Here is a 131366-nt window from a genome sequence, read left to right as displayed (position 1 = left end):
TGGGAGCTGGAGATTTGGCAACCAAAAAAGGCACCCAGCACACAATCACCTTGTACCCCAAAGTCCACATTTCACATAAATTTGGTGAAAAGAAAAGGCTATCTGAGATCCGTCTAGGCTCCCAATGATGCAATATTGGATTCAGACCACAGGCCTGAAGGGGATTTCTGTTGCCCCAGAGAGTTGTACAAGTCCCGTCCCTGCGTTTTGGTCAGAGCTGCTTCACAGACGGAGTTGTATTCCATTCCTTACACCCTTGAGCCTAAGATAAGCAACTTCTGACATGCTCTTTCTTGTAGCAATAGGAACTTTTTCTCTCTTTAGAGTTACGAATGGGTAAGTTTTAATAATTAATGCTACCATGCAGCCCGATAATCTCTCTCTCTTTTTTCTTACAATAAAATAAAGCTTTGCTTTAGTTTGGGTTTGGATCTACATTCTGGGTTATATGCATACCATTCAGGTAGATTCAGTGACCTGGTTTCTCACTTACAAAACATCCCTCTCCTCTTGAGGTGGTGTGTTTAAAGGGATATGCATTTTGCCAACAAGTAGGTCAATACGAACTTTGATGGTAATCAGTCCCAGATAATTATTGACACACAGCCTGCTACTGAGTTTCATCCCCATAACAGTCATTGCTGGAAATCCTGACTCACAAGGATTTATGTACTACTAAATGGTATCATCACAGATATTGCTTCACCAACAAGCTACGGATACTCAGTTGGTAATGCAGCAATTTTCGTAGCATGAAGTCAAAATCTGGGTAATCTCATTTCCCAAGAATTGGCTTTGAGGATCCTAGCAGATGACAATGAGTTGATCTTTTTGCATAAAGACAATTTTGTGACAACAGAGTGGATTCTCTGTTTCCAAGTAAAATGCACTTGTGCTGTGATGGCACTGTAAAGGGAAGTGGAAGTATATATATATATTTAAATAAAAAGAAAGATGACAAATACGGCTGTATCTGATAACAGCCACAACAAAGCACTGGGCGTGTAACTGCAGTTTAGAACTAAGATGTACATTTTAATAATGACAACCCAGGATATTAGCAGGGATGAAAGACATAATCACTGCCAAGTGCTTTCCACATATTAAGTGTTACATATTAACATAATAACAATAATTGTTGTTGTTGGCATCTGTCTGTCTCTGGAGGCAATGGAGGAATGTGCCTCTGCAGGTGAAGTCAAACTGTTGGAGGGTTACATGCCATGGCAGGACAGAGTCTCAAACAATAACATTGACCACACCTTGTACTGCAATTACAGCATATGAAGAAGCTTCTTGAAGAAATGCCACTGAATTTTATTTTATTTTAAAGAGAATTTAAAGAGGGATGAATTGCCCACAAGAAATCATGGAAGTAGAGGTTGGGAGTAGAGGTAGAAGAGATGCTATTGGATATTGATAAAATTTTCAGGATCAAATCAGAAAGATCGGACACTTATAAAGGGCCAGGAGATTGCTTAATTTTTTCAACTCAAGACTTTTAAAGGACAAAATATTACATCAAAAAGGACAAGTGAAGTTAGTAATAGACGATAGGCCTATCAAAATATTCAAGGAAATTCCAAAAAGAATTCTGAAGAAAAGGCAGAACTATAAGACGGTAACAGAAGCACTCAGGAAGAATTCGATTAGATTCCGGTGGGAATTTCCTGAGGGTATCACTTTCACATATAAGGACAGAAGAAAAACTCTTAGATCAGTAGATGAGCTGGGAAAATTCTGGAGGAAGTACAAAAAAGAATTAACTGGAGAGCCAACATTGGAGCGAGAGGAAACAACGCAGACATCACAAGAAGCATAGAGAGATAAGCGCGTATTAAGGGGGGGGGGGGAGATTGGTGAAGCAGATTATCAAAATCCTAAAATTTCTGAATTTTTTCTTTTTCTTTTTTTTTCTTTTTCTTTTTCTACCTACTCAACGAAACTACTGTAGATAACAAATAAAAATTAATGAATTTAAAAATTATATCTTGGAATGTTAACGGTCTAAATGATAAAAGGAAGAGAAATAAAATAGAACATGTACTGAGGAAAGGACAATGGGATATTATATGCTTGCAGGAGACCCATGTGACTAGAAACCATAGAAGGGTTTTAGAAAATAAGAGATTGGGTCAAGAATTTATATCCTCAGATGTAAAAAAGAAAAGGGGAATTGTGATCTATGTGAACCCCAAACTAGACGCAAAAAAAATCTTTAAGGATGATGAGGGTAGAATACTAGGGGTAAAAATAACAAAAGGTAAAGAGCATTTAATTATAGTAGGAGTTTACGCACCGAATGGTAACCAAACAGAATTTTTCAGAAAAGTAGAAGCTAATTTACTGGAATTTATAGAAGAGGAAATTATTTTGATGGGAGACCTAAATGGTGTCACATCAATAGAATTAGACAGGACAGAGAGAGAAAGAAAATCTAAAAAAGGCAGACTCCCAGACACCTTCTTTCAGATGGTAGAAAACTTAAATTTGATTGATACATGGAGATATAAAAATCCAGGAGAAAGACAGTATACACATTTTTCGGAAGTTAAAAAATCAGCGGGCAGAATTGACAGCATATGGGTATCAAACAATTTAACAACTAAAATTAAAAAAGCAGAAATACAGACCAAAATTATTACAGATCATAACCCAGTCACATTAGAATTAAAGGAATACAAGAAAATTAATAAAAGATGGAGACTTAATGAAAGATTATTAAATGACGAAAAGATTGTAAAAAAAGCGCAAGAACTATTAAAAGAATTTTTTGAATTAAATAAAGAACAGGATACAGACCTCAGGATAATATGGGATGCAAGTAAAGCTTTCATAAGAGGCTTTTACATACAACAAAGCGCAATAAGGAAAAGAAACAGAGAGCAAAAACTGGAACAAATAAGGAAGGAAATAGGAATAAACGAAAAATTATTAGCAAAACAACCAAAAAATGAATCAATAAACCAAAAATTAAAAATATTACAAACTCAGGCTTCAGCAATATTAAATAGTGAAATTGAGGATAACATTAAATGGATGAAACAAAGGTCGTTCGAATTTGCAAATAAACCCGGAAAGATGCTAGCCTGGCAACTGAAAAAAAGACAAAAGGAAAAATTGATTGATAAAATAGTGGAAGAGGGGAGAACTTTAGACAACCCTGAGGAAATTAAAAAGTGTTTTACAAAATATTATAATAAGTTATATAAAGCAGGAAACGAGACAGAGGTTGAAATAAAAGAGTATTTATGTGGAAAGGATATACCTAAAATTAAGAAAGAAAAGATCCAAGAGCTAAACTCCCCAATAACCACGACAGAGCTTCATCAAGCGATAATTAAGATGAAACTGGGAAAATCCCCAGGACCAGATGGTCTTACCGCAATACACTACAAAAAATTAGAGGAACCATTATTATCACCTATGAAGACACTCTTAAACAGAATATTAGAAGACGGGAAGATTCCCACCACCTGGAAACAGGCGCACATAGTAGTAATCCCAAAACAAGGACAAAACAAAGAGTTTATAACCAATTATAGACCAATATCATTACTAAACAATGATTACAAGATCTATGCACAAATATTGGCAACAAGATTAAAGACAGTTTTGCAGGATTGTATAAATAAAGAGCAGGCAGGGTTCTTGCCGGGCAGGAAAATGAGTGACAATATAAGAACAGTGATTGATATGATCGAGTATTTAGACATGAAACCAAGTAAGAAGGTAGCCTTTGTTTTTGTGGACGCGGAAAAGGCGTTTGACAAAGTATCATGGAAATTTCTAAAAATATTACTAGACCAGATGGACATGGGAGACCAAATCACAAGAGGGTTAAAAGCAATTTATGAACAACAAGAAGCAAATATAATAATAAATAACGACACAACTGATTATTTTAAAATACAGAAGGGCACCAGGCAAGGGTGCCCACTTTCACCTTTGCTATTCATTTTGGTTTTGGAAATATTAAATCAAGAAATCAGATTGGATCAAGAAATAAATGGAATATCCCTAGGAGAGAAAATATATAAAATAAGGGCATTTGCGGATGATTTAGTTTTAATGGTGGAAAATCCAAAGGAAAGCATAGCAAAGGCTCTAGAAAAAATGGAAAACTTTGGATGGGTATCAGGTTTTGCTTTGAATAAAGAAAAAACGAAACTAATGGTAAAAAATATGGGAGATCAAGAGAAAAAGGAACTGGTAGAAAAATTTGGATTACAAATTGTAAAAAAAGTGAAATATTTAGGCATACAAATAACAATGAAAAATATAAATTTGTTTGAAGATAATTATAAAAAAATTTGGGAAGAAACAAAAAGAGAAATGGAAACTTGGACAAGACTGAAATTAACACTCTGGGGTAGAATTTCGGCTATTAAAATGAATATCTTACCAAAACTTCTGTTCCTTTTTCAAATGATTCCCATAATAGGTAAAGATGATTGTTTTAAGAAATGGAAAATGGACTTAACAAAATTTATATGGCAAGGCAAAAAGCCACGGATTAAATATAAATTATTAACTGACATAAAAGAGCGGGGAGGTTTTGGACTCCCAGACCTGAGACTATATTACGATGCAGCATGCTTTACTTGGATCAAGGATTGGATCAAATTGGATAACAGCGACATTTTGGATTTGGAGGGATGGAACAACAGATATGGTTGGCATGCCTATCTAATTTATAACAAAGTGGCAGTCCATAAAGAATTTCTAAGCCATGTAATTAGAAATGCATTATACAAGGTCTGGGTGAGACATAGAAGGTTGTTAGAACCAAAAACTCCATGGTGGGTCTCACCGCTAGAAGTAATATCAGTTAAAAAGAAAAATACTACAGGAAGAATGGCAGCTTACCAGCAGCTCCTAAAGGAAGAACAGGGCCAATTAAAACTAAGACCATATGACGAGGTGACCCAATACTGTACCACATGGCTTCAATATCACCAAATTGCACAAATATTTAACCAGGATAAAGTAATAGGATTTGAAAAAGAAGAATCAAAATTACAAAAAGTATTATTACAAAACTCAAAAAAATATATATCCAGAATGTATAATTTATTATTGGAATGGGAATTAAAGGATGAAGAAATAAAAGAAGTTATGATCAAATGGGCATGTGATATAGGATATGTAATTCGGCTGGATCGATGGGAGAAATTATGGAAATATGACATCAAATTCACGGCATGTTATACAATAAGAGAAAATTTTATGAAAATGGTGTACCAATGGTACTTAACTCCAGTAAAATTGGCAAAAATTTACAAATTAAAATCGAATACCTGTTGGAGATGTAAAAAAGAAATAGGAACAATGTTCCACATGTGGTGGGAATGCCGACCCATTAAACAATTCTGGAATGAAATCTATGAAGAACTCAAAAGGATGTTTAAAATATCTTTTAGTAAAAAACCGGAGGCATTCCTTTTAGGTTTAATTACAAATGATATCCCCGAAAATCAAAGGAAAATATTCCTTTATGCAACAACAGCTGCCAGGATGCTTATAGCTAAAAACTGGAAAAGCAGAAAAATTCCATCAGTGAAAGATTGGCAAATTAAATTTTGTGAATACATAAATCTGGCAAGACTTACAGCTTACATAAGGGGACAATCGGACCGGAAACTATTAAAAGAATGGGGTTGTGCTAAAGAGTATATGAAAAAACATTGTTCTGGAGTCAGTATATTGGTATGTAATGAATGATGCTTTACAGGGTTAAAGAACAAGAAAAATGATGTAAAAAAGCATAAAGATGGAAGTAATCTAATTAGACACAACAATACAGTAAGAGTAAATATCTTTGGAGGTCTTAGAACAAAGGAAGGAAGTCAATTTATGTTTATGTATGTTATGATATGGTTTTGCTTTGTAGATGTGTGTTTTTTCGTTTTTGTTTATTCAATGTTTGTAATTTTTGTTACGATTTTGCATTGAAAATAAAAGCTATAAAAATACAATAAAAAAAAAAAGAAATCATGGAAGTGATTTCCGCATTCATGAATAATCCTTGTGCTTGGGTCTACTCTTGCCCTTCATTAGACACATAATGAATCTAGACAAAGCAGTAAAAAGACAGAAAACTTGGGAGTTGGGAAAGGGTTTAAGCCAGCAGAAAATAAGCGAGAAGGTCCTAAAAAGGCCCCATCAAGTGTGTGGGTCTACCAGGAGAGAAATGCACATACAAAATGGCAGCCAAGTATTAAGAACCTGGAAAATCACCACCGCAGTGAGGGAACCGCCAGAAGGCCCTCGGAGCTGGACCTCAGTGTCCGGGCAGAACGATGGGGGAGGAGACGCTCCTTCAGATATACTGGACCGAGGCCGTTTAGGGCTTTAAAAGTCAGCACCAACACTTTGAATTGTGCTCGGAAACGTACTGGGAGTCAATGTAGGTCTTTCAAGACCGGTGTTATATGGTCTCGGCGGCCGCTCCCAGTCACCAGTCTAGCTGCCGCATTCTGGATTAGTTGTAGTTTCCGGGTCACCTTCAAAGGTAGCCCCACATAGAGCGCATTGCAGTAGTCCAAGCGGGAGATAACCAGAGCATGCACCACTCTGGCAAGACAGTCTGCAGGCAGATAGGGTCTCAGCCTACGTACCAGATGGAGCTGGTAAACAGCTGCCCTGGATACAGAATTGACCTGTGCCTCCATGGACAGCTGTGAGTCCAAAATGACTCCCAGGCTGCGCACCTGGTCCTTCAGGGACACAGTTACCCCATTCAGGACCAGGGAATCCTCCACACCTGCCTGCCTCCTGTCCCCCAAAAACAGTACTTCTGTCTTGTCAGGATTCAACCTCAATCTGTTAGCCGCCATCCATCCTCCAACCACCTCCAGACACTCACACAGGACCTTCACCGTCTTCACTGGTTCTGATTTACAAGAGAGGTAGAGCTGGGTATCATCCGCATACTGATGAACACCCAGCCCAAACCTCCTGATGATCTCTCCCAGCAGCTGCATGTAAATGTTGAAAAGCATGGGGTAGAGGACAGAACCCTGAGGCACCCCACAAGTGAGAGCCCAGGCACCCCACAAGTGAGAGTCCAACCAAGTCTCTGTTACACATGCCAGGTCAAGGCTTCCATCCAGTGCATCCCCCCCCCGTGGAACATGCTCCAGCCATTTTGTTGGCTGGACCTACTCCCCGGCAGCCCTGACCCCTCCCCTTTAGAACACAATAACACCTTAAAAAAAAACAACCAATAAAACAATACAAACAAAAAACAGTAAAAATTACAAAAACGTAAAATCAAACAAATTCCCAGCCCCAATAAACATCCATCCCACCCCCACCCACCCCACATACAAAAAACTCAAAAGAAATTTTAAAAAACATTTTAAAAGCACTCTGCACCCCTCCAGCAGTAACAGCAACTGTCCTAGTGAGGCCCGTCAGGCCCTGCCCTGGGCCGTGGTAAGTGGCAGGAAGGAGCAGGGCCCCCAGACACTCACACAGGAGAGTCCTCCTGGGCAGCAGAGCGCAGCAGTTCCTGTGAGGTTTCAGGCCCCGCCCTGGGCCAGGTAGGTGGTAAGCGGCAAGAGCAGGGCCCTCAGACACTCACACAGGAGAGTCCTCCTGGGCAACAGAGCGCAGCAGTCCCTCTGAGGCTTCAGGCCCCGCCCCAGGCCAGATGGTGAGTGGTAGGAAGGAGCAGGACCCCCAGACACTCACACAGGAGAGTCCTCCTGGGCAGCAGAGCGCAGCAGTCCCTGTGAGGCTTCAGGCCCCGCCCTGGGCCAGGTAAGCGGCAAGAGCAGAGCCCTCAGACACTCACACAGGAGAGTCCTCTGTGTGGAATGTCAGGCACGGCAGTGGTCTGAGTCTGTGGTAAGTCTGACAGACCCTCTGAAGCAGCTTGGTTCGGCTCCATGCCGGCAGTTTGCGAGAGAGGTGTATGTGGAGCCTCACCATCTGTAAGTGTCTGTTCCGGAGCCACGAGCGCAGTTAGGACACCACGGTAGTGTCCAAGTCCCCAACCCTGCGCCTAAGCTGGTCTATGTGCCGGCGCCACAAGCGCCCGTCTTCGAGTGCCACCTGGTACGAGCAAGGTCCAGTGACTCCCACTACTGTGGCTGGCACCCAAGGAATGTCCCCCACATAGTTTCGGGCAAAGACCTGGTTTCCTGGAACAAATGACCGTGGCGCGTTGGCACAGCCTGGGGGTTCAGCCACGGCAAAGTCCAGGTGCAGCCGGTCGAGCAGGGACCTGAGGCGGCGGCCCATAAGCAGTTCAGCAGGACTCCGCCCTGTGGCCGCATGAGGGGTGATGTGTTGCACAAACAAGTATTCGGCGACCCGCTCGTGCCAGTCTCCCCGGTCCAGGCGCGCCAGTGCCTCTTTTGCCGAGCGCACCATTCTCTCCACTTGCCCGTTGCTGGATGGATGAAATGGTGCCGTTAGGGCATGGCGGATGCCCAGTCCCAAAAGATACTGCTCAAAAGTGCCTGACGTGAACTGCGGTCCGTTATCGGAGACAAGGACATCAGGACACCCATGCGTCGCAAAGAGGCCTAGCAGCACCCGGATGACGGCCTCGGTAGTGGTGGAGGGCATCAGGGCCACCTCCAGCCATTTGGAATAGGCGTCCACCACTACCATAAAGGTCCGGCCGTGAAAGGGGCCGGCCAGATCGATGTGCACCCTCGACCAGGGTGTCTTGGGTGTCTCCCAGGTGTGTCCCTTAGCTGCCAGTGGTGCAGGCCTCGATTCTTGGCACGCTTGACAGGCAGACACCCAGGCAGTGATGGCATCGTCCATGTTAGGCCACCAGACATAACACCGAGCCAACGCCTTCATTTTGATGATTCCTGGGTGGCCAATGTGCAGAGCCTCCAGGACACGTTGACGGAGTCTTTGGGGAATCACGACGCGGTCTCCCCATAGCAGACAGCCGCGATGAGCCAAGATTAAATGTTGTCTGGTTGCGAACGGTTGGAACTCCGATGCAAAAGGCCCTTGTGGCCACCCCCTCCACACCCAGTTGAGCACACGGCTGATGGTGCAATCCTGGGCAGATGCGGAGGCCACAGTGGCAGCCGATACAGGCGCTGCCAGAAGATCCTCAATCAGGAGCAGCAATGAAGCAGGAGCCAGGTCTTCCACAAACGCTGGAAGAGGGCAATGGCTGAGGGCGTCAGCGTGGCCCATCGATTTCCCCGGTAGGCAGCCAGGAAAACAGTCCATCGCAGCATGCACGGCGAGAGGACCGGTGGAGTTGGACGATCACCGGCGAGGAGGCCCAGGAGTGGCTTGTGGTCAGTGATGAGGTCAAAAGTCCTGCCGTAGCGGTATTCATGGAACCTCTTCACTCCAGCCACAAGTGCCAGTGCCTCGTTGTCGAGCTGGCTGTAGTTCCGTTCAGTCAGAGATAGCGTCCTGGAAAAGTAGGTAAGCGGTGCTTCTCTTCCGTCTGGAAAATGGTGACTAAGGACAGCGCCGATGCCAAAAGGTGAGGCGTCACAGGCAAGGACCAGCGGCCTGGCTTCACTGTACTGTACCAGCACACTGTCCGAGGAAAGGAGAGCCTTGACCACATTGAAGGCCGATGTCTCCCGATGACCCCAGGACCAAGGCGTCTTTGTGCTGAGGAGTCGGTGAAGAGGCTCAGCCACCGTGACTTTGTGGGGCAGGAACATGTTATAAAAGTTCAGCAGCCCCAGGAACGCCTGCAACTCCGTCTTGTTCTTTGGGATGGGGGCCTGCTGGATAGCACTGATCTTGGATGTGGTCGGGTGAAGGCCGGAGGCGTCGATAAGATAGCCCAGGAACTCCACCTGTGGAACGGCGATCTGGCACCTCTCCCTCTTTACCTTGAGCCCTGCCTCCTGGAACCTGGTCAGCACGGCACGGAGGCGCTCGAACAGCTGCTGGTGTGAGTCTGCGGACACCAAGACGTCATCAAAATACGGTACCACGCCCAGAAGCCCTTGCAGGAGACGCTCCATAAGGCTTTGGAAGATGCCAGGAGCCACACTCACCCCGAACTGCAACCGGCAGCAACGGAATGCTCCTCAGTGGGTGACGATCATCTGGGCTTCAGCAGTGGCATCATCGACGGGCAGTTGTTGATAGGCTTGGGCAAGGTCCAGCTTAGCGAAGACCTTACCCTCACCCAGGGAATGCAGCAGGTGTTGGACAACAGACTCTGGATAAGCGTGCTGCTGAAGTGCATTGTCGATCGTGCATTTGTAGTCAGTGCAGATTCTCACCGACCCATCTGGCTTGACATGCGTGACGATGGGGGTTTCCCACTTGGTGTGGTCAACCGGCTCCAAAACTCCTTGGCGATCAGCTTGTCCAGTTGTTCGTCCACCTTAGCCTTGAGAGCAAAGGGAACCTGGCATGGCTTTAGCTTGATGGGGGCGACTTGTGGATTAAGGCTAAAGGAGATGGGTGTACCTGTATATTGCCCCAAAGTGCCATCAAAAACCTAAGCAAAGATATTTCCGTTCCACCTTAAGAGAGAGCAGGCTTGTGAGTCACAGAGTCTGCGTATTTCCTGTTCTCAGGATGTTTATGTTTGCTATTGCTTTCGTTTTCTCTCTCTCTGCGCCAGAACACGCTAGCAGGCAGTCACGTTTGTTCTTTGTTCTGACCAACGCTGAATAAACATTCTAAATGATACCCTCCTGAGTGCAACTTTTGCTGTGTGAATTCTGCTGACAGAGTGTGCACCAGCCTAAGAATGTGGCAATCTGTTTCTGAGGCTTGGTGTCGCTAATTGCTGATACTGCACGTCTACGGGAGATCGATGGACGTCCGGAGTCGACGTGGAGGCAGTGATGGCCTTTATCTCCCTGGCAGTATCCCAACAGTCTCTGCGTTAGAGATGCAGTTGATGCCGGTGACTTCCAGGCCGAGGGCATCAAACCAGTCTAGCCCTAGGAGGCTTGGCTGCTGACCTTCGACCATCACCAGTCGGAGCAGGCCCGAAAAATCCTTGAAGGCGATCCGGAACCAGCCAACGCCTACCATGGGAATGTTGTTTCCCTGGTAGTCTCTCAGGTGTACGCAGTGAGAGTCGAGTTGCCTTTTGGACACTCTGGGTACCAGTCTTTTGATGGTGCTCCAAGACATGATGGACAGGGCAGACCCGGTGTCGATCTCCATGTCACATGGAGCTCCTTCAATGAGACCATGACGTTCAGCTTGCGTCGCATAGGCGAGTCAGTTTGGCCAATCGTGGTTCCAGATGGGCAGCGGCAGTTGGTGAGAGTGAAATAGCTTTCCTTGGCAGACTGGAGTGAAGACTTGGGCTTGCGAGTCGGTGAAGGGGGGGTGATCGGCAGACCTTAGCGATGGATGTGGCCCCTTCTGGAACACGTCCGACAGATGGCGTCTCTGAATCGACACTTGGCACGGGAATGGTTGCCTCCACAGCCGGCACATTCCAGTTGGCCCTTGGACTTCTGTTGGAACTTCCTGCGCTCCCGCTTTGTCTGGTGCACGCCATTGTCTTCACTGGAGGATGGCTCATCACTGCTGGCCTCTTCGTGATGCACTGGAACTGGCTTCCTAGCAAGACGCGGGCTGCTGGCCTTGCGAATCTCCTGGACGGAGCGTTCAGCAGCTTCCGAGGCCACAGCCTCCTCAATGGCTTTCTGCAGCGTGAGGTCTGGCTTGGCGAGGAGACGCCATTGCAGATGGATGTCCCGGACCCCACAGACAATTTGATCCATCAGGGCATCGTCTAAGTCTCAGAACTCACAGTGCATTGCAGCCTGTCGCAGGGTGGTGGTGTAGTTGTTGATTGACTCCCCCTCTGCCTGGTTCCGGTGGTAAAACGCATGGCGGGCAGCAATCTTGGACGGCTTTGGCGCGCAGTGGTTGCGGTGCTTCTCTTGGATCGTGTCCCACGGTGTTGCCTGGACTGCTTCAGGCGCAACCAATGCTTGTGCCGTCTTAAACATCTCAGGCCCACAGAGGCTGAGGAATAGGCCCTGCTTCCGCTCCTTTGATACTTCTGTCAGCTCATTGGCTTGGAGGTAGCAGTCGAACCGAGCAAGGTAGGAGTCCCAAGATTCAGAGGCTGGCGCAAACAGCGGTAGAGGCACAAGTGAAGTCATGATTCCGATGCCAGCGTGAAGGGTGATGGATGGAACACTGTGCTCTTGCCAGAACAGTCAGCTCTGAATTGGTTCTGTTCAGTGATTTCGCTCGGTGTTTCAGCTCAGTGATTCAGCTCTGCTCAGAGGGTGGCTGCATCTGGCTGTGCTCTGATGTCCATCGATCCCACCTTCGTCGCCAGTGTTAAGTTGTGGGTGAACGTATCAAACGACACACAGCGATTCTTCAAACAGCTCTTCTTTATTCAGATGCCAGAACAGAACTAACTGAGGAGCTCAGTCAGCCTGCTTATATAGAGCTCCAGAACAATTGTAACTATTGCGACTTTCTAAAACTATCCAATCACAGAACGTCACTTTTCGATCCTTCATTTGCATACAAACTACCCAATCACAGAATGTCACTTTCGATCCTTCATTTGCATAACTATCTACAGTATCCCCCTGCTGGCCCAGGGTGAGAACATCAGTACATAACAATGCCCATGAGAAATCCTCCAATTTATCACAAATACCATTCCCCTCTCCCTGCACACGTTCTTTGAGGAGGTATAAGCTAAAGGACACCATTGGCAGGAATGGCTAGAAGGACCAATATGTTCAGTTGGCTTTACTCATTCCTGGGAGGAAGTGCTGGGAATGGCAGTACTTTCTGTTGGACTGTACTCTGTGGGGCTCTGCAGGCAGGGCTCTATACTCACAACCCCACACACTCTATACTGGCCTTCGGCAGCTATGGTATTTCATTTTGGTGGATCCGTCTCTTCTGCTGAATTTATACTGCATTGTTCCATTTGTAACCATCTGACTTGTTTTAAAATTGTATTGGTTTTATCTGTTTGTATAACTGTATTCTGTACTGTTGCAATCTACCCACTGGCAGACAACTCTGTGTTTAAAAGATGCCTGCAGGTGGGACAGGAAGGCTTGCAACATCAGCCTTGCTGTGTGGAAATCCCTTGCAGATGACTGCAGTGTCTAGACTAGAGGCAGACAGCTTGTGCATCCATAGCAGTGACCAGAGGAGGAATGAGCTCTGGGTGGAGTGCAGAGAGACATCTTGTCCTTCAAATTATCTACTTCTAGGCTTTTTCAAAGCCCATGCACACGTTCCACCTTTCCAATCATGCATAACAAGTCAATAATGATTTGCTAAGGAAGAGTCATCAGTTCAAATATTGGGAGAATTTAAACAAATTCTCATCAGCTGACAGAATTCTATAAAATAGCTGCCCGGAGAGCTCTGAATATCAGCCATCAAAAGCTGAAATACTCCAAGCTGCAGAAAAAATATTCCTCCCCCCCTCTCTCTTTGATTCTTAAAAGAAAAGGTAGGTTTGTTGTAAATAAATCTTTCCAGGTTAAAACAGGGCTATTAAATGACAAACAAGTCTACTCCTTCTTGCTGTAGCAGGAACCCCCCCACCCCAATCATTCTGTTTGTATAAACTTCACACACACACACACACACACACACACACACGCCACATTTCTGTTATAAATTCATAGAAAATCAACCATACATCGGATTTGCACTGTTCCATTTTTATTTTACTCCATATGACAAGAACTAACAAAGGGGGGTGACTTAGTCCTGGTCAGCCATAATCCCTTCACTGTCTCAGCACATCCACAGGAGCCCTGCCCATGCCAACCCTGATGATCCCAGACAGAAGACAATCAAGATCACAAAGAACTTGCATATCGGAGTGGATTCAGCATGGACTGAAACAAAGGACACTGATCAGATCTTCCCTCTGGGGGCAGGAAACTGCAAACTCCCCTTTGTCTCCTGAAGTGACTCATGGGGAGGGGGGAAAGGAGGAACCAGCCAGGTGACAAGACACTCAGGTTACCACCAACTCCTCCCTCAACCCCTCCTTTCTGTAATGTATGCATGATGTTTCTGGGGGTGGGCTTGATCTAGAGGAGGGGAATTTCAAAAGTTTTTATAAGACCTTGCACACTATTCTTCTGGGTCTTTCCTCTCTCCTGCACGTGAGGGGAATACCCTGTTGCAACAGTTCAATAAAGGCCAAGCCTACAGGCTGCTGTTTTGCTCCAAGTTATCCTGGTTGGTGTCTTTGTTTTGTCCAAGGGAGCCCTCGGATTTTTCCTGTAACATTGCCTTTTGTCATAATTCATTCATTACCTTTTTTGGTGTCACCAGAGATTAATAGCTATTTTGAGGGGACTGAATGTCCAAGTTTCAAGGAAAGAAACTCCTTTAAGATGAACATTGGGTTGTATCCGTAGCTGCTCTTCTTTTCAGGCCTTCTCGAGCATAATGTGGAAACAGGGAGGGAAGGGGAAGGGGAATTCCTGTCATGGAAGTGGAATCCTGCTCATTCAGTATTGAATGCAAAACTTGATTTATTCATGGGAAAAGCAAAAGGCCGTATTTTTCTTGTTACTATTTTGTACATACGATGTTTTCTGCCAAATACTTGTTGCATTTCCTAGCAATACAACCCAAGAAGCATATGGAGAATTAATTAAAGGTGATTTTCAGGCTTAATGGCACTTTGTTTGTTTATCAATATTAAGTGCTCTCTTTTATTGTTATTTCTTTTTTTTATTTACTGAAATATTTATAAACCACCCCTTCACCTAATATATCACAAGGTGGTATATCCTGATTTAGTGTGTTAAATGGAATATGTCCTACCAATTTCTTGAAGTCTTTCCCCCCACACAGAGAAGATTTCCTTGTTTCTGCCTCATTCCTCTGGTATCTTGGGATTTCTTTATGATTACAGTGGGGAAGTCTAGGGAGCCCAGTCTCAGATAAAAGGGTTGTGTTGCCAGTTTTTGTGCCTAGATAGGATGTGAGTAGAGGCACTGACAAGAAGCCTTGTGGGATTGATCAAGAGCTGAGAAGGAATTGGCAAGAGTTCCCAACAGACAACAGTCTTTCATTTTCCTTGGATCCATTTCCAGGGGACTCTTTTTTGCTTCCTTCCCACCTCCCCTGAGTACAAGAATGAGTGTCAGGATGGCAAACACTGACCAAACAATGATGCCAGGCAGCATAAAGTGAGGCCAAGGGCTGTTATTTTGCATGCAGCACACATGCACTCGAGATGCTAGGCATAAATAAGTAAAATAAAATGTATGAAATATGAAAGCTGTAACTCACCCCAGAGTCTATTTGGAGGAAAGGCAACATAAAATTATGCGGAGACAGTCAGGGACCATTTGGGGCCAGGGGACTGGCTCCACACTGCGGCTGGCCTAACCAGATGTAAACCTGATGTAAACCTGACTGCATCAGAGACCATTAGCCTGGGGTCTCCATGCTCCCACAGCTGCTGTTTAATCTAGGCAAACAGTGAAGTCAACAAGGGAAGACTATGGAGAGGGAAACAATGGAGTCATGGTGAAAGAGTTGCCTAGTCCTGCCTTATTGTGCTGGTGTGGTGCTATGGTCTAAACCACTGAGTCTCTTGGGCTTGCCAATTGGAAGGTGAGTGGTTTGAATCCCCATAATGAAGTGAGCTCTGTCCCAGCTCCTGCCAACCTAGCAGTTCAAAAGCATGCCAGTGTAAGTAGATAATTTTTACTATGATTTAATGGTTTATACCACTGCTGGTTCTTAAACTGATTCCTTTAAATTATTTTAATTGAGTTTATATGATTGTTATGATGCTCTCTGGATGTTTTTCAGAAAATAATTTGCTCTACATTTATGACAGATTAATTTCTCTCCTATCAGTATTTGCAAGTTCATGGCTGGACACCTGGAAGGCTGGTACGCTCACAGAGATGACTTCAATATTCTATTTCTTACCTATGAGGAAATGAGTAAGGTAAGGGGTCAAAATGTTATTCAAACTGTTACTTAACAACCATCAAAACCCACCTTTACAAAACAGAGGAAGGAAGCAATGTGATGATTCAAGTGCCCTGACTGAAGGAGATTCTGTGTTCCCCTCATCTCTGGCCAATTAGCATTCACTCTGAGTGAGCTGATCATGTGGCATTGAAACCTTCATGAATTCATACAATCAGTTTTAAACAGCTCCAGATATCGTAAAGCCCCGCATTATTATTAACTGATTTCAAAACAGAGCTAGCCCTGGTTGACTCGGATTCACAAATCAAGCACTGCCACGGCGTTGTCAGTCAGGAATGTCCAAAGTGAGGAATTTACTCTTCATTGGCAAAAATACGCTTACAAGTTAGGCAAAGCATATCTATCAGTCCTCCGTCTCTCAGCTACTTGTAGGTGTGCAGCGGGTGAGGCAGTTGCCAGAATAGAGAGGCCCTGTCCCCAGCCTTGGTTTATGTCTCCCCCCTATCCAAGCAGGCAATGACTCCGCTTGTGTGTAACCTTCTGCTCCTCCCACTTCAGTCCTCTTCTGGACCTGGAGATGGGAAGAACATGATAAGTGGGAGCAGAAGGAGGAGGCATGAAAACCCTTCACATTCCAGCGGCTTGACCTGCCTCTGCCTCCTCCTGCGCCTGGTCTTCCCTCTCCAATCCTGCAGTTTCTCCTGCCACTCACTCTTGTCTCCCAGCTGTTGCAGATCCCCCCAGTTCAGTCTCGAAGCCGCCTTCCCCTGGTGTGCCCACCCATCAGAATCCAGCCACCACTCCTCAGTGTCCAGTCAGCCTCTGACAAGTACCAAATAAAATAAATGACAGCATGGGGCTCTTCCAGCCAGGCAGCCTTTTAAAAGGCACACAATCTTTGTATGTACAAGAATGCAATGATTTTTCCAAACAAAGCTAACGGAAACAATAATTTCTGACACAGTCTTTCTTCAGGGAAAAACAATGTTTTCTGACTTTGGTAGAGACTTAGGATTCAACTACATTAGTAAAGAAAAAAACAAATTGAATGCATTTTAAACATGCAATACCAGATGGCGCCAGTGAGCAGGAATTGTTTGAAATGACATTTCCCATAGGATCCCCCCCTTCAGTTAAAACGATCTAATTTCTGACTTACTTATAGCGGTTCCCCCCCTGTGTTTAGATCTACCCATAAGCAACAGCCTGCTTAGAAACCACTAAAGCTTTACTTGAATGTTCAATGCAAACAGTTCAAAACCCCAATTTAGCTGCTGCGTCCCCTCCTAGTATCTCCTCCTTTCTAAAAGATTAAAAAGCCAAGGAGGCCATGGATTCAGGAGCAGCTTTTCAGGCCTTAGACTGAAAATAGTGAAAGCATTTCCCCTGAGGAATTATGGGACTGATAATATAGTGTTATGATCCCAAGCAAGATGTGTCATTTCACAGGCCCTCTGATGCTGAGGAGAGATGTCACAGAACCTCACTTGTGTCTGCAACAGGGACATTTATTTATTTACTTGTGGACTCAGTTGAAAGAGCTGCCCCAGAATATAATGCATTCTGCATGGCTCATGGAATAAAAGCAACAATGAAAGTACAATATAATGCAATGGCGATTATTACAAACTAGGCAAAGAAAAATGCAGGCTGTTTCTTTCCCCTGCTTATAATCCTGCTTATTTCATGAGTTTTATTCTCTAGGCTGTCAGGTTTCTCTATTTTGGGTGGCCTGACATTAAAACCACGTTCCATTTCAGGATCTGAGAAGCTGTGTACAGGCGAAGTCCTGGCAGACTGGAGGAGGGCAAATGTTGTCCCTATTTTCAAAAAGGGGAAAAGAGAGGACCCAAATAATTACTGCCCAGTCAGTCTGACATCAATACCAGGGCAGATTCTGGAGCAGATCATTATGCAAACAGTCTGTGAGCACCTAGAAAGGAATGCTGTGATCACCAATAGTCAGCATGGATTTCTGAAAAATAAGTTATGTCAGACTAACCTGATCTCGTTTTTTGACAGAATTACAAGCCTGGTAGATGAAGGGAACGCAGTGGATGTAGCCTACCTTGATTTCAGCAAGGCATTTGACAAGGTGCCCCATGATATTCTTGTAAAGAAGCTGGTAAAATGTGGTCTTGATTATGCTACCACTCAGTGGATTTGTAACTGGCTGACTGACCGAACCCAAAGGGTGCTCATCAATGGTTCCTCTTCATCCTGGAGAAGAGTGACTAGTGGGGTGCCACAGGGTTCTGTCTTGGGCCCGGTCTTATTCAACATCTTGACTTGGATGATGGACTCAAGGGCATCCTGATCAAATTTGCAGATGACACCAAACTGGGAGGGGTGGCTAACACCCCAGAGGACAGGATCACACTTCAAAATGACCTTGGCAGATTAGAGAACTGGGCCAAAACAAACAAGATGAATTTTAACAGGGAGAAATGTAAAGTATTGCACTTGGGCAAAGAGAGAGAGAGAGAGAGAGAGAGAGAGAGAGAGAGAGAGAGAGAGAGAGAGGCACAAATACAAGATAGGTGACACCTGGCTTGAGAGCAGTACATGTGAAAAGGATCTAGGAGTCTTGGTTGACCACAAACTTGACATGTGACGCGGCAGCTAAAAAAGCCAATGCAATTCTGGGCTGCATCAATAGGAATATAGCATCTAGATCAAGGGAAGTAATAGTGCCACTGTATTCTGCTCTGGTCAGACCTCACCTGGAGTACTGTGTCCAGTTCTGGGCACCACAGTTCAAGAAGGACACTGACAAACTGGAACGTGTCCAGAGGAGGGCAACCAAAATGGTCAAAGGCCTGGAAACGATGCCTTATGAGGAACGGCTAAGGGAGCTGGGCATGTTTAGCCTGGAGAAGAGGAGGTTAAGGGGTGATATGATAGCCATGTTCAAATATATAAAAGGATGTCACATGGAGAAGGGAGAAAGGTTGTTTTCTGCTGCTCCAGAGAAGTGGACACGGAGCAATGGATCCAAACTACAAGAAAGAAGATTCCACCTAAGCATTAGGAAGAACTTCCTGACAGTAAGAGCTGTTCGACAGTGGAATTTGCTGCCAAGGAGTGTGGTGGAGTCTCCTTCTTTGGAGGTCTTTAAGCAGAGGCTTGACAACCATATGTCAGGAGTGCTCTGATGGTGTTTCCTGCTTGGCAGGGGGTTGGACTTGATGGCCCTTGTGGTCTCTTCCAACTCTATGATTCTATGAAATTATGCAACTTCCTGGGAAAGAGACTGATGGAAAAGGAGGTGGATGCTGTTGTGGATCAGGCTACATTTAGTAAAATGAAAGCAGATCCCAGGGCAAACTATGAGTTCATGCCACCACATCTCATGGACCACAGCAAAGGACATTTTCTTCGGAAATGTAAGTTAATGGTAGATCACACTGACTTGGTGCTGCTTGCAGAATCCCTGACATATTCACCTGACAATTACATCTAGGGATGGAATATATCTGGAGTTATGGATATTTTTTTGACCACCACAATGCACGTTCTTTCTGTCTGCTTCCTGGGCCAGGCACTGTTGGAGACTGGAAGAACATGATGACAGTCGCACAAAGTGAAAGGTTTGACAGCGTTTTTAAGGAAAGAATGGAAAAGCTGCCCATCAACTTCTGCTGGAACATCCATGATGAATTATGAGTTTCCTTCCAGCTTGAAAGAAGAAAATTGTATACAGTGTGGTACACGACTAATTCATAGCTTTTGTCAATGGAGAGGATAAAAAACCCACTTAAAACATTCTTTTTGCATCACAATATGCTCTTCATTCTGAAATATGCTGAACATGTTTATTAAATGTCTTTCCTATTTACATTGGTACCTTTTCTCATCCACAATGATGTTAATAATATACTGTTTCTGGGAAAACCAATTTTTTAGCCCTGAATCAGAGCCAGTGTTACCATGAAAAACCCAATGGCTGTCTGCTCCAATTCAGCAGTAAAGATCAGGTTTTCACATGAGAAAGCAGCGGGAAAAGCCGAAGGTTGGATGAGCAGCCCTGTCTCTTTACTGAGTAAATGGTTTAGGTAGGCTTCTTGGAGCATGGCTAAATTGGACACTATACTTGAGAATATTTCTAGGAACTTTTGCTATGTCTTGTATGTGTATACCAATTGTCCAGATCTTGAGAATTTTGCAGGAGTCCATCTAGAGCTGTGTTGGAACCAAGCCAGAAATATTATGCATAGAGTTGTTTGCTAAGGTCCTTCTCTAGAACAGTGTGTCATCTGTTACAGCATCTGCCGATCCATGTGTTGCAAATAAATGGTGGAGAGCTGTAATTGTTGGAACACATGTTAGTGAGTATTTCAAGTCATTTTGACTAGAAGTCTTCCACAATTTCACTTGGGATGGATCTATACACAGGTGGGGGGGGCACTATAAATAAGTCAGAAATTAAATCGTTATAGCAAAAGGGGAAAAGAGTGATGTAAAATAGCAATGAATTATTTTTGTTCTCCATCGCCATCTGGTGTTGCATATTTGTAATGCACTCAAAGTGCTGTTTTTTTTTTTTTATACTAATGTAGCTGAGCCCTTGGTCTGAAAGAATGATGTGTTGCCCATACTTTGAGATGAGCAGTGCTTTTTTCTTTAAAAAAAAATGTCCAGGGGTACTCTCATGTTGACTCAAGAAAATCACTATTTTATAGTTCGAATCGAGAAAAATAAATACAGTAAATGGACAAAAGCACAAGATTCACAAAATGTTTAGGGGTATACGTACCCCTGTGTCCCCCCCTCAAAGAAAAAAAACACTAGAGATGAGGAACTTGTGAAGCACGTAGTCCATAATATGCACTAACCCTGTTTTGTGTTTTATGGCACTGAACAATCACTTTAAAAGCTTCATTCATAAACAATTTTTTAAAGAGGGTAAGTCTTCATGAATACAGTTTGATTTACTTCAAGTAAACATTCAGAGGACTCTGCTGCTTGTCGCTTTCTCACCTTTGGCCCCTGAATAATGGTTAGGTAATTGGAGTGACAAAGTCTGATTGCAGAGGAACTCATCTGACCCCAAGCCCCAAGGATGATAAACTTTGCAAGGGGCCCAAAACTTTGACCTGAGTGGATTTGAACAAGTGGTTCAGTGGGAGAACTTATTTGAACTTCAATATAAAATTGCCTCACAACCATTTTTGATGGAAAAAGCACTCGATTCCTACTGAATGGCAATGATTAATCAGAATTCAAGCCCATGCCAGCCTATAGGAAAAAAGCTGCACTTTATACTTTTTGATAAGAGACAAGTTTGATATGAGACAAGTGCACCCAGAATGTATTCTTTGCATTCTTTGACACACATACTCTATAGTTCACACAGCAAACACGGTCACATGAAAAAGCAGATTCCATCATTTGCAGCTTATAAGAATACGTGAATAAAAATGGTTCTTTGCACTCTTCCAAGAGTTTAGCAACACATACATTCATTGAATCTCACACTTTAGCCAGACTCTGGTATTTATAAACTGCCATAATATGATTTAGTACAGGTTACGCCATTCTCCGCTTCTTCAAGGTCTTTAGAGTATGGATGAGTGAATCTTATCTTTTTTGTTTCCTCTCACTTTCTCACATTTCCACAGTTCTTTTTGGTTCACCATATTTCTGCACCAGTCTGTGTTGGAAAACTTGCCCCCTCGGGAGAGGCTGGCCCCTCTCCCAGGCTCCCGGGGCTTGTTTGCCGGTGATCTACCCTGGCTGGCATCTCCGCAGTCCAGGAAGATCTTGATAGGTGACATCTCCCTGCGTGGAAGATGCACACCCCCTTCCCCCTTGCATACCAGCAGGAGAAAGAAGATAGTCAGAAAGTCTATTACATTTCTAGTTTATTTCTGACTGTACAACTGTACAAAAAACATGTCCGTTCACTCAGACTCCTCCAAGCAACTGATGCAGACTTCCTTTACACAAGCAACAGGAAGGTCTCATATTACACAAAGAACAAGTTCCTGTGAATCGCCCTGTGAACTGCCTGGAACATCCTGTCCCATGGTCAGCCACATCATGTGATGTAAACATCGAGCTGCTTGTTCACAACTGCGTAGTACTCATATTCCAACAGACTGTGCTTTTTAGAAGAAAAAAGTTCATGAAAAATTTTAGTGTCAGCATTTTAGTGTGCATTTCTCTTGATATACAAATTTATAGACAAACATGTTTAATACACACACAACGGTTTTTCTTAATATAACACTTTCTGTAGGATATTTAGCTAAAATAAGCATTATATCATATTATTTGTAAACATGGTCCCTTTCCATTGGAAAGCTGTTTTGCATAATTTGGATATGTGTGAATTTTGATGGATGAACTGTAGCTGTATTTTTGTTCACATACTGTTTCAGGAAGTTGAAATCTGGTTGACACATTAAACCATGTGTGAATACATGTGTATTTACACATTAAACCTTGTGTAAATACTCTTTAAAGACACTGCATTTCAGTATACGCTCAGAGTCTTCCTTCTCTGCCTGTAGATATTTTTCCTCAGAGTGGATTTTACACACACACAGCCCAGGAGTTACACTTCTAGCCAGCTGAACCCCAGAACCAAACTCTCCCCTCTGCCCTCTAATTCTCTCTATTGCTTTTTCTCTTGATGTCCAAATTGTTGACTCCACCCACCTCTGCCTAGCTGTGCCCACAGCCAGGGACACTGAGTATATGGGGTGGAGGGGGATTCAGCCCCCTCAATATTTGGGGGCATAGGACTCAGGCCAACTTGAAGAGGAGATGCGCGTGGTGCAGCCCAGTTGAGGAGAGTGGCAGTCTTGACAGCTCCTTCACATGCTGGAGCCAGGTTCCGATGGGAGCCTGTTGGGGGCCCCTGGTCACCCCCACCAGAAAATGTGTCCAGTGGATAGTGGACTGAGTGGGTCTGGGTGGGCTGGGGTGTGTGTGTCATGCATGTGACATCATGAATACGTAATGCACTCCCCAATGTTTGGTGCAACATAGCGCACCTGCCCACAGCCTATGAGATGGAGGTTACAGCTCAGTACTCTGGTGGAATTCTGCGGCATTGCATACTCTAGTCTTTCTGAGCTTTCCATCAGAGATGACTTGTAAGGGCACTAAAACATCTATCAGTCCAACATATTTGGGATGGAGAGTACGGCATAAAATATTTGGGAGAGTAAGACATAAAGGTTGCTACTTTTCTTAAATAGATTTCTAAAACAACCAATGCTAATTATTTAGTAAGTTTTATTAAAACAAATAGGGATTATTTTGGAGTTGAAGTTGGTGTTATTGGGGTGTAAGTCAGTGTAGGCATGTGTGTACAAATAGACATCCATTGGTGAATCTCAGGTCTCTCTTACCATTTGAGCCCATTTTCTACTAGTGGACCTGAGCAAACGTAATACTGCATTTATTTCTTAAATTGGCAAAGACCACTGTTGATATTGGCTGTTGCTTGTGCAAAGAAACAAGTTCTTCCCCTGTTGTTCTTTCCATTATCAGCCTCTATGCTCCTGTGTTATCTTTCTTTTCTTGCATAACATGCCAGGAATGATTTACTAAGGAGGAGCCATCAATTTAATCAAACTCTTATTAGCTAATGGAATTTGATAAAGCAGTTTCCTTGAGAGCTCTGAACGTGAGCCTTGAAAAGCTGAAATACTCCAAACTGCAAGAGAGATCACTCTCTCCCTCTCCCTCTTACATAACATGCTAGTAACTTACATAACTTTGACCAAACTGCGGGAGGCAGTGGAAGACAGAAGTGCCTGGCATGCTTTGGTGCATGGGGTCACAAAGAGTTGGACACGACTAAACGACTAAACTACAACAACAACTTACATAACATAAGTTATGTTACCTATGTTTTTACATAACATGCTAGTAACTAAGGAGGAGCCATCGGTTTAATCCAACCCTTATTAGCTAACGGAATTCTATAAAGCAGTTTCCTGGAGAGCTCTGAACTTGAGCCTTGAAAAGCTGAAATACTCCAAGCTGCAAAAGAGATCACTCTCTCCCTCTCTCTCCCACATTTTCGACTCTAAAAACAAAAGGTAGGTAAGTTTTCTTGTAAATTAAACTTTCCAGGGAAAAGCAGGACTACTGAATGACAAACAACTAATCTACTCTTTCTTGCAAGAGTTCTGAGGGGCAACAAGGTATTTCATCAGATGCATGGAAACTCTTTTCACAGTTCATATTATTTTATGCTGTCACACAGAATGCAACATTTGTGTTACCAAAGATTGATAGTTATTTTGAGGGGACTGAATGTGAACTCCCATTGTGCAAGTGGAACCCTGCTGTATGGGATACAACCCTTAATTTATATCTTGGAAAATCAAACGGAGTATTTTTCTTGTTACTATTTTGTACATACAGTGTTTTCCACTAAACAATTGTTGCATTTCTTAGCAATGAGACACAAGAATTAAAGTGATTTTCAGGCTTAATAGCACTGTATGTCATATGAGGAGTAGAACAGAAATAAATCTCTCCAATGATGCCAGGAACAGTCAGAGGCTAACACTGAAAGGAAAACTGGTTTTGCCCCAGTTGCTTATCATCATCATCATCATCATCATCATCATCATCATCATTATCATCATCATCATCATGATGATCATCATTATTATCATCATCATGCATTAATATTATTTCCCCATCCATGCAGTTCCTAAAGAACCCAGGAGGAATTTGCAAGCGTTCCATTTGCAGGGGGAAGTTTTTTGCTTCCTTCCCACCTCCCCTGAGTACAAGAATGAGTGTCAGGATAGCAGCACTGACCAAACTATGATGCCAAGCAGCATAAAGTGAGGCCAAGGGCTGCTATTTTGCATGCTGCACACATGCACTTGAGAAATAATTATGTCAGGGTGAAAGAGAAAAGCCTTATTGTGTGGGGCAAAGCCAGCTTTGAGGTGAAAGCAGCAACATTTTAAAAAACACTTAAAGCAGGGGGGAAAGAATGCTTTGTTGCCTCAATGATGGGTCAAGTCTCTGTTCTTTAAATGATGGACCTTTATGTTGCTCACCTGTGATGGAAGAGAAGCATGAGATTCTGCTATGGGGTCTGCAAGAGGAGTAGGATTTGACAAAATGACAACTCTATTTCTTTGTGATTTCCCATTGTCGCATAATAGAGGGAACTATTCCCTTCTCTTTATTCTTATGCAGGCAATGGAACAAGCCGAGAAATACCTTTTCACATACAAAGGATTCTATTTCCAGCCAGACATGGTTTCAGCAGAGTACTTGGATACCTTGGAGGATTTTGAAATAAGAGACAGTGATGTATTTATAGTCACTTATCCAAAGTCAGGTAAGAGTACATTTTCGTAGGAAGAAACATGATTGCTATTCAACCATGATGGAGACCCACATATATGTAAATAGTATCTATATTATACTAAGGCAAGTTTAAAACCAAATGCAAAATTGAGGTGAATATGGGTAGTATGGAACTTACCTGGTTACATAAAGATGAACTGGGCAATTGTTATTTTAAAGATGGAGTAATATGTTTTCCACCAGTGTCAACCTGTTTGAGGTTTTGAAAACAACATAAATACAAAACAGAAACATTCAAATTTGGTTGCTAGGGGCTTATTGTATTCACTGACTTTCAGATTTTATATGTGGTTGTAAAATGGTGTTTGCAAAATTCTATTCTTAAAAAAACTTTCATACGGTGTCTTTTTATTTCAGCATTTATTTCCCACAGTTTTGCCAATAACGGGGGGGGGGGGGGGGATATCCAATGCAGTTGTGCCCTATATGCAATAACTTCCACTTCCACACCAAAACTTCCTTCACTCTTCTCTCCCCTTGTGTCCCCAGTGTTCCCCAAATCTGCCTTGGAGGGTTGGTGGGGTGGGAAGACCCAATAACTGGGACATAGCTGTCAACTTACAGATTTGAAAATAAGGGACCAGCAGCCTTGAAAATAAGGGACCAGCAGCCAAAATAAGTGATTTTAGGCAACCAGTTAAAAGGATAATTTATATCTGCTCTCCAGATAATTTTGGAGAGCAACGCCGGTTTTTAGCCCTTCGTTTCCAGAGGTTGCTGCTCAAGACACCAGCCGATGAAGCACTGCAATTAAATAACTACAAGCAGCAACCACTTTTCACGCAAAACGAAGTCCAAGCTACGAAGATGCTGCTGCAGTTCTGTATCTTTTCTCTTGTGCTCCATCTGCAGCTCTCAATTCCGTCAGGTGGGGCGGGAGGAAGGAGGGGGGATAGCACCCGAAGTAAACCCGCAGATCAGACCATCTATGCTAGTCTACCACTACAAATCTATGGGAGAAGCGCTTGCGGTCCTTCCCTTATAACCCTTGGAACACCTGCCCGCGCCTCCGCCTCCTCTTCCTCCTCTCTCTGAACTGCTTTCTCTATGGTTGCCCTCACTCTCCTCTCTAGGCTCCTCATCAATTCATAGACCATGCCAGGCTGCCAATCTCATTCGGGTCCTTCGGCGGCACAGCTGCAGTACGGCCTAGCGGGAGCGGTGGCGACGGGCAGAGGGGAGGCCCCAGGCAGAGACGCTCAGTTCAGCGGCCGCGAGGAGGATGGTGGTGGAAGGGTCCAAGGCTCCTACCAGTCCTGGTGGGGAGGGGTTCCCAGAGGCCGAGGCTGGTGAGAGGAGGCCAGAGGGGGGTGGGCCAGGCAGCCAAGCAACACAGTTGGAGGACTTCCGGTCAGCGCCAGCGATTAATGGCGGATTCCCTCTGAGCTCCGGAGGGAATCTGCTCCGCGGGTTCGGGTCCTGCCGCTGCGGCGAAGCGGGGACCCCAAAAAATCACAGGCAGTGAAATGACTGACAATATGGACTTGATTGATATCTGGAGAACAAAGAATCCTCTTGAGAGAGAGGGAACCTTCTTTTCTGAAGCCAAGATGACATGGACTAGAATTGACCAAATATGGGTTACTAGAGGAATTGCACCAAAGATAAAGAAAGTGGAAATCTGCCCAAAAACCTGCTCTGACCATAATGCTGTAAGGATGGAGATGAAGCAAGCAACAGCTGGCTCCTTCAGATGGAGGATAAATGACACTTTATTCAGAGATGAAGAAGTGTATAAAAAGGCCCAAAAAACTTTGAGAGACTATTTTGAAATAAATATGAAGACCAATGTTGAAAAAAGAGTAATCTGGGACGCAAGTAAAGCTGTTATGCGAGGATTCCTGATACAACAAAATGCAATAAAGAAGAGAAGCCAAAATGAGAAAAAGGATAAGATTTTGGAGAAGATAAAAGAAGGGGAAAGGAAATTAAGATCAAAACCAAAGACCCTAGAGATTTTGAGAGAAATTAAGTTATATCAAACACAATATGTGGAACTGATGAACCAAGAAATAGAATGGAAAATTAAACAAATGAGACAAAAGACATTTGAATCAGCAGATAAATGTGGTAAACTATTGGCTTGGCAAATGAGGAAAAGACAAAAATTAAATACGGTTACAAATTTAGAAGTGGAAGGAAAGAACATCTATAACCCAATTGAGATTAGAAATTGCTTCCAGAGATACTTTAAACAATTATATTCACAAGGGCCACAGAAAGAAATGGACATAGACCGATTTCTTGAGATAAATGGATTACAAAAAATTTCTCATGAAAGTAAAATAGCGCTGAATCATAAAATAACTGAACAGGAAATAGAAGGTGCCTGTGCTGGACCCGGGGGAAAGGTACCGTGAGCGTAGTCTGAGTCCACACGAAGAGGGGCGAGGTCCGAGGCGGAGAGCCGGGCGGGGAACAGGAACGCTGGAACAGGAGGCCGAGCAGGGTACAGGAACACCGGATGGTCAGGAACAGGAGGCCAAGCAGGGAACAGGAGCACCGGATGGTCAGGAACAGGAGGCCGAGCAGGGATCAGGAATACAGGAAGGTCCAAAGCCAACAACAACGTTGCTCCCGCAACCTGGGACCGGGCTGACTGGGCTTTTATCCTCTTCTAAGGCCAGGGGCGGTCCCGGCCCCCAGGAGCCCCGCCTCCTCTGGCCTTAAGGCGAGCACTCCTCCTGGGAGCAACCAGTTCCCTTCGCCTCTCTGCCCTAAGCCTCTGCAGATCAGGAGAGGCCGAAGGGTTACTGGGCCCTGGAGGAGGCTCACCTGTAGTCACTGAGTCCTCAAGCCCCTCTGGGGCCAGAAGGGTTTTACCTGGGGCCAGCTCCTGGTGCTCTGCCACAGGTGCAGGCTCTTCAGCATCTAGGCCTTGCCCCAGTTCAGCCGGCCTTGGAGGCAGGGACTCCTGTGCAGGCTGGGATTCCTCTGGTTCATCCTCTGAATCGGAATCCCAGGCCATCACACCATCCCCCCTCCCAGGCCCCCCCCTCAACCGATGGTCCGGACCCGGCTTGCCGGGGTACGTCGCATGGAACTCTCGGAGGCAGGCAGGTGCGTGGACGTTGGCCGCTGGTTCCCAGGAACGGTCCTCCGGTCCGTACCCCTTCCAGTCAATGAGATACTGCAGCTTTCCCCTGCAGTATCGGGAGTCCAGGATGCGTTCCACCTCATACTCAGGCTCTCCCTGAACCAACACTGGCTGCGGTCGGGGACGGTTCGGGTGGAACTTGTCGGGTGGGGCCACCGGACTCAGAAGGGACCTGTGGAAGACCGGGTGAACCTTCAGGGTTCGGGTAACCGGAGACGCAATGCCACAGGAGAGACTTGGTCCACAATAGGGAACGGGCCGGTGAAGCGGGCGTCCAACTTCCGCAAAAGTCGAGAGGGGTGGAGGTGGCGAGTGGAAAGCCAAACCAGGTCACCGATGCGAAGTTCCGGCCCCACCTGGCGGTGGCGGTCGGCCTGGGCTTTGTACGCTTCCTTGGCCTGGTGCAGTTGCTCCACCAAAAGCTGTTGCTGGGACTGGAGCTCTTGAAGCCACTCCGTCACCGCCGGGACCGCGGATGCCGGCAGCACATCTGGAAACAGCCGTGGATGATAACCGTAACTGGCCTGGAACGGGGTCTGCTGGGTGGACGCATTCACCGCGTTGTTGTAGGCGAACTCCGCCAATGCCAGGTGGTCGACCCAGTCATCCTGCTGGTAGCTGCAGTAACACCGGAGGTACTGCTCCAGCACTGCGTTCGCCCGTTCCGTCTGGCCATCGGTCTGTGGGTGGTAGGCTGACGAGAGGCAGACCTCTGTCCCGAGGGTCTGGTGTAATGCTCGCCAGAACCGGGATGTGAACTGAACGCCCCGGTCGGACACCACGCGCTCAGGTAGGCCATGCAGGCGGAAGACATGCTGAAGGTACAGCTGAGCGGTTTCCTTGGCTGTGGGTACAGATGGGCAGGGGGCGCAGTGCACCATCTTGGTGAAATGGTCGGAGAAAACTAGAAGGCAGGTACAGCCACGAGACGGGGGTAAGTCCACTACAAAGTCCAACGAAACCGTGTGCCAAGGGCACGGTGGAACTGGCAATGGCTGAAGTAGGCCGGGGGGTCGCCCGGTAGGGCCCTTGGCACGCCGGCAGACATCACAACCAGCAACGTAGTGAGCCACGTCAGCCTTCAGGCGGGGCCACCAAAACTCACGACTGACCAGATGGGTGGTCCGATACCGTCCAAAGTGCCCCGCTGCTGGGGCATCATGGGCCATCCGGAGAACCTCCAGCCGCAGTGGCCCTGGCGGGATGTACAAACGACCGTGGTGCAGCAGAAGGCCCTGATGCAGGACCAGCCCCGGATACTGTGGGCTGGACCCTTTAGTCAGCTCCCGGAGTCGTTCCTGGGCCCAAGCGTCGATCCGCTGCTGTTTCTGCACCCGAGCCTGCAGTGGCTCCGCCTCCTGGGTGGCCAGGAATGCAGCTGGAGGTAGGATCGTGGTGGGTTCTGCTTGCTGTACCGTGTCTGCATTGTCTTCAGGTTTCCAGGACAGGGCATCCGCCTTCTGGTTCTGAGAGCTAGGGATGTAGCGGATCCGGAACTGGAACCGGGAAAAGAACAATGCCCACCGGATCTGTCTTTGGTTCAGCTTGCGGGTGGTCTGGAGGTACTCCAGGTTCCGGTGGTCGGTTCTCACCTCCACCGGATGTCGTGCCCCCTCAAGATGGTGGCGCCAGACCTCAAAGGCCACCTTGATGGCCAGTAGTTCCCGCTCCCACACAGTATAGTTACGCTCCGCTGGTAGGAGCTGGCGGGAATAGAAGGCACAGGGTAAGAGTGGCGCTTCAGGTCCATTCTGTTGAGACAAGACGGCACCGAGAGCCGTACTGGAGGCGTCGGTCTCCACCACAAAGGGTCAAGAGGGGTCAGGATGTTGTAAGATTGGCGCCCTCTGGAAACAGGCCTTCAACCCCTGAAACGCCTCCTCTGCCTCCTTGTCCCAGGAAAATGGCGTCTTTGGGCGCAGTAGCCGGGTCAACGGGGTGGTGCGATGAGCATAATCTGCGATGAAGGTCCGGTAGTAGTTGGCGAACCCCAGGAACCGCTGTAGGTCCTTGCGGTTCCGGGGTGCCGCCCATTCTCTAACCGCTGCCACCTTCCCAGGGTCCATCTGCACCCCATCTGGAGAGAGCCGGTGTCCAAGGAAGTCCACAGTCCGCTGATGGAACTCGCACTTGCTGAGCTTTGCGTACAAACGGTGCTCACGCAAGCGCTGCAGCACGGTCCGGACATGTCCCACATGGCGAGCCGGGTCACGGGAGTAAACCAGTATGTCATCCAAGTACACCACCACGTACTTGTCTAACAAGTCCTGGAACACGTGGTTGATGTAGCGTTGGAACACAGCAGGCGCGTTGCACAAACCGAAAGGCATAACCAAGTATTCGAACTACCCGTACCGGGTCCCAAATGCTGTCTTCCACTCATCCCCGGCTCGGATCCGAATCAAGTTGTAGGCCCCCCGGAGGTCCAGCTTGGTGAACACCTGTGCCCCTTGCACCCGCTCCAGCAACTCCGAGATAAGGGGCAAGGGGTACCGGTCTGGGATGGTAATTTTGTTCAGGGCTCGGTAATCATGGCAAGGGCGGAGTTCCCCACATTTCTTCTTAACAAAGAGCACTGGTGCAGCGGTAGGCGAGGTGGAAGGCCTAATGAACCCACGCTCCAGGTTCTTGCGCAAGAAGTCCTGCAAAGCCTCGCGCTCTGGCTCTGTTAGAGAATATAAGCGACTCACTGGTAAGGGCGCTCTGGGCTGGAGGTCTATGCCGCAGTCAAAAGGCCGATGCGGCGGCAGCTGGTCTGCCCCCCGTTCCTCGAACACGTTCTGGTAGTCCTGGTACACGGCTGGGAGCGTGGGTGCTGCCTCCTCCGTGGGCGCGGCCGCCAGCGTCTCGGATTGAGCATGGGAACATGGGTCTGGGAAGTACACAGTCCGTTTGACCCAGTCAATCTGAACGTTGTGAGCTTCCAACCAGTCCATCCCGAGCACGAGGGGGAACCGGGGCATAGAGGCAATGTTCAAAGTTCACAACTCCCGGTGCTGCTGGAGACACAGGACCAGGGGCTGGGTCTCCTGAGTAACGGCTCCTGAACGTAGAAGCCGCCCGTCAATTGCTTCCACCTGGACCGGTTCTGGCTTGTTCCGAAGTGGCACCTGATGATGGGCAGCAAAAGCAGCGTCCATATAAGAACGGGTTGCTCCTGAATCCACCAAAGCATGGGTAAGAATCCAGGGCCCACCTGGAGGGTATAAACGTACCGGAACCATAAGATGTTGCAAGTCCATTGGTGCGGGCCCATTCTGCGCTGTTTGGGACCCCCGGTAGCTAGGGCCATCAGCTACTGGGGGTTGGCGGTTTCCCTGCGGCTGGCGTTTCTCAGGGCAGTACCGAGCGTAGTGTCCACTTCCGCCACAGTAGAGACATAGATTCCCCTCCCGACGCCTCACCTTCTCTGCGGGGGAAAGGCGTGGCCGCACTGCCCCGAGCTGCATAGGCTCCTCCGATAACTCAGTTGTGACCGTGGGGCTGCCGGAAGAAACTGGTGCCGAGAACTGGAGGTGTCGTCGGCCCCGGGCCTGGCGACAATCCTCCAGCCGGTCGTCTATCTGTAGACTCCGTTGAATGAGAGTGTCTAGCATGGTGGGGCGTTCCATTGTGGCCAGCTGGTCCAGTATCTCGTCCGAAAGCCCTTCGAGATACTGGTCCCGCAGTGCCGAGTCGTTCCAGGTCAAGTCCTGTGCCAACAGCCGAAACTCCGTGGTATATGCGGCCACCGTGGACTTGCCCTGTTTCAACCGCCGAATCGCCCGGTTGGCTTGACTCCCTTTCTGGGGGTTGCCGAAAGCGGCCTCCAAAAGATTGCAAAACCCCGTATAGTCTGCCAGCAAGGGGGAGTCTTGCCTGAGTAGCGGCAACGCCCACTTGGCCGCCTGGTCCTTTAACAAACTAATCAAAAAGTGCAGCTTGGTGCGGTCGTCAGGGAAGTTCCGGGCTCACCCCTGAATATACAGCTTGGCTTGGGCGAGGAACATGGGAAAGCTGGCCGGGGCCCCATCAAATTTCTCGGGCAAAGCCACTGGGTACTTGCCAGGAGCCGGGGCGTCGGCCCCAGGAGCCGGTAGGGCTTCCAAGCGCTGCTGAAGTGCTGTAACCGCGTCGCTGAGCTGCTGCACGGTGTGAGTCAAGGCCTGGTTCTTCTGGGCCAAAGCCACCAGCGCAGCCGCCTGGTCAGCCATGGCCTCTGGCTCTTCCCGAACGCACCCCAACGAAGGGGGAGTGCGGGTGGGGCGGGAGCAAACTGTGCTGGACCCGGGGGAAAGGTACTGTGAGCGTAGTCTGAGTCCACACGAAGAGGGGCGAGGTCCGAGGCGGAGAGCCGGGCGGGGAACAGGAACACTGGAACAGGAGGCCGAGCAGGGTACAGGAACACCGGATGGTCAGGAACAGGAGGCCGAGCAGGGAACAGGAGCACCGGATGGTCAGGAACAGGAGGCCGAGCAGGGATCAGGAACACAGGAAGGTCCAAAGCCAACAACAACGTTGCTCCCGCAACCTGGGACCGGGCTGACTGGGCTTTTATCCTCTTCTAAGGCCAGGGGCGGTCCCGGCCCCCAGGAGCCCCGCCTCCTCTGGCCTTAAGGCGAGCACTCCTCCTGGGAGCAACCAGTTCCCTTCGCCTCTCTGCCCTAAGCCTCTGCAGATCAGGAGAGGCCGAAGGGTTACTGGGCCCTGGAGGAGGCTCACCTGTAGCCACTGAGTCCTCAAGCCCCTCTGGGGCCAGAAGGGTTTTACCTGGGGCCAGCTCCTGGTGCTCTGCCACAGGTGCAGGCTCTTCAGCATCTAGGCCTTGCCCCAGTTCAGCCAGCCCTGGAGGCGGGGACTCCTGTGCAGGCTGGGATTCCTCTGGTTCATCCTCTGAATCAGAATCCCAGGCCATCACAGTGCCATTCAAAACATGCAACTGGGCAAGTCTCCGGGACCAGATGGGCTGACTTCCAGATACTATAAAGCTTTGAAGGAGTGGTTATTACAAGCTTTGAAGGAAGTCTGCAATGAAATTTTGGAGGGGAAAAGGGCACCAGAATCGTGGAAAGAGGCTTATATTACACTTATACCGAAGACAGAGACTGAAAAGACTCAACTTAAGAACTACCGCCCTATTTCGCTACTAAATGTGGATTACAAAATTTTTGCTGACATTTTGGCTAAGAGACTGAAAAAAGTCTTGATGGAGGAGATTCATAGAGACCAAGCGGGCTTTCTCCCGGGAAGACATCTGTCAGATAACGTAAGGAATATAATTGACATTTTGGAAAAGCTAGAAGTGAATATAAACACTAAAGCAGTTTTGATATTTGTGGACACGGAGAAAGCCATTGACAATATTTCTTGGAGCTTTATGAGGAAGAATCTTCAGGGGATGGGGCTAGGCCAAGGGTTTGAAAACGGTATAGGTGCAATATACTCTGAGCAAAAAGCTAAACTAATTGTAAACAATGTGGTTACGGAAGAATTTAAGATAGAAAAAGGGACACGTCAGGGGTGCCCAATCTCCCCACTACTTTTTATATCAGTCCTGGAGGTCTTGCTGAACATGATCAGAAGAGACCAGCTGGTTAAAGGTGTACAGGTCGGAGCCAAACAGTACAAATTGAGAGCATTTGCAGATGATCTGGTACTTACATTACAAGAGCCAGAATCTAGTACTAAAAGGGTTTTAGAATTAATTCAAGAGTTTGGTCAAGTAGCAGGTTTTAGAATTAATTCAAGAGTTTGGTCAAGTAGCAGGATTTAAACTGAACAAGTTAAAAACTAAGGTATTAGAGAAAAATTTAACAGCTATCGAAAAAGAGAGGTTTCAGAATGAGACAGGTCTAACTGTGGTTAAGAAAGTGAAATATTTGGGGATTAACATGACAGCTAAAAATGTGAATTTATTTAAAGATAATTATGAGAAATGTTGGACAGAAGTGAAAAAAGATTTAGAAATCTGGTCAAATTTGAAGCTTTCCTTGTCTGGTCGAATTGCAGCTATAAAGATGAATGTATTGCCTAGAATGTTGTTTTTCTTTCAAACATTGCAAATTGTGGACAAGATGGACTGTTTCAGGAAGTGGCAGAAAGACATTTCTAAATTTGTCTGGCAGGGCAAGAAACCCAGAATAAAATTTAAGATTTTAACTGATGCAAAGGAAAGGGGGGGATTTGCCCTGCCAGACTTTAAACTTTATTATGAATCAGCAGCTTTCTGCTGGTTGAAAGACTGGCTGCTTCTTGAGAATACAGACATTTTGGATTTAGAAGGTTTTAACAATGTTTTTGGATGGCATGCATATTTATGGTATGACAAGGTCAAAGCACATAAAGCATTTAAAAACCATATTGTCAAGAAAGCATTGTTTAATGTTTGGATAAGATATAAAGACCTATTGGAAAGTAAAACCCCAAGGTGGTTGTCTCCAATGGAAGCGAAAGCTCAGAAAAAGCTCAATATGGAGGCCAAATGGCCAAAATATTGGGAAATTTTGGAACAAGGAGGAGATAGATTGAAACTGCAGAGTTTTGAGAAATTAAAAAATAAAGTGCGAGATTGGCTTCATTATTATCAGATAATGGAGGCATATAATTTGGACAAAAAAATTGGCTTCCAGGTGGAAAAATCAAAATTAGAAACAGAGCTGTTAGAACCTAAAACTAAGATTTTGTCAAAGATGTATAACTTGCTGCTGAAATGGAACACTCAGGATGAAACGGTGAAATCTGTTATGATTAAATGGGCACAAGACGTTGGACACAACATTATGTTTGCTGACTGGGAACAGTTATGGACCACAGGTATGAAATTTACGGCATGTAATGCCTTAAGAGAGAATATTATGAAAATGATTTATAGGTGATACATGACCCCAGTCAAGCTTGCAAAAATTTACCACTTGCCTGATAATAAATGTTGGAAATGTAAAGAAAATGAAGGTTCATTCTTTCACCTTTGGTGGACGTGCCCAAGGATTAAGGCTTTCTGGGAGATGATCTATAATGAAATGAAAAAGGTATTTAAATATACCTTCCTGAAGAAACCAGAGGCCTTTCTCCTGGGCATGGTCAGCCAATTGGTGCCAAAGAAGGATAGAACATTCTTTATGTATGCTACAACAGCAGCAAGAATACTCATCGCATAGTATTGGAAGACACAAGATCTACGCACCTTGGAAGAATGGCAGATGAAGGTGATATACTATATGGGACTGGCAGAAATGACTGGCAGAATCCGAGACCAGGGAATAGAGACGGCGGAAGAAGATTGGAAGAAATTTAAGGACTATCTTAGGAAACATTGCAAAATTTATGAATGTTAGAATGATGTTGGTTTAGAAATTAAGTGGTTTTCAGCTGTAATGATTAAGTAAAAAGAAAAGAAAGGTTAAAAATTAAATGAAAATTAAGGGAGAGGATTTGTTGAATTAATAATTAGAAATTGGAATACAGAAAGGGGAGGTATGAGGAGGTCGGGGAAGTAAGTTATAAGAAAATAAGGGATTGAAACTTTACTTGTTTTTAATGGTTTTTAGTTTTGTATTTTGTTTTTTATATTTGTTATTTTTTGTGTTTGTGTTTTGTTTTTATTACTTTTTTTGTATAATTTTTGAAACTTCAATAAATATCTTTTTTTTTAAAAAAAAAAAAAGGCAACACAGTTGGAGCCTCCCTCCTCCCTGGCCAGCAAGGAGGGAGGGAGAGGAGCTGCTTCCTTTGAAACCCGGGAAATTTAAGGGACATCCATCAACAAGGGACCACAGCGGGACATGGCGCTGGGATAAGGGACTGGGACTGTCCCTCCAAATAAGGGACGCTTGACAGCTATGAACTGGGAGTGGGAGAGGAGAGAGAGGGGAAGTTCTGCATTGTATAGGCATTTAAGACTTGGGTGACATGAAGAAAGGCTTCTGCAACTGCCTTTTGCCTATTATGTTTGTCTCACTGGCCATTTGTCAACATTCCTGTTCCTACAATGCATTGATAAAAAATCATGGTTTGAATCCACTGAATCAAAGTACTTTGGAGAACAGAAAACTTTCTTTTAATTTCCTGGTCTTTGACTGTCATTTGTATAATGTTCTGAGAAGAATCTGGAATAGCGTTTTTGGTAGCTTTCTAAAAAATAAAGGAACTTATTAGCAAATATTGTTCTGTCTTCCCAAATCCTCGATGTAGAAACATGTTGTTCTCAGTTATTTCACTCTGCAAAGTACTAAGTACATTCATGACAATGAATGAATGAAATAGGCTTATTCTCGTTTATAGGAACAATATGGACTCAAAATATTTTGAGCTTGATTTATCATGAAGGTCACCGAGATGGAACTGAAAAAGTGGATTTACTAGACAGAGTTCCATGGCTGGAGTACAAGCTCCGCGATGTGGATTACATCATTCGTCCATCACCTCGCCTCTTTGCTTCCCATGTCCCCTACTATTTGGCACCCAAGGGATTAAGGAACAGAAGAGCAAAAGTAGGAAACAGCACATTTATTATTTGATCAAATTAAACATTTATCTTGTCTTATTTAAATTAACATCTGGGTTTCTGTTAATATTTCTCCGTTTCTGAGGGCAGTTCAGAAATTTTATGTGTATACATCCTACTTCAACAACCTGGTTCCTGGCACATTTCAGAGCAACAGAAATAACTACAGAAGCAAAACAGAAGAGACAGTAGGAACAATAAGATCAGCAATAGAATAAAATTTGTTGTTATTCCTGCAGGTTGTTTATGTGGTCAGAAACCCAAAGGATGTCTTGGTTTCCTATTACCATTTTTCCAAAACTTCACGCAAATTAGAAGAGGTAGAAGATTTTGGAATTTTCATGGAGAGGTTTTTGGCTGGAGAGGGTAAGGATGATTTCCTACTCTAAAATGAACAACTTTTTAATAATAATTTTAATAATAATTTTGATTGCAACCCAATGACAGACTCATTACAACAATGCAATACAATTACTAATACCAATCATTATGTCTATCTTTCCCGGTTGTTGTTGCTGTTTTCCAGCATGCCTTGCCAGACAAATTTTGAAACATCTTTTTGCCATTGTTTGAAGTATACTGCACCTCTGACTACAGGTACTGATTGGAATAAAAACAGCATTCTTATCAATACATTCTTTTTGATCAACGAGATTCTCCCCCACAGTGACAGGTTTATTTTCCATATTACACTTCCATATTTCTTTTTATTTCATTTCATTCCATTCCTTTACATAATTATCTTTCAAAATGTTTATATTTCTAGCTGTTAGCCATACACCAAGGTATTTTACCTTCTTTTCTACCACCAATTTTGTTGTTTCTCTAAATTCATTTTTCCATTGTTCCGACATATTCTTTAACAGAAGCTTTGTTTTATTTTTATTTAGCCTAAAGCCTGCTACTTGTCCAAATTGTTTAATTTTTTCCAGCACCCTTGGTATGTTGTCGAAGGGGTCTTCTACCGTTATCACCAGGTCATCCACAAAAACTTTAATTTATATGATTTTCAACCCACTGTTATTCCTTTAATGCTATCATCCATTCTTATATTCTTTGCCAGATTTCTAAGGTTAATATAAATAATAATGGAGATAGGGGGTAACCCTGTCTTGTTCCTTTTGTTATCTTACATTTTTCTGTTATTGTCTTGTTTACAATCAACATCGCCTGTTGTTCAAAATAAATGGCTTCTATACCATTTAAGAAAGTCTGACTGAAGTCCATCATTTCAATCATTTTTTTCAAGAGACATTATCAAAAGCCTTCTCTGAATCAACAAACATCAGTGCCGCCTGTCTTTCATCTCTGACCTCTAGATACTCAATCACATCTATTATATTCCTTATGTTATTTTTCATCTGTCAGCCAGGTAGAAAACCAGCTTGATCCTGATGTATCGAATCCTTCAAAATTACTTACAAACGTTCCGCCATAATACTGGCGAACAGTTTATAGTCATTATTCAGCAGAGAAATTGGTCTATAATTTTTTACTGCTGTTAAATCAGTATCCTGTTTAACAACAACAACAACAATAGTAATAATAATAAATTTTTATTTGTACCCTGCCCTCCCCAGCCATAACCGGGCTCAGGGCACCTAATATATGCCTCTTTCCAGGATTCTGGGACTTTCCTTGATCTCAGGATGTTATTCATAATTTCTTTCAGTGGCTCTGAGATGTACATTTGCAGTTTTCTGTAATATTTTGTGGTCGGCCCATCAGGTTCAGATTTGTCTGGTTGATAGCTTGTTGAAGTTCATTCATTGTTATTGATGCGTTTAAATGTATGGGGTTTTTTTTGAAATTTTTGGTAAATTGTTCTCCTTTAAATATTCCTCTATTTTAAATTTGTTTTCTTTGCCGGCTCTGTATAAATTCAAGTAATACTTTACAAATTGTTATATCCTTCAGGTCATCTATTATTTTTCTATCGACTTCAAGCTTGGAGATAACATTAATTTCTTGTTTTCTCTTTAACTGCCATGCTAATTATTTCCCTGGTTTATTTGCAAATTCAAAATTCATTTATGTTATTTTTTTATTTTCCATTCTATTTCTTGGTTCACTAGCATAGAAAATTGTGTTTTTATCTCTTTATATTTTGTTTTATTTCTTCTTTCTTAGGATCCTTTATCAATTCTTTTTCTTTTTAAATTAATTCATCCATAATTTCTTTTTTCTTCACATCTTTTTCTTCGCATCTCTCACCTTCTTTTGATAACCTCCATCTTCTTGTTGGATTTTGTTCACCTCTTAATTCCAAATAAACTGGGTTATTGTCTGAAAAAGTCATTGGTTTTATTTCTGTCCATTTTGATTTTGGCACTAAGTCATCTGAGATCCAAATGAAGTCAATTCTTCTGGCAGATTGAGAAGGGTCTGGAAAGTGAATGTATTCTCTATCATATACATGTTTGAATAGTAATGAACCTTATCAGTTCCTTGGCAATTTCACAGATCCCTTTCATCTTTCTGTTCAGCTAGAGATAACTACAAAGTCGTACTTCCAATTAAATTAAATTAAATTAAATTAAATTCCAAGTCCTTTTAGCATTTTCTAGTTCAGCCCATAAATAATAAAGGATATGGAAAAGACAGCTCTAAGTTTCCATCGTAAATCTTTTGCAAAACAGAGCTTCCCTCTCTCTTTCCATTTTTCTTCTTCACACATAGTTCCATTTAATTTTGTATTCCATATCAACAATCCAGTGTCCTCCTTCCTCACTTGCACATATATAAATTGGACTAGCATTCAAGGGAGGGTTAGCATATCATAAATGTAAAGAAATAAAAAACTTTGTATAAAGAAGACGTAGGCTCCCCTCCCACTGTCTTTTGTACCGAATGAAGTCTTCTCTCAAGTTCAAACCTTGATGACCTTGCAGTTGATTCCGTTCTGCAGTTTGTAATCTCATCTCTTCTAGCACATGCCTACACATTAGTCGAAATTAAGCTCTCATTAACAGGAGAACCTCTGTTTCTTAATGGCGGCATAGGAGGATTATCGGCAGGTGGAGTGCTTTTGCACTCAACAAATCCCTGCCTTTAGCATTCCATGCCAGAGCAAGAGTCAGGTACCGAGACGAACTGCGAGTGAAGCGCGGGAAACATGCAAGGATAATAACCCTCAATCATCATTGGTTTTCACTCGGCAATGATTTCCCGCTCTCTTGAGAGCTGCTTCCATCAAGGCAGACAGGATCCAGCAGCTTAAAATGAATCTCTTTTGTCCCTTCATCCTTATCTCCTTTGACAACAGATTAAAGAAATTCTCTGTGTGGTAAGGAACGTTTTCAGAATGCCATGTCTGATGCCATAGGTTACTCTGAGGAAATGCCACATCCATGCATCACAAAGAGTCTCCAACTCAGACTCCAACTACACCATTTTATGCCACTGGTGAATGGTGCCCAATGACGCAGAAGGAAGGGTGTAGATTTGGCCAACTCCCAAAGGAAATCAGGTGGATTTATATTCTCTTTGCATCAGGATGCAGCAGCTACAAATCATTACAAGGTGGAGCCCCGAATCCTTAATCAAGTGTAGAGATTCGTGTCAAGTTATAACTAAGAAACCCTGACACAGTCTCTTAAATGTTGCAAGTATTAACTGCCACACCATATAAGGAAACTGGCAGTGTGGGAAGGAAGGGGGCTGGAGGAAGGCTAGACTGATCTCAGCCCACCCATCACTCTTCCATCACATTGCCTGGAAGCACAGAAGGGAGCCTTAAAATGCAGAACTCTTCTGCAAATTCCTTCTCTGAGAAAGTGTTTGGTGAGGGTGGATAGTATTAATTCAGCTTCTCTTTAATGGTTTGTAGCACTGCTGGTTCTTAAATTGATTCCTCTAAATTGTTTTAATGGAATTTATATGTTTGTACTGCTTTTCTCTGAATGTTTTTCAAAAAAATCACCTGATCTACATTTTATGCCAAATCAACTTCTTTCCCATCAGTACTTGCAAGTTTATGGTTGGACCATGTAGAAGGCTGGTACACTCACAAGGATGACTTCAATATTCTATTTCTTACCTATGAAGAAATGAAGAAGGTAAGTTATCAAAATGCTATGCAGTCTGATATTAAACATCCATCAAAACTCACCTTTACAAAATTATTTATTATTATTCAAGTGCCCTCAGCTGCTGCTTCCCCTGCTAGTCTCATCTCTTTTCTAAAGGTTTTTTTTAAAAAAAGACTAGTGGGCCATGGACTCAGGAGCCGCTTTTCAGACCCCAGACTGCAAAAAGTGCACTGTAACCATTTCCCCTGAGGGATTATGGGGCGATAAATAAAGTGTCATGATCCCAAGTAAGATATGTCATTTCACAGGCCCTCTGATGCTGAAGAGAGATTTCACAGAACCTCCCTTGTGTCTTCAACAGGGGCATTTATTTATTGACTTGTGGACTCAGTTGAAAGAGCTGCCCCATAATATAATGCATTCCACATGGCTCATAGAATAAAAGCAACAATGAAAGTACAATATAATGCAATGGCAATTATTACAAACTAGGCAAATAAAGATGCAGGCTGCTTGTTTCCCCTGCTTGTATTCCTGAGAACGGGGCCTGACAGGCCTCTGTACAGCACAGACGGTTCTTTTTAAAATGTTTTTAAATTATTCTTTTATCCTTTTAAATTCTTTTTTAGCTTAAATGTTTGGTTGCGGTTAGGGATTTGCTTAAATTTAGTATGAGTGTCGTTTATTAAATTATTTTTGGTTTCTATTGTTTTATTGGTTTTTTGTTTAGTTTGTATTTTGTTTTTAAGGGGTGGGGTCAAGGCTGCCTGGGAGTGGGCCCCAGCCAACAGAATGGCTGGGGCAGGTTCCGCGGGGGGGGGGGGATGTACTGGGACAACCAATCTCAGTGATCACAGGTAGGAGGAGGAGTTACGCTAAGACCAGACCATGTCATTATCTGAGGACTATTCCTGCCTCCAGGTCTGGTCTTGACCGGATGGATACTGGAATCAGCAAGGGATACCCACATGACCTGAAGGTGTAGCTGTGCAATGCCAAGTCAATGATTCATAAGACCACTGCCATCCATGACTTGATCGTGGATGGAGGACTTGATCTGGCATGTGTGACAGAAACTTGGTTGGATGCAGCAGATGGTCCTGTTCTTGCCGCTGCTTGTCCACCAGGTTTCTCTTATGCACAACAACCCAGGTCATGTGTGTGTGTGTGGGGGGGGGGGTGTTGCAGTGATTTTTAGGAAGTCATTAGCTTGCACCAGGTGTCCTATTGGGAAGACTCAGTTTTTGAGTGCATGTTCTGGAAGTTGGGCAATAGGGGCAGTACAGGATTCCTTTTGGTGTACCAACCTCCCTGCTGCACCAAGGATTCGCTGCCCGAGCTGCTTCAGGTTGTGGTGGATGTTCTCCTGGAGACACCTGGTTTGGTTGTCCTGGGGGATTTTAACATCCACACAGACATGACCTTACAAGGGGCTGCTCAGGACTTTGTGGAAAGCATGGCCTCCATGGGGCTGTCCTTAAATAAGTTTGGCCCAACTCATAGCCGCGGACATGCCTTAGACCTGGTGTTCACTTCTATGGATGTGGATGACCTGACACTAAGTAAAAGCGAAACAAAAGAAGTGCCATGGTCAGATCACTTCCTGGTGCAACTGGACTTCTCCGTGACCTCTGCAGGGAGGTGGGACCAATTCAGGTGGTCCGCCCCCTGCACTTAATGGATCCAAATGGTTTCCAGAGAGTGGTAGGGGCTGTTTTATCCCATGTTGATGGCCTTTCAGCTGATTCCCTGGTGGCCTGCTGGAATGTTGAGCTAACCAAGGCTATTGACTGTCAGGCTCCGAAGCGCCCTCTCAGATTGCATGGAGCCTGGACAGCCCCTTGGTTTTCCCCAGAGCTGAGGACGATGAAACAATCACTGAGACGGCTAGAGCGTCAGTTGCAGAAAACTCATTCTGAATCTGAGCGGATACGGCTTAGAGCTCAACATTGAGCCTACCACTTGGTAGTGGCGATAGCGACAGCGAAGAGGACCTTCTTCACTGTCTCTGTTGCATCTGCAGAAAACAGCAGCAGGAGTTCACAATTTAATGGAACCACCTGTGCCATCAGGGCCCGGTAAAGGCCCCAATATCTTCTGCAATGACTTTGCAAAGTTCTTTGCAGATAAAGTCTCTCAGATTCAGAATGAGGTAGATGCCACAGTGGGAGCAGGGCTGGGGCGGGAGAGCGCTAGAGTCCTGTCTAGTCAGGTTGTATGGGATCAATTCCAATCTGTTACCTCCGAGGATGTGGACAAGCTGCTTGGACGAGTGAAACCAACCACCTGTCTCCTTGATCCTTGCCCATCCTGGCTAATAAAAGTGAGCTGCGAAGGGCTGGGCAATGGGCTCTGCAGGGTGATGAATGCTTCCCTCTGTGAGGGAGCCTTCCCAGACCCACTGAAAGAGGCAGTCATTAAACTGCTTCTTAACAAAAAAAATCTTTAGACCCGGCCAATATGGCCAACTATCGCCCAGTCTCAAATCTTTCATTCTTGGGCAAGGTGATTGATCAGGTTGTTGCTGAACAACTCCAGGCACACCTGGAGGATGCGGACCATTTGGATCCCTTCCAGTCAGGATTCAGGCCTCATCATGGGACTGAAACTGTCTTGGTTACACTGGTCAATGATCTCCAGTGGGCTAGGGAAAAAGTTGAAAGCTGTTTCTTAGTTCTGCTGGATCTCTCAGCGGCCTTTGATACCATCTACCATGGCATCCTTCTGGACTGTCTAGAGGGGCTGGGAGCTGGGGGCACTGTCATAGAGTGGTTCCGCTTTTTCTTCCTGGGCCGTATGCAGAAAGTGGTATTGGGGGAATAGAATAGAATAGAATAGATTTTATTTGCATAGCCGACAGGCCATAGCATCACAGGACAAACACCAACAAAAATAAAACTTGGCAGAGGTAATAAAATAATAATAATAAAACGTAGTAATAATAATAATAATAAGAGCCTAGGGGAGAAATCCGGGTAACGACACTGATGTCATTCAGATAGCAGCTCTCAGTCTCATTGCTCTCTCGATAAATTTGGCAACCTTCTCTGTTGCCAAGCTGTTCTGGTCGGCTAGGAGTGAGAACAATTTGGCTTCACAAGAGCGGCCTGGGATGGCAGATAGGAGCGGCGTAATGGTCTCGTCCCTGAGATCTTTATATAGGGAGCAAGACAAGAGAATGTGTGACATCTCAAAGCGCCAAAATACTGTCTCGCTTTTACTTTACGAAGGGGGGTATTAGGGGATGTGTGTTCAGACCCTTGGGCTCTCACTTGAGGAGTGCCTCAGGGTTCCGTCCTCTCACCCATGCTTTTTAACATCTGTATGAAGCCGCTGGGAGAGATCATCAGGGGGTTTGGGCTGGGTGTTCATCCGTATGCGGATGATACCCAGCTCTAGCTCTCTTTTAAATTGGAACCAGTGAAGGTGGTGAAGGTCCTGTGTGGGTGTCTGGAGGCAGTTGGAGGATGGATGGCAGCTAAGAGATTGAGGTTGAATTGTGATAAGACAGAAGTACTGTTTTGGGGGGACAGAGGGTGGGTAGGTGTGGAGGGCTCCTTGGTCTTGAATGGGGTAACTGTGACTCTGAAGGATCAGGTGTGCAGCCTGGGAGTCCTTTTGGACTCACAGGTGTCCATGGAGGTGCAGGCCAATTCTGTGTCCAGGGCTGAGACCCTACTTGCCTTGCCAGAGTGGTGCATGCTCTGGTTATCTTCTGCTTGGACTACCGCAATGTGCTCTACATGGGGCTACCTTTGAAGGTGACCCGGAAACTACAACTAATCCAGAATGCGGCAGCTAGACTGGTGACTTGGAGTGGCTGCTGAGACCACATAACACCGGTTCTGAAAGACCTACATTGGCTCCCAGAACGTTTCCGGGCACAACTCAAAGTGTTGGTGCTAATCTTTAAAGCCCTAAACAGTCTCGGCCCAGTATACCTGAAAGAGCGTCTCCACCCCCATCATTCTGCTCGGACACTGAGGTCCAGCCCCAAGGACCTTCTGGCGGTTTCCTCACTGAGAGAAGCGAAGTTACAGGGAACCAGGCAGAGGGCCTTCTCGGTAGTGGCGCCCACCCTGTGGAACGCCCTCCCATCAGATGGCAAAGAAATAAACAACTATCTGACTTTTAGAAAACATCTGAAGGCAGCCCTGTTTAGGGAAGCTTTTAATGTTTGATTAATTATTGTATTTTAATATGGGTGGCTGGGAAAACACAGCCAGATGAGCAGGTTGTTGTTGTTGTTAATAATAATAATAATAATAATAATAATAATAATAATAATAATAATAATAATTCTGCCTGTTTCATGAGTTTTAGTCACTAGGCTGTCAGGTTTCTCTATTGTTAATGGCCTGACATTTAAACCCCGTTCCATTTCAGGATCTAAGAAGCTCTGTATTGAAATTATGCAACTTCCTGGGAAAGAGACTGACGGAAAAGGAGGTGGATGCTGTTGTGGATCAGGCTACATTTAATAAAATGAAAGCAGATCCCAGGGCAAACTATGAGTTCTTGCCAAATGATTTAATAGACCACAGCAGAGGGCATTTTCTTCGCAAAGGTAAGTCAGTGGCAGATCAAACTGACTTAGTGCGGCTTTCAGAATTCCCGACAGATTCACTTGGCACCTACTATGACATTTGATAGGCACAAAGTGATGGTGATTTCATTTTTTCCAGTCTTCATGAAACTCTCAGTTTCTGGTGTTTCCTAATTTTAGAGTTCTATTATGTACTTTCTCTGTTGTTTTTCCCTTCTTCTAAATATGTATATTTAAGGGTGGCATAGTTGTCTTTACAATCTGGAGTGTGGAAACTTTTTCACACAGAGGGTCATATTCCTAACTAGGGATGGAATATATCTGGAGTTATGGATATTTATTTGACCACCACAATGCACTTTCTTTCTGTCTGCTTCCTGGGCCAGGCACTGTTGGAGACTGGAAGAACATGATGACAGTCGCACAAAGTGAAAGATTTGACAGTATTTTTAAGAAGAGAATGGAAAAGCTACCCTTCAAGTTCTGCTGGGACATCAATGAGGAATCATGAGTCTGCCTTCAGCTTGAAAGGAGGAATTAAAGTGTATGCATTTAATCCAGGCCTATTTGTAAGAGTTAGGGGGGAAAACATCTCATGTGGCTTAATAGCTTCCTAATGCCTGAATATGTGTAATATTTTTTTTTTAAACCCACTACAATACAATTACATTTGTACTGTAAACCTCTTCTCTTTCTGCATTCCAACATGTCTTAATTTTTGACTCCATGTGCAACAGTCAAGGAATCCCAAACTAACTATTGGGATTAGTAACTGTGTTTTAATGAAGCTACTACTGGATTATTGCAATTGAAAATTAATAAAGATTATTGTTAAAAAAACCTAACTATTGGTGTTGCAGATGCAAATGTAAATCATACAAGTCATTCAAGTTATTTATTTATTGTTGGTGGAATTCCACTTCACACTCTTCCAGTTGTTCTCTCAGGACAAACATTTCAGTTTGCCAGGTGGCACAACCCCTCCCCCCTAACCTTCCTTTCCCTCTGCACTGTTCTTGGGGTTCTCCTGAAACCCACAGAGTCATTTTTGAGGGTGTGTCAGGAATATGCAGGGAGGACAAGTGGGGAAAATGGACAGTGCATGTTTGATGCCCATAGCAATTTCTTTCATGGGTCAGGTTGAAAAGGGGCAAATTCCATCGAGATCGTGAAGCAGAGAGAAAGGGTTAAAACAAATTTTGGGGAATGGAGGAGGTGAAATGAGGACCCCAAGAAGCATCTGAGTCCAGGGAAGAGGCCAGTAGTAGAGAAATGTTCTGCCCTGAAACATTGGACACCTCAAGCCAGACACCGCCTGCTGTGGAACAACCTTGGTGCCTCTTGCAGTCAGCAAGAAGCCTTCTCCTTCAGGGGAGGAAACTAGAGTAAATTCAATGCTAAGCCATTGCCAACACTGCCGCCATCTCCTCCAAGGACACAAAGATGCCTGCGCCAGTGCAAAAAATCCTTGCAGACCCAACCCACTTGAAGGGTGCCTGTTTGCTTGATAGTCTCCTTAGAGAGCTTAGGGCCCAGGTATTCTTGGAACAGGGCCCAAGCACGGGAGATATGAAGGGAGAAGGCTGCACTTTGCCACGTCCTGAAGGTCTAGGAAAATTTAGCCCAAGGTCCAACCTAGGCCTGAGAGCAGCAATCAAACACATCAGGCCCTGGGCAAGTTCTCAGGAGCTCAGAGGGGCACATCACTAGTCCCAGCCTGACCCCACTGCCCATCTCTGAGAAACCTGGGCTGGAGTTGACAGCAAAGCAGTGAAGAAGCCCTCTGTATCCTACCCCCGCAATCTATTGTCAAGAAAGACTTCTTATGCCATCTTGTTGCATGCCACCCCAATTTTGAGCAGTGCAAGATTCCCGGGGTTCCAAGTGCTCTTTCTCACAAAAAGGGTATGTGACTATTCCATGTTTGGGAGACATTACACTAAAAGAATGTGCATGTTGATCTTGGAACCTCCCAATAAAGGTGCCGGATTCTGTGCAGCAACTAGGGATAGCATTTTGTGACAACCTGGCGTTACAACTATCTATTTGACCACCACAGTGCCAGGCACTCTTGGAGACTGGGAAAACATGATGGCCATTGCAAAAAAGTGAAAGCTTTGAGAGTGTTTTTCAGGAGCAGATGGAAAGGCTCCTCTTCAGGTTCTGCTGGAATATTAGTGGTGAACTGAGTCTACTTCCAACTTGAGAATACTTATACAGTGGTGCCTCGCAAGACGAAAAGAATCCGTTCCGCGATTCTCTTCGTCTAGCAGTTTTTTCGTCTTGGGAAGCAAGCCCATTGACAGCTTAGCGGATTAGCGCTACAGCGGTCTAGCGGCTTCTAGTGATCAGCTGTTAAGCGGCTTATCAGCTGATCAGCTGTTAAGCGGCTTAGCGGCTTAGGAAAAGGGGGGGAAGCAGAAAAAACCCGCGGGGACTCGCAAGATTTTTTCGTCTTGCGAAGCAACCCCATAGGGAAATTCGTTTTGTGAAGCGCCTCCAAAACGGAAAACCCTTTCGTCTAGCGGGTTTTCCGTCTTGCGAGGCGTTCGTCTTGCGGGGCACCACTGTACAAACTTTTTCTCTGTCTTGCATGCGTGTACCAATTGTCCACACAATTGGTACACACATGCATTGGTACACACAAGGGACACGGGTGGCACTGTGGGTTAAATCACAGAGCCTAGGACTTGCCAATCAGAAGGTCAGAGGTTCGAATCCCCGCGACGGGGTGAGCTCCCGTTGCTCGGTCCCTGCTCCTGCCAACCTAGCAGTTCGAAAGCACGCCAAAGCGCAAGTAGATAAATAGGTACCACTGCGGTGGGAAGGTAAACGGCATTTCCGTGTGCTGCTCTGGTTCACCAGAAGTGACTTAGTCATGCTGGCCACATGACCCGGAAGCTGTACGCCGGCTTCCTTGGCCAATAAAGCGAAATGAGCGCCACAACCCCAGAGTTGGTCACGACTGGACCTAATGGTCAGGGGTCCCTTTACCTTTACCTTACCAATTGTCCAGATCTTGAGAGATTTGCTGATGTCCATCTAAAGCTGTGTTGGAACCAAGCAAGCAGTATTCTCAATAGAGTTCCTTGCTTAGGTCCTCCTCTAGAACAGGATGTGCATGTGTTATAGCATCTGTCAATCCATGTGTTGCAAATAATTGGTCAAGAGCTGTGATTGTTGGAACAGATGCTTGTGATTATTTGAAGGCATTTTGAGTAGAACTATTGCAGGCAAGAAGCAATTTCCTTGTAATGGTCCTACAAAACCAATATGGATACTTGATCATTTCCCAGGTGAAGATAAGTCACTTTGGTGGGTTACACCAAATTACTGGGCATGCATAACTGTGTGATATAGTATAATTTCAGAACTGTAGAAAAAGTAACATAAAAATTACAAGAGCAGTTTTATTGTATGCTGCTTGTCATTTACTCACCTTTGGCCCCTGAAGAATGCTTGTGCAATTAGCAATCCATGTGTTGCAAATAATTGGGGGATAATCTTGATTGCTGGAACAGATATTTATTTTTATGGTACTGAATAATCTCTTTGAAAGCTTCATTCCTAAACAAATTTATTATGAGGGAAAGTCTTATTGAGCACACTTGGCTTTAATTCAGAGGACAGGGCTGCTTATCGCTCCCTCACCTCACCTCACCTCACTCCCCTGGAGAAAGGTTGCGCAAGAAGAGTGACAAAGTCTGATTCCAGAGGAACTCCTCTGACCCCAAGGATGATAAACATTGCAAAGGGCCCTCAAGTGTATCTGAGTGGGTTTGAAAAAGATAAATGGGAGAACTTTGCAATGATTAATCAGAATTCAAGCCCATGCCAGCCTATAGGAAAAAAGCTGCACCTTCATACTGCATGTCAATTCAAGGCAGTGAAGTTTGATAAGAGACAAGTGCACCCAGAATGTATTCCTTGCATTGTTTGACACACATTCTCCTCCCTGTCATTCACTGAGCAAACACAATCACATCTGCTCAGGACACAAAGATGGATTTTAAACGCAAATTCTGCTGGGAGCACAACAAAGGGTTATGCCAAAGGCAGGTTTCTAAGTGTCCTCATGAGTGTGTGGTGGTGCCCACCTGGTATCGTCATGTTTCAAACGGAGGCAGCAAACTGCAGATAACAACCTCCTTTGCTTGGCTTTCACTCCCATCAAATTTTCCTCCCTGTGTCATATTTTAAACATTTATCCTAATAAGGAAGCAGCCTCCTATTTGTGGCATGGTTTTTCTCAGGGTTTTAGAATACTCTTTTGAGTACTGTCAGGTACTCTTACAGCTAAAGATTTTCCAAACCAAAAATCTGTGAGGGAAATGCCAGAGTTTGCCAGGAAAAAAGATAGAAAAAGAGGTCAAGGCAGGCAGGTGGCAGCCCCTTCTTTAACTCCCCCCTCAAAAATTTTACATTGATAAAGTTATGCCTATGGGCTGTTCGGTTGCCTGTGCAGCGTTTGAAACATTTAGCACCTTTCTGGACTGGGCTTTGCGTTATAGAACCAGTTAGCAGTTTTTCATTATCTAGATGATTTTTTATTGATTGGGAAATCAAATAATTCTGAATGTGCTTCTCTTTTAGAGGCTTTTGCTTCCTTGACGCAGGAGCTGGGAGTCCCCTTGGCAGCTGACAAAAGAGAGGGCCCAGTTACAACGCTCACCTTTCTTGGTATTCAATTAGACACCATCGCCCAATCGTCCCTTCTGCCCCTGGATAAGCTGGTTGCCCTTAAGGAATTTATTTTGCAAATTCTCCCCCTCAGGAAGGTCACCCTCAGGCAGATCCAGTCTCTCCTGGGACACCTTAACTTTGCCTGCAGGGTAGCATCCCCAGGGTGACTTCTCTGTGCCCGCCAGGCTAGGTTATCTGTGTGCCTTAAGTCCCCACATGACAGGGTCCACCTGCCCAAGTCTGTCAAGGCAGATTTGGAGATTTGGCTCAGGTTTCTAGAAAATTACAATGGGATCTCCCTATGGCAGGACAACCTTAAACTGTTTTCAGACTTTCAGGTCCAGTCAGATGCCACAGGGTCCCTCGGCTTTGGAGTTTACTTTAGGGGGCGATGGTGTGCTCAGCGTTGGCCTGAAAGCTGGCAGGGTGAGGCCATCACTCGGGACCTTACCTTTCTTGAGGTTTTTCCCCATAGTGTTGGCTGTGCACCTTTGGACTAATGAATTTCGTGATCGCCGGGTGTGCTTTAGGACAGATAATCAAGCAGTGGTGAACGTCCTGGCCAAACAGTCTTTGCGTTCCGAGAGGGTTTCTGGTTTGCTTCACGCATTCGTGCTGCTGTGCCTCAAATTTAATATAATTTTCTCTGCCAAATTCATCCCAGGCGTTAATAATAATCTCGATTTCAGATTAACCACTTCCAGTCATTAGCACCTCAGGCTCACCTGCTGCCAGAATCTTTCCCGGACCACCTTTGGAACCTTGGAAGCGTGTAGTTATCAAGGGAGTATTGGCCTCTGTGGCACCTTCCACTCTCAGGTCGTATAAAAAAGCCTGGTGTGATTTCTTGGAATTTCAGTTTAAGGAGATAGCTCTCATGCATGGTATTCCGCCCACTCCTGATCATGTTCTACAATACTTGGCACATCTGCATAACTTTGGGCATGCTGCAAAAACTTTTAAAATTCACATTGCTACAATTACGTTCTTTAGCAAATCAACATTTTCATTTGACCCTTGTGCAGACTTTATTGTCCATAGTGCAATCGAGGGATGGAGCAGGCTTCAACCCTCAAAAAAGGATGGCAGAAGGCCAATAACTTTTGGCCTTCTCTGTTTGATACGCAGAAAACTTAGGTCCATTTGTTGGTCAAAATATGAAGCACGATTATTTTCCGCTGCCTATGCTGTTGCTTTCTTTGGAACCTTGAGAGTGGGGGAGGTTGTTGCAGAAACCCATTCAAATAGTACCTCATGGGGCCTGCTGTTAGAAGACATTCAGTTATCTAGTTCTGAGTTGGTATTGCACATTCAGCGGTCAAAAATGGACCAGAGCGGCAGGGGTGCCTTGATCAAGCTAGCAGCATCCAAACATCAGGGCCCCTGCCCAGTAAAAAACATCATTTGAGGCTTAGATCTGCCTATGTGGTCCCTTTATTCATACATGAAGATGGTTCCTGCTTGATGAGACACCAGTTCCCGCGTGTCTTACGTAAGGCAATTGATGCCTGTGGTTTCCCAGACTCCTTTAGGATTGGAGCAGCCACTATGGCGTCCCATTTAGGCCTCCCAACAGATAGGATCAAGGAACTAGGTCGCTAGAAGTCAAATGCTTATAAGGGATACATTCGCAAGAATCAGTAATTCTCAACTGCTCACCTGTATTTTCAAAATCCATAGTGCTCAACCCTTATCTGTCTTTTCATTTTCTTATTTTCCAGCTTCTCCAGGTCTCCAAATTTGGATCTGTGGTCATAGCATTGTTCATTGGGCCCGTGTGTGCATGGTCAAGTGTGGCATCGGCAATGACCTTGGTCTGCCATCAGGTGTTCGTGTTTCCTGGATTTTAAGACGTGGCATGTGTTGGGAAGAGTTTATGCCAGTAGTGAAGGCAAATGCAGCATCTTTTGGTCCTCCCGACATCTTGATTATCCAGCTAGGGGAGAATGACCTTGCCTTCAGGAAGAGTGTGGACTTGTTTTTCCACATTAAGAAGGACTTTGATGAACTGGCTGTATTATTCCCAGAAACAGCTGTGTTTTGGTCCTTCCTTCTAAAAAGAAGAGTGTGGTGTAGCAGTCATAACCCTATAGCCATTGACAAATCCAGGAAACTTCTGGATCGTGCGGTGGCCCGCAAGCTGCTATATATGAATGGCCATGTGATTGCACATCCTGACATCCGATTCAGCGATGTGTTTCTGTTTCGTGACGATGGCATCCATCTTTCCGATCAAGGAAATGATGTGTGGTTGGCAGACGTCATCAGAAGTGTTAGGAATTAGTTGCAGCAGTGAGGGTATTGGTGGGGAGCTTTTTGGCTCAGGTTGTGGTTAGGCATTGGAATATGTGTGTTGTGTTGGAGGATTGGGTATGCGCCATCATCTACCCCTCCTCTTTTGGGTATTCCGTTAAAGGAATCCAGAGGACATGGATCCTGTCTGATGCCCTGCTAGTGGCTAGGTGGAGGGTGGAGGGTCCTCAACTCACAAAGTCTTATTCCAGAGGACCTCATCTTACCCCAAGGGTCATAAACTTTGCAAGAGTGCCAAAACTCTGACCTGAGCAGATTTGAAAAAGTAGTTTGATGGGAGAACTTATTTGAACTCCAATATAAAATTGCCTCACAAGCATTTTAGATGGAGGAAGCATTCAATTCCTAGTGAATGACAATGATTAATCAGAATTCAAGCCCATGCCAGCCTATAGGAAAAAAGCTGCACCTTCATACTGCATGCCAGTTCAAGGCAGCAAAGTTTGATAAGAGACAAGTGCACCCAGAATGTATTCCTTGCATTGTTTGACACACATTCTCCTCCCTGTCGTTCACTGAGCAAACACGATCACATGAAAAAATCACAGATTCCATCATTTACAGCTTATAAGAATACGTAAATAAGAATGGTTCTTTGTGCTCTTCCAAGAGTTTAGCAGCACCCATTCTTTGGATCTCAAACTGTAACCAGACTCTGATATTTATAAACCATCACAATATAATTTAGTACAGGTTGAGTCAACCAGTCCTATTCTCAGCAAGCAGTAGGTGTGCCAGGATCCATCTCTGCTTTCAAAGTAAAAACTGTCTCTGCCTCTTCTAAGTCTTAAGGGTATGGATGAGTAGAAAGGTGTATCACAAAATCTGAAGATGTGTGAATTTTGATGGATGAACTTTATGTGAGGAGAATCAGAACTGAGGAAGTTGAAATTAGGTGGACTTGCATTAAAACATTATTCAGATTTCTCCCCATTCCTGCTCTGGAGTACTATTACTGTCTGCCTAGCAACTAAAGCTGATGGATAAAGGACCCAGGAAACCAACATCTATCAGCCAGGAATGGCTTGTAAGGATACTGAAACATCTATCGCTCCAGCATATGAAGTCAGCATCATTTATTAGGAAACACAACTGAGATTTGCCATCCTTTGAAATAAAAAAACCCTGCAACCATAAAATAAACTACGATTTCACAATCTCAGGGGTGCTGTATAAAAAAACCCCGTGATTTCGTGGGAGGAGAACTGAGGCAGGGGGAGATAGACAAAGTTGTGGACCTGCTCAAGCCTAAGACATTGAAAGTGGTTTGCGTGGGCAGGCGGAGTCCCCCCAACCCCAGGTGACCCCCGAATGGAATAATGACTCAAGACAACGTGCTATGGGATTAAAACTGGCCACAACTTTATTAAGTTTCAGATGTAGGGAGACCGTGGCTCAGGCATTGGGCGTTTATCCTTCCCAATCCCCAGCCGGGGATCTGGGAGACTTTAGGGTTATCCAGAATGTGGGGGGGTTGGGCTGGCTCTGGAGAACATATGTTCAAGCAGAGAACCTGCCCCCCGTTTCACCGCCGTTGGAGGGGAGAGCAATGAGAACCTCTTGGTGTATGGCCAATGCCTCCCATCAAGATCCCTTTAACGGGGAACCCTAGTATCACTGCCACAAGGGAGGGGTGGGTCACCGCTTCACACACACCCCATTTAGGAAGATAGACTAAAGGATTCCGCCCAAGGCCTGAAACTGCCACCCAAGGCTGCAGAATCGCAGTCTTGTCGCCACTGCCGCTTCAGAGGTAAGATTCATCTTCTGTTGTGTGGAGAGGATGGTCCCTCCCCTTACCTGGCCAATCCCCTGGCAACGCCTCCCCAGGCGGGATTGGGCGATTGGCTGAGGTAGGTGGAGACCTCCAGGTATCCAGCCTAGGGAGGATGAAGCCAGCCCAAACTACCAGGAATCTCACTGGGATCAGGGGGTCTGAACGTGACCATGCAAAAGGCGCCACAATTTGATGTTGGGAGTGGTCATTGCAGGATAAATTTGGACAGTTTAGCAAGGAGAATACAGGAAGACAGCAAGTGCATTTTCTATGCAAAGGTATTCCTGAAAACATTAGCTTTAGATGATAAACAAAAACAAAATGAGCCATTTCTGCATGTGGCATTGTGTACTGCAAAATAGCTTTCATGGAATTCTGACTAAAATGACTGGGAGCTGTCCATCTCGATGTGGACTCTGAAAATTCTTCAAAATCTTTGAAGGGTGGGAAAGCTTGCTGCCAATCTGTTGGATCTGAAAGTTTATTCTTGGACATGAGTCATGTTTGATCTCAGATAAGCTGTGCACAAATGAAAAAGGTTTCTACTTTTCTTGGATAGATTTCTAAAACAATCCACGCTAATTATTTAGTAAGTTTTCTTAAAACAAATAGGGATTATTTTGAAGTCAAAGTTGGTGTTATTGGGGTGTAAGTCAGTGCAGGCATGTGTGTACAAATAGACATCCATTGGTGAATCTCAGGTCTCTCTTACCATTTGAGCCCATTTTCTACTAGCAGACCAGATGTAATACTGCTTTTATTTCTTAAACGGACGAAGACCACTGTTGATATTGGCTGTGTAAAGAAATAAGTTCTCTCCCTGTTATTCTTTACATTATCTGCCTCTATGCACCTGTGTTACCTTTCTTTTCTTACATAACATGCCAGGAATGATTTACTAAGGAGGAGCCATCGGTTTAATCCAACCCTTATTATCTAACAGAATTCTATAAAGCAGTTTCCTGGAGAGCTCTGAACTTGAGCCTTCAAAAGCTGAAATACTCCAAGCTACAGAAGAGATCGGTCTCTCCCTCTCTCTCCCACACTTTTTGACTCTAAAAACAAAAGGTAGGTAAGTTTTCTTGTAATTTAAACTTTCCAGGGCAAAGCAGGACTACTAAATGACAAACAACTAATCAACTCTTTCATGCATGAGTCCCGAGGGGCAACAAGATGCATGAAAACTCTTGTCACAGTTCATATTCTTTTCTGGTGTCACACAGAGTGCACCACTTGTGCTACCAGAGAGTAAAAGTTTTTTTAAGGGGATTGAATGTGAACTCCAATTGTGCAAGCAGAACCCTGCTCATTTACGGTATATATTGGAAAATCAACCAGAGTATTTTTCTTGTTACTATTTTGTACATATAATGTTTTCCACTAAAAGATTGTTGCATTTCTTAGCGATGACACACAAGACTTATATAGAGAATTAAAGTGATTTTCAGGCTTCATGGCACTTTATTTCTTTATCAATTATAAGCAACTGAATATTGTTATTTCTTTTATTTACTTTATAAGCCATCCTTTCGTCTAAAATATCACAAGGTGTTATATCTCGATTTGGTGCATCATATTATATATTATGGCTTGAAATGTCCCAACAGGTATAAAAGACAAGCAACACACTGGCGACAACTTTGGTTTCCTCAGCACCCAACCCAATGGAGCCTTGATCTTTCTCCCATAACAATTCCCCGCCTCCTTATACCATGCACTGAGACCACCCTTGCAAGTGCCTTCCTTGTCAGACGCTACGTGGGAGGAGAGAAATTGGCACAGGGAGGAGGCAAAAAAAGAAGAAGAAAGATCTATCTTGGCAGTGGTGTCTCAGTATGGGAACGCCTGCCCTAGAGGGCCCATTGTATGTGTAGCCAACTCTCTGTATTATCATAGATGAAGCTGAGGGCAGCATTCCCTCCATGGAACGTCCTTAGGCACCACATTCCAGCAGCAGTTTCAGTCAGAGCTGGCAATGGAAGCCAGATGGGCAGTGAACAATACCTTTCTCTTTACCACTCTGTCTCTCTTTCCCCTCTTCGACATCCATTCAACCTCAAACATACACAGAGCCATGTGTCCCCTTCATCCAGCATCCACTCATTTTGCAAACACACATGCATGCACTGTCTGTCGTCGAGAGAGTAGAACAGAAACAATCTCTCCTATGACCCCAGGAACAGTCAGAGGCTAACACTGAAAGAAAAACTGGTTTTGCCCCAGGCAGACAAGAAAATATGTCATCCCAATTTCTTGAAGTGGATCAAGAACTCAGGAGGAATTGGCAAGAGTTCCCAACAGACTTCAGTCTTTCATTTCCCCTGGCTCCATTTACAGGGAGCAGTTTTTTGCTTCCTTCCCACCTCCCCTGAGTACAAGAATGAGTGTCAGGATGGCAGCACTGACCAAACAAAAACAAAAACAGACATAAAGTAGGAGGAAAAGAATGCTTTGTTGCCTCAGTGATGAGCCAAGTCTCTGTTCTAAGGTCTAAATGATCGACCTTTATGTTGCTCACCTGTGATGGAAGAGAAGCATGGGATTCTGCTATGAGATCTGCAAAAACAGTAGGATTTCACAAAATGACACCTCTATTTCTTTGTGATTTCCCGTTGTTGCATAATAGAGGTAACTGTTCTCTTTATTCTTATACAGGCAATGGAACCAGATGAAAAATATGTTTTCACATACAAAGGATTTTATTTCCAGCCAGATTTGGTTTCAGTGGAGTACTTGGATACCCTAGAGGATTTCGAAATAAGAGACAGTGATGTATTTTTAGTCACTTATCCAAAGTCAGGTAAGAGTGCATTTTCATAGGACGAACTATGATTGCTATTCAACCATGATGGATATCCACATATATGTAAACAGTATCCATATTATACTAAGGCGAATTTAAAACCAAATGCAAAATTGAGGTGAATATGCGTAGTGTAGAACTTACCTGGTTACATAAAGGAGAACCGGGTCATGTTTGTTTGTTTTTTAAAAATAGGAGATAATGTGTTTTCCACCGGTGTCAACCTGTTTGAGGTTTTGAAAACAACATAAATACACATCAAAAACATTCAAATTTGCTTGCTAAGGGTTTATTGTATTTACTGACTTTCAGGATTTTGTATGTGGTTGTAAAATAGTGTTTGTAAAATTCTATTCTTAAAAAGCTTTCATCCCATGACTCTTTATTTCAGCTTTTATCTGCAACAACTTTGCCAGTATCCAATGCAGTTGTGCCCCACATGCAATAACTTCCAGTTCCCCACCAGAACTTCCTTCACTCTTCTTTGGAGTATTTTGGAGAACCAGACAACCTTTTTTTTTATTATTCCTTGGACTTTGACAATCATTTGTATAATGTGCTGCAAAGAATCTGGAATAGAGCTTTTGGTAGCTTTCTGAAAATTAAGGGAACTTATTTGCCAGTTTTGTTCTATCTTCCCAAATCCTCAAATTCTATGAAGCCTTTAGCTGAACTTCGCCTTTCTCATCCAAAATGGAAAGGAAGCCTTGGTCAATCTTCCTCAATCACCCATTGCTGCCCTTAATGCAGTGGTGGTCTGTGTGACACCAAACTTTAGTGCCCCCCACCTCCCACTTTCTATTTTATATCATAGTGGTGGCAACCTGTGCAGCCAGATCCCTGAATCTGCCTCTGCTTGCTGTGTTTCCCATGACTTCCTTCCTCTCCCTCATTTCTTTTCTTTAACAGTGTTGCAATTCAACAGTAACCTCCTCGATGCTGAGACATGTTGTTCTCAGTTATTTCACTCTGCAAAGTACTAAGTACATTCATGACAATGAAAGAATGAAATAGGCTTATTTTCATTTATAGGCACAATATGGACCCAAAATATTTTGAGCTTGATTTATCATGAAGGTCACCGAGATGGAACCGAAAAAGTCGACTTACTAGACAGGGCTCCGTGGCTGGAGTACAATATACGCAATGTGGATTACGACAGTCGCCCATCACCTCGCCTCTTTGCTTCCCATCTTCCCTACTATTTAGTACCCAAAGGATTAAGGAACAGAAGAGCAAAAGTAGGAAATGGCACATTTATTATTTGATAAAATTAAACGTTTGTCTTGCTTATTTAAATGATCACCTCAGTTTCCATTAACATTTCTCCATTTTTTAAGGCAGTTCATCGAGCTGCAATCCTTTCTCCATATGAATGAATAATGCTCTGTGCACCCTGAGCTTAGAATAATTCCCATGACTCCTAAGCAGCAAAGATGTTATGCTCCATCGTAGTAAAAGTCTTGGAGGATGCCATCCAACACACATAATAAGAATAAGTTCATTCAACACCATAGGATTGCTCTGTGCGTGTGACATGCATGTTCCAAAAGAGTAGGAGGCTGCCAGGGATATAAAGCAACTGGGAAGCACCAAGAATCCACAAGAAGAGATATCTGAGATCCATCCATTTATTATTTTAGGCATATATATCCCTCTTCAACAACTTGGGTCCAGACACATTTCACAACCACAGAAATAACTACAGAAGCAAAACAAAAGAAACAGTAGAAACAATAGACTCAGCAATAGAATGGAATTGGTTGTTATTTCTGCAGGTTGTTTATGTGGCCAGAAACCCAAAGGATGTCATGGTTTCCTTTTACCATTTTTCCAAAATGGCAGTCAAATTTGAAGAGGTAGAAGATTTTGGAATTTTCATGGAGAGGTTTTTGGCTGGAAAAGGTAAGGAAGATTTGCTATTCTAAAATGAATCACTCTTGTCCCTTCATCTTTATCCTCCTTTGACAACAGATTAAAGAAATTCTCTTTGTGATAAGGAACGTTTTCACAATGCCATGTCTGATGCTATAGGTTACTCTGAGGAAATTCCACATCCATGCATCACAAAGAGTCTCCAACTCAGACTCCAACTACACCATTTTATGCCACTGATGACTAGTGTCCATTGATGCAGAAGGTAGGGAATAGATCTAGCCAACTCCCAAAGGAAATTAGGTGGATTTATATTCTCTTTGCATCAGGATGCAGCAGCTACAAATCATTACAAGGTGCAGCCCCTATTCCTTAATCAAGTGTAGAGATTTGTGTCAAGTAATAACTAAGAAACCCTGACACAGTCTCTTAAATGTTGCAAGTATTAACTGCCACACCATATAAGGAAACTGGCAGTGTGGGAAGGAAGGGAGCTGGAGGAAGGCTAGACTGATCTCAGCCCACCCATCACTCTTCCATCACATTGCCTGGAAGCACAGAAGGGAGCCTTAAAATGCAGAACTCTTCTGCAAATTCTTTCTCTGAGAAAGTGTTTGGTGAGGTTGGGTGGTATTAGTTCAGCTTCTGTTTAATGGTTTGTACCACTGCTGGTTCTTAATAGGATTCCTTTAAATTGTTTTGATGGTGTTTATACGTTTGTACTGCTTCCCTCTGAATGTTTTTCCAAAAAAAATCACCTGATCTACATTTTGTGCCAACTCAACTTCTTTCTCATCAGTACTTGCAAGTTCATGGCTAGACCATGTAGAAGGCTGGTACTCTCACAAGGATGACTTCAATATTCTGTTTCTTACCTATGAGGAAATGAAGAAGGTAAGTTATGAAAATGCTATGCAGTCTGATATTAAGCATCCATCAAAACTCTCCTTTACAAAATGGAGGAAGGAAGCAATATGATCGTTCAAGTGCCCCCTTGCTAGTTTCATTTCCTTTCTAAAGTTTTTTTTAAAAAAGATCAGTGGGCCATGGAATTAGGAGCACCTTTTCAGACCCTAGACGTGAATGTTGTTCTGTAACTATTTCCCCACACTATAAATAAAGTGTCGTGATCCCAAGCAAGATATGTCATTTCACAGGCCCTCTGATGCTGAGGAGAGATGTCGCAGAACCTCCCTTGTGTCTGCAACAGGGGCATTTATTTATTTACTTGTGGGCTCAATTGAAAGAGCTGCCCCATAATATAATGCATTCTGCATGGCTCATGGAATAAAAGCAACAATGAGAGTATTATAATATAATATAATATAATATAATATAATATAATATAATAATATAATATAATGCAATGGCAATTATTACAAACTAGACAAAGAAACATGCAGGCTGCTTGTTTCCCTTGCTTGCTATCCTGCCTATTTCATGAGTTTTAGTCGCTAGGCTGTCAGATTTCTCTATTGTTAATGGCCTGGCATTAAAACCATGTTCCATTTCAGGATCTAAAAAGCTCTGTATTGAAACTATGCAACTTCCTGGGAAAGAGACTGACTGAAAAGGAGGTGGAGGCTGTCGTGGATCAGGCTACATTTAATAAAATGAAAGCAGATCCCAGGGCAAACTATGAGTTCATGCCACTGGATATCCTGGACCACAGCAAAGGGCCTTTTCTTCGCAAAGGTAAGTCAGTGGCAGTCGAACTGAATTGGCGGTGCTTGCAAAATCTCAAACCTTTGATAGGCACCAAGAGATGGTGATTTCATTTTCTCAGTCTTCATGAAACTCTCAGTTTCTGGTGTTTCCTAATTTTAGAGTTGTTCTATTATGTACTTCCCCTGTTGTTTTTTCCTTGTTCTAAATATGTATATTTAAGGGTGGCATATTTGTCTTTCCAATCTAGAGTGTGGAATTTTTTTCACACTGAGGGACATATACCCAGCTAGGGGTGGAATGTATCTGGAGTTATGGATATTTATTTGACCACCACAATGCACATTCTTTCTGTCTGCTTCCTGGGCCAGGCACTGTTGGAGACTGGAAGAACATGATGACAGTTGCACAAAGTGAAAGATTTGACAGTGTTTTTAAGAAGAGAATGGAAAAGCTGCCCTTCAAGTTCTGCTGGGACATCAATGAGGAATCATGAGTCTACCTTTAGCTTGGAAGGATGAAATAAAGTGCACTGTATGCATTTAATCCAGCCGTATTTGTAAGAGTTAGTAAAAAAACAACCCCAAAAAACTTTCATATGGATGGGTTAATAGCTTCCTAATGTTTGAATATGAGCAATAATTTTTTTTAAAAAACAATAAAATTATATTTGTACTGTCCACTTTTTCTCTTTCTACATTCCAACATGTCCTAATTTGTGACCCCATGTGCAAAAGTTAAGGAATACCAAGATATCTATTGGGATTAGTAATTGTGTTTTAATTTGGCAATGTTATAATGAGGCTACCATTGGATTATTGTAATTGAAATTTAATAAAAAATATTGCTAAAATAAGCAAACTAACCAACTATTGGTGTCTCAGATGCACTGGTGCAGGAAGCAGGGTACAGACCACCCCTGGTGTCATCCCTAAGGGGGGGTCACATTGCTGTGTGGCCCCCCGGATGCTCACCGCTCGCCCAGGGAGAAGGCCAGTAGTCTAGAGAACAAGCCTGCTGTGGAACAACGTTGTTGCCTCTTTGTAATGATTTCTAAGGGGTTGCTCGTGCGCAAGCAGGCAACTATCTCCCTAGCTGGGTGCAAACACCTGGCTGGGCTGCCAAAGTAAACTTTATCTGTCCGGACGCCACTTACCCGTGGCTGACTCAGTCGCTGGCAGAATCCGTGAGTGAGCGTTTCTTAAACTTCTTCCAGCAAAGAAGCTCTTTGACGCCTAGTCTCCGCCTACCCTCTCTGCGCGAAAGCCTTCTGCGCAAGGAGGGCGTGGGCAACGGAGGACCCCTACTCTCCCCGCTGGTCCCAGGCAAGGAGTCATGGGACCGCCTCACCGCTTCCCCCATCTGCCCCCCTTCTCCACTGGTGCTATGCTGATTCTCTTCCCCAGAAGATGGGCTGCTTCCCCCGATCCCTGGACGCTCTCTGGAATCCCTCTGGCTTTTGCTCTCTCCCCCCGGCACTGATGACAGTTCCCTGACATCCACCCCCTCCTCAGGACCCCTCTCACCCCTGGCGCGATTTTCCGATACATCCTCCTCTCTCTCCTCGACCGACGATGCGGGGAATCCCCTGAAAGAACTGTCATCATCTTCTGAGGATTCAAAACCAGCCTCCCATCCCCTCGGATCTCTTCCAGCTGGTTGAACCTCCCAGTCTGATTCTTCTCCCTCAGACACCTCCCCTCTCTCCTCTTCGGAGGCAGGAAAACCCACAAAGTCCCCTTCGTAGTCTGTGGGTCCAAATTCTTCCTCCCAGAATCTAGCTAATGGTTTGGGCTTACCCGGGAACAAACCATGAAACTCTTCCACCAGATACCCGTCAGTGATTGATTCAGCAGGGACCCAAGTGTTTTCAGACCTGGGTTCTCCCTCCCAGGCTACCAAGTACTCTACCTGGTGACCTCGCCACCTCGAATCGAGTATTTCTGTAGCTTCGTTACAGTGTTCCCTCTCCTCTACCCGCGGGTGGGTGGTAACCCCTCCCTGTAATGTGAAAGTAGGGACCTATGGAACACCGGATGTATCTTCATGCTGTCGGGCAACTTGAGTTTAAATGCCACTGGGTTAACCTGCTGTATTACCTCAAAAGGCCCCAGCCGCCTAGGCTGCAACTTCTTGCACCCTCCCTTTAGGGGCAAACCTTGGGATGACAACCACATCCGGTCTCCCACCCGTATGGTTTCCCCCTCCCGATGGTGCCTGTCTGCCTGCCTCTTGTAAACTTCCTTGGCCCGCTCCAAGTTCAGCCTGAGTTGCTGGTGTAAGGCCTCCATTTCCTCAGCAAATTGCTCAGCCGCAGGTACACTCCATCCTTCCTCCCCCCGTCCCGGGAAGGCCCTGGGGTGACACCCGTAATTGGCCATGAAAGAGCTCATTCCCGTGGACACGTGTTCAGCGTTATTGTACGCAAATTCAGCCAAAGCTAATTTCTCTACCCAATCGTTCTGCCTCTCGCTGACATAGCAGCGTAGGTACTGCTGGAGTATACCGTTCGCTCTTTCGGCCTGTCCACTGGTTTCTGGGTGCCTCGCTGTCGAGAAGCTCACCTCGACCTGCAGCAAGCTCATGCGTCTCTGCCAGAACCGGGAGGTAAATTGTTTTCCGTGATCTGAGATTACCCTCAATGGGGTGCCATGCAGTCTAAAAATGTGGTCCACAGCCTGGCTGTCTCCTCTGCCAACACAGCATGTGAGCAAGCTACGAAATGGCACATTTAATCAGTAGATCGACCACTACCATGACCGCTGTCTTTCCCCTTGACTTGGGCAGATCTGTCATAAAATCAATGGGCACCACCTCCCAGGGCCTTTCCAGTGTAGGTAAGGGTTCCAGTAACCCTGCGGGGGCAGTCCTTTCCCCCTTTGCCCTCTGGCATTGGTCGCACCCTCGTACATATTCTCGTACGTCTTCCCTCACCTTTGGCCACCAGAACTGCCTGGTGACAAGTAGCGTGGTCTTGTGCTGTCCAAAGTGCCCAGCTGTTGGGTTGTCATGGAGCTGTCTAAGTATCTTCTCCCTCAAAGTCTCTCATGGTACATACAGTGCCCCCTTGTAGTACAGCAGCCCTTCCTTTTCCTCAAACCCCCCATTGTCTTCCTTTCCGTCTCTGAGCTCCCTGATTTTAGTCTGAGCAAACTCATCGTCTCTGGTGAGCCCTGCTAGCTCTCGTTTCCCTACCAATGCTCCCCCCACACCCACCGGTCCTCGGGGAACACGTGCCTGGTCTCCAGTGGCCCCTCCCCTTCCATGTATTCCGGTTTCCTGGAGAGTGCATCCACCCTCACATTTTCCCTCCCGGCACGTACTGTATCTCAAAGAAAAACTTGGCGAACTCCTGGGACCATCTGATCTGTCTCTGGTTGAGCACTCGTGCGGTCCGCCAGTATTCCAAGTTCTTGTAGTCAGTTCAGACCTGGATCTTGTGCTGCACCCCTATCAAAAGATGTCTCCATTGCCGAAATGCCGCGTAGATCGCAAGCAGTTCTCGGTCATACACCGTGTAGTTTTGCTCTGACTTGCTCAGCTTCCTAGAGAAAAAGGCACACGGTCTCCAGTTCTCCTTGGACCCGGGTTGCAAAAGTACCACTCCAATCATGCGGTTGGACGCGTCCGTCTCCAGTTTCATGGGCTTCTCCGGATCCACGTGCAGGAGCTGCTCTTCCAAGGCGAACGCCTTCTTCAGTTTCTCAAAGGATTGCTGCACATCCTCTGTCCATGCGAACTTCTTTTTGCTACTAAGACAATCCATTATGGGCGCTGTCAAGTGAACGAAGCTCTTTATGAACTTCCTGTAGAAGTTGCTGAAGCCTAGGAACCTTTCTGTTTTGGGGGGCCTTCCATTCCAGCACTGCCTTCACTTGCCTGGGTCCATGGCCAGTCCTTTGTCTGAAAACCTGTACCCCAGGAACTCGACCTCCCTGGCGTGGAATTGGCATTTTTCCAGCTTGACCCACAACTGATGCTTCTTCAATCTCTGTAGCACTTCCCTGACGTCTCTGATGTGTTGCGTTTCATTCTCTGAATAAATTAAAACGTCATCCAAAAAGGCCACGCAATTCTTGTACAGCAGGGGCCCCAACACATGGTGCATGAAGGATTGAAAGCAGGCGGATCCCGACTGTAATCCAAATGGCATAACTAAATACTCAAGAGCCCCCAGGTAGGTGAACATGGTCATTTTCCATTCGTCCCCCTCCCTTATTCTAATCAGATTGTATGCCCCCCTGAGGTCCAGCTTGGTAAAAATCTTCCCCTGCCTCACACGTGTCAAAATATCATCAATCCTGGGCATTGGGAAGGCCACGGGTTCTGACACCAGGTTTACAGCCCTGTAACCCATGACTAATCTGGGCTGATTGGGGTTTTTTTTTTTTGTCCAGAAAGAACACTGGACTTCCCCCCACTGCCTTCGATTCCCTTATGAAAGTTCTTGCCAATAAACTGCCTCAACCCCTGCATCTCCCAGTCAGACATGGCATACAGCTTACCCACCGGTAACTGGGCCCCTGGAAGCAGGTTGATTTGGCAGTCAAATGGCCTGTGGGGGGGCAGTCTGTCTGCTTCTCTCTCGCTGAAGACCTCCTTCAAATCTGCATATTGTGGTGGCACCCACCCTTTTTCCTCCAGGGCCACCCCAGCCACCCTGGCCACAGTCATTCTTGGTTCCTTCCCTCCCAGACAGTGTTCTAAGCAGTAAGCTGACCCAAAGGTGAGCGACCGCTGATGCCATGACACCACTGGGTCATGTAGTGCCACCCAGCTCATTCCCAGTATTATTGGGGGTCCTGCCAGCGTGGCCACGTGAAAGGCAATGTTTTCTGTGTGCCTGGAAACACTCATCCACATTGGCGGTTTCTGGTGTGTCACTTCGCCCCCAGTAGTTCCCTGCCATCAATGGTGGTCACCTGCAAGGGGAAATCTAAGGACAACAGGTGGAGCTGGTGCTCCAGGGCGAAGTCTCTACTGAAGAAGTTACATGAGGACCCAGAATCCAGCAGACCATTCACCTTTACTGGGTGCCCATTTGGGAGTTTTAGCACCACTTCAATGGCTATAGCTGCCTTGGGAGGGTCAGGCTGGGGCACTTCTACTGGTCGCTGGCCTGGCTGCTGCCCCTGCTGGTCGGCAGCCAGGCTTTTTCATTTCCCGGCCCCGGCCCCTTCTCTCCCTCCTCATCGTGGTCTGCTGTCCCCATCATGCCTTGCCAGGCCTTTCGTTGGGGACAGACCTTTGCAAAATGTCCTGGCCGCTGACAAAGGAAACACTTTGCCAGGAATGAGAAACAAGCAATGTTAATATTTGTAGATGTGGAAAAGGCCTTTGATAATATATCATGGGACTTTATGTTGAAAAACTTGGAATTTATGGAGGTGGGGAAGGAATTCCTGAATGGAATAAAGGCAATATATACTGAACAAAGAGCTAAATTAATTGTAAACAATGTAACTACGGAAGAAATAGGGATAACCAAAGGTACACGACAAGGGTGTCCACTTTCGCCATTGTTATTCATCATGGTCCTGGAAGTCTTCTTAAACTCTATAAGGGAAAATAAGGAAATAAAAGGGGTAGAATTAGGCCGGAATGAGTATAAGGTTAAAGCCTTTGCCGACGATCTGGTTTTAACGGTGGAAGAACCTTTAGAGAGCACCAAAAATATTCTTGAAGAGGTGGAGAGATTCGGTCAAGTAGCAGGTTTTTAAACTGAATAAGAGAAAGACCAAAATAATTGCTAAGAATATGGATCAAGAAACGATAGAAATAATGCAACAGCAAATAGGAAGAGAAGTAGTGAAGAAGGTGAAATATCTTGGTATCTGGTTAACCCCCAAGAGCATTGATTTATATCAGAATAATTATATACCAGTGTGGAATGGAATAAAGAAAGATCTGGAGGTGTGGGGACAAATGAAATTATCGATGTGGGGGAGGATTTCAACGATAAAGATAAGCGTTCTGCCAAAATTATTATTTTTGTTTCAAACAATTCCGGTAATCAGAGGGACGGCTATTTTTAAGGAATGGCAAAGAACAATTTCAAGGTATATCTGGCAGGGTAAGAAGCCAAGAATTCAATTTAAGTTATTAACAGATGCGATAGAAAGAGGTGGCTTCGCCCAGCCAGACCTGAAATTATATTACAAAGCGTCATGTCTCTGTTGGTTAAAGGAATGGATAAAATTAGATAACACGGAGTTGTTAGATTTGGAAGGATTTGATAACAGATTTGGGTGACACGCATACTTATGGTCTGGAAAGAAGAAAGGTTATCTAGGTTTTGAGAACCACATTTTCCGAAGATCGTTGAAAGAAATTTGGGATAGGTATAAAAACCTACTCGAGCCGAAAATTCCACACTGGTTGTCTCCACTAGAGGTTATGAGTGTCAAAAAAACTAATATGAGGAAAAATTGGATTACATATGGAGAGTTAATTGTTAAGGAAGGGGAGAGATGGAAAATGAAATCCTATGAAGAGGTAAAAGAGCATGTATATGATTGGTTGCATTATTTACAAATAAATGAAATGTTTAAGAAGGATTTTAAAGAACATGGTTATGCAGAGAAAGAATCAAAATTTCAAACAGAAATAATAAATAATGAATATAAAATATTATCTAAAATGTATAAAATTTTGCTGGAATGGCATACAAAAGATGAGGAAGTTAAATCGGTTATGATAAAATGGGCCAGGGACTTTGGATATAATATACAAATGGATGATTGGAGTAAACTATGGAATGAAAATATGAAATTTACTGCATGTACAGCGTTAAAAGAAAACATTATGAAAATGATGTATAGATGGTACATTACACTGGTGAAACTTGCAAAAATGTATAAAACATGTAAGAAATGTTGGAAATGTAAAGAAAAGGATGGTACTTTCTATCATATGTGGTGGGAATGTAAAAAAGTGAAGAGCTTCTGGGAACTGATTTATAATGAATTGAAGAAAATGTTGAAATATACATTTGTTAAGAAACCAGAGGCTTTTCTTTTAGGAATTACAGGAAACAAAATAAATAGAAAGGACTGTAAACTATTTCAATATGCAGTAACAGCGGCGAGAATATTGCTGGCCCAGAATTGGAAACAGGAACAAGTACCAACACTAGAGGAGTGGAGAATGAAGCTGATGGACTATGCAGAACTGGATAAACTGACAGGAAAGGTCAGATATCTACGAGATCAAAAGTTTATCGAGGACTGGGGAAAGCTGGTGGATTATTGGGAAGGTATAAGTGACAGAGAAATAACGTTAGTGGCATTTAAAGAAGCTCTGTAAAAGTCGAAGAAATATTGCAAAAAAGAAAAACAGGATTAAAAGGTATATTAAAAGGCAATAGGGAATTTAAGAAATGTGTATTTAAAAATTAAATTCGGATGATTATCGGAGAGGTTGAAGGAAGTCCAAAATGAAAAATTTGTTAAAGTTGAAATGTGATGTGTTATGTATTTTATGTGGAAATTAATAAAAATTTATTATAAAAAAAAGACAAAGGAAACACTTCTTGGTAGTCCCTATTTTCTGTCATATAAATATCTTAACATATTTTTAACCTTATTTTCCATTAATACTAAAATACTTATTTATGCTTAACTCCTTATAACATTTCTACTAAGGCCATAAAATTTCATTCCAACATTTTTCTATCACTCATTAATTTTACAGTATTTCTATATATAGACTTTAAACTTTTCCAATCTTCTTCCACCATCTCTTCTCCCTGGTCTCGGATTCTGCCAGTCATTTCCATCAATTCCATATAGTCCATCAACCTGGAGATCTTATGTCCAAGGCTCTTAACTCTTTTCCAAGTCCCTTCTGCAGGTCTTCTTCATATTCTTTGATGCTGAAGAGCAGATCTTGGGGAGACTCCAACCTAACAATGCTTTTATTCCTTCTCGACAGGTCAGCCAAATTTCCATAGTTAAAGCTAAGATCCGTAAAGTATTTCAGGACATGTTTCAAGATTCCTCCAAATCCAAAGGCCCCCACAACTTCAATCTCCTCCTGACCCAAGTCCAGGTCCCAAAGGTCAGTAAATCCCTGCATGAAGGGATCTATCCAACTTTCCTTCTCCAGTCCAAGCAGGGCTCCGATCCTCAAGATCTGACTTTTTCTAGATTCGATCATAAAAGGCCTCAACTTATAGTCCTCAATTTGCCTCTGTAAGGCTGGGGCTCCCACTTGTATTACTTTAGGTTCAACAACAACAACTTTCTCCTTCGCCTTCTCCACAATTTGTCCTGTCAAAGTAGATTCCTGTACCAAATCCTGAATAATTTCTGTGTTGATGTTCACTTTTTGTCCCAAATTAATCACTTTTTGTCCCAAGTTATCAATTTTAGTAGTCATAACATCCGTATTCTTGTGGAGCTGTTCCAACGAATAGTTTATCTTACATAATGCAGTCACTAAGGCTTCTCCTGTCGACATTCTTAAATGGTCCAAGGTCAATCCCTGATTCTCACAGTTTCTTATCTTGCAGCTGGAGATTCCCCAGCTCCACTCTTGTAACAGTTTCAAAGGCTCCCTCTAGAGGGAAACAGTCTCCAATTGTATCAGTCCTTTCAAGCACAGTTCAAGAAATAAAGTTAGTTTCAATTTTCAGTTACTTTTCCTCCTTTTTAAATGCAGAAGAGGACAATGGAAACAATATATTTCTCTTATTTAGCTAACTGTCAACATACGTTCTATTCACAGTCAATGAACTCTCCCAAGACGTCAATCTTACTGGCAGCCTGTTTCCAGGTTCAGAGCAGTGGTAATTTGATTTTCATCACTCTCTCCTGCAGGCTTACGCAACCCAAAATTTCCCCCCTCTTCTCCTGCTTCCAAGGGGGGTTTAATGATTTTAATCGATGGAAGTTTAAACCTTTACATAAGGCTTTCCAAGACCTTAGCTTGCAGCTTCTTTGCTTCAATCTATTTACAAAAGGGGAAGGCGGACTTCCTGTTTGAAACCTTCCCGTTTTGGTACCAAATTAAGATGTTTATAAATCCATTTTTCCGTTCTACTCACGGGTAGTTGTTTAAAGTCAAATTGTCCACAGGAAAAAGTCAGCGCTCTCCGGCAACAGCAATGCGGCTTCACTCCGGGAAAGAAGCAGTCAATTCGAAGCACCGCACCGCTCACCCCACATTGCTCCGGATCCCCGAAACCGGGTTTCCCTGGGAGTAGGGGAGGCGCAAAAGGTGCCAGCCAAATCCCACGTTCACAGGCTTCTCCCACCTGTGATTTTAGTGGGTCTCCGCCTTTGCCGTGGCGGTCAGACCCTGATTTCCCTGGAGCAAATTCCTCCCGATCAGAGGAATTCCGCCATTGCCAGAGGCGCCAACCCGGACGTCCTAGGGATGGCATTTTGTGACAAACTGGTGTTACAACTATCTATTTGACCACCACAGTGCCAGGCACTCTTGGAGACTGGGAAAACATGATGGCCATTGCAAAAAAGTGAAAGCTTTGAGAGTGTTTTTCAGAAGCAGATGGAAAGGCTCCTCTACAGGTTCTGCTGGAACATAATGGTGAACTGAGTCTGATTCCAGCTTGAGAATATTTATACAAACTTTTTCTCTATCTTGCATGTGTGTACCAATTGCCCAAATTTCAAGAGATTTGCTGCAGTCCATCTAAAGCTGTGTTGCAGTCGAGAAATTTCGAGAGATTTGCTGCAGTCCATCTAAAGCTGTGTTGGAACCAAGCAAGCCGTATTCTGAATGGAGTTGCTTGCTCAGGTCCTTCTCTAGAACAGGATGTGCATATGTTGTAGTATCTGTCAATCCATGCGTTGCAAATAATTGGTTGAGGGCTGTGATTGTTGGAACAGATGTTTGTGATTATTTAAAGGCATTCTGAGTGGAAGAACAACAGGCAAGAAGTAATTTCCTTGTAATGGTCCTACAAAATCAATATGAATTCGTGATCATTTGTGATCAGGCAAGAAGTAATTTCCCTGCAGTAGGCGTGGGAGGATCCATCTCCGCTTTCAAATATAAAAACTGCCTCTGCCTCTTCTATGTTTTTAAGGGTGTGGATGAGTGAATCTTATCTGTTTGGGTTTCCTCTTAGTTTCTCACATTTCCAGTGTTCTTTTTGGTTCACCATATTTCTGTACCAGTTTGTGGAGAAGAAGAGGAAAAAATCATGAAAAACTGTCTACATTTTAGTGTACATTTCTGTTGATATACAAATAATGCTTAATACAAAGATGCTTAATATATACACACAATATTTTTGTTAATATACACGTAATCTGAAGATGTGTGAATTTTGATGGATAACTGCAGCTGTGTTTCTGTTCACATACCGTTTAAGGAAGTTGAAATTAAGTGGACTTGCATTAAAGCATTAATCAGATTACTCCCCATGCCTGCTCTGGAGTATTATTACAGTCTGCCTGGCAACTAAAGCTGATGGATAAAGGACATCAGGAAACCAATATCTATCGGCCAGGAATGTTTGTATGGGCTTTGAAACATCTGTCACCCCAACATATGAAGTCAGTATCATTTATCAGGAAACACAGCTGAGATTTGCCATCATTTCAAATAAGAAACCCTGCAACCATAAAATAAACTGCGCTTTCACAATCTCTCTTTTTTTAAAAAAATTTTTTTTTATTAAGTTTTCCATTTTAACAATCCAATCAAATCACATTAAATATTCCAAATTATACAAATATATATCATAAAGTCCAAATATTTTGCCAAATTATATTTTTTTTTGTTGGGGGTTCCCATGCTTCAAGTTCAGTAGGGTCCAATCATCTCATATTTCTACTTCTTTGAGTGTCCACTAGTCCCTTCTTTAAATCTTCTTGTTATTATCCTTCTTCTTTCATAGCCTCTGAGTTGTTTCCACAGGTGAGCTGAAATGATCAATATTATACTTCTGTGTGAGCTTTGTATGACTCTCCACCCCTTTTTTTTTGCAGCCGGTAAGTCTTTTATTTGCAGTATGTCCTCACGCGCTAGTATTTATGCCGAATCCATCCAAAAGTCCTTCTCGGATGGCAGACACCATCTTATCTCAGTTCTGATGAAATAGAATCTAGGCGTTTGCTTATTAATTTTCTCAGACAGGTTGCAGCAAACATTAGTCTTTCCAGGGAAGATTTGCCAAATCGAACTTGAGACGCAGATATAATAACAAAGTAAGAGCTCGCCTCCCCTATGACTATTAATCTCTGCAGCGCAGTCTGTCTCGTAATGGCGGATCCCGATTAAGTTGTGCGTCACAAGAAAGTCTTTTATCTTCTTCCAAATATTTCAAGAAACAAAGGCTTTACTTAATATTATTATTTCCACACATTTTATGTTTTCCAATCTCACTTGCTATAAGTAGTAAAAGACGGTTCTTCTGGGGGGGTGGTGGGTTTGTTAGGTAGTATCGTAGTAAGAAAACAAACAGTTTTATCCCCCCTTCTTTCCTTTCCGTTTCAACATACCGGCTTAGCTGCTGTTCTTTGATGTTATCTTTCTTCCAATCCGTCACTCTTAGCACCTCAGTGGCTGGCTTAATTAGCAGATAAAATACCCTTTCTTTGCTCGAAGCATGTCCATAAATCTTATCCAATCTTTTATTTTAAGAAATGGAACTTGGAGTGCACATGGAGACAGTGTCCAGGAGATCCGAGCTCACTCGAGGGCTTTCCATCCAGTGCCCCCACCCCTCCTTCTTTTCGAACTCGGGGGTGGTTTGTGGGCAGCTGCGGATGAGTCTGCATATTCCCTTCCACCGGGAAGAAACCTGGGAGGCTGATGACTCCCATCTCAGCCCCTTAATTACCTTGTGTGAGCTGGAGAGATGGTATTGTCGGCCATCTTCCATGGCGCCCCTAGCAGAGCCCGGTGCTTTAAGAACCTCAGGGGTATTGTATTAAAAAAAACACCCTGTGAGTTTGTGGGGGGAAAGCTGAGGTATGGGAGGTAGACAAAATTGTGGAGCTGCCCAAGCCCAAGACATTGAAAGCAGTTTGCAGGATAAATTTGGACAGCTTAGCAAGGAGAACATAGGAAGCCATCAAGTGCATTTTCTATGCAAAGGTATTCCTGAAAACATTAGCTTTAGATGATAAACAAAAACAAAATGAGCCATTTCTGCATGTGGCACTGTTTACTGGGAAATAGCTTTCATGGAATTCTGGCTGAAATGACTGGGAGCTGTCCATCTTGATGTGGACTCTGAAAATCCTTCAAAATCTTTGAAGGGTGGTAATTATTGCTGCCAATATATTGGATTTGAAAGTTTATTCTTGGGCTTGAGTCATATTTGATCTCAGATATGCTGTGTGCAAATGAAAAAGGTTGCTACTTTTCTTGGACAGATTTCTAAAACAACCAGTGCTAATTATTTAGTAAGTTTTATAATAATAATAATAATAATAATAATAATAATAATAATAATAATAATTTATTTATATCCCACCCACTCTGTGCGGCTTCCAAATGAATATTAAAAATAATACAGCATCAGACATTAAAAACTTCCCTAAAAAGGGCCGCATTCAGTTGACTTTTAAAAGCGAAATAGTTGTTTATTGCCTTGACATCTGCTGGGAGGGCATTCCACAGGGCAGGAACCACTACTGAGAAGGCCCTCTGTCTGTTCCCTGTAACCTCACTTCTCGCAGTGAGAAGAGTTAAAGTGGGCATTATCGGGGTGTAAGTGAGTGCAGGCATGTGTGTGAAACAAGTTATTCCCCTGATGTTCTTTTATGCCTTGATGCTCCTGTGTTATCATTCTTTTCTTGTATAACTTGCCAGGAATGATTTACTAAGAAGGAGCCATCAATTTACTCAAACTCTTATTAGTTAACAGAATTCTATAAAGCAGTTTCCTTGAGAGCTCTGAACGTGAGCCTTGAAAAGCTGAAATACTCCAAGCTGTAGAAGAGATCGGTCTCTCCCTCTCTCTTGCACACTTTTTAACTCTAAAAACAAAAGGTAGGTAAGTTGTCTTGTAAATTAAACTTTCCAGGGAAAAGCAGGACTACTGAATGACAAACAACTAATCTACTCTTTCTTGCAAGAGTTCTGCGGGGCAATAAGGTATTTCATCAGATGCATGGAAACTCTTGTCACAGTTCATCTTCTTTTATGGTGTCAGAGTGCAACATTTGTGCTACTAGAGATTAATAGTTATTTTGAGGGGACTGAATGTGAATTTTAATTAGGCAAGTGGAACCCTGTTCATTCGGCATCGGATACAACCCTTAATTTATATATTGGAAAATATATTTTGTACATACAATGTTTTCCACTAAACGATTGTTGCATTTCTTAGCGTTGAAACACAAGACTTATATAGAGAATTAAAGGGATTTTCAGGCTTCATGGCACTTTATTTCTTTATCACTTTTAAGCCATGGATTTTATTTTTATTTAAATTTTTATAAAGCACCCATTCATCTATAATAACACAAGGTAGTATATCTCGATGTCATACATCATATTCTATATTATGGCCTGAAATGTCCTAACAGGTGTAAAAGACAAGCAACACACTGGCGACACCTTTGGTTTCCTCAGCACCCAACGGAGCCTTGAACTTTCTCCCAGAACAATTCCCCGCCTCCTTATACCATGCACTGAGCCCACCCTTGCAAGTGCCTTCCTTGTCAGACGCTACGTGGGAGGAGAGAAATTGGCGCAGGGAGGAGACAAAAAAAGAAGAAAGATCTGTCTTGGCAGTGGTGTATCAGTATGGGAACGCCTGCCCTAGAGGGCCCATTGTATGTCTAGCCAACTCTCTGTATTATCATAAATGAAGCTGAGGGCAGCATTCCCTCCATGGAACGTCCTTGGGCACCACATTCCAGCAGCAGTTTCAGCCAGAGCTGGCAATGGAAGCCAGATGGGCGGTGAAGGATACCTTTCTCTTTGCCACCCTGTGGTCCCCAGCACATCTATGGTTTGGTCCCAGGAGGCCCAGAAAATACGTCACCCAATTTCTTGAAGCTGATCAAGAACCCAGGAGGAACTATGCAAGAGTTGCCAACAGATTCCATCTTTCATTTTCCCTGGAACCATTTGCAGGGAGCAGTTTTTTGCTTCCTTCCCACCTCCCCTGAGTACAAGAATGAGTGTCAGGATAGCAGCACTGACCAAACTATGATGCCAGGCAGCATAAAGTGAGGCCAAGGGCTGCTATTTTGCCTGCTGCATACATGCACTTGAGAAATAACTATATCAGGGTGAGAGAGAAGAGCCTTATTGTGTAGGGCAAAACCAGCTTTGAGTTGAAAGCAGACCATTTTAAAAAAGACTTAAAGCAGGGGGGGGGGATAATGCTTTGTTGCCTCAATGATGGGTCAAGTCTCTGTTCTTTAAATGATGGACCTTTATGTTGCTCACCTGTGATGGAAGAGAAGCATGGGATTCTGCTATGGGGTCTGCAAGAGGAGTAGGATTTGACAAAATGACACCTCTATTTCTTTGTGATTCCCCATTGTCGTATAATAGAGAGAACTATTCTCTTCTCTTTATTCTTAGGCAGGCAATGCAACCAGACGAGAAATACCTTTTCGCATACAAAGGATTTTATTTCCAGCCAGTATTTACTTCAGCAGAGTACTTAGATTCCCTGGAGGGTTTTGAAATAAGAGACAGTGATGTATTTATAGTCACTTATCCAAAATCAGGTAAGAGTACCTTTTCGTAGGTTGAACCATCATTTCAATTCAACCCTGTTGGATACCCACATATATCTACATAGTATCTGTATTATCCTAACACAAGATTAAAACCAAATGCAAAATTGAGGTCAATGTGGGTAGTATGGAACTTACCTGGTTACATAAAGGTGAACTGGGCCATGTTCTGATTTGTTTTTTTAAAAAGAGATGAAATAATGTGTTTTCCACCACTCTCACCATGTTTGAGGTTTTGAAAACAACATAAATACACATCAAAAACATTCAAATGCTTTGCCAATCATGGGGGGGGGGGGGTCCGTATCCAATGCAGTTGTGCCCTACATGCAATAACTTCCACTTCCACACCAGAACTTCCTTCACTCTTCTCTCCCCTTGTGTCCCCAGTGTTCCCCAAATCTGCCTTGGAGGGTTGGTGGGGTGGGGAGGACACAATAACTGGGAGTGGGAGAGGAGAGAGAGGGGAGGTTCTGCATTGTATAGGCATTTAAGACGTGGGTGACATGAAGAAAGGCTTCTGCAACTGCCTTTTGCCTATTATGTTTGTCCCACTGGCCATTTGTCAATATTCCTGTTCCTAGAATGCATTGATTGCATTGGCAACCCGTGCAGCCAGGTCCCTAAATCTGCCTCTGCTTGCTGTGTTGATTCCCTTCCTCTCTCTCATTTCCCAGATCTCCCATTAGGTCCAGTCGTGGATGACTCTGGGTTTTTGCGCTCATCTCGCTCTATAGGCCGAGGGAGCTGGCGTTTGTCCGCAGACAGTTTCTGGTTCATGTGGCCAGCATGACTACCATAGATTCCGCCATATTAGGGTTCGTCTTATACATCCAGTTGCTTAATACGCTGGGCAGCTCTGCGCCACGAGAAAGCCACCCGGCGCTGAGCAGAGCCCGCCACCAGCTGCTGCTGCTTCCGAAGCAATGGGGGGGGGCAGACTCCGCGCCAGGCAGTCCTCTCCCACTGCGAAGCCCGCCGTACGACGCCAGTACCGGGCGTATAATATGACCCAAGACGTTTTAACCTCTTTTCCAGGGTTAAAAAGTCTTCTTACACGTGGGAATCTACGGCAAGTCGCTTCTGGAGAACCAGAGCGGCTCACAGAAATGCCGTTTACCTTCTCGCCAGAGCGGTACCTATTTATCTACTTGCAGTTTTATGTGTTTTCGAACTGCTAGGTGGGCACAAGCTGGGACTGAGCAATGGGAGCTCACCCCGTCGCGGGGATTCGAACCACGACCTTCTGATCGGCAAGCCCTAGGCTCTGTGGTTTAGACCACGGCACCACCCATGTCCCCATATGAATGAAATTAAGTATGCTTATTCTCGTTTATAGGCACAATATGGACCCAAAATATTTTGAGCTTGATTTATCATGAAGGTCACCGAGATGGAACTGAAAAAGTCGACTTACTAGACAGGGCTCCGTGGCTGGAGTACAATGTTCGCAATGTGGATTATGTCAGTCGCCCATCACCTCGTCTCTTTGCTTCCCATCTACCCTACTATTTAGTACCCAAAGGGTTAAAGAACAGAAGAGCAAAAGTAGGAAACAGCACATTTATTATTTGATCATATTCAATGTTTGTCTTGCCTTCTTTAAATGAACATCTCAGATTCTGTTAACATTTCTCCGTTTTTGAGGGAAATTCATCCATCTGCAATTCCTTTGTCCATATGAATGAATAATGCTCTGTGCACCCTGAGCTTGAAATAATTCCCATAACTCCTAAACAGCACAGAGTTTATGCTCCACCATAGTAAAAGTCCTGGAGGGTGTTAAGAATAAAACAGGTTCTTTTATCTGAGATTCAGTGCACTTCAGGCAGAACACAAGTAAGCAGTCAGACAACCAATATATTGGAATTTCTACATAACATTGCTTTATTGATTAACAAGCAGAACACATAACAAGATAAGGGAACATGCACTCAGTCTCTCACACAATCACACATACACTCACCACTCTTCTGGATTGGGTGGGCAGACAGCGGGATCCTGGCTGCATCCGACACACCAACCCTCCTGAAAAGCCTGATCTTATATAGTCCTTTTTGATGCACATCTGAATATTGGCATTTCTCATTGCCTTTGACATGTTCTTGGCAGTACTCCACCCTTAGCATGTTCTTGGCATATCACAACTCTCATGGTTTGCGCCTGGTCTTCTGTAACTTTTGGCACAAGACGATACTCATTGTTTGTAACTAGAATTGCACAGCCAGTCTTTCCACTTCCTTGCAGGTACAGTACTTTTGCCAGAACATGCACATTCCATTCACTCTTTGATCAGCACGATTTGTGAATAGTTCATCAACAGCATCCATTTTATGTGGTGGTCTTCAGCTGTCTTGCGGCCCATTCAAAACATGGCATTTGTTGTGCAAGTACTTGGAGCTCGCAAAGCTGACAGATGCAATACGAGATAAACCTAAAATTATGATGAAAGAAGAATGGGAATGTATAAATAATTATCTAGGGGATAAGGTTTCAACAAGAAAGACCTGGTTATGTGTAGAATGATACCGCATAGAGAAATGTTCCCTGATACCAAAATGAGGGATTCCTTGGAATAGATAGAGAGAATTGATAAGAATAATGATCTGTTGTGACCTTGATGGAAGCGTACAGTAGATGAGCCTTTCTGTGTTCTGGCTCTTCTTCTTCTTCTTCTTCTTCTTCTTCTTCTTCTTCTTCTTCCCTTTCCCTTTTCCCTTTTCCTTTTTTCCTCATCCTTCTTCTTATGTTTTATGCCATGTACTTTGATATTTTTTGTAGTTTTTTAGCTTTTTCATTATTATCATTATTAAGTAATTTTCTTTTGTAATTTTGGTTGTCTATATTTATATGTTTTTTTTTTTAAATGGCATTTGTTACAAGGGTGCCATCCAATACACTTGATAAGAATAAGCTCATTTGACACCATAGGATTGCACTGTGCATGTGTCATTCATGCTGCAAAAGAGGGTGAGGCTGCCAGGGCTGTAAAGCAACTTGGAAGCACCAAGAATCCACAAGAAGAGATATCTGAGATCCATCCATTTATTATTTTAGGAATCGGAAGAATTTGTTGTTATTCCTGCAGGTTGTTTATGTGTCCAGAAACCCAAAGGATGTCTTGGTTTCCTTTTACCATTTTTCCAAAACTGCAGTCCAATTAGAAGAGGTAGAAGATTTTGGAATTTTCATGGAGAGGTTTTTGGCTGGGAAGGGTAAGGACGAATTGCTACTCTAAAATGAATCACTCTTGTCCCTTCATCTTTACCCGTTGACAACAGATTAAAGAATTTCTTAAACGTTTTCAGAATGCCATGTCTGATGCCACATGTTACTCTGAGGAAATTCCACATCCATGCATCGCAAAGCGTCTCCAACAGAGACTCCAACTACACCATTTTATGCCACTGATGACTGGTGTCCATTGATGCCGAAGGGAGGTTATAGATCTGGCCAACTCCCAAAGGAAATCAGGTGGATTTGAATGCTGTCTGCATCAGGATGCAGCAGCTAAAAATCATTACAAGCTGGAACACCCAATGCTTAATTAAGTGTAGATATTTGTGTCAAGTTAAGTCAGAAACCCAGAAAGTGTCTCTAAATGTTTCAAGTATTAACTGCCATACCATATAAGGAAACTGGCAGTGTGGGAAGGAAGGGAGCTGGAGGAAGGCTAGACTGAACTCAGCCCACCCATCACTCTCTCATCACATTGCCTGGAAGCACAGCAGGGAGACTTGAAATGCAGAACTCTTCTGCAAATTCCTTCTCTGAGAAAGTGTTTGATGAAGGTGGATGGTATTAATTCAGCTTCTGTTTAATGGTTTGTTCTACTGCTGGTTCTTAAAATGATTTCTTTAAATTGTTTTAATAAACTTTATATGTTTGTACTGCTTCTCTCTGAATGTTTTTTTTTAAAAATCTGATCTACATTTTATGCCAAATCAACTTCTCTCACATCAGTACTTGCAAGTTTATGGCTGGACCATGTGGAAGGCTGGTACTCTCACAAGGATGACTTCAATATTCTGTTTCTTACCTATGAGGAAATGAAGAAGGTAAGTTATCAAAATGCTATCCAGTCTGATATTAACCATCCATCAAAACTCTCCTTTACAAAATGAAGGAAGGAAGCAATATGATTATTCAAGTGCCCTCAGCTGCTTCTTCCCCTGCTAGTCTCGCTTCCTTTCCTAAAGATTTTTCAAAGCCGAGCAGGCCATGGATTCGGGTGCAGCTTTCAGACCCTAGACTGCAAAAATGCACTGTAACCATTTCCCCTCAGGGATTATGGGGCTATAAATAAAGTGTCATGATCCCAAGCAAGATATGTCATTTCACAGGCCCTCTGATGCTGAGGAGAGATGTCGCAGAACCCCCCTTGTGTCTGCAACAGGGACATTTATTTATTTACTTGTGGACTCAGTTGAAAGAGCTGCCCCGGAATATAATGCATTCTGCATGGAATAAAAAGCAACAATGAAAGTATAATGCAATTGCAATTATTCCAAACTAGGCAGATAAAGATGCAGGCTGCTTGTTTCCCCTGCTTGTAATCCTGCCTATTCCATGAGTTTTAGTCTCTGGGCTGTCAGGTTTCTCTATTGTGGATGGCCTGACATTAAAACCACGTTCCATTTCAGGATCTGAGAAGCTGTGTATTGAAATTATGCAACTTCCTGGGAAAGAGACTGATGGAAAAGGAGGTGGATGGTGTTGTGGATCAGGCTACATTTAATAAAATGAAAGCAGATCCCAGGGCAAACTATGAGTTCGCTCGACCAGATCGCATGGACCACAGCAAAGGACATTTTCTTCGCAAAGATAAGTTAATGGTAGAAAAAACTGATTTGGTGCTTCTTGTAGAATCCCCTACAAATTCACCTGATATTTACACTGATATGTGATAGCTACTAAGTAATGGTGATTTCATTTTTCCAGTCTTCATGAAACTCTCAGTTTCTGTTATTTCCTAATTTTAGAGTTGTTCTATTATGGACTTCCCCTGTTGTTTTTTCCTTGTTCTAGATAGGAGGTTTTCTTCACAAATGTAATTTATGGTAGATCAAACTGAAATATTCACCTGACAATTGCATCTAGGGATGGAATATATCTGGAGGTATGGATATTTATTTGACCACCACAATGCATGTTCTTTCTGTCTGCTTCCTGGGCCAGGCACTGTTGGAGACTGGAAGAACATGATGACAGTCGCACAAAGTGAAAGGTTTGACAGCGTTTTTAAGGAGAGAATGGAAAAGCTGCCCATCAAGTTCTGCTGGGACATCAATGAGGAATCATGAGTCAGCCTTCAGCCTGGAAGGATGAAATAAAGTGCACTGTATGCATTTAATCCAGCCCTATTTATAAGATTCAGCAGAATATTCTCATGTGGCTTAATAGCTTCCTAATGTTCAAATATGGGCATTAATGTTTTTAAAAAACCACAATAAAATTACATTTGTACTGTCCACTTCTTCTCTTTCCACATTCCAACATGTCCGAATTTCTGACCCCATGTACAAAAGTTAAGGAATCCCAAGATATCTATTGGGATTAGTAATTGTGTTTTAATTTGGCAGTGAGGTGACCATGACCACTGGATTTTTACAATTGAAATTTAATAAAAAATGTTCTTAAAATAAGCAAATTAACCATCTATTGGTGTCCCAGATGCACTGGCGGAGGAAGCGGGCTGTGGGCCACCCCGGATGTCATGCCTGAGGGGGGGTCACCTTACTGTGCTGCCCCCCCAAAAGATGCTCACTGCTTGAAAAAAATGGCATTCGTTACAAGGGTGCCATAAGCTCATTTGACACCATAGGATTTCACTGTGCATGTGTCATTCATGCTGCAAAAGAGGGTGAGGCTGCCAGGGCTGTAAAGCAACTTGGAAGCACCAAGAATCCACAAGAAGAGATATCTGAGATCCATCCATTTATTATTTTAGGAATCGAAAGAATTTGTTGTTATTCCTGCAGGTTATTTATGTGTCCAGAAACCCAAAGGATGTCTTGGTTTCCTTTTACCATTTTTCCAAAACTATAGTCAAATTAGAAGAAGTAGAAGATTTTGGAATTTTCATGGAGAGGTTTTTGGCTGGGAAGGGTAAGGATGAATTGCTGCTCTAAAATGAATCACTCTTGTCCCTTCATCTTTATCCTTTGACAACAGATTAAAGAATTTCTCTCTGTGTTAAGGAACCTTTTCAGAATGCCATGTCTGATGCCACATGTTACTCTGAGGAAATTCCACATCCATGCATCACAAAGCGTCTCCAACTGAGACTCCAACTACACCATTTTATGCCACTGATGACTGTTGTCCATTGATGCCGAAGGGAGGGTATAGATCTGGCCAACTCCCAAAGGAAATCAGGTGGATTTGAATGCTGTCTGCATCAGGATGCAGCAGCTAAAAATCATTACAAGGTGGAGACCTAATCGTTAATCAAGTGGAGAGATTTGTGTCAAGTTAAGTCAGAAACCCAGACAGTGTCTCCAAATGTTGCAAGTATTAACTTCCACACCATATAAGGAAACTGCCAGCGTGGGAAGGAAGGGGGCTGGAGGAAGGCTAGACTGATCTCAGCCCACCCATCACTCTTCCATCACATTGCCTGGAAGCACAGCAGGGAGCCTTAAAGTGTAGAACTCTTCTGCAAATTTTTTCTCTGAGAAAGTGTTTGATGAAGGTGGATGGTTTTAATTCAGCTTCTATTTAATGGTTTGTACCACTGCTGGTTCTTAAAATGATCCCTTAAAATTGTTTTAATGGACTTTATATGTTTGTACTGCTTCTCTCTGAATGTTGTTTTTTTAAAAACTCTGATCTACATTTTATGCCAAATCAACTTCTCTCATATCAGTACTTGCAAGTTTATGGCTGGACCATGTGGAAGGCTGGTACTCTCACAAGGATGACTTCAATATTCTTGAGACTTCCGGGTCGGCGCCATCGCCGAATGGCGGACTCCCTCCGAGCTCCGGAGGGAGCCGGCTTGGCAGGGGCTGGGTCCTACCGCACCGGCGATGCGGGGACCCTTAAAAACCACGGCCAGAGGAGGCCGTGGACATGGAGACTCGGCTGGCACCGTCAGCGCCCTCCCGACTCGTGAAGGAGCCTTTTTAAAGGCTACGGATCGGGTGCCGGGGAGAAGCGTGGTGCTTTGAGTTCTCTGCTATCCCTGCCGAGCGCAGCCGCATGCCATCCGGCGGAGAGCGCTGACTTCTTCTATTGAGAATTTGGATCTAAAGAAGAACCCGTGAGTAATTGGAATATGGACTAAAAAAAAAAAGGGATAAATTTTTAAAATTTGGAGCGAACGGGGGAGGCGGAAAAAAGGAAGTCAGCCCACCCCTAAATTGTAGAAGAGCCAAAACAAAGGACTGGACAACTAAGATCGAGTGTAACCTTATTTCGCCGAATTAGCAACTTCGCGAGGGAAAATTATAAGATTGAGCTGGAGGAGAAAAGTGGAATTGTTTTAAAAAAGCAACCCCCCCCCCCCGGAATCCCTGGAGCGATTCGTGAAACTGCCTGGAGAAGAGCAATGGAGGTTTTGACAGCTGTCAAAGAGCTGTCAAAAAGGAAGATTAAAATAGAGACTTTGTTATGAGGACTTTGCCGGTTACATTTGTTATAAATTGAACATAAACTGTTTCAAATATGGGCTAACAAGCTACTTGGACTGGTGGATGTGATTCTGGAAGGGAACTTTGCTACTGTAATCCATCTAGAGGAGCTGAGGGATATTGCATGTGTTTTTGACAGGAAACTTGAACAGTTGAATGGAACTTTTAATCTCCTGGGAAACTGCAGGAATGGAACTTTATTTTGTCTACAGAGGTCTTTACACTACAGGAAACAATGGAACTATTTGTTGGAAAATGAAAGGAACATGATGCAATGCTTTGCTCCTGAATAACAAGCCCCTGCAGAGACACTAGAAACTTTTGGAAAAAGAACATTTCTGTGGGAGAACAGAGAAACAAAAAGGAGGAGAATGATTGACAAGAATAAGGAAACAACAAGAACTGGACAGAACTGGGAGAGGGAACATTTGGGATATCCAGGTTTGACAAGCTTATGGAAACAAAATTGGAGTTTTTACTCCTGGATATAAAAACCTGGATAGAAGAAATGGGCCCCTCTTTTGATAGACTCCTTCTATGATTGGACACTCGTAATTAAAGACTGGCAAAGAACCTGAGGGACATAGTGTAATGTGGGAACTCCAGGAAGATATTAGAAGTAGAGGGATAGATGAAACGCAAAGGGGAAAGAGGGGAGGGAAAGTTGGAATCCAAAGGTTGTAAAATCACTACTCATATTTATTTTATTTCCATCTGTACTATGTTTGAAAGGGGGGAACTCGTGGAAGGGAATAGATCGATCTTAGGGGATGGGAATTTGGATAAATTGGGTTATTGATGATGAGTGTAATTTGGGGATAAGAACTTGTTGAATTTAATTGCTTATTTGGAAGATTTGGAACACAAGAGGGGGTAGGGAGGGGAAGTCCTGGTTATTGGCAAAAAGTTTATAAATTGGATTTAATTTGTTTTAATTTGTTTTAATTTGGAAAACCTTAATAAAAATTATTATAAAAAACAACAACAATATTCTGTTTCTTACCTATGAGGAAATGAAGAAGGTAAGTTATCAAAATGCTATCCAGTCTAATATTAAACATCCATCAAAACTCTCCTTTACAAAATGAAGGAAGGAAGCAATTTGATTATTCAAGTGCCCTCAGCTGCTTCTTCCCCTGCTAGTCTCGCTTCCTTTCCTAAAGATTTTTCAAAGCCGAGCAGGCCATGGATTCGGGTGCAGCTTTCAGACCCTAGACTGCAAAAAATGCACTGTAACCATTTCCCCTGAGGGATTATGGGGCTATAAATAAAGTGTCATGATCCCAAGCAAGGTATGTCATTTCACAGGCCCTCTGATGCTGAGGAGAGATGTCACAGAACCCCCCTTGTGTCTGCAACAGGGACATTTAGTTATTTACTTGTGGACTCAGAGCCAGTGGCATAGCGTGCGTTGTCAGCACCCGGGGCAAGGCAAGTAATTTATGCCCCCTAACCCATGGATTTGCGCCCCCTAACCCGTGGATTTGCGCCCCCTAACCCTAACACCCAGATGTTGCGCCCGGTGCGGCCGGGCCCCACTGCACCCCCCACGCTAAAGGTAAAGGTAAAGGTACCCCTGCCCGTACGGGCCAGTCTTGACAGACTCTGGGGTTGTGCGCCCATCTCACTCAAGAGGCCAGGGGCCAGCGCTGTCCGGAGACACTTCCGGGTCACGTGGCCAGCGTGACATCGCTGCTCTGGCGAGCCAGAGCCGCACACGGAAATGCCGTTTACCTTCCCGCTGGTAAGCGGTCCCTATTTATCTACTTGCACCCGGAGGTGCTTTCGAACTGCTAGGTTGGCAGGCGCTGGGACCGAGCAGCGGGAGCGCACCCCGCCGCAGGGATTCGAACCGCCGACCGTTCGATCGGCAAGTCCTAGGCGCTGAGGCTTTAACCCACAGCGCCACCTGCGTCCCACCCCCCACGCTACACCACTGCTAAGAGATGCCCCGGAATATAAAGCATTCTGCATGGCTCATGGGATAAAAGCAACAATGAAAGTATAATGCAATGGCAATTATTCCAAACTAGGCAAAGAAAGATGCAGGCTGCTTGTTTTCCCTGCTTGTAATCCTGCCTATTCCGTGAGTTTTAGTCTCTAGGCTGTCAGGTTTCTCTATTGTGGATGGCCTGACATTAAAACCACGTTCCATTTCAGGATCTGAGAAGCTGTGTATTGAAATTATGCAACTTCCTGGGAAAGAGACTGACGGAAAAGGAGGTGGATGTTGTTGTGGATCAGGCTACATTTAATAAAATGAAAGCAGATCCCAGGGCAAACTATGAGTTCTCTCATGGACCACAGCAAAGGACATTTTCTTCGCAAAGGTAAGTTAATGGTAGAAAAACTGATTTGGTCTGCTTGTAGAATCCCCTACAGATTCACCTGATATTTACACTGATATGTGATAACTACCAAGTAATGGTGATTTCATTTTCCAGGCTTCATGAAACTCTCGGTTTCTGTCATTTCCTAATTTTAGAGTTGTTCTATGTACTTTCCCTGTTGTTTTTTCCTTGTTTAAATAGGAGGTTTTCTTCACAAAGTTAAGTTAATGGTAGATCACACTGACTTGGTGCTGCTTGCAGAATCCCTGACATATTCACCAGACAATTGCATCTAGGGATGGAATATATCTGGAGGTATGGATATTTATTTGACCACCACAATGTACGTTCTTTCTGTCTGCTTCCTGGGCCAGGCACTGTTGGAGACTGGAAGAACATGATGACAGTCGCACAAAGTGAAAGGTTTGACAGCGTTTTTAAGGAGAGAATGGAAAAGCTGCCCATCAAGTTCTGCTGGGACATCCATGAGGAATCATGAGTCTGCCTTCAGCTTGGAAGGAGGAATTAAAGTGTATGCATTTAATCCAGCCCTATTTATAAGATTCATCAGAATATTCTCATGTGGCTTAATAGCTTCCTAATGTTCAAATATGTGCATTAATTTTTTAAAAACACCACAATAAAATTACATTTGTACTGTCCGCTTCTTCTCTATCTACATTCCAACATGTCCTAATTTCTGACCCCATATGCAAATGTTAAGGAATCTATTGGGATTAGTAATTGTGTTTTAATTTGGCAGTGTTATAATGAGGTTACCATTGGATTATTGTAATTGAAATTTAATAAAAAATGTTCTTAAAATAAGCAAACTAACCAACTATTGGTGTCCCAGATGCACTGGCGGAGGAAGCTGGGTGTAGGCCACCCCTGGTGTCATCCCTGAGGGGGGGTCACATTGCTGTGCCGCCCCCCAAAAGATGCTCACTGCTTGCTGTGGGGGGCGCCCCCCTGATCTGCTCACCCCAAGTGCTCGCCCAAGTGCCAGAGCAACTAGCTCTGCTTCTTTCCAGAAGGCAATGTAAATCATCCCACTCACTCATGTCATCTATTTATTTGTTGTTTGTGGAATTCAACTTCACTCTCTTCCACTCATTCCATCAGGACAAACATTCCAGCCTGCTGGTTGGCACAACCCTCCTCATCTTCATTCCTTCTGCACTGTTCTTGGGGTTCTCCTGACCCCCTCAGAGTCAATTTTGAGGGTGCGTGGGGAATATGTGGAGAGAAGTGGAGGAAATGGACAGTGTATGTTTGATGCCCATAGCAATCTCCTTCATGGGTCAGACTGAAAAGGAGGAATTTCCATCGGGATCATGGAGCAGAGAGAAAGGGTTAAAGCAAATTTTGGATGACATAGAACCTGGATCAGAAGTTCCCACTGCTACCTTTAAATCTTAAGAAATGATGTCATGAGTTCCATGGAGACATCACAGAGGGAATGGTTGGATCCTGAAAATCAATGGGAGGAGCTCAGGAGGGTGGGGCTGAATAAACCTGGGGAAGGTCTTAACCAGATGCAAGTGGTGAAATGAGGATCCCAAGAAACGTCTGAGCCCAGGGAGAAGGCCAGTAGCCTAGAGGACAGAGAGGCACCAAGCGGGTTGGCAGAAAAATGTTCTGCCCCTGTAACATTGGACATTCCAAACCAGGCACCACCTGCTGTGGAACAAGCTTGGTGCCTCTTCCAGTCAGCAAGAAGCCTTCTCCTTCAGGGGAGAAGAATAGAGTAAATTGGATGCTGAGCCATTGCCAATGCTGCCTCCATCTCCAAGGACACACAGATGCTAACACATGCAAAAATCCTTGCAGACCCAACCCACCTGTAGGGATGCCTGTTTGCTTGCTTGTCTCCTTAGAGAGCTTAGTCCAGGGTCCATTTAGTCCAGGGTCCAACCTAGACCTGAGAGCAGCGATCAAACACATCAGGCCCTGGGCAAGGTCTCAGGAGCTCAGAGGGGCACATCACTAGTGCCATCCTGACCCCACTGCCCATCTCTGAGAAACTGGGCTGGAGCTGACAGCAAAGCAGTGAAGAAGCCCTCTGCATCCTACCCCCGCAATCTATTGTCAAGAAAGACTTCTTATGCCATCTTGTTGCATGCCACCCCAAGTTTGAGCAGTGCAAGATCCCAGGGGTTCCAAGTGCTCTTTCTCTCAAAAAGGGTATGTGACTATTCCATGTTTGGGAGACATTACACTAAAAGAATGTGCATGTTGATCTTGGAACCTCCCAATAAAGGTCCCGGATTCTGTGCAGCAACTAGGGATGGCATTTTGTGACAACCTGGCGTTACAACTATCTATTTGACTACCACAGTGCCAGGCCCTCTTGGAGACTGGGAAAACATGATGGCCATTGCAAAAAAAATGAAAGCTTTAACAGTGTTTTTCAGGAGCAGATGGAAAGGCTCCTCTTCAGGTTCTGCTGGAACATCAATGGTGAACTGACTCTGTTTCCAGCTTGAGAATATTTATACAAACTTTTTTCCTTCTCTAGAAGAGGGGGTGCATTTGTTGTAGTATCTGTCAATCCATGTGTTGCAAATAATTGGACGAGAGCTGTGATTGTTGGAACAGATGTTTGTGATTATTGGAAGGCATTCTGAGTGGAAGAACAACAGGCAAGAAGTAATTTCCCTGCAGTAGGCGTGGGAGGATCCATCTCTGCTTTCAGATTTAAAAACTGCCTCTGCCTCTTCTATGTTTTTAAGAGTGTGGATGAGTGAATCTTATCTGTTTGGGTTTCCTCTTAGTTTCTCACATTTCCACTGTTCTTTTTGGTTCACCATATTTCTGTACCAGTTTGTGCAGAAGAAGAGGAAAAAATCATGAAAAATTGTCCGCATTTTAGTGTACATTTCTGTTGATATACAAATAATGCTGAATACAAAGATGCTTAATATATACACACAATATTTTTTGTTAATATACTCAATTTTGCATGATATTTTCAGTAAAATATACATTCTATTATCCGCATAATATCATAAACACTTTCCCATAAAATAAGCATATTGTTTGGTTGGAAAGGCGTATCCCGTAATTTGAAGATGTATGAATTTTGATGGATAAACTGCAGCTGTGTTTCTGTTCACATACCATTTCAGGAAGTTGAAATTAGGTGGACTTGCATTAAAGCATTAATCAGATTACTCCCCATGCCTGCTCTGGAGTATTATTAGAGTCTGCCTGGCAACTAAAGCTGATAGATAAAAGACCCCAGGAATCCAACATCTATCATCCAGGAATGTTTGTATGGGCTTTGAAACACCTATCACTTCAACATATGAAGTCAGTATCATTTACCAGGAAACACAACTGAGATTTGCCATCATTTGAAATAAAAAACCCTGCAATCATAAAATAAACTTCACAATCTCAGGGGTGCTGCATAAAAAACCCCTGTGGGTTTGTGGTGGAAGAGCTGAGGTATGGGGATGTAGACAAAGTTGTGCTGCTGCCCAAACCGAAGACATTGAAAGTGGTTTGCAGAATACATTTGGACAGTAGCAAGGAGAACACAGGAAGACATCAAGTGCATTTTCTATGCAATGGTATTCCTGAAAACATTAGCTTTAGATGATAAACAAAAACAAAATGAGCCATTTCTGCATGTGGCATTGTGTACTGGGAAATAGTTTTCATGGAATTCTGACTAAAATGACTGGGAGTTGTCCATCTTGATGTGGACTCTGAAAATCCTTCAAAATCTTTGAAGGGTGGGAACGATTAATGCCAATATATTGGATTTGAAAGTTTATTCTTGGGCTTGAGTAATGTTTGATCTCACATATGCTGTGTGCAAATGAAAAAGGTTGCTACTTTTCTTGGACAGATTTCTAAAACAATCAGTGCTAATTATTTAGTAAGTTTTATAATAAGAATAATAAGAATAAGAATTTATACCCCACCCATCTGGCTGGGTTTCCCCAGGCACTCTTGGTGGCTTCCAAGTGAATATTAAAAATAATACAGCATCAGACATTAAAAACTTCCCTAAATAGGGCTGCCTTCAGTTGACTTTTAAAAGTAAAATAGTTGTTTATTGCCTTGACATTTGCTGGGAGGGCATTCCACAGAGCAGGAACCACTACCGAGAAGGCCCTCTGTCTGGTTCCCTGTACCCTCACTTCTCGCAGTGAGGGAACCGCCAGAAGGCCCTTGGCGCTGGACCTCAGTGTCCAGGCAGAACGATGGGGGTGCACCGCTCCTTCAAATAGACATTGGTGAATCTCAGGTCTCTCGTACCATTTGAGCCCATTTTCTACTAGTGGACCAGATGTAATACTGCATTTATTTCTTAAACGGGCAAAGACCACTGTTGATATTGGCTGTTCCTTGTGCAAAGAAAAAAGTTCTTCCCCTGTTGTTCTTTACATAATGTGCCTAGATGATCCTGTTTTATCGTTCTTTTCTTGCATAACATGCCAGGAATTATTTACTAAGGAGGAGCCATCGATTTAATCAAACTCTTATTAGTTAACAGAATTCTATAAAGCAGTTTCCTTGAGAGCGCTGAACGTGAGCCTTGAAAAGCTGAAATACTCCAAGCTGTAGAAGAGATCGGTCTCTTCCTCTCTCTTGCACACTTTTTAACTCTAAAAACAAAAGGTAGGTAAGTTTTCTTGTAAATTAAACTTTCCAGGGAAAAGCAGGACTACTGAATGACAAACAACTAATCTACTCTTTCTTGCAAGAGTTCTGCAGGGCAATAAGGTATTTCATCAGATGCATGGAAACTCTTGTCATAGTTCAAATTCTTTTATGCTGTCACACAGAATGCAACATTTGTGCTACCAGAGATTAATAGTTATTTTGAGGGGACTGAATGTGAACTCCCATTGTGCAAGTGGAACACTGCTCATTTGGCATGGGATACAACCCTTAATTTATATATTGGAAAATCAAACGGAGTATTTTTCTTGTTACTATTTTGGATATACAATGTTTTCCACTAAATGGTTGTTACATTTCTTAGCAATGAAACAAAAAACTTATATAGAGAATTAAAGTGATTTTCAGGCTTCATGGCACTTTATTTCTTTATCACTTTTAAGCAATGGATTTTATTTTTATTTAAATGTTTATAAAGTATCCATTCATCTATAATAACACAAGGTGGTAAATCTTGATGTCATACATCATATTCTATATTATGGCCTGAAATATCCTAACAGGTATAAAAGGCCTGGCGACAACTGGCAACAACTTTGGTTTCCTCAGCACCCAACGGAGCCTTGAACTTTCTCCCAGAACAATTCCCCGCCTCCTTATACCATGCACTGAGCCCACCCTTGCAAGTGCTTTCCTTGTCAGACGCTACATGGGAGGAGAGAAATTGGCACAGGGAGGAGGCAAAAAAAGAAGAAGAAAGATCTATCTTGGCAGTGGTGTCTCAGTATGGGAACGCCTGCCCTAGAGGGCCCATTGTATGTCTAGCCAACTCTCTGTATTATCATAGATGAAGCTGAGGACAGCATTCCTTCCATGGAACGTCCTTGGGCACCACATTCCAGCAGCAGTTTCAGCCAGAGCTGGCAATGGAAGCCAGATGGGCGGTGAAGAATACCTTTCTCTTTGCCACCCTGTGGTCCCCAGCACATCTATGGTTTGGTCCCAGGAGGCCCAGAAAATACGTCACCCCAATTTCTTGAAGCTGATCAAGAACCCAGGAGGAACTGAGCAAGAGTTCCCAACAGATTCCATCTTTAATTTTCCCTGGAACCATTTGCAGGGAGCAGTTTTTTGCTTCCTTCCCACCTCCCCTGAGTACAAGAATGAGTGTCAGGATAGCAGCACTGACCAAACTATGATGCCAGGCAGCATAAAGTGAGGCCAAGGGCTGCTATTTTGCCTGCTGCACACATGCACTTGAGAAATAACTATGTCAGGGTGAAAGAGAAAAGCCTTATTGTGTAGGGCAAAGCCAGCTTTGAGTTGAAAGCAGCACCATTTTAATAAACACTTAAAGCAAGGGGGAAATAATACTTTGTTTCCTCAATGGTGGGTCAAGTGTCTGTTCTTTAAATGATGGACCTTTATGTTGCTCACCTGTGATGGAAGAGAAGCATGGGATTCTGCTACGGGGTCTGCAAAAAGAGTAGGATTTGACAAAATGACACCTCTATTTCTTTGTGATTTCCCATTGTCGCATAATAGAGGCAACTATTCTCTTCTCTTTATTCTTAGGCTGCAATGCAACCAGAGGAGAAATACCTTTTCACATACAAAGGATTTTATTTCCAGCCAGTATTTACTTCAGTGGAGTACTTAGATTCCCTGGAGGGTTTTGAAATAAGAGACAGTGATGTATTTATAGTCACTTATCCAAAATCAGGTAAGAGAACATTTTCGTAGGTTGAACCATCATTTCAATTCAACCCTGACGGATACCCACATATATCTACATAGTATCTGTATTATCCTAATGCAGGTTTAAAACCAAATGCAAACTTGAGGTCAATGTGGGTAGTATGGAACTTACCTGGTTACATAAAGGTGAACTGGGCCATGTTTTGTTTTGTTTCAAAAAAAGAGATGAAATAATGACTTTTCCACCAGTGTCAACCTGTATGAGGTTTGGAAAACAGCATAAATACACATCAAAAACATTCAAATGTGCTTGCTAAGGGTTTATTGTATTCACTGACTTTCAGGATTTTGTATGTGGTGGTAAAATGGTATTGTAAAATTCTCTTCTTAAGAACTTTCCTGTGACTCTTTATTTCAGCATTTATCTGCCACAGTTTTGCCAATAATAACGGGGGTCCGTATCCAATGCAGTTGTGCACTCCATTCAATAGCTTCCACTTCCACACCAGAACTTCCTTCACTCTTCTCTCCCCTTGTGTCCCCAGTGTTCCCCAAATCTGCCTTGGAGGGTTGGTGGGGTGGGGAAGACACAATAACTGGGAGTGGGAGAGGAGAGAGGGGGGAATTTCTGCACTGTACAGGCATTTAGGACTTGGGTGACATGAAGAAAGGATTCTGCAACTGCCTTTTGCCTATTATGTTTGTCTCACTGGCCATTTGTCAACATTCCTTTTTCTGGAATACATTGATAAAAAAATCATAGTTTGAATGTGCTGAATCAAAGTACTTTGGAGAATCAGACCTTTTTTTTATTCCCTGGACTTTGTCTATCATTTGTATAATGTGCTGTGAAGAATCTGGAATAGAGTTTTTGGTAGCTTTCTGAACAATAAAGGAACTTATTAGCAAATATTGTTCTGTCTTCCCAAATCCTCAGATTCTGTGAAACCTTTAGTTGAACTTCGCATTTCTCATCCACAATGGAAAGGAAGCCTTGGTCACTGTTCCTCATTCTGTTCCCTATTTCAGTGGTGGTCTGTGTGACACCAAAATTTGGTGCCCCCCACCTCTCACCTTCTATTTGACATCATAGTGTTGGCAACCTGTGTATCCAGGTCCCTAAATCTGCCTCTGCTTGCTGTGTTGATTCCCTTCCTCTCTCTCATTTCTTTTCAGTGTTGCAATTCAGATAGTAAGCTCCATGATGCAGAGACATGTTGTTTTTAGTTATTCTCTTTAAAGCACTAAGTACATTCATGACAATGAATGAAATTAAAGTAAAGGGTAAAGGTACCCCCAACCGTTAGGTCCAATCGCGGATGACTCTGGGGCTTTGTGCTCATCTCGCTCTATAGGCCGAGGGTGTCGGCGTTTGTCCACAGACAGCTTCCGGGTCATGTGTCCAGCAAGATGAATCCGCTTCTGGCAAACCAGAGCGGCTCAGAGAAATGCCGGATACTTTCCTGTCGGAGCAGTACCTATTTATCTACTTGCACTTTGATGTGCTTTTGAACTGCTAGGTGGGTAGGAGCAGGGACCCATCGTGGGGATTCGAACCATGACCTTCTGGTTGGCAAGCCCTAGGCTCTGTGGTTTAGACCTCAGTGCCGAGACTTCCGGGTTAGCACCATCGGCGAATGACGGAGTTCCTCTGACCAGAGGAACTGGCTCTATGGAAACTGGGTCTTCCCGCCGCGGCGAAGGTGGGGACCCGCTAGAAATCCCAGGTGGAGGAAGTGGGGTGAGCGGCGCGGTGCTGTGAACTGATTGCTACTTTCACAGAGTGAAGCCGCACAGCCATTGCTGGAGAGCGCTGACTTTTCCTGTGGACAATTGGACTCTAAACAAGTACCCGTGAGTAGAAACGGAAAATTGGATCAAGAAACACCCTAATTTGGTACCGAAGCGGGAAGGTTCAAAACAGGAAGTCCGCCTCCCGCTTTTTGTAAATAGACTGAAGCAAAAATCTTGTAAGCTAATAGCCTGGAAAGTCGTTTATAAAGGTCGAATTTTTCTTCATTTATAACCACTAAAACCCCCTTGGAAGCAGGAGAAAAAGGGGGGCGAATTTTGACTGTTCAGCCTGCAGGAGAGGGAGTAAAGAAAGATAAGTTTCCACCGTCTCAAACCTGGGAACGGGGAGTCAGAGACAGAAATTGTCGGAGACGTTCATTGACTGTGAATGGAACATTTTGACAGATAGCTAAAAAAAGAGAAACAAACTGATTCCAATGTTGCCTTTTGCATTCTAAAGAAACAAAATATCTGAAAAATAAAAGTAACTTTCCTTTGTTGGACTTGCTTTAAAAAGATGGACACAAATAGAAATTGTCCCCTCTAGAGGGAGCTTGTTAAATTGTTGCTGCAGTCTACTTGGGGATTTTACAGCTGTGTGATTAAGATCGTGGGACCAGTCTTTTGACCTTGAATAAAGATGTGTTGGGAGGAAGTTTTGGTGCTTGCTCTTTGCAAAACAAGTGCTTTGTTGGAGCAGATGCATGAGAAGATGGATTTGATGAATGAAAAGATGGATTTGATGACTGTTGTAGGCAGTAAATGCGGACAAACAGGGAATACTGACACTGACATCATTCAGGGACCAACACAGGAACCTGTTTTGACTGGGCAAGTGCAAGTGCAGATGATAATGGAGGAGGTTGCGGTTGCACCTCAAGTAATACAAATGGAGAGATCCGAGGCCCTGCAGGAGCATAAGCCGCTGTTTTTGAAGATTGAATTTGGAGTGGGCCAGGAAAGTTTGGAGCTGAGGAGGCTCTTAACTTCGGAGGGACTGTGAAACATATTGTTAAATATTTTCTGGGCTGGTTTGATGAGGGGAGATGGAGACAATTTTGGGCTGGAATCCCCCAGAGACCTACTCCTCAATGAGAAAGGAAAGAAATTAAGAAAGAGACCAACAAAAGACAAGGAAATGTGCAAGTATAAACAAGAAGAAGAAGATCTGCAGAAGGGGCATGGAAGAGATTTAAGAGCCTTGGACATAAGATTACCAGGTTGATGGACTAGATGGAATGGACAGTAAGGACTGACATAACCCGAGACCAGGAAGAAGGAACGTTGGATGAAAATTGGAAGAAAGTTTATAAAGAAAAATTTTTATTTTGGGAATTACTGTAAAATTAATGAATAGTAGGGGAAATGTTGGAATGAAACTATCTGACTTTAGTAGAAATGATATAAGGAGTTATGTATAAATAAGTATTAAGTTTTAAGCTCTAAGGTATTTTATGGTAAGGTAAGGTTAAATAAATTAAGGCAAATTGAATAACAGAATATGGTGAAAGATGGAAAGGATCTGCTGAGTTAATTAATAGGTTAGACTGTTAAGATAAATTATTCAATAAAAATTGAGAAAGATGGAAAGAATTTGCTGAAACAACTAATTAAGCTAGAATACAAAAAGGGAGGTATGAGGAGGTCAAGGAAACAAGCAAATGAAAGATAAAGATATGTAATATGGGATTTGTATCTTTTTTTCTTTTTTGTTGATGTTGCTGTGTTGTTGTATTGGTTTTTATGTATTTTTTCTGTTTTTTTATTTATTTTTTCTCTTTATTTTTTATGTATTGCAGTGTTGTTGCCTCTTTTTTCTTCTTCTTTTTTGTAATTTTCAAAGTCTTAATAAATATTATTTTTTTAAAAAAATAGACCGCAGTGCCACCCGCATACCCATATAAATGAAATTAAGTAAACTTATTCTCGTTTATAGGCACAATATGGACCCAAAATATTTTGAGCTTGATTTATCATGAAGGTCACCGAGATGGAACTGAAAAAGTCGACTTACTAGACAGGGCTCCGTGGCTGGAGTACAATGTCCGCAATGTGGATTATGTCAGTCGCCCATCACCTCGTCTCTTTGCTTCCCATCTACCCTACTATTTAGTACCCAAAGGGTTAAGGAACAGAAGAGCAAAAGTAGGAAACAGCACATTTATTATTTGATTATATTCAGTGTTTGTCTTGCCTTATTTGAATGAACATCTCAGTTTCCGTTAACATTTCTCCATTTTTGAGGGCAGTTCATCCTACTGCAATTCCTTTGTCCATATGAATGAATAATGCTCTGTGCACCCTGAGTTTGGAATAATTCCCATAACTCCTAAACAGCACAGAGTTTATGCTCCACCATAGTAAAAGTCCTGGAGGGTGTTAAGAATAAAACAGGTTCTTTTATCTGAGATTCAGTGCACTTCAGGCAGAACACAAGTAAGCAGTCAGACAACCAATATATTGGAATTTCTACATAACATTGCTTTATTGATTAACAAGCAGAACACATAACAAGACAAAGGAACATGCACTCAGTCTCTCACACAATCACACATACACTCACCACTCTTCTTCTGGATTGGGTGGGCAGACAGCGGGAACCTGGCTGCATCCGACACACCAACCCTCCTGAAAAGCCTGATCTTATATAGTCCTTTTTGATGCACATCTGAATATTGGCATTTCTCATTGCCTTTGACATGTTCTTGGCAATCTTCCACGCTTAGCATGTTCTTGGCATATCACAACTCTCATGCTTTGCACCTGGTCTTCTGTAACTTTTGGCACAGTACGATACTCATTGTTTGTAACTAGCATTGCACAGCCAGTCTTTATGTTTCCTTGAAGGTACAGTACTTTTGCCAGAACATGCACATTCCATTCGCTCTTTGATCAGCACAATTTATGAAAGTTCATCAACAGCATCCATTTTATGTGGTGGTCTTCAGCCCATTCAAAACATGGCATTTGTTGTGCAAGTACTTGGAGCTCGCAAAGCTGACAGACGCACTACGAGATAAACCTAAAAAGATGATGAAAGATGAATGGGAATGTATAAATAATTATCTAGGGGATAAGGTTTCAACAAGAAAGACCTGGTTATGTTTAGAATAATACCTCATAGTGAAATGTTCCCTGATACCAAAATGAGGGATTCCTTGGAATGCAGATAGAGAGAATTGCTAAGAATAATGATCTGTTGTGACCTTGATGGAAGGGGAAAGTAGATGAGCCTTTCTGTGTTCTGGCTCTTCTTCTTCTTCTTCTTCTTCTTCTTCTTCTTCTTCTTCTTCTTCTTCTTCTCCTTCTTCTTCTTTTTCCCTTTCCCTTTTCCCTTTCCCTTTCCCTTTCCTTTTTTTTCTCATCCTTCTTCTTATGTTTTATGCCATGTACTTTGATATTTTTGTTGTTTTTTAGCTTTTTCATTATTATCATTATTAAGTATTTTTCTTTTGTAATTTTGGTAGTCTATATTTATATGTATTTGTTTAAAGCAAAATAAAAGTATTTAAAAAAAACACAAAAAATGGCATCTGTTACAAGGGTGCCATCCAACACACTTAATAAGAATAAGTTCATTCAACACCATAGGATTGCACTGTGCATGTGACATTCATGCTGCAAAAGAGGGTGAGGCTGCCAGGGCTGTAAAGCAACTTGGAGGCACCAAGAATCCACAAGAAGAGATATTTAAGATCCATCCATTTATTATTTTAGGAATCGAAAGAATTTGTTGTTATTCCTGCAGGTTGTTTATGTGGCCAGAAACCCAAAGGATGTCTTGGTTTCCTTTTACCATTTTTCCAAAACTATAGTCAAATTAGAAGAGGTAGAAGATTTTGGAATTTTCATGGAGAGGTTTTTGGCTGGGAAGGGTAAGGATGAATTGCTGCTCTAAAATGAATCACTCTTGTCCCTTCATCTTTATCCTTTGACAACAGATTAAAGAATTTCTCTCTGTGTTAAGGAACCTTTTCAGAATGCCATGTCTGATGCCACATGTTACTCTGAGGAAATTCCACATCCATGCATCACAAAGCGTCTCCAACTGAGACTCCAACTACCCCATTTTATGCCACTGATGATTGGTGTCCATTGATGCCGAAGGGAGGGTATAGATCTGGCCAACTCCCAAAGGAAATCAGGTGGATTTGAATGCTGTCTGCATCAGGATGCAGCAGCTACACATCATTACAAGGTGGAGCACCTAATCGTTAATCAAGTGTAGAGATTTGTGTCAAGTTAAGTCAGAAACCCAGACAGTGTCTCCAAATGTTGCAAGTATTAACTTCCACACCATATAAGGAAACTGGCAGTGTGGGAAGGAAGGGGGCTGGAGGAAGGCTAGACTGATGTCAGCCCACCCATCACTCTCTCATGACATTGGGATGGGAAGCACAGCAGGGAGCCTTGAAATGCAGAACTCTTCTGCAAATTCCTTCTCTGAGAAAGTGTTTGATGAAGGTGGATGGTATTAGCTTCTGTTTAATGGTTTGTACCACTGCTGGTTCTTAAAATGATCCCTTAAAATTGTTTTAATGGACTTTATATGTTCGTACTGCTTCTCTCTGAATGTTTTTTATTTTTAATCTGATCTACATTTTATGCCAAATCAACATCTCTCACATCAGTAATTGCAAGTTTATGGCTGGACCATGTGGAAGGCTGGTACTCTCACAAAGATGACTTCAATATTCTGTTTCTTACCTATGAGGAAATGAAGAAGGTAAGTTATCAAAATGCTATCCAGTCTGATATTAAACATCCATCAAAACTCTCCTTTACAAAATGAAGGAAGGAAGCAATTTGATTATTCAAGTGCCCTCAGCTGCTGCTTTCCCAGCTGGTCTCGCTTCCTTTCCAAAGGATTTTTCAAAGCCGAGCAGGCCATGGATTCGGGTGCAGCTTTCAGACCCTAGACTGCAAAAATGCACTGAAACCATTTCCCCTGAGGCATTATGGGGCTATAAATAAAGTGTCATGATCCCAAGCAAGATATGTCATTTCACAGGCCCTCTGATGCTGAGGAGAGATGTCACAGAACCCCCCTTGTGTCTGCAGCAGGGACATTTAGTTATTTACTTGTGGACTCAGAGCCAGTGGCGTAGCGTGTGTTGTCAGCACCCGGGGCAAGGCAAGTAATTTATGCCCCCTAACCCGTGGATTTGCGCCCCCTAACCCTAACCCCCAGATGTTGTGCCCGGTGCAGCCGGGCCCCCCTGCACCCCCCACGCTACGCCACTGCTCAGAGCTGCCCCGGAATATAAATCATGTTGCATGGCTCATGGGATAAAAGCAACAATGAAAGTATAATGCAATGGCAATTATTCCAAACTAGGCAAAGAAAGATGCAGGCTGCTTGTTTTCCCTGCTTGTAATCCTGCCTATTCCATGAGTTTTAGTCTCTAGGCTGTCAGGTTTCTCTATTGTGGATGGCCCAACATTAAAACCACGTTCCATTTCAGGATCTAAGAAGCTGTGTATTGAAATTATGCAACTTCCTGGGAAAGAGACTGACGGAAAAGGAGGTGGATGTTGTTGTGGATCAGGCTACATTTAATAAAATGAAAGCAGATCCCAGGGCAAACTATGAGTTCTCTCCACCAGATCTCATGGACCACAGCAAAGGACATTTTCTTCGCAAAGGTAAGTTAATGGTAGAAAAACTGATTTGGTGCTGCTTGTAGAATCCCCTACAGATTCACCTGATATTTACACTGATATGTGATAGCTACCAAGTAATGGTGATTTCATTTTTCCAGTCTTCATGTAACTCTCAGTTTCTGTCATTTCCTAATTTTAGAGTTGTTCTATGTACTTTCCCTGTTGTTTTTTCCTTGTTTAAATAGGAGGTTTTCTTCACAAAGTTAAGTTAATGGTAGATCACACTGACTTGGTGCTGCTTGCAGAATCCCTGACATATTCACCTGACAATTGCATCTAGGGATGGAATATATCTGGAGTTATGGATATTTATTTGACCACCACAATGCACGTTCTTTCTGTCTGCTTCCTGGGCCAGGCACTGTTGGAGACTGGAAGAACATGATGACAGTCGCACAAAGTGAAAGGTTTGACAGCGTTTTTAAGGAGAGAATGGAAAAGCTGCCCATCAAGTTCTGCTAGGACATCCATGAGGAATCATGAGTCTGCCTTCAGCTTGGAAGGATGAAATAAAGTGCATTTAATCTACCGTATTTATAAGATTCAACAGAATACTCTCATGAGGCTTAATAGTTTCCTAATGTTCAAATATGTGCATTAATTTTTTTAAAACACCACAATAAAATTACATTTGTACTGTCCGCTTCTTCTCTTTCTACATTCCAACATGTCCTAATTTCTGACCCCATATGCAAATGTTAAGGAATCCCAGGATATCTATTGGGATTAGTAATTGTGTTTTAATTTGGCAGTGTTATAAGGAGGTTACCATTGGATTATTGTAATTGAAATTTAACAAAAAATATTCTTAAAATAAGCAAACTAACCAACTATTGGTGTCCCAGATGCACTTGCGGAGGAAGCTGGGTGTGGGCCACCCCTGGTGTCATCCCTGAGGGGGGGGGTCACATTGCTGCGCTGCCCCCTCCAAAAGATGCTCACTGCTTGCCGTGGGCGGCACCCCCCTGATATGCTCACCCTGCCCCCAGGTGCCAGAGCAACTACCTCTGCTTCTGCCCAGATGGCTATGTAAATCATCCCACTCACTCATGTCATCCCACTCACTCATGGGAAGGTCTTAGCCAGATGCAAGTGGTGAAATGAGGATCCCAAGAAGCGTCTGAGCCCAGGAAGAAGGCCAGAAGGCCAGAAGGTTGGCAGAAAAATGTTCTGCCCCTGTAACATTGGACATTCCAAACCAGGCACCACCTGCTGTGGAACAAGCTTGGTGCCTCTTCCAGTCAGCAAGAAGCCTTCTCCTTCAGGGGAGAAGAATAGAGTAAATTGGATGCTGAGCCATTGCCAATGCTGCCTCCATCTCCAAGGACACACAGATGCTAACACATGCAAAAATCCTTGCAGACCCAACCCACCTGTAGGGATGCCTGTTTGCTTGCTTGTCTCCTTAGAGAGCTTAGTCCAGGGTCCATTTAGTCCAGGGTCCAACCTAGACCTGAGAGCAGCGATCAAACACATCAGGCCCTGGGCAAGGTCTCAGGAGCTCAGAGGGGCACATCACTAGTGCCATCCTGACCCCACTGCCCATCTCTGAGAAACTGGGCTGGAGCTGACAGCAAAGCAGTGAAGAAGCCCTCTGCATCCTACCCCCGCAATCTATTGTCAAGAAAGACTTCTTATGCCATCTTGTTGCATGCCACCCCAAGTTTGAGCAGTGCAAGATCCCAGGGGTTCCAAGTGCTCTTTCTCTCAAAAAGGGTATGTGACTATTCCATGTTTGGGAGACATTACACTAAAAGAATGTGCATGTTGATCTTGGAACCTCCCAATAAAGGTCCCGGATTCTGTGCAGCAACTAGGGATGGCATTTTGTGACAACCTGGCGTTACAACTATCTATTTGACTACCACAGTGCCAGGCCCTCTTGGAGACTGGGAAAACATGATGGCCATTGCAAAAAAAATGAAAGCTTTAACAGTGTTTTTCAGGAGCAGATGGAAAGGCTCCTCTTCAGGTTCTGCTGGAACATCAATGGTGAACTGACTCTGTTTCCAGCTTGAGAATATTTATACAAACTTTTTTCCTTCTCTAGAAGAGGGGGTGCATATGTTGTAGTATCTGTCAATCCATGTGTTGCAAATAATTGGACGAGAGCTGTGATTGTTGGAACAGATGTTTGTGATTATTGGAAGGCATTCTGAGTGGAAGAACAACAGGCAAGAAGTAATTTCCCTGCAGTAGGCGTGGGAGGATCCATCTCTGCTTTCAGATTTAAAAACTGCCTCTGCCTCTTCTATGTTTTTAAGGGTGTGAATGAGTGAATCTTTTTTATTATTATTTTTATAAATTTTTTATTGGATTTTCACATTTTATAAAGACACAAACAAAAAACACACATAAATGCTTTCATATCCTTACTTTCATAACCCTCTTTCCCTGACTTCCCCCCACCCCCCCATACATCCCAATTTCCATGTTTAATTCAGCAAGTTCTTATTCCTCTCCTTAACCTATTCTTGTTATGTTTAAACTTAATTCTTTTTGTTAGGCCCAATTTTATTGTCCCGTTCTCTTATATACATTAGATCCTTTTTCTAAGATCGATCAAGGTTCTTATACCATAAATTTCCCCTTTTTTATATTAAAATATAGATCAAAATTACAAAACCCAAAAATCATAAAAAAAAAATTAGATTCTGTTTTCCCACTCCCTCCCTGCCCAGGTATCTGTCCCTTCCCAAATAACTGTCCTCCCATGAAACTCCTAGCCCGGATTCCTCACATCAGAGGCCTTTAAGTCTCTTTCAGTCTCTCTCTGTCTATTCTGTTGGCAGTCCTTTTTGTTGGTCTTCAGATCTCGAGGGATGTCTGTCGCAGTCAGTTCATCTTCTCTCAGTTCAAACCTAATTGAAGAAACTTGCTGCCAAGGTTCTGCCAAAGATCCCCCAAATTCAAAATCATAAAGGCCAGAAAAGAGGAGGAAGTCCCAGTTATGTTTCTTTGCGCTTTTAACCTCCAATGTTCCATAGTATCCGGCGACTTCCTCCTTTGCTTTTCTCCTCTGTCTCGTCTTTTCATAGTTTATAATCCAAAAAGCTTCTTCTTTGTTTCCTGACAAAATTTCTGTTCAAAATTTTTTATCTGTACTTTTTCCCCTCCGACCTCCTTTTCCACCAGCTCCAAAGATGTCTTTTCTGGTTCAGCTGCAGAATCTTTTAAAGTCAAATCCTTATTTCCATCAGCAGGATTACTTGTTTTAGAGATCAAGGTCGTGAGTTGTTTGTCCATAACCATAGCCTGCTCTTGCAAGGTTCCCACGAGAAAAAAGGCTCTTTCTATTTCTGCTAGTAATTTTCCTTCTGCAGCCATTGTAATGTCACTGGTTCCCCCTAGGGGGATTGCCATTATTCAGAGTTCTTTGCCAACAGTCTTTTACCCTGTTATTTACTTTGTTTCCAACCACTTCTAGTTAAATGTAACACCTTTAAACCAAAGAGATATAAAGTAATACAGTTCTTATCTTTATCCAACCGTTTGACAGCTCGATTGTCAGCTGTCAAACTCCTGTTCTTTCACGCTAGGTTCATGCGGGACGCTCCTGGATCCGGGGGGGGGGGGTGCACAAAAGTTTTCAAAATTCACCTCTTCCCTCCAGCACAACTTAAAAAGAAATAAAAGCTTATTCTTACAAATTAATGGAATCTCTTGTCAGTCTCAAAAAACACGAGGTTTTTTTCCCCGATCTTAGTTTTTCGCTCCTTGCTTCAAATTATCTGTATGTAGGGGGGTGCGGACTTCCCTTTAGCACATCCCCCCGTTCGTTCCAAATTAAAGGTATAAATTTCTTTTAAAGTCCGAATTTCCTTCTACTCACGGGGTATTTGTTTCCAGTCCAAATATCAGGAAGAAAGTTGACGCTCTCCGGCAATGGCTTGCGGCTTCACTCCACTGAAGTAGCGGTCTACTCCCAGCACCACGCCGCTCCTCGTACCCTCTCCGCAGCCTTTAAAAAGGCTCTTCGATTGTCGAGGAGGGCGCTTAAGGTGCCCACTGAGTCACCAAGTCCACAGGTAACAGCACCTGTGGTTTCTGAGGGTCCCCGCGTCGCCGGCGCGGCAAGACCCGTCTTCAGCGGAGCCGATTCCCTCCGGAGCTCGGAGGGAATCCGCCATTAGACCGATCGCGTCAACCCGGAAGTCTGTGAATGAGTGAATCTTATCTGTTTGGGTTTCCTCTTAGTTTCTCACATTTCCACTGTTCTTTTTGGTTCACCATATTTCTGTACCAGTTTGTGCAGAAGAAGAGGAAAAAATCATGAAAAATTGTCTGCATTTTAGTGTATATTTCTGTTGATATACAAATAATGCTGAATGCAAAGATGCTTAATATATACACACAATATTTTTTGTTAATATACTCAATTTTGCATGATATTTTCAGTAAAATATACATTCTATTATCCACATAATATCATAAATACTTTCCCCTAAAATAAGCACATTGTTTGGTTGGAAAGGTGTATCGCATAATTTGAAGATGTGTGAATTTTGATGGATGAACTGCAGCTGTGTTTCTGTTCACATACTGTTTCAGGAAGTTGAAATTAGGTGGACTTGCATTAAAGCATTAATCAGATTACTCCCCATGCCTGCTCTGGAGTATTATTAGAGTCTGCCTGGCAACTAAAGCTGATAGATAAAAGACCCCAGGAATCCAACATCTATCATCCAGGAATGTTTGTATGGGCTTTGAAACATCTATCACTTCAACATATGAAGTCAGCATCATTTACCAGGAAACACAACTGAGATTTGCCATCATTTGAAATAAAAACCCCTGCAATCATAAAATAAACTGCGATTTCACAATCTCAGGGGTGGTGCATAAAAACCCCTTTGAGTTTGTGGGGGAAGAGTTGAGGTATGGGGATGTAGACAAAGTTGTGTAGCTGCCCAAACCAAAGACATTGAAATGTTTGCAGAATACATGTGGACAGTAGCAAGGAGAACACAGGAAGACATCAAGTGCATATTCTATGCAACGGTATTCCTGAAAACATTAGCTTTAGATGATAAACAAAAACAAAATGAGCCGTTTCTGCATGTGGCATTGTTTACTGGGAAATAAACCCTGCTTTAAATGTATTTTAAAATGGTGCTGCTTTCAACTCAAAGCTGGCTTTGCCCTACACAATAAGGCTTTTCTCTTTCACCCTGACATAGTTATTTCTCAACTGCATGTGTGCAACATGCAAAATAACAGCCCTTGGCCTCACTTTATGCTGCCTGGTATCATAGTTTGGTCAGTGCTGCTTTCCTGACACTCATTCTTGTACTCAGGGGAGGTGGGAAGGAAGCAAAAACTGCTCCCTGGAAATGGTTCCAGGGAAAATGAAAGACAGACTCTGTTGGGAACTCTTGCCAATTCCTCCTGGGTTCTTGATCAGCTTCAAGAAATTGGGGTGACGTATTTTCCGGGCCTCCTGGGACCAAACCATAGGTGTGCCTGGGGACCACAGGGTGGCAAAGAGAAAGGTATTCTTCACCGCCCATCTGGCTTCCATTGCCAGCTCTGGCTGAAACTGCTGCTGGAATGTGGTGCCCAAGGACGTTCCATGGAGGGAATGCTGCCCTCAGCTTCATCTATGATAATACAGAGAGTTGGCTAGACATACAATGGGCCCTCTAGGGCCGGCGTTCCCATACTGAGACACCATTGCCAAAATATCCCTTTCTTTTTTTGTCTCCTCCTTGCGCCAATTTCTCTCCTCCCACGTAGCGTCTGACAAGGAAAGCACTTGCAAGGGTGGGCTCAGTGCATGGTATAAGGAGGCGGGGAATTGTTCTGGGCGAAAGTTCAAGGCTCCGTTGGGTGCTGAGGAAACCAAAGTTGTCGCCAGTTGTCGCCAGGCCTTTTATACCTGTTAGGACAGTTCAGGCCATAATATAGAATATGATGCATGACATCGAGATATACCACCTTGTGTTATTATAGATGAATGGGTGCTTTATAAACATTTAAATAAAAATAAAATCCATTGCTTAAAAGTGATAAAGAAATAAAGTACCATGAAGCCTGAAAATCACTCTAATTCTCTATATAAGTCTTGTGTTTCATCGCTAAGAAATGCAACAATCATTTAGTGGAAAACATTGTATGTCCAAAATAGTAACAAGAAAAATACTCCATTTGATTTTCCAATATATAAATTAAGGGTTGTATCCCATGCCGAATGAGCAGGGTTCCACTTGCACAATGGGAGTTCACATTCAGTCCCCTCAAAATAACTATTAATCTCTGGTAACACAAATGTTGCATTCTGTGTGACAGCATAAAATAATATGAACTGTGACAAGAGTTTCCATGCATCTGATGAAATACTTTATTGCCCCTCAGAACTCTGGCAAGAAAGAGTAGATTAGTTGTTTGTCATTCGGTAGTCCTGCTTTTCCTTGGAAAGTTTAATTTACAAGAAAATTTACCTACCTTTTGTTTTTAGAGTCAAAAAGTGTGCAAGAGAGAGGGAGAGACCGATTTCTTCTGTAGCTTGGAGTATTTCAGCTTTTCAAGGCTCACGTTCAGAGCTCTCCAGTAAACTGCTTTATAGAATTCTGTTAACTAATAAGAGTTTGATTAAATCGATGGCTCCTCCTTAGTAAATAATTCCTGGCAAGTTATGCAAGAAAAGAACGGTAACACAGGAGCATCGAGGCACAAAATGTAAAGAACAACAGGGGAAGAATTTGTTTCTTTACACAAGCAACAGCCAATATCAACAGTGGTCTTTGTTTGTTTAACAAATAAATGCAGTATTACATCTAATTAGCACTGGTTGTTTCAGAAATCTGTCCAAGAAAAGTAGCAACCTTTTTCATTAGCACACAGCATATCTGAGATCAAATATGACTCAAGCCCAAGAATAAACTTTCAAATCCAATATATTGGCAGCAATCTTTCCCACCCTTCAAAGATTCTGAAGGATTTTCAGAGTCCACATTGAGATGGACAGCTCCCAGTCATTTTAGTCAGAATTCCATGAAAGCTATTTCCCAGTAAACTATGCCACATGCAGAAATGGCTCATTTTGTTTTTGTTTATCATCTAAAGCTAATGTTTTCAGGAATAACTTTGCATAAAAATTACACTTGATGGCCTCCTATGTTCTCCTTGCTAAACTGTCTAAATTTATCCTGCAAAACACTTTCAATGTCGTCGGCTTGGGCAGCTCCGCAACTTTGTCTACCTGCCGTACCTCAGAGCACTTGGAACCCCTGGGATCTTGCACTGCTCAAACTTGGGGTGGCATGCAACAAGATGGCATAAGAAGTCTTTCTTGACATAGATTGCGGGGGTAGGAAGCAGAGGGCTTCTTCACTGCTTTGCTGTCAACTCCAGCCCAGTTTCTCAGAGATGGGCAGTGGGGTCAGGCTGGGACTAGTGATGTGCCCCTCTGAGCTCCTGAGAACTTGCCCAGGGCTTGATGTGTTTGATCGCTGCTCTCAGGTCTAGGTTGGACCCTGGACTAAATGGACCCTGGACTAAGCTCTCTAAGGAGACAAGCAAGCAAACAGGCATCCCTACAGGTGGGTTGGGTCTGCAAGGATTTTTGCATGTGTTAGCATCTGTGTGTCCTTGGAGATGGAGGCAGCATTGGCAATGGCTCAGCATCCAATTTACTCTAGTTCTCTCCTCTGAAGGAGAAGGCTTCTTGCTGACTGGAAGAGGCACCAAGCTTGTTCCACAGCAGGTGGTGCCTGGTTTGGAATGTCCAATGTTACAGGGGCAGAACATTTTTCTGCCAACCCGCTTGGTGCCTCTCTGTCCTCTAGGCTACTGGCCTTCTCCCTGGGCTCAGACGCTTCTTGGGATCCTCATTTCACCACTTGCATCTGGTTAAGACCTTCCCCAGGTTTATTCAGCCCCACCCTCCTGTGCTCCTCCCATTGATTTTCAGGATCCAACCATTCCCTCTGTGATGTCTCCATGGAACTCATGACATCATTTCTTAAGATTTAAAAGTAGCAGTGGGAACTTCTGATCCAGGTTCTATGTCATCCAAAATTTGCTTTAACCCTTTCTCTCTGCTCCATGATCCCGATGGAAATTCCTCCTTTTCAATCTGACCCATGAAGGAGATTGCTATGGACATCAAACATACACTGTGCATTTCCCCCACTTCTCCCCACATATTCCCCACGCACCCTCAAAATTCACTCTTTGGGTGTCAGGAGAACCCCAAGAACAGTGCAGAAGGAATGAAGGTGAGGAGGGGATGTGCCAACCAGCAGGCTGGAATGTTTGTCCTGATGGAATGAGTGGAAGAGAGTGAAGTTGAATTCCACAAACAACAAATAAATAGATGACATGAGTGAGTGGGATGATTTACATTGCTGTCTGGGCAGAAGCAGAGGTAGTTGCTCTGGCACCCGGGTGCGGGGTGAGCATATCAGGGGGGTGCCACCCACGGCAAGCAGTGAGCATCTTTGGGGGGGCAGCACAGTAAGGTGACCCCCCTCAGGCATGACATCCGGAGTGGCCCACAGCCTGCTTCCTCCGCCAGTGCATCTGGGACACCAATAGTTGGTTAGTTTGCTTTTTTTAAGAACATTTTTTATTAAATTTCAATTGTAATAATCCAGTGGTCCTCTCACTGCCAAATTAAAACACAATTACTAATCCCAATAGATATCTTGGGATTCCTTAACTTTTGCACATGGGGTCAGAAATTAGGACATGTTGGAATGTAGAAAGAGAAGAAGTGGACATGTAATGTTATTGTGGTGTTTTAAAAACATTAATGCCCATATTTGAACATTAGGAAGCTATTAAGCCACATGAGAATATTCTGCTGAATTCTTATAAATAGGGCTGTATTAAATGCATACAGTGCACTTTATTTCATCCTTCCAGGCTGAAGGCAGACTCATGATTCCTCATGGATGTCCCAGCAGAACTTGATGGGCAGCTTTTCCATTCTCTCCTTAAAAACGCTGTCAAACCTTTCACTTTGTGCGACTGTCATCATGTTCTTCCAGTCTCCGACAGTGCCTGGCCCAGGAAGCAGACAGAAAGAACATGCATTGTGGTGGTCAAATAAATATCCATACCTCCAGATATATTCCATCCCTAGATGCAATTGTCAGGTGAATATGTCAGTTTAATGTACCATAAATTACATTTGCGAAGAAAACCTCCTATTTAGAACAAGGAAAAAACAACAGGGGAAGTACATAATAGAACAACTCTAAAATTAGGAAATAACAGAAACTGAGAGCTTCATGAAGACTGGAAAAATGAAATCACCATTACTTGGTAGCTATCACATATCAGTGTAAATATCAGGTGAATCTGTAGGGGATTCTACAAGAAGCACCAAATCAGTTTTTAACCGGGAGTGGGAGAAGAGAGAGAGGGGAAGTTCTGCATTGTATAGGCATTTAGGACTTGGGTGACATGAAGAAAGGATTCTGCAACTGCCTTTTACCTATTGGCTGAACTGTCCAGAAGGAATAAAAGTACTGTTAGGTTGGAGTTTTCCAGAGATTTGCTCCTTAGCATTAAAGAATATGAAGAAGATCTGCAGAATGGACTTGGAAAAGAGTTAAGAGCCTCGGACATAAGATCTCCAGGTTGATGGACTATATGGAACTGATGGAAAGGACTGGCATAATCTGAAACCAGGGAGAGGAGATGGTGGAAGAAGACTGGAAAATTTAAAGTTTATATTTAGAAATATTGTAAAAGTAATGACTGCTAGAAAAATGGTGGAATGATATTTTATGGATTTAGCAGAAATGTTATAAGAAGTTAAGTATATATAAGTATTTTAGTCTTAATGGGAAATAAGGTTAAAAAATATGTTATTTATTATATGATAGAAAATAGAGAAAGTAAAGGATTAGGAAAAAATAGGCTGTTAATTGGTGAAAGGAGGGAAAGTAAAGTTATATTATATTAAGATAAATTACAGGATAAAAATTGGAAAAGATGGAAAGGATTTGCTGAAATAGTTAACTGAACTAGAATACAAAAAAAGGGAGGTGTGAGGAGGTCAAGGAAACAGGCTAACGAAAGATAAGTTATGGGAAGATTCGAAGTGCGTTTTTTTAAAATGGATTTTATTTTTCTGTCTTCTTATTTTTCCTTGTTTTTTCTTTTTTCTCTTTTTTCTCTTATTATGATGTGTCGTTTTTGTTGGTATTTAATATGATGTTTTTATTTTTTATTTTTGTAGCCCTTAAAACCTTAATAAATATTATTAAAAAAAATAAAAATAAAGAAAAAGTCAACATGCATGGAGCCAGAAAAGCAGGTTCTCTGCTTTAACTGAAATGTTGAATAATCCTGATATGCCCCACAGAATAACAAAGCAATGTACCCAGCCTTGATCTCCTTGGAGGAAAAGCAAGATAAGGATATGCAATAACAGCAAGCAACAAATACTCCTTAAGTTTGTACAGGCTCACAACTCTCAACATAACATGTTTTGTCAACCTTGTGTTAAAGGAGTCTCCAGGAATTTCAATTTGCTGCAAATATAAGGTGTCCAGTGGTGTTGTGATTCTATTTTGTTGATGCATTTTGTATTTTATATTTTTGTCTTATGGTTGCTGTATGTTAATAACAGCCCAGTGATGACAAGCAGACCAGTAGTGGCTGTGGGAAATTGGAGGGCAAGGAGAGATTCCCTTTTTGTCATCCCTTTTCCTCATTAGGAAGGAAGCCTCGTTCACCAAAGGGAGTTACTTCCCAGTAAAACATACCAAAGCCACCAATTGTGCTTTATGCTGAGAAGGCAGCACACTTGAGGAGTGATAAATGAACTAATGTGCAAATGGAGGAGAGCATTTGTGCAAAAATACAGTACCCTGCTACGCCGTGCAGGTAGACTAACTTTTCTCCTTTGTCCAGTCAGGCTAGCAGAAGCAACAAGCGTCTCTGGTTTTTCTCCTCCTCCTTGCCCCCACCCCCAGCTCTTGAGTCATGGGGGGGGGGGGTCAGCATTCCTGCCTCTGGATGGTTAGCAACAGCAATTAAGCACAATTGCAACAGCAGCTTCTCTGTTCAGAAGTGAACAGAGTGCAGAAGTGAAGGAAGGCAACAGAGGGCTGGTGAGAACATGCAGCACAGGAACCAGCTCAGAGGCTGCTTTGGGCAACTCTGATCTGGAGACATTACACTAAAAGAATGTGCATGTTGATCTTGGAACCTCCCAATAAAGGTGCCGGATTCTGTGCAGCAACTAGGGATGGCATTTTATGACAACCTGGCGTTACAACTATCTATTTGACTACCACAGTGCCAGGCACGCTTGGAGACTGGGAAAACATGATGGCCATTGCAAAAAAATGAAAGCTTTGAAAGTGTTTTTCAGGAGCAGATGGAAAGGCTCCTCTTCAGGTTCTGCTGGAACATCAATGGTGAACCGAGTCTGATTCCAGAAATTTTCTCTGTCTTGCATGTGTCTACCAATGGTGCAGATCTCGAGAGATTTGCTGCAATCCATCTAAAGCTGTGTTGTAAGCAAGAAAGCAAGCAGTATTCTGAACAGATTTGCTTGCTCAGATCCTTCTCTAGAACAGGGGGTGCATATGTTGTAGTATCTGTCAATCCATTTGTTGCACATTTGTTGCTGTGATTGTTAAAACAGATGTTTGTGATTATTTGAAGCCATTTTGAGTAGAAGTACAACAGGCAAGAAGTAATTTCCTTGTAATGGTCTGACAAAACCAATATGGATACTTGATCATTTCCCTGGTGAAGATAAGTCACTTTGGTGGGTTACACCAAATTGCTGGGTGTGCATAACTGTGTGATATAGTATAATTTCAGAACTGTAGAAAAACTAACATAAAAATTACAAAAGCAATTTTATTTTATGCTGCTTGTCACTTACTCACCTTTGGCCCTTGAAAGAATGCTTGTGCAATTAGCAATCCATGTGTTGCAAATAATTGGGGGAAAACTGTGATTGCTGCAACAAATATTTATTTTTATGGTACTGAATAATCTCTTTGAACGCTTCGTTCCTAAACAAATTTATTATGAGGGAAAGTGTTCTTGAACACATTTGGCTTTAATTCAGAGGACAGGGCTGCATTTCGCTTCCTCGCCTCACTCCCCTGGAGAAAGGTTGTGCAAGACGAGTGACAAAGTCTGATTCCAGAGGAACTCCTCTGACCCCAAGGATGATAAACATTGCAAAGGGCCCTCAAGTGTATCTGAGTGGGTTTGAAGAAGATAAATGGGAGAACTATCTAACTGCCTCACAAACATTTTCGATGGTGAAAGCATTTTATTCCTACTGGATGGCAATGATTAATCAGAATCTGAAAACAGGGCTAGCTGTAGAAAAAAATCGGTGCTCACATGCTGCATGCCACTTCAAGGCAGTGAAACTTGATAAGAGACAAATGCACCCCAAATATATTCCTTGAAGTGATTTGACACACATACTCCCCCCTGTAGTTCACACAGCAAACACAATCACATGAAAAGGCATAGATAAAATTAATTACATTTTATTTGTTGTTGTTGTTTAGTCGTCTTAGATGTGTTCGACTCTCCGTGACCCCATGAACCAGAGCATGCCTTGGAAACTCTCACTTTCTTCTCAAAGCTTCTCCTTTTTTATGTCCATGGAGTTTACTTGGGGAAATACTGGAGTGGTTTGCCAGTTCCTTCTCCAGCTGGATCACATTGAGTCTAAACTCTTGGCTATGACCTGTCCGGCTTGGGTGGCCCTGCACAGCTGAGATTTGCCATCATTTGAAATAAAAAACCCGGCCAAAATATTGGGAAATATTAGAAAAAGACGGTGACAATTGGAAATTGCAGAGTTTGGAGAAAATGGAGGGTAAAGTGCGAGACTGGTTACATTACGCCCAGATTAAAGAAGTTTTTAAAAATGACAAAAAACTAGGGTTCCAGGTGGAGAAATCGAAGTTGGAGACAGAACTGTTAGAACCAAAGACTAAGGTACTATCAAGAATGTATAACTTGCTGTTAAAATGGAATACACAAGACGAACTGGTTAAATCTGCTATGATAAAGTGGGCACAGGATATTGGGCATAACATCATGTTTGAGGACTGGGAAAGGTTGTGGACCACTGGGCTGAACTTCACTGCATGTAATGCTTTGAAGGAAAATGTAATGAAAATGATATATAGATGGTACATGACCCCAGTTAAACTTGCCAAAATATACCATTCGTCTGATAATAAATGTTGGAAATGTAAGGAAAATGAAGGAACATTCTTTCACCTCTGGTGGACCTGCCCTAAAGTGAAGGCCTTCTGGGAAATGATATATAATGAGCTGAAAAAGGTATTTAAGTATACCTTCACCAAGAAACCAGAGGCCTTCCTCTTGGGTATTGTCGGACAGAGGGTGTTAAAGAAGGACCGAACATTTTTTATGTATGCAACAACAGCAGCAAGGATACTCATTGCCAAGAATTGGAAGACTCAAGATCTACCCACACTGGAAGAATGGCAGATGCAGCTGATAGACTATATGCAACTGGCAGAGATGACCGGCAGAATCCGAGACCTGGGAGAAGAAAGGATGGAAGAAGATTGGAAGAAATTTAAAACTTATTTACAAAAATATTGTAATTTGATTGAATGTTAAGAAGGATGCTTGATCATAAATAATTGGCCACCACTAAACTAGATTGAAATTAGATGATAAGTGAGATTAAGGAAAAGACAAATCCTTTGGGAGAACTATCAGATTATATTTAAACGAGTGGATATAAGATTGTAAACAAGATGATAATTTGCTTGAAAAAACTTTTTAACAATGTAAGTGGGAGCAGGAGACGTGAGGAAGTCCAAACAAGTTATGAAATTTTGTGTATGATATAAGCAATGTTGTTTGTTATTTATGCTTTTCTCTTATAAAAATTCTTAATAAATATTTTAAAAAAAACAAAAAAAACCCTGCAGTCATAAAATAAACTGCAATTTCACAATCTCAGGAGTGCTGTATAAATAAAACCCCTGTGATTTTGTGGGGGGAAAGCTGAGGTACAGGAGGTAGACAAAGTTGTGGAGCTGCCCAAGCCCAAAACATTGAAAGGGGATTGCAGAATACATTTGGACAGTAGCAAGGAGAACACAGGAAGACATCAAGTGCATTTTCTATGCAATGGTATTCCTGAAAACATTAGCTTTAGATGATAAACAAAAACAAAATGAGCCGTTTCTGCATGTGGCATTGTTTACTGGGAAATAGCTTTCATGGAATTCTGACTAAAATGACTGGGAGCTAGGTGTCCATCTTGATGTGGACTCTGAAAATCCTTCAAAATCTTTGAAGGGTGGGAAAGATTGCTGCCAATATATTGAATTTGAAAGTTTATTCTTGGACATGAGTCATATTTGATCTCAGATAAGCTGTGTGCTAATGAAAAAGATTGCTACTTTTCTTGGATAGATTTCTAAAACAACCAGTGCTAATTATTTACTAAGTTTTATTAAAACAAATAGGGACTATTTTGGAGTTAAAGTTGGTGTTATTGGGGTGTAAAACAGTGCAGGCATGTGTGTACAAATAGACATCCATTGGTGAATCTCAGGTCTCTCTTACCATTTGAGCCCATTTTCTACTAGTGGACCTGAGGTGAGGTAATACTGCATTTATTTCTTAAACGGACGAAGACCACTGTTGATATTGGCTGTTGCTTATGTAAAGAAACAAATTCTTCCCATGTTGTTCTTTAGATTATGTGCCTCAATGCTCCTGAGTTACCGTTCTTTTCTTGCATAACTTGCCAGGAATTATTTACTAAGGAGGAGCCATCGATTTAATCAAACTCTTATTAGTTAACAGAATTCTATAAAGCAGTTTCCTGCAGAGCTCTGAACGTGAGCCTTGAAAAGCTGAAATACTCCAAGCTACAGAAGAAATCGGTCTCTCCCTCTCTCTTGCACACTTTTTGACTCTAAAAACAAAAGGTAGGTAAGTTTTCTTGTAAATTAAACTTTCCAGGGAAAAGCAGGACTACTGAATGACAAACAACTAATCTACTCTTTCTTGCAAGAGTTCTGAGGGGCAATAAGGTATTTCATCAGATGCATGGAAACTCTTTTCACAGTTCATATTATTTTATGGTGTCACACAGAATGCAACATTTGTGTTACCAGAGATTAATAGTTATTTTGAGGGGACTGAATGTGAACTCCCATTGTGCAAGTGGAACCCTGCTCATTCGGCATGGGATACAACCCTTAATTTATATCTTGGAAAATCAAACGGAGTATTTTTCTTGTTACTATTTTGGACATACAATGTTTTCCACTAAATGATTGTTGCATTTCTTAGCAATGAAACACAAGACTTATATAGAGAATTAAAGTGATTTTTCTGGCTTCATGGCACTTTATTTCTTTATCACTTTTAAGCAATGGATTTTATTTTTATTTAAATGTTTATAAAGCACCCATTCATCTATAATAACACAAGGTGGTATATCTTGATGTCATGCATCATATTCTATATTATGGCCTGAAATGTCCTAACAGGTATAAAAGGCCTGGCGACAACTGGCGACAACTTTGGTTTCCTCAGCACCCAACGGAGCCTTGAACTTTTCCCCAGAACAATTCCCCGCCTCCTCATATCATGCACTGAGCCCACCCTTGCAAGTGCTTTCCTTGTCAGACACTATGCGTGGGGAGAGAATTTGGTGTGGGGGCGAGGTAGGGGGGAGACAAAAAAAGAGAGGAAAATCTATCTTGGCAGTGGTGTCTCAGTATGGGAACGCCTGCCCTAGAGGGCCCATTGTATGTCTAGCCAACTCTCTGTATTATCATAGATGAAGCTGAGGGCAGCATTCCCTCCATGGAACGTCCTTGGGCACCACATTCCAGCAGCAGTTTCAGCCAGAGCTGGCAATGGAAGCCAGATGGGCGGTGAAGAATACCTTTCTCTTTGCCACCCTGTGGTCCCCAGGCACATCTATGGTTTGGTCCCAGGAAGCCCGGAAAATTCGTCACCCCAATTTCTTGAAGCTGATCAAGAACCCAGGAGGAATTGGCAAGAGTTCCCAACAGATTCCGTCTTTCATTTCCCCTAGATCAATTTACAGGGAGCAGTTTTGCTTCCTCCCCACCTCCTCTGAGTACAAGAATGAGTGTCAGGATAGCAGCACTGACCAAACTATGATGCCAGGCAGCATAAAGTGAGGCCAAGGGCTGCTATTTTGCATGCTGCACACATGCACTTGAGAAATAACTATATCAGGGTGAGAGAGAAAAGCCTTATTGTGTAGGGCAAAGCCAGCTTTGAGTTGAAACCAGACCATTTTAAGAAACACTTAAAGCAGGGGGGGAATGCTTTGTTGCCTCAATGATGGGTCAAGTCTCTGTTCTTTAAATGATGGACCTTTATGTTGACACCTCTATTTCTTTGTGATTTCCCATTGTCGCATAATAGAGGTAACTATTCCCTTCTATTTATTCTTAGACAGGCAATGCAACCAGACGAGAAATACCTTTTAACATACAAAGGATGTTATTTCCAGCCACGTTTGGCTTCAGCGGAGTACTTAGATTCCCTGGAGGATTTTGAAATAAGAGACAGTGATGTATTTTTAGTCACTTATCCAAAATCAGGTAAGAGTACCTTTTCATAGGAAGAACCACAATTTCAATTCAACCCTGACCCATACCCACATATATCTACATAGTATCTGTATTATCCTAACGCAAGATTAAAACCAAATGCAAGCTTGAGGTCAATGTGTGTAGTATGAAACTTACCTGGTTTCATAAAGGTGAACTGGGCCATGTTTTATTTTGTTTCAAAAAAAGAGATGAAATAATGACTTTTCCACCAGTGTCAACCTGTTTGAGGTTTTGAAAACAACATAAATACACATCAAAAACATTCAAATTTGGTTGCAAGGGATTTATTGTATTCACTGACTTTTAGGATTTTGTATGTGTTTGTCAAATAGAGTTGATAAATTCTTTTCTTAAAAACTTCTCATCCCGTGATTCTTTATTTCAGCATTTATCTGCCACAGTTTTGCCAATAATAGCAGGGGTCCATATCCAATGCAGTTGTGCCCTACATGCAATAACTTCCACTTCCACACCAGAACTTCCTTCACTCTTCTCTCCACTTGTGTCCCCAGTGTTCCCCAAATCTGCCTTGGAGGGTTGGTGGGGTGGGGAAGACACAATAACCAGGAGTGGGAGAGGAGAGAGGGGGGAAGTTCTGCATTGTATAGGACTTGGGTGACATGAAGAAAGGCTTCTGCAACTGCCTTTTGCCTATTATGTTTGTCTCACTGGCCATTTGTCAACATTTCTGTTCCTAGAAAGCATTGATAAAAAATCATGGTTTGAATCCACTGAATCAAAGTACAGTGGTACCTCAGGTTAAGAGCTTAATTCGTTCCGGAGGTCTGTTCTTAACCTGATACTGTTCTTGACCTGAAGCACCACTTTAGCTAATGGGGCCTCCCGCTGCCGCTGCACTGCCACTGCCGCTGCACTGCCGCTGCCCAATTTCTGTTCTCATCCTGAAGCAAAGTTCTTAACCCGAGGGACTATTTCTGGGTTAGTGGAGTCTGTAACCTGAAGCGTCTGTAACCTGAAGTGTATGTAACCCGAGGTACCACTGCACTTTGGAGAACAGACAACTTTTTTTAAATTTCCTGGACTTTGAATATCATTTGTATAATGTTCTGGGAAGAATCTGGAATAAAGTTTTTGGTAGCTTTCTGAACAATAAAGGATCTTATTAGCAAATTTTGTTCTGTCTTCCCAAATCCTCAAATTCTATGAAGCCTTTAGCTGAAATTCCCTCTTTCATCCACAATGGAAAGGAAGCCTTGGTTAATGTTCCTCATTCACCCTTTGCTGCCCCTATTTCAGGGGTGGTCTGTGTGACACCAAGGTTTGGTGCCCCCCACCTCTCACCTTCTATTTGACATCATATTGTTGGCAGCCTGTGCAGCCAGGTACCTAAATCTGCCTCTGCTTGCTGTGTTGATTCCCTTCCTCTCTCTTATTTCTTTTCAGTGTTGCAATTCAAATAGTAAGCTCTTTGATGCAGAGACACTCATCTCGCTCTATAGGCCGAGGGAGCCGATGTTTGTCCACAGACAGCTTCCGGGTCATGTGGCAAACTAGAGCAGCTCACAGAAATGCTGTTTACTTTCCTGTCGGAGCGGTACCTATTTATCTACTTGCAATTTGATGTGCTTTTGATGTGCTAGGTGGGCACGATCTGGGACCGAGCAACGGGAGCTCACCCCGTCACAGGGATCCGAACCACGACCTTCTGATCAGCAAGCCCTAGGCTCTGTGGTTTAGACCGCAGTGCCAACCGCATCCCCATATGAATGAAATCAAGTAAACTTAATCTCGTTTATAGGCACAATATGGACTCAAAATATTTTGAGCTTGATTTATCATGAAGGTCACCGAGATGGAACCGAAAAAGTCGACTTACTAGACAGGGCTCCATGGCTGGAGTACAATATCCGCAAAGTGGATTACGTCAGTCGTCCATCACCTCGCCTCTTTGCTTCCCATCTACCCTACTATTTAGTACCCAAAGGCTTAAGGAACAGAAGAGCAAAAGTAGGAAACAGCACATTGATTATTTGATCATATTCAGTGTTTGTCTTGCCTTCTTTAAATGAACATCTCAGTTTCCATTAACATTTCTCCGTTTTTGAGGGCAGTTCATCCTACTGCAATTCCTTTGTCCATATGAATGAATAATGCTCTGTGCACCCTGAGCTTGGAATAATTCCCATGACTCCTAAACAGCACAGAGTTTATGCTCCACTATAGTAAAAGTCCTGGAGGGTGTTAAGAATATAACAGGTTCTTTTATCTGAGATTCAGTGCACTTAAGGCAGAACACAAGTAAGCAGTCAGACAACCAATATATTGGAATTTCTACATAACATTGCTTTATTGATTAACAAGCAGAACACATAACAAGATAAGGGAACATGCACTCAGTCACTCACACAATCACACATACACTCACCACTCTTCTTCTGGATTGGTGGACAGACAGTGGGATCCCTGCTGCGTCCGACACACCAACCCTCCTGAAAAGCCTGATCTTCTATAGTCCTTTTTGATGCACATCTGAATATTGGCATTTCTCATTGCCTTTGACATGTTCTACAGTCCTCCACCATTAGCATGTTCTTGGCATATCACAACTCTCATGCTTTGTGCCTGGTCTTCTGTAACTTTTGGCACAGTACGATACTCATTGTTTGTAACTAGCATTGCACAGCCAGTCTTTATGTTCCTTGCAGGTACAGTACTTTTGCCAGAACATGCACATTCCATTCACTCTTTGATCAGCACAATTTATGAATAGTTCCTCATCAGCATCCATTTTATGTGGTGGTCTTCAGCTGTCTTGCGGCCCATTCAGAACACGGCATTCGTTACAAGGGTGCCATCTAACACACTTAATAAGAATAAGCTCATTTGACACCATAGGATTGCACTGCATTTGACATGCATGCTGCAAAACAGTGTGACGCTGCCAGGGCTGTAAAGCAACTTGGAAGCACCAAGAATCCACAAGAAGAGATATCTGAGATCCATCCATTTATTATTTTATGCATATATATCCCACTTCAACAACTTTTTTACCGGCACATTTCACAACAACAGAAATAACTATAGAAGCAAAACAAAAGAAACAGTAGAAAAAATAAGACCAGGAATCAAAAGAATATGTTGTTATTCCTGCAGGTTGTTTATGTGGCCAGAAACCCAAAGGATGTCTTGGTTTCCTATTACTATTTTTCCAAAACTGCAGTCAGATTAGAAGAAGTAGAAGATTTTGGAATTTTCATGGAGAGGTTTTTGGCTGGGAAGGGTAAGGATGAATTGCTACTCTAAAACGAATCACTCTTGCCCCATCATCTTTATCGCCTTTGACAACAGACTAAAGAAATTCTCTGTGTGATAAGGATCATTTTCAGAATGCCATGTCTGATGCCATAGGTTATTCTGAGGAAATTCCACATCCATCCACCACAAAGAGTCTACAACTGAGAATCCTACTACACCATTTTATGTTGCATTTTATGTTGCAAATGTTAACTTCCACACCAAATCAAGTGTAGAGATTTGTGTCAAGTTAAGTCAGAAACCCAGACAGTGTCTCTAAATGTTGCAAGTATTAATTTCCACACCATATAAGGAAAATTCAAGAGTGGGAAGGAAGGGAGCTGGAGGAAGGCTAGACTGATCTCAGCCCACCCATCACTCTCCCATCACATTGGGTTGGGAAGATCTGCAGTGAGCCTTAAAATGCAGAACTCTTCTGCAAATACCTTCTCTGAGAAAGTGTTTGCTGAGGTTGGTTGGTATTAATTCAGCTTCTGTTTAACGGTCTGTTCCACTGCTGGTTGTTAAAATGATTCCTTTAAATTGTTTTAATGGAGTTTATATGTTTGTACTGCTTCTCTCTGAATATTTTTCAAAAAATAATCAGATATACATTTTATGCCAACTTTTCTCACGTCAGTAATTCCATGTTTATGGCTGGACCATGTGGAAGGCTGGTACTCTCACAAGGATGACTTCAATATTCTGTTTCTTACCTATGAAGAAATGAAGAAGGTAAGTTATCAAAATGCTATCCAGTCTGATATTAAACATCCATCAAAACTCTCCTTTACAAAATGAAGGAAGGAAGCAATTTGATTATTCAAGTGCCCTCAGCTGCTTCTTCCCCTGCTAGTCTCGCTTCCTTTCCTAAAGATTTTTCAAAGCCGAGCAGGCCATGGATTCAGGAGCAGCTTTTCAGACCCTAGACAGCAAACAGTGCATATAACCAATTCCCCTGAGGGATTATGGGGCTATAAATAAAGTGTCATTTCAAGCAAGATGTGTCATTTCACAGGCCCTCTGATGCTGAGGAGAGATGTCACAGAACCTCCCTTGTGTCTGCAACAGGGACATTTATTTATTTACTTGTGGACTTAGTTGAAAGAGCTGCCCCATAATATAATGCATTCTGCATGGCTCATGGAATAAAAGTACCATAACAATGAAAGTGCAATATGATGCAATGGCAATTATTCCAAACTAGGCAAAGAAAGATCCAGGCTGCTTGTTTCCCCTGCTTGTATTACTGCCTCTTCCATGAGTTTTAGTCTCTAAGCTGTCAGGTTTCTCTATTGTGGATGGCCTGACATTAAAACCATGTTCCATTTCAGGATCTGAGAAGCTGTGTATTGAAATTATGCAACTTCCTGGGAAAGAGACTGACGGAAAAGGAAGTGGATGCTGTTGTGGATCAGGCTACATTTAATAAAATGAAAGCAGATCCCAGGGCAAACTATGAGTTCTTGCCACCGGGTCTCATGGATCACCTCAAAGGACATTTTCTTCGGAAAGGTAAGTTAATGGTAGATCACACTGACTTGGTGCTGCTTACAGAATTCCTGACATATTCACCTGACAATTGCATCTAGGGATGGAATATATCTGGAGGTATGCATATTTTTTTGACCACCACAATGCACGTTCTTTCTATCTGCTTGCAGGCACTGTTGGAGACTGGAAGAACATGATGACAGTCGCTCAAAGTGAAAGGTTTGACAGTGTTTTTAAAGAGAGAATAGAAAAGCTGCCCTTCAAGTTCTGCTGGGACATCCATAAGGAATCATGAGTCTGCCTTCAACCTGGAAGGATGAAATACAGTACACTGTATGCATTTAATCCATTTGTAACTCTATTACTAACTCTATTTGTAAGAGTTAGTAGAAAACAAAATCTCATATGGCTTAATAGCTTCCTTAATGTTCTAATATGTGCTGTAATTTTTGAAAAACACCACAAAACAATTACATTTGTACCGTCCACTTCTTCTCTTTCTACATTCCAACATTCTGCATTCCAACATGTCCTAATTTCTGACCCCATGTGCAAAAGTTAAGGAATCCCAAACTAACTATTGGGATTATTAATTGTATTTTAAATTGGCACTGTTATAATGAGCCTAGCATTGGATTATTGTAATTGAAAATTAATAAAAATTATTGTTAAAAAAAACCAAACTAACTATTGGTGTCCCAGACGGCAATGTAAATCATCCGGCTCATTCACATCATCAATTTATTTATTGTGGGTGGAATTCTTCTTCATGCTCTTCCAATTATTCCATCAGGACAAACATTTCAGCCTGTGGGTTGGTGTTGGTACTAAAGGGTTAAGAGATAACAAGTCGCTCTAATCACTGAGCAGCTGGAAGTCATTAAGCATCCAGGAATGTGAGTTAGTTTGTATAAATAGTCAGTTCACCCATGTGTTTCCTCTCTGCCTCCCCCTTGACCTGACTCGCAGATTAAGTTTGTGGCCATGTGCGTGTCTGCTGATATGATTTAAGTTTGGTGTAAACTTTTCTTTATGCCGGAGATAAAAGCATGTGTGCTTTATCGCCAGGGTTTTTCTTTTGTAAATAAAGTTTTTTTCCTGAGTTCCAAAGTGCTTGCTCCAGGATTCTTCATTGAAAGGTACTGACTCTCCTGCCTTCTTCAACTGCTGCACGAAATTCTCTGCTGAGATAAGATTTATGGCGTTGGAAGGGCACTGGACGTTTACTTAACATTAAACTAATTAAAGTTTAATGGACAGTTGGCAATAATTGGTCGAGAACTGTGATTGTTGAAACAAATGTTTGTGATTATTTGAAGCCATTTTGGTAGAAGTACAACACGCAGGAAGTAATTTCCTTGTAATGGTCTGACAAAACCAATATGGTTACTTGATCATTTCCCTGGTGAAGATAAGTCACTTTGGTGGGTTACACCAAATTGCTGGGTGTGCATAACTGTGTGATATAGTATAATTTCAGAACTGTAGAACAAGTAATATAAAAATTACAAGAGCAATTTTATTGTATGCTGCTTGTCACTTACTCACCTTTGGCCCCTGAAGAATGCTTGTGCAATTAGCAATCCATGTGTTGCAAATAATTGGTGGATAATCTTCATTGCTGGGACAGATATTTATTTTTATGGTACTGAATAATCTCTTTGAACAAATTTATTATGAGGAAAAGTGTTCTTGAACACATTTGGCTTTAATTCAGAGGACAGGGCTGCTTGTTGCTTCCTCGCCTCACTCCCCTGGAGAAAGGTTGTGCATGACGAGTGACAAAGTCTGATTCCAGAGGAACTCCTCTGACCACAAGGTTGATAAACATTGCAAAGGGCCCTCAAGTGTGTATCTGAGTGGGTTTGAAAAAGATAAGTGGGAGAACTATCTAACTGCCTCACAAACATTTTAGATGGCGAAAGCATTTGATTCCTACTGGATGGCAATGATTAATCAGAATTCAAAAACAGGGCTAGCTGTAGAAAAAAATCTGTACTCACATGCTGCATGCCACTTCAAGGCAGTGAAGTTTGATAAGAGACAAATGCACCCCAAATATATTCCTTGAAGTGATTTGACACACATACTCCCCCCTGTAGTTCACACAGGAAACACGATCACATGAAAAGGCATAGATAAAATTAATTACATTTTATTTGTTGTTGGTGTTTAGTCGTCTTAGATGTGTTCGACTCTCCGTGACCCCATGAACCAGAGCATGCCTTGGAAACTCTCACTTTCTTCTCAAAGCTTCTCCTTTTTTATGTCCATGGAGTTTACTTGGGGAAATACTGGAGTGGTTTGCCAGTTCCTTCTCCAGGTGGATCACATTGAGTCTAAACTCTTGGCTATGACCTGTCCGTCTTGGGTGGCCCTGCACAGCATAGCTCAGAGCTTGTGCTGGTCCAGGGGGGGAGGTTACTGTTGGAATTCTACCTGGGTCAGAGGAATGTGCCACAACGTAGGCACCGGCAGATATTCCTTGTCGACCTCCCCGCTGCTACTCCCGGCAGATAAGCAGGCGAGGTCTCGGCGATTCTTCCCAGAAGTGTGAGAAGAACACACCGTTTCTTCTCTCTCCCCTTTGGTATCCCCAGGGAGGGGAAAGAAGCAGACAGAAATCTATTTACATCCTTTATTTCTGTCTCTTACATCAGTACAGAGAAACATGTCTGCACTTCACAGCAGTAAGAATAAACTCCACCCATGTACTTCCAGTACGGGTCATATGACACACACACACTGAGCTAACATCCGGTGCTCAGTACAGAATGGACTGCCCCTTTCTTCCCATGGCAACAGTCACAAACATCCTGTTTGGCTTTCCAGCCACAAGCAGCTGACTTGGCTGCTATAGCCTTTGCTTGCTGCTGCATTGCTGCTTTTTTTAACATACTCCCCCTAAAGTATCAATGCATGGTGCTAGCAAAGCGTCATCCAGAGAAGAAAACAAACAGTTGTTATACTTATAACATTCCCCTGTTGTTTCAGTTCCACCCTTGGAACTACCCGCCACTGGTTTAACCAATGTACCTCTCTGGTTGTGTGACTTCCAAGGAATGAGTGCTTCTGCATTACCTTGGTTAGCAACTCTCTGTTGTGCCTTTGTCTCTGACTCAGACACAGTTTCAATCTGTCCTTGGTTGTTTACAACAGCAACACATGCAATAGCTAGGTTTGCAAACTCCTTTGAATACCTCTTTGGTGGTACACCCTTCATTGCTCTCTCAGACCTACGTAAGAGGTGCTGCTCTTCTTTGCTTTCTGGTTCAGCCTCTGAACTCTCTGGAGAACCAGTACTAAGCTTAATCAGTGGTTCATCCTCCTCTTCTGAGGGTCTAGTCATTATGTGAGATTTCCTCTCAATGACTGTTACAACTGAGCTCCCTGAGCTATCGCTGTCATCATCAGTACTACTGAACTCAATAAGATCAAACTCATCATCATCATCATCATCATCATCAGAATCATCTCCAGTGGGAAATGTGTGAACAATCACTCTCTCCTGTTCAGGAGCACTCTCTAGAAATTTTGTGAGAATCACCTGACCAGATTCAGACAAAATTACTCTGTAGAGACCCTTTTCATAACCCACAAAAATGCCTCTGGCATTCTTTACCCCACCTGGAGTTTCTGTCCTCACATGAGACCCAAAAACCTTGAAATGGGCAACTGAAGGTTTTCTATGGAACAGTTTCTCAAAAGGAGAACATCCCAACTCTTTTGAAACCTTTCTCAACCACGTATAAGTGTATGACAATAGCGACTCCGCCCAGAATTCATTTGACAGATGCGAACTAAGTAATTGCGCATGCCTTCCCTTTTGCAATTCTTTGTTCACCCTAACACAGACACCTCTTTTCCATGCTTCTTCGGAACTAGCAATTTTGTGTCTTATCCCTTTCTTCTGCAGGAACCTCTGGAAATCCTGTAAAAGAAATAGTGGCTTCTCATCTGTGAAAAGATAAGCAATGTTAGCATCATGCATATTTTTAACCTTGTCACAAAACTCTTTAAACCTTTCTAAGGCTTCTTTTGGTCTCTCCAAAACATAAATCCAGACATAATTTGTGAAAGAATCCACACACACAAGGTAATATTTTGCATTGCCTCTAGATGGTGCTAGAGGACCAATCACATCAGCATACACCCGCTGAAATGCTCTGTCGACCCTCAAGGTCACCTTCTTGGTGTTCTTCTTGGTCAGACCTGCAAAAGAGATTATGTTAGAATCACAAGAACTACATTCCATGTAATCACTTTGATCAAAAGTCAACAAATACAGTCCATCTTTCTCTTTGGCAGAAAGATACAACTCTCCATCTTTGTAGATCTCGCAGCTTTCAGCATCATAGGACAGTTTTAGTCCCTTCTTAGCAATCTGCAAAACGCTGAGCAGATTGAACTTCAACTCTGGAACCAAGTAAACATCGTTTATAGTCAAGTTCAGACTTTCAAGATACACAGTTCCAATCCCGGTCGCTTCCAATTCCTGACCGTTGGCTTGTTGCACAGCGAAGCTTTGCTTCTTAAATGTCGAAAATAACTGTCTGTGTCAACACATATGCTGAGTACACACTTGTCTAGGACAAAGAAGTTTCCCACCTCTGGTGTGGCTTTTAGCGACATCAAAGCCTTTGCAGTCTTTGCCTTTGAGATGGTATGACTTTTGCCTGACGCCTCAGACTTTGTGGAGCTCACCTTGGCTCCTTTCTGCTGACGTGGCCTCTTGCAGTTCCGCTGAAGATGCCCAGTCTGTCCACAATTGTAACATCGAACAACGTTTAGCGCTACAGCATTTTCTCCAATAGCAACAGCAGTGGGAGTGTTGGAACTCCGTTCTTCCCTCCCCCTATCTTTCACTTCCAGTGCAGCAAGTCTCATTAAGAATCACGGCATAGACCCTCTCCGCGGTCAAATCGTTCGCTGGAAGGGACCCAAGCTGACTGGCAACGGTTTTGTAAGTCCGATTCAGGCTGTTAATCACCATGAAGCAAAACACTTCCTCCTGCAAACGGAAATTGCGTTCCACCATCTGTTGACGCAGATATTTCATTTCCGTCAGGTGCGCTTAAACATCTCCATCAGGCGCAAGCCTCAAATTGGTCAGCTTCTCAAAATACAGCAACGCTGAAGAACCTGCATCTCTCTGATGTGTCCTTCGCAGAGTGTCCCAAACCTCTTGTGCGTATTGTAAATCCTGTATATGCACAAGCTGGGAATCTGAAACACACAGAATTATAGCCGTCCTGGCTCTCACATTCTGTGACTCCCAAGCACGTGTTGGTGCTGCAGGAATGGGGTTCTCAATCACCTGAAACAGTCTCTGATTCTGCAACAGGGCCTTCATCTTAATAGACCAAGATGAATAATTGTCATTAGTTAAAAAGGGTGGGCTAGGCAGCGCTCCCCCTTTCTTGGCATCCATTTTGAGTCCTTGCATTAAAACTCACTCTCAAACCTGCTAAAATCCAATAGCTGGCTTGTTTACGCTCTTGCCACCTGGCAGCTCTGAACACTAGCTGCTTTGGAAAGTCCCTTTCCAACAGTTCATGAGATACTGTAGCCAAAACATTCCATTGTTTTCGCTCCTCTCTCATGCACAGCCTTACAGTCAGCCCACTTCCGGTAGATTTTCACTTCACTGACGAGCGTTGCTTAGCAACAGTGCATTCCTTTCTTGTACAGGAAACCACAAGAATCTCTGGAATGCAAGCCTCTTCCCACTCGGAGCTGTTTTTCCCAAACACTGCTCCCATGAACCAGAGAATAACTCAATCTGTGTTCACTCTTTTAGGCCCGAAATTCTCATACCTTGGGCTCCGTGGCTTGGCTGTCATTTCATCTGGTCAGCTTCTGGCTGTAGGCTGTAGGTGCAGAGGATCAACCTCTCATTGCAGACTTCCATGGAGCGATGAAAACAGCAGCTCTGCTACTATTGTTGCAGACTTCCATGGATCGAAAAAACCATCAGCCATCCTCTGCTACCACTGTTGGAATTCTGCCTGGGTCAGAGGAATGTGCCACAACGTAGGCACCGGCAGATATTCCTTGTCGACCTCCCCGCTGCTACTCCCGGCAGATAAGCAGGCGAGGTCTCGGCGATTCTTCCCAGAAGTGTGAGAAGAACACACCGTTTCTTCTCTCTCCCCTTTGGTATCCCCAGGGAGGGGAAAGAAGCAGACAGAAATCTATTTACATCCTTTATTTCTGTCTCTTACATCAGTACAGAGAAACATGTCTGCACTCCACAGCAGTAAGAATAAACTCCACCCATGTACTTCCAGTACGGGTCATATGACACACACACACTGAGCTAACATCCAGTGCTCAGTACAGAATGGACTGCCCGTTTCTTCCCATGGCAACAGTCACAAACATCCTGTTTGGCTTTCCAGCCACAAGCAGCTGACTTGGCTGCTATAGCCTTTGCTTGCTGCTGCATTGCGGCTTTATGGTAACAGTTACCGTGGGGCGAGGTCCAGGACCTGAGTTGAGGGTCGGCAGACAGTCCTCCACGGGCGAAGCGGGGTCCACAGCGAGGAGCCGGGCAAGGACAGGAACTCTGGGGGAACAGGACTGGATGGTGGCCAAAAAGCTCTTCAACGACATTGCTCCCACAACCTGGGACCAGGCTGACTGGCCTTTATCTTCTCTGAGGCCAGGGGCGGTCCCGGCCCCCAGGTGACCCGCCTCTCCTGGCCTTAAGGTGAGCACTCCTCCTGGGAGAAACCAGCTCAGGAGAGGCCGGTGGGTTACTGGACCCAGGGAGAGACTCACTTTCCTCTGACAGGGCTGGGAGAGGCGCACCTGTAGGCAATGCGTCCTCAATCGCCTCCAGAGCCAGAGTGGATTCACCTGGTGCCTCCTCCTGAGGATCCGGCACAGGTGCAGGCGCTTCAGAATCAAGGCCCTGCTGAAGGAAAGCTTCGCTTCTGCATATGATGCTGCGCAAATCGTTCTAAGCTGAAACATTCCTAGAATGTTCAGTTCACATTGAGTTCAGGAAAACAATACTCTGACCTGTTCTTAATGCATAGTTGACCATGTCTATCGGAACGTAATATATTAATCACTAGTAAAAGTTTAGTAAGGAGGTTTTCACGCGTGTCCAAATCTGTGTTCCCTTTCCCACCCTTTAATCCATTGGTGATTAATGCCTATATGCAACCCTTTGCTTTGTACTTGTGTTAACCAATCAGCAATAAGCACATACGTGGCAATGCTGTAATATTCAATAAAAGGGACTCCCCGAGACATGCTCGAGAGGTGCCTCCCAGATGACGCTCGCTACCTGTCTGTCGTTATTTCAACCCAACATCTGGTGACCCCAACGTGATTGCCAGATCCCTTACGCAGCCAAGCCCCTGTACTTCACTCGACTGGAAAAGTCTTAGCACGCTACTTTGTGAGTATGGGGGGGGGGGGAATTGACAAAATTCCAAAAAGAGCATGCCAAGGAGTTGCTCCATCTCGTTAGACAGCGGGTGGCGGGAGCTCATATTTCTTTGAAAGAAATTGAACAATTGTTATGTGAAATTGCTCGCCAGTGCCCCTGGTATCCGGACTCGGGGTCCTTAGGGTCAGAGGCTTGGCAAAAGATCGGAAAAACCCTCTTTGCAGAACCGAGGGCTCTGATTCATTGTCTACTCACTTGGCAGAAGTGTGCTGATGCTGTCGCTAAATTAGGACCTCAGGCATCTCAGGCATCTCCGTTGGCCCCTGCCCTTCTAGCCGCTGCAGACAATCCCCCACCTTATCCAAAGCTTTTGCCTCCTTCACAACCCTGCCAATCCCTCCCTACGTCTCAGCCCACATCACCCCCCTCCATCCCTCCTTCGCCTGCCCCAGCCCCTGCGTGCTCTCCTATAGGAGCTGTACGCGCCACACTTTCTGTAGCTAGGCAGAAAGGGCTTTTGTCCTTAGAGGAAGAGTCTGAATGGGCTGGTGAAATGCCATCTGCTTTCCCTATCACCTATACAGACCCAGGAACTGCTCAACAACAGGTGTTGTACGAGGCACTTCCTTATTCTGTTATGAGAGAACTAAGGAGAGCCATTGCTGATTCTGGCCTAAAGTCCTCCTATGTGATAGGGATGCTGGAGGGGATAGCAAGCGGTTACACAATGCTACCCCAAGATTGGAAAGATTTGATGCGCATGCTTTTATCTCCAGCGCAATATGTAGTTTTTGAAAGTGAATTTAAGCATAGTGCAGTAGCCCTGGCTGATCTACAGCATACAGCCAATCAACTTTATGGCGCTGGCCCGTATGATAATATAACAGCCCAGGCGACATTGACACCTTTGCATTTCAGTCGCACCGCGACCTGTGTGCAACGCGCCTTTCGGAAAGTCCCTGTCTCAGGGCAACCACTGAGCTCCTTTGTTAATATTAAGCAACAGCATTTGGAACCCTACCATCAATTTATAGATAGATTGAAAGAATCAGTCACTAGGCAGGTTGATAACACTACAGCCCAAAATGAATTGATGAAAAAACTGGCTTTTGAAAATGCAAACACCGACTGTAAGAAGGCTTTGCAGTCAATCATAAATCGTCCTAAATACGACCTGGCCGATATGATTCAAACCTGTGCAGAAATTGGAAGCCAGAGCCATGCAATGTCTTTGCTTGCCAGTGCCATCCAAGCTGGCAATAAGCCAACAGGCAACTGCTTCAACTGTAAGCTCCCAGGTCATTTTGCTAAACAATGCAGAGCTCCTGGTGGTGGAGCAAACAGGAATGGTGATGGCAACAGGGCTAAGCCTTCCAAAAAGTGCCCAAAATGTGGTAAAGGCTATCATTGGGCAAATCAGTGCCGGAGTTCGGGAAACTCCATGTTGGCCCCGCTCTCGGGCCAGGAGAAATAGAGAGTCCTTTGCCGTCAGTTTCCACCATTGAAAATTTTCCTAAGGAAACACCTTCTGATTTCACCATTGATTTAATTAATCAGGAAACCAAAGACGTTGCTTTACCTGGGGAAATCGTGCTCATGCCCACCCAAATGGCAGGACCACTACCACCTAAGGTCGCAGGTTTAATTTTACCCAAATTCTCTACAGCCAAAGAAGGAATCCAGGTTATTCCAGGAGTCCTAGATCCTGACTATGTGGGCACAATCATGGTTCAATTTTGGAGCCATATGCCCGTGCAGTTAAAAAAGGGTGAGTCTTGGGCACATTTGGTAGTGCTCCCTTCTCATCCTACTGCTTCTATTATGGATAGTAATTTGCACCAGCTCTCTCCTCTCTCTCCACAGCTATTAGCGGTAATCCAGAGGATCGGTGAACAGAAACTTCTTCGTAAGTACAAAATCAATGGCAAAGTTCTGGAAGGATTGATTGACACAGGCGCAGACATTTCTGTCATTTCCAGTAATTGCTGGGACCCCACGTGGCCCCTTGAGTCTGCCTCTGCAGTTTGGGGTGTGGGTGGACCTCAAACCTCTTCTAAAAGCGTACAGTGGCCGCCTGTTTCTCTGCCTGATAGCTCTGAAACCATTGAATATATCCAGCCCTGTGTGCTGAAAATCCACCTCAATCTGTGGGGCAGAGACCTGCTGCAACAATTACAAGCTACCATTCAATTTAATGAGTAAGCTTGCACTCCCCCTTACCTGGAAATCTGCTACCCCTGTATGAGTAGAACAATGGCCCATAACGGGGGGAAAGCTACTTGCTTTAAAACAATTGGTTAATGAGCAATTAATGGCAGATCATATGGAGCCCTCTGTTAGCCCCTATAATACTCCCATTTTTGTCATAAAAAAGAAAAGTGGAAAATGGAGATTTCTCCAAGATTTAAGGAAAATTAATGAAATCCTTGAACCCATGGGGCCCTTGCAGTGTGGTCTGCCTAATCCAAATGTAATCCCCCATTCCTTTACAGGAAAAGGATCGTAAATTCTTTGCTTTTACTGTTCCTGTGTTAAATAATAGCCAACCTACAGAACGGTATCAATGGAAAGTTTTACCGCAGGGAATGATGAATTCCCCTACCATGTGCCAACATTATGTGAATCAAGCCCTCCAGCCTTTCCGCCTTCAGTATCCACACCTTCTAATTTATCATTACATGGATGATATATTACTGACGGCCCCCCACCTCCCCCCTCAATGGAAACAGGATATGGTAGCCTGTTTGTCAATTTACGGTTTGAAAATCGCTCCTAAAAAGGTGCAGGAATCCTCTCCTTTTCATTATCTAGGACACAAAATGATAGCTAGCTATTCCATTCCCATAATCCCTGAGCTTTATGCTCCAAAAACATTGAAATATGTAGAACTGCAACAATTACTGGGCAACATTAATTGGATAAGACCATATTTTAAAACCCTTCTTGAAGTTTTACGGCCGCTTTTTTCAGTCTTAAAAGGCCATCAATCTCCTGGTGAGCACATTACTTTGACCTCTTCTCAACAGAAAACTGTTGCCCAGTTAAAGGAAATTATGTGTGTCCACTGGGTTGACCGAGCACTTGTTAATGTTCTGCCAGATGTAGTCATAATGACAGATTCTGTCCAACCTTTTGCAGCCCTTATTCAGTTAGGCCCATCAAAAGTTCACGTAATTGAATGGCTGTATTTACATCACACGCCAAAGAACACGGTGACTCCTTTAGTGGATCTCCTTGCTCAGCTCATCAGCAAGGGTCGCCACCGATGCAAAAGCCTCTTTGGCATCGATTGCCGCCAAATTTTTGTGCCCATGCCCTTAGAACAATGGGAAACTGTTTTTTTCACTAGCATGGATTTGCAGTGCGCTTTAGCAGATTTTGTTGGCCAGGTGGGATGTCATATACCCGCAGACCCTCGCCTGCAAATGGGCAAACAATTTTCCCTGTCATTTTCTTCTATATTGTCTCCTGCCCCTTTGGATGCCCCTACTGTCTTTACTGACGGAGCCCCCTCCAGGGGGGTAGTTGCATGGCAACAGAATGGGGAATGGCACAGTCTCTATACTCTCCCACAAAAATCAGCTCAGTGTTCTGAGTTGGCAGCTGCTGTTAAAGCTCTGCATCATTTCTCTTCACAGCCAATTAATCTGGTGGTGGACAGTCTTTATGTGGCAAA

General features: G+C 43.4%; 6 protein-coding genes and 1 long non-coding RNA gene across 10 annotated transcripts; 6 read left to right on the top strand and 1 right to left on the bottom strand.

The window, feature by feature from the left end:
- Positions 1-23827: 23827 nt before the first annotated feature.
- On the top strand, positions 23828-46047 carry LOC310840983 (amine sulfotransferase-like; the record flags this gene model as incomplete). 3 transcript variants are annotated; one of them, XM_083731479.1, is made up of 7 exons in its annotated part: positions 23828-23949; positions 25069-25213; positions 36599-36807; positions 37061-37187; positions 40785-40879; positions 45239-45419; positions 45785-46047. In XM_083731479.1, 6 exons carry the CDS (start codon positions 25072-25074, stop codon positions 45907-45909), a joined length of 879 nt encoding a protein of 292 aa, XP_083587605.1. In that variant the 3' UTR covers positions 45910-46047. The 3 variants fall into 3 exon arrangements, with proteins under 3 accessions (XP_083587605.1, XP_083587604.1, XP_083587603.1); XM_083731478.1 differs by having other exon boundaries at positions 23829-23945; XM_083731477.1 differs by lacking the exon at positions 23828-23949 and having other exon boundaries at positions 25063-25213.
- A 9042-nt stretch (positions 46048-55089) lies between these two features.
- LOC310840985 (amine sulfotransferase-like) lies at positions 55090-61060 on the top strand. Of its 2 annotated transcripts, none has more exons than XM_083731482.1 (7): positions 55090-55239; positions 56827-56971; positions 58007-58215; positions 58753-58879; positions 59649-59743; positions 60364-60544; positions 60886-61060. In XM_083731482.1, exons 2-7 carry the CDS (start codon positions 56830-56832, stop codon positions 61008-61010), a joined length of 879 nt encoding a protein of 292 aa, XP_083587608.1. In that variant the 5' UTR covers positions 55090-55239; positions 56827-56829; the 3' UTR covers positions 61011-61060. The 2 variants fall into 2 exon arrangements, with proteins under 2 accessions (XP_083587608.1, XP_083587609.1); XM_083731483.1 differs by having other exon boundaries at positions 55132-55243.
- LOC310841073 lies at positions 56619-115407 on the bottom strand. The gene is made up of 3 exons (XR_014562324.1): positions 115312-115407; positions 91229-91299; positions 56619-56689 (listed from the first exon to the last, which is right to left on the bottom strand). It is a non-coding gene; the product is annotated as an uncharacterized lncRNA (long non-coding RNA).
- Positions 74844-80571, top strand: LOC310841023 (amine sulfotransferase-like). The gene is made up of 7 exons (XM_083731560.1): positions 74844-74942; positions 75036-75180; positions 76529-76737; positions 78278-78404; positions 79153-79247; positions 79833-80013; positions 80368-80571. The coding sequence occupies exons 1-7, from the start codon at positions 74883-74885 to the stop codon at positions 80490-80492; spliced, it is 942 nt and encodes a 313-aa protein (XP_083587686.1). The 5' UTR covers positions 74844-74882; the 3' UTR covers positions 80493-80571.
- Positions 81012-85921, top strand: LOC310841015 (amine sulfotransferase-like). The gene is made up of 5 exons (XM_083731546.1): positions 81012-81297; positions 82058-82124; positions 83818-83845; positions 84984-85153; positions 85528-85921. The coding sequence occupies exons 1-5, from the start codon at positions 81273-81275 to the stop codon at positions 85571-85573; spliced, it is 336 nt and encodes a 111-aa protein (XP_083587672.1). The 5' UTR covers positions 81012-81272; the 3' UTR covers positions 85574-85921.
- Positions 89682-99588, top strand: LOC310840989 (amine sulfotransferase-like). The gene is made up of 7 exons (XM_083731488.1): positions 89682-89792; positions 91367-91514; positions 95220-95428; positions 97032-97158; positions 97915-98009; positions 98749-98929; positions 99306-99588. The coding sequence occupies exons 2-7, from the start codon at positions 91373-91375 to the stop codon at positions 99407-99409; spliced, it is 858 nt and encodes a 285-aa protein (XP_083587614.1). The 5' UTR covers positions 89682-89792; positions 91367-91372; the 3' UTR covers positions 99410-99588.
- Positions 113740-120952, top strand: LOC310840986 (amine sulfotransferase-like). The gene is made up of 7 exons (XM_083731484.1): positions 113740-113872; positions 115383-115527; positions 117299-117507; positions 118654-118780; positions 119435-119529; positions 120129-120309; positions 120459-120952. Exons 2-7 carry the CDS (start codon positions 115386-115388, stop codon positions 120581-120583), a joined length of 879 nt encoding a protein of 292 aa, XP_083587610.1. The 5' UTR covers positions 113740-113872; positions 115383-115385; the 3' UTR covers positions 120584-120952.
- The last annotated feature ends 10414 nt before the right edge of the window (positions 120953-131366 follow it).

Source organism: Podarcis gaigeae (assembly GCF_964106915.1).
Source record: "Podarcis gaigeae genome assembly, chromosome: 3".
In the NCBI taxonomy this organism is placed as follows: Eukaryota; Metazoa; Chordata; class Lepidosauria; order Squamata; family Lacertidae; genus Podarcis; species Podarcis gaigeae.
Note: the sequence above shows the minus strand (reverse complement) of the source record. Positions and strands in the feature narration are given on the sequence as shown.

Bases quoted from the DNA above. Each gene is read 5' to 3' on its own strand.
- LOC310841023 (XM_083731560.1), top strand. From the start codon at position 74,883: ATGTTGCTCACCTGTGATGGAAGAGAAGCATGGGATTCTGCTATGGGG. The intron at 75,181-76,528 runs GTAAGAGTACCT...TCTCGTTTATAG, and splicing joins AGTCACTTATCCAAAATCAG to GCACAATATGGACCCAAAAT. The intron at 80,014-80,367 runs ATAAGTTAATGG...TTCCTGGGCCAG, and splicing joins AGGACATTTTCTTCGCAAAG to GCACTGTTGGAGACTGGAAG.
- LOC310841015 (XM_083731546.1), top strand. From the start codon at position 81,273: ATGGAGAGGTTTTTGGCTGGGAAGG. The intron at 82,125-83,817 runs TGAGACTTCCGG...CAACAATATTCT, and splicing joins AAGGATGACTTCAATATTCT to GTTTCTTACCTATGAGGAAA. The intron at 85,154-85,527 runs GTAAGTTAATGG...TTCCTGGGCCAG, and splicing joins AGGACATTTTCTTCGCAAAG to GCACTGTTGGAGACTGGAAG.
- LOC310840986 (XM_083731484.1), top strand. From the start codon at position 115,386: ATGCAACCAGACGAGAAATACCTTTTAACATACAAAGGATGTTATTTC. The intron at 118,781-119,434 runs GTAAGGATGAAT...TTCTCACGTCAG, and splicing joins GAGGTTTTTGGCTGGGAAGG to TAATTCCATGTTTATGGCTG. The intron at 119,530-120,128 runs GTAAGTTATCAA...GTTCCATTTCAG, and splicing joins CCTATGAAGAAATGAAGAAG to GATCTGAGAAGCTGTGTATT.
- LOC310840989 (XM_083731488.1), top strand. From the start codon at position 91,373: ATGCAACCAGAGGAGAAATACCTTTTCACATACAAAGGATTTTATTTC. The intron at 91,515-95,219 runs GTAAGAGAACAT...TCTCGTTTATAG, and splicing joins AGTCACTTATCCAAAATCAG to GCACAATATGGACCCAAAAT. The intron at 98,930-99,305 runs GTAAGTTAATGG...TTCCTGGGCCAG, and splicing joins AGGACATTTTCTTCGCAAAG to GCACTGTTGGAGACTGGAAG.
- LOC310840985 (XM_083731482.1), top strand. From the start codon at position 56,830: ATGGAACCAGATGAAAAATATGTTTTCACATACAAAGGATTTTATTTC. The intron at 58,880-59,648 runs GTAAGGAAGATT...CTTTCTCATCAG, and splicing joins GAGGTTTTTGGCTGGAAAAG to TACTTGCAAGTTCATGGCTA. The intron at 60,545-60,885 runs GTAAGTCAGTGG...TTCCTGGGCCAG, and splicing joins AGGGCCTTTTCTTCGCAAAG to GCACTGTTGGAGACTGGAAG.